The sequence below is a fragment of the Leucopleurus acutus genome, assembly GCF_964270905.1.
Source record: "Leucopleurus acutus genome assembly, chromosome: 9".
Lineage (NCBI taxonomy): Eukaryota > Metazoa > Chordata > Mammalia > Artiodactyla > Delphinidae > Leucopleurus > Leucopleurus acutus.
Genome location: NC_139144.1, coordinates 72,620,818 through 72,764,996, shown reverse-complemented (window position 1 = coordinate 72,764,996; position 144,179 = coordinate 72,620,818). Strand labels below are relative to the sequence as shown.

Genomic DNA, 144,179 nt, shown 5'->3' with positions numbered 1-144,179 from the left:
CAAAAGACACAGATTAGCTGAATGGATAAAAAAACAAGACCCTTATATATGCTGTCTACAAGAGACCCACTTCAGACCTAGAGACACATACAGACTGAAAGTAAGGGGATGGAAAAAGATATTCCATGCAAATGGAAACCAAAAGAAAGCTGGAGTAGCAATTCTCATATCAGACAAAATAGACTTTAAAATAAGGACTATTAAAAGAGAGAAAGAAGGACACTACATAATGATCAAGGGATCAATCCAAGAAGAAGATATAACAATTGTAAATATTTATGCACCCAACATAGGAGCACCTCAATACATGAGGCAAATACTAACAGCCATAAAAGGGGAAATCAACAGTAACACATTCATAGTAGGGGACTTAAACACCCCACTTTCATCCATGGACAGATCATCCAAAATGAAAATAAATAAGGAAACACAAGCTTTAAATGCTACATTAAACAAGATGGACTTAATTGATATTTATAGGACACTCCATCCAAAAATAACAGAATACACATTTTTCTCAAGTATTCATGGAACATTCTCCAGGATAGATCATATCTTGGGTCACAAATCAAGCTTGGTAAATTTAAGAAAATTGAAATTGTATCAAGTATCTTTTCTGACCACAACGCCATGAGACTAGATATCAATTACAGGAAAAGATCTGTAAAAAATACAAACACATGGAGGCTAAACAATACACTACTTAATAATGAAGTGATCACTGAAGAAATCAAAGAGGAAATCAAAAAATACCTAGAAACAAATGACAATGGAGACACAACGACCCAAAACCTATGGGATGCAGCAAAAGCAGTTCTAAGGGGGAAGTTTATAGCAATACAAGCCCACCTTAAGAAGCAGGAAACATCTCGAATAAACAACCTAACATTGCACCTCAAGCAATTAGAGAAAGAAGAACAAAAAAACCCCAAAGCTAGCAGAAGGAAAGAAATCATAAAAATCAGATCAGAAATAAATGAAAAAGAAATGAAGGAAACAATAGCAAAGATCAATAAAACTAAAAGCTGGTTCTTTGAGAAGATAAAAAAAATAGATAAACCACTAGCCAGACTCATCAAGAAAAAAAGGGAGAAGACTCAAATCAATAGAATTAGAAATGAAAAAGGAGAGGTAAGAACTGACACTGCAGAAATAAAAAAGATCATGAGAGATTACTACAAGCAACTCTATGCCAATAAAATGGACAATCTGGAAGAAATGGACAAATTCTTAGAAATGCACAACCTGCCAAGACTGAATCAGGAAAAAATAGAAAATATGAACAGACCAATCAGAAGCACTGAAATTGAAACTGTGATTAAAAATCTTCCAACAAACAAAAGCCCAGGACCAGATGGCTTCACAGGGGAATTCTATCAAACATTTAGAGAAGAGCTAACACCTATCCTTCTCAAACTCTTCCAAAATATAGCAGAGGGAGGAACAATCCCAAACTCCTTCTACGAGGCCACCATCACCTTGATACCAAAACCAGACAAGGATGTCACAAAGAAAGAAAACTACAGGCCAATATCACTGATGAACATAGATGCAAAAATCCTCAACAAACTACCAGCAAACAGAATCCAACAGCACATTAAAAGGATCATACACCATGATCAAATGGGGTTTATTCCAGGAATGCAAGGATTCTTCAATATATGCAAATCTATCAATGTGATAAACCATATTAACAAATTGAAGGAGAAAAACCATATGATCATCTCAATAGATGCAGAGAAAGCTTTTGACAAAATTCAACACCCATTTATGATAAAAACCCTGCAGAAAGTAGGCATAGAGGGAACTTTCCTCAACATAATAAAGGCCATATATGACAAGCCCACAGCAAACATCATCCTCAATGGTGAAAAACTGAAAGCATTTCCACTAAGATCAGGAACAAGACAAGGTTGCCCACTCTCACCACTCTTATTCAACATAGTTTTGGAAGTTTTAGCCACAGCAATCAGAGAGGAAAAGGAAATAAAAGGAATCCAAATCGGAAAAGAAGAAGTAAAGCTGTCACTGTTTGCAGATGACATGATCCTATACATAGAGAATCCTAAAGATGCTACCAGAAAACTACTAGAGCTAATCAATGAATTTGGTAAAGTGGCAGGATACAAAATTAATGCACAGAAATCTCTGGCATTCCTATATACTAATGATGAAAAATCTGAAAGTGAAATCAAGAAAACACTCCCATTTACCACTGCAACAAAAAGAATAAAATATCTAGGAATAAACCTACCTAAGGAGACAAAAGACCTCTATGCAGAAAATTATCAGACACTGATGAAAGAAATTAAAGATGACACAAACAGATGGAGAGATATATCATGTTCTTGGATTGGAAGAATCAACATTGTGAAAATGACTCTACTACCCAAAGCAATCTATAGATTCAATGCAATCCCTATCAAACTACCACTGGCATTTTTCACAGAACTAGAACAAAAAATTTTGCAATTTGTATGGAAACACAAAAGACCCCGAATAGCCAAAGCAATCTTGAGAATGAAAAAAGGAACTGGAGGAATCAGGCTCGCTGACTTCAGACTATACTACAAAGCTACAGTTATCAAGACGGTATGGTACTGGCACAAAAACAGAAAGATAGATCAATGGAACAGGATAGAAAGCCCAGAGATAAACCCACGCACATATGGACACCTTATCTTTGATAAAGTTGACAGGAGTGTACAGTGGAGAAAGGACAGCCTCTTCAATAAGTGGTGCTGGGAAAACTGGACAGGTACATGTAAAAGTATGAGATTAGATCATTCCCTAACACCATACACAAAAATAAGCTCAAAATGGATTAAAGACCCAAATGTAAGGCCAGAAACTATCAAACTCTTAGAGGAAAACATAAGCAGAACACTGTATGACATAAATCACAGCAAGATCCTTTCTGACCCACCTCCTAGAGTAATGGAAATAAAAACAAAAATAAACAAATGGGACCTAATGAAACTTCAAAGCTTTTGCACAGCAAAGGAAACCATAAACAAGACAAAAAGACAACCCTCAGAATGGGAGAAAATATTTGCAAATGAAGCAACCGACAAAGGATTAATCTCCAAAATTTACAAGCAGCTCAATAACAAAAAACCAAACAATCCAATCCAAAAATGGGCAGAAGACCTAAATAGACATTTCTCCAAAGAAGATATACAGACTGCCAACAAACACATGAAAGAATGCTCAACATCATTAATCATTAGAGAAATGCAAATCAAAACTACAATGAGATATCATCTCACACCAGTCAGAATGGCCATCATCAAAAAATCTAGAAACAATAAATGCTGGAGAGGGTGTGGAGAAAAGGGAACACTCTTGCACTGCTGGTGGGAATGTGAATTGGTTCAGCCACTATGGAGAACAGTATGGAGGTTCCTTAAAAAACTACAATAGAACTACCATATGACCCAGCAATCCCACTACTGGGCATATACCCTGAGAAAACCAAAATTCAAAAAGAGTCATGTACCAAAATGTTCATTGCAGCTCTATTTACAATAGCCCGGAGATGGAAACAACCTAAGTGTCCATCATCGGATGAATGGATAAAGAAGATGTGGCACATATATACAATGGAATATTACTCAGCCATAAAAAGAAATGAAATTGAGCTATTTGTAACGAGGTGGATAGACCTAGAGTCTGTCATACAGAGTGAAGTAAGTCAGAAAGAAAAAGACAAATACCGTATGCTAACACATATATATGGAATTTAAGGAAAAAAATGTCATGAAGAACCTAGGGGTAAGGCAGGAATAAAGGCGCAGACCTCCTAGAGAACGGACTTGAGGTTATGGGGAGGGGGAAGGGTGAGCTGTGACAGGGGGAGAGAGAGTCATGGACATATACACACTAACAAACGTAGTAAGGTAGATAGCTAGTGGGAAGCAGCCGCATGGCACAGGGATATTGGCTCGGTGTTTTGTGACAGCCTGGAGGGGTGGGATAGGGAGGGTGGGAGGGAGGGAGACGCAAGAGGGAAGACATATGGGAACATATGTTTATGTATGACTGATTCACTTTGTTATAAAGCAGAAACTAACACACCATTGTAAAGCAATTATACCCCAATAAAGATGTTAAAAAAAAATTAAACCAAGTATTTAAATAAAGTTGAAAAAAAATGATCACATGTTACTTTTATAATTTAAAAAATTCATTACTGAAACTTCCGACCAGATGTCAAATAATGTTGCTCCTCAGTTGAAGCAACATCTGACTTAAGAGAAACAGCACTTACTGATGATCCACAAATTCCATTCCCTGAACTGTATCTCTACCTTTTCTCCCTCTATTTGGACATATCAACAGCCCCACAGAAAAGTCCCAGAACTATTGCCAGGTGAGCTATCATAAGATGTAGAAAAGGAGCAGTACAGGTAGGCAGAATTTTTTTAGACAATCCTTACATTCAGAAGAGTGAGTAAGGGAAGAAGTTGTGAAAACAGTGAACACACCCTGAATCCAGTTTCCCAAATGGAACTTCTTGCTTGAATATTGTCCTGCATGCCCAAAATATTTCCTGGTTTGTTTGGGTTTTTTTCACTTCAGTTATTACACCATAGAATGGTACTATAGAATTCTACCAAAAAGATAATCCTCTGGTTTACATCTTTCTTTAAAATACAAATTCTTCTTGAAAGGGTAAATGGCTCTCCACTCTTCACACATTAGTAAACGTTAATCACATGTCCTCATAACAGCCAGCTGAAATTAGACTTGCTGTTGAGAGAAAAAGCATATGAGAGAGTGTAATTACCAATGGGAGACCTGGATGTTGAACTGAAGAGGACTTGGTACAAATGAAAGCATGTAAGCTAGGAACTACAAGAGGGCCCTGGAAAGTCATAAAAAAAGATGGGTCGTAAAGGAAGGTAAAGGATAATAGAAAAACTGTGGACTGCAGAATAAAAGCACCCAATGAAAAAAAATAGACTCCTTTTGTTTCCTTCACCTTCTCTTCTTTCCTCTCCTTCCTTCTCTTTTACTTCAAATACTAAAGCAAGTATGAGTACCACATGTGAGTTATATACAGTGGCCTAAATAAACTTCAGCTGAAGCGCCCTCCTCCATCCCTCTACTGCAAAGACTCACCACCACCTCCCACAGACTAAACACACAGTCATTTGTCCACTGCCCAGGAAAAGGTTTGAGAAATAGCTCATTGAACACTGCCAGACAGAAGTATATTTTGTCAATGATATTTCTATGGACTGGACGTTTATGCACCCCCCGCAAATTCATATGTTGAAACCTAATCCCCAATGTGATGGTATTTGGCAGTGGGACCTTTGGGAGGTAATTAGGTCATGAGGATGGAGTCCTCATGAAAGGACTAAGTGCCATCCTTATTCTCCATCCTGGCCTGAGTCATATTGCCTCTACCAAAGACTCATTACACTCCCTTGTAGGTTTTAGAGCTCTTTGGAACACAGACCTGAAATAAGACTCAGGGATTCTGAGATGAGCCTTCTGTGCATCCCAAAGACAAAGCAAATGAGCCAGGAACAGAGATGGCTGTGCCTTGTAAAACTGTGGTCATGAAATCCAACCAGGACAGCCAGGGATAGAGAACTCACTACACACACCATCAAAAGTGGTTGATAAAGTGAGCTAAATGAAAGAGTGACATTCACTAGAGGTGTTTTCTTGGTTTCCCAGTATCATCTCTTAATTGAGGATGCCTAATACTTTTAAGGAGGACTGGGAAGATAAGTGAGATAACACAAACTGTTTGGAGCACTCAATTCAAGGCCAGGTATCCTAGGATTAGCTAGAAATATTTACATATTATATATAGGCCGTGGGGCCTATATAAATACGGGACTTGAGGACATGGGGAGGGGGAAGGGTAAGCTGGGACGAAGTGAGAGAGTGGCATGGACATATATACACTACCAAATGTAAAACAGATAGCTAGTGGGAAGCAGCCGCATAGCACAGGGAGATGAGCTCGGTGCTTTGTGACCACCTAGAGGGGTAGGTTAGGGACGGTGGGAGGGAGACGCAAGAGGGAAGGGATATGGGGATATAGGTATATGTGTAGCTGATTCACTTTGTTATAAAGCAGAAACTAACCCACCATTGTAAAGCAATTATACTCCAATAAAAATGTTTAAAATATATAAATAAATAAAATAGATTTAAAAAATCATTAAACAATTTTTGACCACCAATTTACATTAACCTCCCTCATACTTATGCTTTCCCAGATATTTCACCTTTCTTCCTCTCAGTATAAACGCACTAAAAGAACAAAAGCATTCTGCTGAAGCAAAAGTAGTAAAAGCATTCTCATAGGCAATGGCTTTTATGCAAAAATCCAGAGGACTTGGGAAGAAACAGAGCTTATGCAGTTTCTTTTGGAGACACATTGGTTTCCCTTGTAGCCTTTCTGATCCCAATCTCAATTTTTGTAGTCCATTTAGCATATACAAGTGATGGGAGGATTAGAACTAGAGTCCCCTAGTGGAGGAACAGAAAAATGTGTGTGAAGATCATGGAATTGTAGAATAATGGGTAACCAAAAGCCAGATGGTCCAGATTCAAAATCTCAGCTCTTCCCCTCACTAACTACATGACTGTGGACAAGTTAACCTCTCTGTGCCTCAGTTTCCTCATTTATAAAGTTGGGATAATAAGTACCTGCTTTCCAAGGTTGGATAAATTGAGTAAATTCATATAAAGTGCTTAGGACATAGTCTAACGTATAATAAGACCTCAATAAACTTGACCATTAATATTGGAAGCATCATATTAACTTTTGTGGCACTTTAGGAACTCATACTGTGGTTTACTTGGAGTTGTCACTGGAAGGTAGGAAATGAGACTGCAGAAAAAGGCTGTCTTTACTCTCACGATCCTTTTGAGAGCATTTCAGCTTGTAAATGGAGAAATATAAAGGTTTCTTAATAATCATAATGATTCCATAATAATAATAAAGCACAAAATTTATAATTTACTTATGAGTCAATAAGATTAAATTATCAGTGTGAAAACTGAATTTAAAAAAGGAATAAAAATTTTATTCCCTGTTAACCAAGTGAATTTTAGCATTGGAAATGACTTTCCACTTCTTTTCATAACTATAGCTAGGACATAAACGTTAAAAGATCTCTCGTCTTGCATAATTTTAGGTTCAACCATAGTTAAAGGAAACAAATAGGAATAAATGTGGATACAGGATGAAAAATTTTGCAATAAGCAAAGAATAATTTTTAACACTAGAAGAATTATTCATTTTACCAGACAGCTTAATATCTTACATAACAGTGAGATAGAACCTAACACCTGCAGGTAAGACAGGGTGGGTGAGAGAAGCTGATATTGAACGATTACATAAAATGACACTTGGCAAACAGAGAAAACCAAAGAATGACTGCAAATGTTCCATCACTGGTAGTTTGATACTAAGGAGTAGATAAATAAAAGAGGAAATTGGGAGGCATGTGAGGAATTGCTAAAACAGAGCTATGAGAGTTAGGAATACAAAGTTGCTTCAAAAAAGCATCAGAAATTTTCCAAATAACATGGATTCCCAAGTATTGCTTAATAAGAACTTTGGATGGAATAATACTATAATAGTCTCTGCAGCTTCAAGTTTTCTTGCTGTCCCCAAAGGCAAACACATAGGGCTTCTGGTCTAAGGGGATGACAGAACCAAAATGCATGGGAAAATCACGAAGTTTAAGTAATCTTATTATGTTCTTATGACTAGGTTTCCTGATCTATGGTTGTTGACTTCTGAGTGGTCATTGGAAGAACCACTGGACTTCTGCTGCTTAAGACTTACTCTTGAATGTGATTCTTTAATCTTCCCCTGTCCACTACATCTTCAGCCCACGTCTTTTGCCTAGACAGAGACAATGACAACCGTTCATTCAAGAAGGACCCCTATGCAGAACTGAGGACCCAGTCAGTGAAGAGCAATATCAGCTTTTCCATGCAGTGGATGACAACCAATTCAACAGGTTCCTATCCTTCATGAGAATGTTGTCTTTGGAACATTTCCTTACAAGGAGTCCTATTGTCATTTGATCACCAGTTTGAAATATATTATTGCAATTGCAATATTTGTTGTTAACTTTTTAAAAAACACAAAGTGATGAAAATCACTGGATGTGATCAAGTTCAAACAGTCTAAACTATGCTCCCAAACTCCAAACTGATTCAAATTAAATGATGATTTTAGGGTTAAAATATCTCAATGAGAAATCTAAAAGTTAAAAATAAGCAAAATAACAAAAACATCTAAATACCAGAGTAGTCTTCTCTTTAGTTTAATCTCATATTGATGTTGTTTTTTTTTTTAATTTTTATTTATTTATTTATTTTTAGCTGCGTTGGGTCTTCCTTGCTGCGTGCAGGCTTTCTCTAGTTGTGGTGAGTGGGCACTACACTTTGTTGCAGTGCGCAGGCCTCTCATTGCGGTGGCTTCTCTTGTTGCAGAGCACAGGCTCTAGGCACGTGGGATTCAGTAGTTGTGGCACACAGGCTCAGGAGTTGTGGCTCACGAGCCCTAGAGCACAGGCTCAGTAGTTATAGTGCACAGGCTTAGTTACACCACGGAATGTGGGATCTTCCCGGACCAGGACTCGAACCCATGTCCCCTGTATTGGCAGGCGGATTCTTAACCACAGCACTAGCAGGGAAGTCCCTCATATTGATGTTTTAAATGTACATACCATCTTTATACTTCTGAGCTATTAATCAACACTTCTGTTTTCTTTAATTTTTTGCCTCTTTTGACCTAAAATAAATTTTAAATGTAATATTTAGATATTAAAATTTTCCACTTTCACATTTTTGCAACTCTTTTAATCTGTGATTGAAGTTAAGGAATCTTCAAAAATGTTTTCATACCTTGAATGAGTAGCATTGCCCTTATTTACAAAGGGTCTTTACTCTGAGATAATTGATAACAGAATTATATTTATGAGGATCCAAGCCCCAGAGTACCAAATGAGTAAATATGCATTTTCTACGGTTCATCATAAAGCTTAGAGAGAGCATGTAAAAATTTTCTCTTAGAAAGTAATTAAGATAAGTTGAAAGAATAATTAATAATTGTATGGGTTCATTTCATCCTGTGGTTCATAACTTTATTCTGAACCAAATATTTTTAATTTGGAAAGTTTTATGATTAATGTCATTTGATCTAAATCAAATTCATCAGTCCAAATTAAGGTATCAATGTAAGAAGCTTTAGTAATCAATCTTTGATTTATTGCAGCCATCAAATCATTTATCCATGAATAATTTAGATCAATTCAAAAGAATCATATCTTTCAGCTATACATTTCCCAAATACGTGTGGTGAGGAATAGCAGTAATTGTTCAATATGCTACTAATAACATTATTTTATTTTCACAAAAATCGACTTTATATCAAATTGTTTTTTATTCTTTTCCCTCTCTTGTTAAAAAAAAAAGAAGAATATACACTTTCAGTTACTTGCATTCATGGCCAGATTTTTTTGATGAGTCAGTTAGTTGGTGGATCCATATATTGCTTGAGATCACCATCAACTCTTCTTATTAGGCATTTATCTCATCAAGGCAGATATATCAGATGATTGTCAAAACAATCAAGCTTCTTGAGGGCAATTTAATGCTTCCTTGTAAAATAAAATACCACACAGAGAGAAGTCAGTCAAACAATAAAAATTTGAAGCTAAAGTGTTTTAAATTCTAGTAAGAAATAGCATGAAATGCCAAAATGTATGAATAGAATGTCTCCTTTCATATGAAAATACTGCTAGGCTTGGGGGTGAGGGTGGGGGTGGGATGAATTGGGAGATTTGGATTGACATATATACACTAATATGGATAAAATAGATAACAAATAAGAACCTGCTGTATAAAAAATTAAATTAAAAATTAAAATGGCAGATATGTTGATGGAATATTTATATGGAAAAATATGTGAAAATTGTTTAGCAAAGCTGTGTGTCCACTGATAAAAAGGGCCAAGGAAAAAGAATTGAAGAATATGAATAAAGGACATACCGTTGACTAAAAAAAAAAATACTGCTAGACTTAAACAGCTATCATACTGAGACTTGATATTTTACAACTTAGGGCTCTTCCATAACTATGTAGCCAATAAGCTCCATCTCTAAACATATCAACAGTTTATATCCATGAAACCTAGGTCATAGAACATTAATATGTATCAGATGCAGATGGACAACTCAACAGGTACAATTCTTAAGACAATTATAATTGGTGCTATCCTGAGGGTACGGATGGAAAAGGAGGTTGCCAGGGAAACAAAACCAACTGACTGGACATGTATGACTCTCGGATGCTTTATGATACCACTGAGTACACGAGGGCACACACAGAAGAGCATTGATGTATGTGCAAGAGCTCATTGGCTGTTGCCATGGAGGCAGCCAGTAATGGTGTGCAGGGAACAAACAGAAGGACATAAAAAGAGATGACTGTGCCACATGTACTGAGAAAGAAACCTGTGAAATTCTCTCCGCTCATTGGCCATCACTATGGAGACAGTCTTTAAAAGCCCATAGGAAATGGAAATTAGATTCTGGTTTAAACCCAAACACACACACACACACACACACACACACACACACACACACATATACCTCATAGAGGTGAGTATAAGCATGAAAAATATTTAAGATCAATTTCATAAGCTGTTTTCAGGAACAATTACTAACATATAGCAAAATCCCCCTAGACAGAAAACATTGACATTATTCAATAATTATAGAGAGTATCTTTTTTCCTACCCTGGTATTCATTTCCAAAAGTTACCCATTTTGCTCAATTTTATCTCTAGGTTGTATGTCAGATGCCAATACCACTGTATGCTGTTAAAAGATCACTCTTTCAAGTAATGCATACAACCCCCTGCTGCAAAGCAAGGGCTTAGAGACCTTGAAACCCTGATGTTTGGCAGGTAGATATATTTCAAGTTTTATCAGCTCTTTATACATTGGGTAAATGTTTTTCTGTGACGCATTATTAACAAGGCTCATCAACATCCTGTTATGCAAAAAAAAAAAAAAAAAAAATCAGTTGAGCTTTAACCGGCTACTCATGAGGCATAAAGGAAATCGAGGTTTCTTAAATTATCCTCTTTTCTTTTTTTTGCATGAGAGTAGTTTGCCCTGACTCAATTACCAATACAACCATCATCTCTTGAATTCTTTTCAATTTTTCATTTGCTCTAACCTCCTGCTATGTGTAGTAGCTGAGCTGCCTAAAGCTTAGGTTTATCTTGGTCCCCCAAAATACACAGACATATACAACTTGGTCTAAGGAAAATACGTATTGTAGGAAAAAATACAAAAATGATGACTTTTGAGAATATGGAAATTAATTGCCACTACTTATTTACTAAGAAAAAGAAAAGGACTATTCTAACCATGGAATGGAGCTTGAGAGAGAGGAAAAAGAGAGTCACAGGTGGCAAAACCCCCTAATTTACTCCTGGTAACTTTAAAATGGAAATTCTCAACCAAGGGAGGCACACACTTCTGTTGCAAAAGTCAAAATATTAATAGAGGTATAAATTACTGCAGAATGTTCTGAGTTTCCCCTCTAGCTGGGTGGAAGGGTTATATCTTCTGCCTGAGAAAGAGAGTGCTAGAGAGAGGAAGGCCGAAATAAGGGTAGACTTATCTACCAACTCTATGCAAGCAAACATTTAAAACAAACACTTCTGTCACCCAAAGGCATAGCCAAATGAGCTAGTTGATGGCAATGTAACTGAGTCTTCATTGTAAGTCAGGATGCCCCCAAATTACAAATTTTCTTGGCTAGGGGTCAGCCTGTATTTGGAAATGATAAAGTTCTATCCATGTACTTGGTGTCAGAAGCAATCGTGATCCCAGTATGCCCTAACATTTGTCGAACACATCTGCTGCAAGCTGCCTGTACAACAGTGTGACAGATAAAGAAGCATCAGAACTATTAAGAAGATAAGCTGGATCTTATCAGTTAGACTGAAAAGTGTGCTTATATGGGCTCTGAAATGCTCCACAGTATCTAACTTTATTTCTCTGATGCCTAAAAAATGTGATTCAGCCTTTAAGCATGACTGGTGTGCTATTTTTAGGCAGAGGGGGAAATCTGGTTCAGTGTCACTATTAAGTACCATTGTTTATATAGGTCTTTTTATACTAGGATTTGACCTGAACTTTTAGCAAGTTGAGGGGTGGGTTGTGAAGCATATTATCTCATTCCCTTGATCCTAAACACTATCCTCAAAAATTTCATTTGCAGAGTGAGTTTCATTTTCAAAGGACTTACTATAAATAATAATAACAACTTATTTCATGCTATCATAAAGGTGTAAAAAGTTTTTAGAGAATGTTTAATTTTCCTGGGGGTGTCTAATGCTCTTATTTTAGGTTATTTTGCACAGAGATCATTAATATTTTTTAAGCTGATTGAATTTTCATGCTCTAAATTTAGTTACCTCTCTACAGATCTTCAGTTGAAAAAAAAAAAAAAAACTCTAGGGGTTATTTCTAAGTTACATACCTGAAATTCCTGTAATTAGCCAGCCAATAAATTAGAACACCTAGGCTATGGCTTCCAGATCCAAAAAGTCTGACTTTCCATTACTGTATAATGAAAATAAAACATTTATTTATACTCAATTATGTTACTTCTATAAAATATTTACTCACATTATGATGTTATATTTCAGCAGTAAATATAGCAAAGTTTTAACATTCCTACAAATATATTCATCAAATCAGTAAGAAAAATCACAAAAATCACAATAACAGATGAGAAAGGGCATGAATGAATCAACAGTTCACCTAAGATGATGATTAGAAAAAATGTTCAAACTCACTAAAATCTAAATATGCAAAATGAAATAATAGTTTAGCATAAAATAGTTAAATTGCCCAAAATAAATAATGATACATCTTAGAGCTTACAAATTTAGAACAAATGATAAAATGAAAACGATAGCTTTTCAAGATTAGATAATTTAGATCAAAGTTTGAAAAAGTACAAATATTTGGGCAAAAAAATTTTTTTTCTTGGCTGCACCATGAAGTTTTATCCACTGGACCACCAGGCAAGTCCTAATTGGGCAAAATTTGAGAACATCTTCATTAACTTGTAACAATTATGAATCTTAATCCAATTATATTCCCTACAGATTTAAACAGAGTATTGTTGTTCTCAAGTTTTGGAAGTCCAAAGTTCCTCAATTGTTGGAGTTAAAATTTTACTGCACCTTTTCTCATTTTAATAGTTATCTATGATCTCAGCTTACCTTTGACTTAGCTAGTGAATTCCCCAGAGGTTTAAGTCCCTTTACCTCCGAGTTCTAACTTTTCCTTCCTTATACGATTTGACAGAAAGAGCCCAAGGTTGAATATGTCCTATATTTCCCAGTATAACTTCCATGTGACAGCATTTTTCAAATCAGCAGAAAAATTTCCTCTTCTGAACATATTTCTTTTTCATGCCCATTCTTCTTCCTTTAAGAAGCCAGGACTGGTTTTAACTCCAACTTTGTACTGTATACTTAGGCTCATATTGCATTTTCCCTTGGTAATGGGTACAGGAGGTTTTAGATCACTCATAAATCTACTTGTTTTTGTTGTTATTTAAAATGGCATGGCCTTTCCATTTCAAAACAGACTATAACATACATTTAAACAGATATATAAAATTGTTTCTTTCTCTATACCAACTAAATAAACTGTCCTCACAGCTGCTCAAAAGCACAGATTCAATCTACTACAACATTTTCCTAATTCAGTGTTCCTTGAAAACAAACTACAAATTCAGAAATTTCATCATATTTCTTAATGATATGACTATATTAAACTTTTCATAAAACAAATAATGTTCCATATTTGGAAACACATAAAATATCTGTGATCCCACACTAGCTTATCAGACACTTTCAGTCATTGGAAGTAGACTCTGTATTTTCAGTAGATAAATTATTTTTAAATTCCTATTTAGATAGCACCTAATAGTAAAATTATAGTTTCTAAAAATAGTAAACTTGATATAGTCATCTCCATTTTTAGTTAAAACATTTTAATTTTGATAGTTTCCTTTATTCACCAGGAAAAAAATTCTAACTTTCTCATAATATGGGAAAAAATTACCTTTTCAGCCTTACTTTCTGCTAACACTTTCCTGCCTGCTATTATATCCATCTGCCTGATATACCCTTGAGCTTTTTCTTCACATTTGACAGATTTGGTATAATTTTTCAAGGCCAACTCAAAGGTACTATATGAAGCCATCATTAACGACTAGATTTGAATTACTTATTGCATTGCACTGCTGACCTAAAACAAATAGATTGCCAGTTATTTCTGCATCAAAAATGGGTTTTTTTGAATTCAGCAAAGAATTGTTATTCAGGGGGATTGGAACCAAGATGGCAGACTAGCAGGACATGCTCTCAATGCCTCTTGTGAGAACACCAGAATCACATCTAGCTGCTGGACAATCATCAACAGGAAGACACTGGAAATCACCAAAAAAGAGACCCCACATCCAAAGACAAAAGAGAAGCCAAAATGAGATGGTAGGAGGGGCACAATCACAGCAAAATCAAATCCCATAACTGCTGGGTGGGTGACTCACAGACTGGAGAACACTTATACCACAGAAGTCTACCCACTGGAGTGAAGGTTCTGAGCCCCACGTCAGGCTTCCCAACCTGGGGGTCCGGCAATGGGAGGAGGAATTCCTAGAGAATCAGACATTGAAGGCTAGTGGGATTTGACTGCAGGACTTGGACAGGACTGGGGGGAACAGAGACTCTACTCTTGGAGGGCACACACAAAGTAGTGTGCGCATCAGGACCCAGGGGAAGGAGCAATGACCCTGGGGGAGACTGAACTGAACCAGATCTACCTGCTAGTGTTGGAGGGTCTCCTGCAGAGGCAGGGGGTGGCTGTGGCTCACCGTGGGGACAAGAACACTGGCAGCAGAAGTTCTGGGAAGCACTCCTTGGCGTGAGCCCTCCCAGAGTCTGCCATTAGCCCAACCAAAGACCCCAGGTAGGCTCCAGTGTTGGGTTCCCTCAGGCCAAACCTCCAACAGGGAGGGAACCCAGCCCTACCCACCAGCAGTCAAGTGGATTAAAGTTTTACTGAGCTCTGCCCACCAGAGCAACACTCAGCTCTACCCACTGCCAGTCCCTCCCATCAGGAAAGCTGCACAAGCCTCTCAGACAGCCTCATCCACCAGAGGGCAGACAGCAGAAGAAAGAACTACAATCCTGCAGCCTTTGGAACAAAAACCACATTCACAGAAAGAAAGACAAGATGAGAAGGCAGAGGGCTATGTACCAGATGAAGGAACAAGATAAAACCCCAGAAAAACAACTAAATGAAGTGGAGATAGGCAACCTTCCAGAAAAAGAATTCAGAATAATGATAGTGAAGATGATCCAAGACCTGGGAAAAAGAATGGAGGCAAAGATCAAAAAGATGCAAGAAATGTTTAACAAAGACCTAGAAGAATTAAAGAACAAACAAAGGGAAATGAACAATACAATAGCAGAAATGAAAACTACAATAGAAGGAATCAATAGCAGAATAACTGAGGCAGAAGAACGGATAAGTGACCTGGAAGACAGAGTGGTGGAATTCACTGCTGCAGAAGAGAATAAAGGAAAAAGAATGAAAAGAAATGAAGACAACCTAAGAGACTTCTGGGACAACATTAGACGCAACAACATTTGCATTATAGGGGTCCCAGAAGGAGAAGAGAGAGAGACAGGATCCGAGAAAATATTTGAAGCGATTATAGTCAAAAACTTCCCTAACATAAGAAAGAAAAGAGCCACCCAAGTCCAGGAAGCCCAAAGAGTCCCATACAGGATAAACCCAAGGAGAAACACACTGAGACACAGTAATCAAATTGGCAAAAATTGAAGACAAAGAAAAATTATTGAAAGCAACAAGGGAAAAATGACAAATAACATAGAAGGGAACTCCCATAAGGTTAACAGCTGATTTCTCAGCAGAAACTCTACAAGCCAGAAGGGAGTGGCATGACATAGGGATGAAAAGGAAGAAACTACAACCAAGATTACTCTACCCAGCAAGGATCTCATTCAAACCCGATGGAGAAACCAAAAGCTTTACAGACAAGCAAAAGCTAAGAGAATTCAGCACCACCAAACCAGCTCTACAAGAAATGCTAAAGGAACTTCCCTAAGTGGGAAACACAAAAGAAGAAAAGGACATACAGAAACAAACCCAAAACAATTAACAAAATGGTCATAGGAACATACATATTGATAATTACCTTAGACGTGAATGGATTAAATGCTCCAACCAAAAGACACTGGTTTGCTGAATGGATGCAAAAACAAGACCCATATATATGCTGTCTACAAGAGACCCACTTCAGACCTAGGGACACATACAGACTGAAAGTGACAGAATGGAAAAAGATATTCCATGCAAATGGAAATCAAATGAAAGCTGGAGTAGCAATTCTCATATCAGACAAAATATGCTTTAAAATAAAGAATGTTACAAGAGACAAAGAAGGACACTACATAATGATCAAGGGATCAATCCAAGAAGAATATATAACAATTATAAATATATACGCACCCAACATAGGAGCACCTAAATACATAAGGTAAGTGCTAACAGCTGTAAAACAGGAAATCGACAGTAACACAATAATAGTGGGGGACTTTAACACCTCACTAACACCAGTGGACAGATCATCTAAACAGAAAATTAATGAGGAAACAGAAGCTTTAAGTGACACAATAAACCAGATAGATTTTTTTTTGTGTGTGTGTGTGGTACACGGGGCTCTTACTGCTGTGGCCTCTCCCGTTGTGGAACACAGGCTCCGGATGCGCAGGCTCAGTGGCCATGGCTCACAGGCCCAGCCGCTCTGCGGCATGTGGGATTTTCCTGGACCAGGGCACGAACCCGTGTCCTCTGCATCGGCAGGCGGAATCTCAGCCACTGTGCCACCAGGGAAGCCCCAGATAGATTTAATTGATATTTATAGGACATTCCATCCCAAAACAGCAGATTACACTTTCTTCTCAAGTGCACATGGAACATTCTCCAGGATAGATCACATCTTGGGTCACAAATCAAGCCTCAGTAAATTTAAGAAAATTCAAATCATATCAAGCATCTTTTCTGACCACAACGTTATGAGATTAGAAATGAAATACAGGGGGAAAAACGTAAAAAACACAAACACGTGGAGACTAAACACTATGTTACTAACTAACCAAGAGGTCACTGAAGAAATCAAAGAGGAAATCAAAAAATACCTAGAGACAAATGACAATGAAAAGACGACAATCCAAAACCTATGGGATGCACAAAAGCAGTTCTAAGAGGGCAGTTTATAGCAATACAAGCCTACCTCAAGAAACAAGAAAAATCTCAAATAAACTATCTAACCTTACACCTAAAGGAGCTAGAGAAAGAAGAGCAAACAAAACCCAAAGTTAGCAGAAGGAAAGAAATCATAAAGATCAGAGCAGAAATAAATGAAATAGAAACAAAGAAAACAATAGCAAAGATCAAGAAAACTAAAAGCTGGTTCTTTGAGAAGATAAACAAAATTGATAAAGCATTAACCAGACTTATCAGGAAAAAGAGGGATAGAACTCAAATCAATAAAATTAGAAATGAAAAAGGAGAAGTTACAACAGACACCGCAGAAATACAAAGCATCGTAAGAGACTACTGCTAGCCAATAAACACTATGCCACTAACACTATGCCAATAAAATGGACAACCTGGAAGAAATGGGCAAATTCTTAGAAAGGTATAACCTTCCAAGGCTGAACCAGGAAGAAACAGAAAATATGAACAGACCAATCACAAGCACTGAAATTGAAACTGTGATTAAAAATCATCCAACAAAAAAAGTCCAGGACAGGATGGCTTCACAGGTGAATTCTATCAAACATTTAGAGAAGAGCTAACACCTATGCTTCTCAAACTCTTCCAAAAAATTGGAGAGGAAGGAACACTCTCAAACTCATTCTATGAGGCCACCATCACCCTGATACTAAAACCAAAGATACTACAAAGAAAGAAAATTACAGACCAATATCACTGATGAATATAGATGCAAAAATCCTCAACAAAATATTAGCAAACAGAATCCAACAACACATTAAAAGGATCATGCACCATGATCAAGTGGGATTTATCCCAGCGATACAAGGATTCTTCAATATATGCAAATCAATCAACGTGATACACCATATTAACAAACTGAAGAATAAAAACCATATGATCATCTTAATAGGTGCAGGAAAAGCTTTTGACAAAGTTCAACACCCATTTATGATAAAAACTCTACAGAAATTAGGCATAGACGGAACCTACCTCAACTTAATAAAGGCATATACAAGAAACCCACAGCAAACATCATTATCAAGGTGAAAAACTGAAAGCACTTCCTGTAAGATCAGGAATGAGACAAGGATTTCCACTCTCACTGCTATTATTCAACTTAGTTTTGGAAGTCCTAGCCTTGGCAATTAGTGAAGAAAAAGAAATAAAAGGAATACAAATTGGAAAAGAAAAAGTAAAACTGTCACTCTTTGCAGATGACATGATACTATATATAGTGAATCCTAAAGATGCCAGCAGAAAACTACTAGAGCTAATCAATGAATTTGGTAAAGTTGTGGGATACAAAATTAATGCATGGAAATCTCTTGCATTCCTATACACTAATAATGAAAAATCTGAAAGGGAAATTAAGGAAGCACTTCCATTTACCACTGCAACAAAGGAATAAAATACCTAGGGATAAACCTACCTAGGGAGACAAAAGACCTGTATGCAGAAAACTATAAGACACTGATGCAAATAATTAAAGATGATACCAACAGATGGAGAGATATACCATGTTCTTGGATTGGAAGAATCAATATTGTGAAAATGACTATACCACCCAAAGCAATCTACAGATTCAATGCAATACCTATCAAATTACCAATGGCATTTTTTATGGAACTAGAACAAAAAAATCTTAAAATTTGTATGGAGACACAAAGACCCTGAATAGCCAAAGCAGTCTTTAGGGAAAAAAATGGAGCTGGAGGAATCAGACTCTCTGACTTCAGACTATACTACAAAGCTACAGTAATCAAGACAATATGGTACTGGCACAGAAACAGAAACATAGATCTATGGAACAAGATAGAAAGCCCAGAGATAAACCCACACACATATGGTCAACTAATCTATGACAAAGGAGGCAAGAATATACAATGGAGAAAAGACAGCCTCTTCAATAAATGGTGCTGGGAAAACTGGACAGCTACATGTAAAAGCATGAAATTAGAACACTCCCTAACACAATACACAAAAATAAACTCAAAATGGATTAGAGACCTAAATGTAAGACCAGACACTATAAAACACTTAGAGTAAAACATAGGAAGAACACTCTTTGATATAAATCACAGCAAGATCTTTTCTGATCCACCTTCTAGAGTAATGGAAATAAAAACAAAAATAAACAAATGGGACCTAATGAAACTTCAAAGCTTTTGCACAGAAAAGGAGACCATAAACAAGACCAAAAGACAATTTCAGAACAGGAGAAAATATTTGCAAATATATCAATGGACAAAGGATTAATCTCCAAAATATATAAACAGCTCATGCAGCTCAATATTAAAAGAATAAACAACCCAATCAAAAAATGGGCAGAAGACCTAAATAGACATTTTCCCAAAGAAGATATACAGATGACCAAGAAGCACATGACATCTGCTCACCATCACTAATTATTAGAGAAATGCAGATCAAAACTACAATGAGCTATCATCTCACACCAGTTAGAATGGGCTTCATCAGAAAATCTAGAAACAATAAATGCTGGAGAGGGTGTGAAGAAAAGGGAACCTTCCTGCACTGTTGGCAGGAACGTAACTTGATACAGCCACTATGGAGAACAGTATGGAGGTTCCTTAAAAAAGTAAAAATAGAATTACTATATGATCCAGCAATCCCACTACTGGGCACTCACCCAGAGAAAACTGCAATTCAAAAAGACACATGCACCCCAATGTTCATTGCAGCACTATTTACAATAGCCAGGTCATGGAAGAAACCTAAATGCCCATCGACAGGCAGATGAATGGATAAAGAAGAGGTGGTACATATATACAACGGAATACTACTCAGCCATAAAAAGGAACAAAATTGGGTCATTTGTTGAGAAGTGGATAGCTCTAGAGACTGTCATACAGAGTGAAGTAAGTCAGAAAGAGAACAACAAATATCGTATATTAACACGTATATGTGGAACCTAGAAAAATGGTACAGGTGAACCAGTTTGCAGGGCAGAAATTAAGACACAGATGTAGAGAACAAACATATGGGCAACAAGGGGGGAAAGCTGCAGGGGTGTGGTGGTGGTGGTGTGATGAATTGGGCGATTGGGATTGACATATATACACTGATATGTATAAAATTGATGACTATTAAGAACCTGCTGTATAAAATAAAAAATAGAGAAAACCTATTTATTAAATAAAAAAGAATTGTAATTTAGGTTGTGTAACCGTGGCGAGCCATGTGCAAGTCCCCAGAAAAAAATGGAGAGAATTCTTTCATAGAGGGGAAAAGGAACTTGAGAGGCCTATGGTAAACAAAGACTCCATGACTTTTCATTGGCTGAATTGTGACTGTCTCTCATTGGCTGAGCTCTTGCCAGGAAGGAGGAAGAAGTCTTCTTCCTGTTGGGCTACCACTGTTGTTGGTCATAGGGCATGAGAGCTCCCCCTTCTGTTCACCTGACTCTATTTTTTTGTTTGTTTCTTTCGGTTTTTGGTTTTTTTGGCCACACCCAGCAGCTTGCAGGATCTTAGTTCCCCAACCAAGTATTGAACGCGGGACCCCTGCAGTGGAAGCACGGAACTCTAACCACTGGTCTGCCAGGGAATTCCCTGACTCTATTTAACTGAGGTTTGCTTGTATTAATTTTTTATAGCACTATCTGTGATCTCCTAGGTCTTTGTCCACACTTCTTTCTAAACATTTGTTATCTTTTATTATGTTATAGACATATGTGTCATCTCACATATGTCTATATCTCCTTCTAGACTGTAAGATACTTAAGAGTAAGCAACATATCCTGTTTACCTTTATATTTTCAGGATCTCGCAAAATAGCTGCTATATCAATAAAATACTGCCACACAAACATTTAATGAAAAAAATCATTATTGAGATTATGAACAGGCAGAATAGTAAAACCTATAAGGGAAGCAAAGTACTTCTTTGTCTGAAACAAGAGGAAAGAAAGTTGTCCATATATAGCATTGCTCCTTTGTGAAGGTGTTTTCACCATTTCAAAGTTAAGGTTAAAAATCTTGGGGGAAACACTGGTTCAGCTAATTATGAATTTGTGTCCTAGATATTCATATTTTTAGTTTGGCCAAACTACAAATAGTTGTAAATAAACTTTACAAGATATTCTCCAAGGAAGCAGGAATAAACAAAGAATGTTATCCAGAAAATTAGAGAAGAGTTCAATGGGGTGATTAACATCCTATCCATTATCAGACCAGGCTGTCCTGAGGAAGAACACACTCAGCTTAAACCTATTTTAGGACCAGGGCTAGGAAGCAAGAGTCTATGAAATCTTGAATGCCTGCAATATCTAAATGTGCAGGTATCCTTTTCTTCTTCAAAGGCACGGAGTATTTATTTTCGCTAAAACTTCTGAGTGGGCTGTGTGATATTGTGATTTATAATAAGAAACATATATCTGGTCTTTATCCCCATTAAAGTCATACAGCTCCTAAAACCCTTGAAATTTCCTAAGTGAAAAAAGCAATAAAGGTGTCTTTTGTTATGTTCTTGATGGAAACTTTTGGAAAACCCTTGGGTAACCTAGGGTGGGGACTGATTACCAAGGGAATCAACCAGGTGATTAAAGGGATGGAACTTTCAGTTGTACATCCTGACCTTCCTGGGAGGGGAGAGGAGCTGGAGTTCAATGTCCAATGGCCAGTGATTTAATCAATCATGCCTATGTAATGAAGCCTTCAAAAAACTCAAAAGTATGGGGTTTGGAGAGCTTCTGGGTTGGTGAACATGTGGAGATTCAGGGAAAGTGGAACTCCCAGAAAGCATGGACGTTCTGAGCCCTTTTCCTGTACCTTACCCTGTTCATCACTTCCATCTGGTTGTTCCTGAATTATATCCTTTTATAATAAATCAGTGATCTAGTGAGTAAACAGGTTTCCTAAATACTGTGAGTCACTCTAGCAAATTAATCAAACCCAAGGAGAGAGCCGTGGGAACCTCTGATCTATAGCCAGTTGGTCAGATATACAGGTGATAACCAGAGCTTATGATTGGCATCCTGAGTTGGAGGAGGTTGTTGGAACCTCCAATTTGTAGCCAGTTTGTCAGAAGCACAGGTAAAAACTTGGACTTGTGACTGATTGGCATCTCAGATGAGAGGAGGAGTGATCTTGTAAGACTGAGCCCTTAACCTGTGGAATCTGATGCTACCTCCCAGTAGATAGAGTCAGAATTAAAGAACACCCACCTGGTAACCTGAGCATTGCTTGTTGGTGTGGGGAACACCCTTCTCCAACATACATACCCAAATTGGAATTGGGTCTAAGAACCCCCAAAAGACAAGATTTTAGATAAACTAGTTCTTATTCTTCAAGCTAGTGACTAGCCATTCTCCCACACAAGCAATTGTAAAACTGTGCCTATGCTTTGATCAGAGTGAGCAGAGTGTGCAAGTAAACACACAGACTCTTGGTCCTGTTCTCCAGACCCTTTCAAATTTTCCCTCTTCTGTAAACCAATCTATCTTCAGATATGTGTCAATATCATTAGGCTCTAGCTTCTTTCACATTTACTCTTACTTTTAAATATATTTCTAGGTGCAATTCTCCTAACTTGACCCACAGATTTGCTGATTTAGTCAATTATATGAAGGTGTTAGTTATTTAGCTCTTAGAATTTCACCTGAATTTTTCTAGTTGTAAGATCATCTCACTCTAGCCTTTAGTACACTCTCTCTAATTCTCAGTGGATTACATAAATTATATCTGTACAAGCCTAATGTTTTAAGCCTTTATGAAGACTACAGTTGGACAAAAATAATGTCCTTAGGCAACTCTCATAACCATTTCCTACAGTCAATCAACTCCATTCTTACTGAAGGGGAAGATTTTTGCAAAACTTGACATTGCCCAAGTTAGGCAGCTTGTTCAGCAACCCTGAAGTGTAGACATCTAATCATCATTAATTGAGAAATCTTCCAAGATTTATTTGTTCAGCTTAGACTTTCTAACCCTTGGAATTAGATGTATCATGGAGACACTGTTTTATGGGCCTCCAGATAAGGTAAAAAGGTTTTTATAATATATTAGCCATAAGAGCTACAGAAGATAAGTTCTTTTGAAAACATCTACATCATTTCCTTTGGAGTCAACCTTGATCCTCAGTTCACATTCAATCTTCAAGAAATTTTGATGGCTCTTCTTTCAAAATATATCAGAATCTGACCATCTCTCACTCCTCTCCACCTCCCATGGCAGTGCCAGCACCTCTCTAGACCACTATGAATTACTACACCTTGTATTACAATCTGCCTTCCACGTGCACCAATTTTGCATCCACGGATTCAACCAACTGCAGATTGAAAATATTTTTTTTAATTCCAGAAAGTTCCAAAAAGCAAAACGAATTTGCTGTGGGCCAGCAACTACTTACATAACATTTACATTGTATTAGGTATTATAAGTAGTCTAGAGATGATTTAAAGTATGGAAGGGTGTATGTATATTATATGCAAATACTACAACATTTTATGTAAGGTACTTGAGCTCCCTCAGATTTTGGTACCTGCAGGGGCCCTAGAACCAGCTCCCCGCAGTTACCAAGGGACGACTGGACTATAATGGCCTCACAACTGGTCTATTTTTATACTTTCTCTTCAATAGTCTGCCTTCAACACAGATATTAAAACATTAATCTGCTCTCCTCTGCTCAAAACCTTAGAGGGGTTCTCCTTCATTTAGGGAAGAGAGAACTCCGATTTCTACCAAGAATGTGGAAGAATAAAAGACCAAGCATTACCAAGCATTCTGGCAACAAAGGCTGATTTTAAGACCTATTTTAGAAATTTTCACTAAGAAAAGAATATACAATTTGGGAAAAGATGCAAAGAAGACATACACATCAAGATCTATGTGCCTTCATGAAAAGATGCTCAACATCATTAATTACTAGAAAAATGCCAATCAAAACTACAATGAGGTATCACCTCACACCAGTCAGAATGGCCATCATTAAAATGTTGACAAATAACAAATGCTGGAGAGGGTGTGGAGAAAAGGGAACCCTCCTACACTGTTGGTGGAAATGTAAGTTGGTGCAGCCACTATGGAGAACAGTATGGAGGTTCCTCAGAAAACTAAAAATAGAACTACCATATAACCCAGCAATCCCACTCCTGGGCATATGTCTGGTGAAAACTTTAATTCAGAAAGATACTACATGCACCCCAACATTCATAGCAACTCTATTTACAATAGCAAAGGCATGGAAGCAACCTAAGTGTCCATCAACAGATGAATAGATTAAGATGTGAGATACACACACACACACACACACACACACACACACACACACACACACAATGGAATACTATTTAGTCATAAAAAAGAATGAAATTTTGTCACTTGCAACAATGTGGATGGACTTGGAGGGCATTGTGCTAAGTGAAATAAGTCAGAGAAAGACAAATACTGTATGACATTGCTTATATGTGGAATCTAAAAAGTACAACAAACTAGTGAATATAACAAAAAAGAAGCAGACTCACAGATATAGAGAACAAACTAGTGATTATAGTGGGGAGGAGGGGGAGGGGCAATATAAGGGTAGGGGAGTGGGAGGTACAAACCACTGGGTGTAAGATAGGCTACAAGGATGTATTGTACAACATGGGGAATATAGCCAGTAATCTGTAATAACTGTAAATGGAGTGTAACCATTAAAAATTGTTTAAAAATTGTATAAGGACTTCCCTGGTGGCTCAGTAGTTGGGAATCCGCCTGCCAATGCAGGGGACACAGGTTTGATCCCTGGTCTGGGAAGATCCCACATGCAGCGGAGCAACTAAGCCCGTGCGCCACAGCTGAGCCTGCGCACCACAACTGCTGAAGCCTGCATGCCTAGAGCCTGTGCTCTGTGACAAGAGAAGCCACCACAATGAGAAGCCCCCACACACTGCAACTAGGGAAAGCCCGCACGCATCAACAAAGACCCAATGCAGCCAAAAATAAATAAATAAATTTATTTTTAAAATATTGTATAAAAATTAAAATTAGAAAAAAATCCTATGTTCCTATATTCTGGTGAGGAGTGGTGCTTACAAAGGTCTACTGCCTGACTCTCAGGGACTGGGGCTTACTTCCTGGTCCCCACTTCTACCCCAGGATACCCCAGGCTACCTGGGTGGCACTTCTAACGCAAAAGCCTCTACCTCGGTCTCAGTCACTTCTGGCCTGAAAATTGCTGCTCCCCATTATAGATCTATTTGGTGGAGATGGAAGGAGCTGTTTCTGCCCTCTTCTCAGTTTTGACCTGGGTGTTTGCATCTTCTGCTCATTTTTTCCCCTTTGCCCATGATAAAAGCAAATATTTTTTTTTCAAAAGGTTCAATTAAAAACCTAGAGTAAGGCTAATGGACAGATTAGGTTATGTTGTCAGACTTAAATCTTGAAATAATATGTCAGAAAATCTGAAGAATTGGTTAACCTATTACCTTTTCCTCAAACTGTTCACAGAATTGCAGTGTTTCAATCATAGTTATAAATCCCAGGACTTTCAGACAAAGAGTTCAGCTACAATAACAATGTTGTAAATAGGCACAATTCTTTTTCTCTTTTATCCAATATAGTCATTACCTAAATAAAATATACGTATCTGGTCTGTCCATTCTATTTAAAGTGGAAATAAACTTTTACGGGATACCTTACCCTTTTAGCGTTGAATTTTGTGGAGATTCAAAATGTCATACATGGGGCTTCCCTGGTGGTGCAGTGGTTAAGAATCCACCTGCCAATTGAGGGCATATGGGTTCGAGCCCTGGTCCAGCAAGATCCCACATGCCGCGGAGCAACTAAGCCCGTGCACCACAACTACTGAGCCTGCGCTCTATAATCCATGAGCCACAGCTACTGAAGTCTGCGTGCCACAACTACTGAAGACCGGATGCCTAGAGCCCATGCTCTGCAACAAGAGAAGCCACAGCAATGAGAAGCCTGCCCACAGCAACCAAGAGTATCCCCCGGCAAGTAGAGAAAGTCTGCGTGCAGCAGCGAAGACCCAAAGCAGCCAAAAATAAATAAATAAATAAATTTATAATAAAAAATAGTTTAAAAAAAAATGTCGTACATATGTCCATATCTCTACTGACAATTTCCACATCAGGAAATGTGTGTGTATTTAAGGGTAACTGAAACTATTAGAAATAATAAGAAAATTCATGTCCATGGGTTACAGAGCTAATATTAAAAATAACGTTAGCTTTCCAATATTTAAGCAACAACGATACAAACTGCAGTGAAAGAAATTATCTTTTACAAAAACAATAATAAGATTAAATGTCTAAATATTAACTTACAGGAATTTTACAGAATCTCTATTCCTAAAACTACACTGAGGAGTGTATAAAAAGATTTTTAAAAATTATTATGCACACTATCCACTTGTATACAAGGGAGACAATATTGTTATTTCCTTTCTAAATTACTCTATAGGTTAAATGTAGTCACAAAACACCAAAAGGATGATTTTTGCACCTAAACAAAGTTATACTAAAGATCATTTGGAAAAATAAACACACAAAGATGTTGAAGAAAATTCTAAAACAGAAGAGTGAATGGGGCTAGCCCTATTAGCTCTTAAGACATCGTGTAGTTTCCATAATTAAACAGATTGGAACATGAAAAGAAATAGATCAAAGAAACAGAACAAAGTCAAAAAATAGTGTGCAGGACGCACAGAGATGTCCTTTATATTAAAATTGTGTTTCACATCGATGTGAAAAAACTTCTGTATGGCTAAAACTAAAATTATAACTATAAACAAAGTTAATGAACATATACGAAAAAATATTTGTAACATGTTAAAAAAGGATTAATTTACAAAGAACTCATATAAATTAATAAGGAAAGAAAGAATCATTTTGTAGGAGAGAATAAGAGGAATGAGTTTTTTTTTTTTTTTCTGGAAAAAAGCAAGAAAATGGTGCCTATCATTACTTAACACAAAGAAGACTGTGGTTGTGAGTGAAGCTGTTTAGAGAGACATGGGAAAAAGAGGCTCTACCTTTCAGTTTGTATCTTTCTCTACAACATGGATTTTTCTAATTATATTCAAGTATGTATTCATTTAACATGTCAACATATTACTTGGGTGATAGGATTTTAGGCCAGTATTTATTTTCATTATTTTACTTATTTATAAATAAACCCATATTATTGTTATTTTTAACATTTTAAAGAAATTGCTCTATATTATCTGTAATTTACTTTAGAATACCCCAGTGTAAATGGAGATATATATGAGTTTCAATTTAATTTTACCGTAGGAGCAGGTAATTATCATTGAAGTGTCCTAATCAGGAACATACACTTCATGGGTGGTTAACTGGCTTTGAATAGCTCTAACTAAAACAATCCAGAAACACCTACACCAGCCTTTCAAATATCTTTATCTCCAATCAGCACAAGAGGCTTTGATATATGTTAGAAGTAATTTTTCACTGTGAAATGAATAGTGTTTAAGATATATGCATTGGCTAGAAATATTATACAGATTTTCATACCTTTGAATGAATAACCTAATATCTAAGCAATCCAATACCCTACACCTTTTAGAATAAAGCACTGATTTAGGATGATAAATAAATTGTTTGGCTGCCTAATGACAGATTTTCTCAACTGACTCTAACTAAAACGTTAGCTATATTTGACATTAAAATATAATCACGGGCTTCCCTGGTGGCGCAGTTGTTGGAAGTCCACCTGCCGATGCAAGGGACACGGGTTCGTGCCCCGGTACGGGAGGATCCCGCGTGCCGCCCGTGGGCCATGGCCGCTGGGCCTGCGCGTCTGGAGCCTGTGCTCCGCAGCGGGAGAGGCCGTAACAGTGAGAGGCCCACGTACCACACACACAAAAAAATAAATTATATATATATATATATAATCACATTCATCTATATTGAAGCTTGTATGCAAGATTCTGTCAGAGTGCCTAAAATGATGCAATTTATAGAGCATGATGACTTTTCCCAATAAACATTTCTATGTAATGTTTGTATGTGTGGCAAATTTGAGCTTGCTTTCATTATGACATTTCACCTTACGGTGAAGTTATGGGGGAGAAGACCTACAGTCTCACCTAACTTTTAAGGGAGGTCACTCCACTTATCTACCCCAGAAGCTTAATTATTATGAATGACCAAATTACCTTAGGTCAATTTACAACACATTTATAATAGGGGTCTTAGGGGTGGCAGCTCTGAGAAGGAGAAAGCTTGGAAACAATCTCAGCATGGTATCCTCCCTCCCAGTTATCATAATTAGTCTCCAGAAATATAGACGTAGAATTCAAAATGTAAGATTAAATCGTGGCTTTGATAAGGGTCTTTGTATCTCTTTATTAAGCTTATAGAGATATCTATCCTCCCTTTTCTATGTCACTATTATATTCCCAATTCTCCACCCCAATGAGCCTCTTTGCCAGGTGTATTACCAACTATTTTTGGGAGATATGCTAAGTATTCTGCTGGTTTCTGAATTTGCAATACCCAAGGGCTTGTTGAGGGCCTTTGATCATTCTGCTGAAAGCCCTGACAAACTCTGCTGACTTGAAAAATTAACAGTAAAAATAGAACCTCCATAATGTAAATTTCTCTGTTTTCATTCCATTTGTCCACATTTAGAATTGCCAGGCTACCTGAATTACCTGAAATAATAAACATTTGGGCAAAGTTTATTTTCTTGCTAACTTTATAGGTATGTGTCGCTTCTTAATTCCCCATATAAAAATTTAAATTATCTAATCCTTTGTACATTTATTAATCAACTCTTGGAATTTCATTTAGGTCTATTTTAAAAGTTTTTTCTTGGGCTTCCCTGGTGGTGCAGTGGTTGAGAGTCCGCCTGCCCATGCAGGGGACACGGGTTCGTGCCCCAGTCTGGGAAGATCCCACATGCTGTGGAGTGGCTGGGCCCATGGGACATGGCTGCCGAGCCTGCGCGTCCGGAACCTGCGCGTCTGGAGCCTGTGCTCCGCAACGAAAAAGAAAGTTTTTTCTTAAAATCTAATGTAGTCTCTAGAATAGTTCACAGAAATTTGAATGCCCTACCTTTGCAAATCTAAATCTTCTGTGTATTTGACGGATAATTTCAATCTTGCCATCTCAAGTTTCAATCTCTAGCATTATTAATTCAAATTATAATCAGAGTTTCTTCAGTCTCATACCATCCTTCCCTATGTCCCTTAACAAAACAAATTTAATCTTTTCATCTGGAAACAGTTCATTCCACATCTCGTCATGAGCTCACTACACTCCCAGATCACCTGATATCTGTGAAAACAGATGTCTAACAATTATTAGAAACAAAATCTGTAAAAGGTCTCTGAGATATCTGGTTCAGCAGATTATTTTATTTTAGAGGTAAACTGTGTTTCCCAGAGAGGTTTAGCAAGTCTCTCAGTTATTCATCAACTTAGGGTCAAAGCTAAATTATTCAGAACCTAAATTTCCTTACTCCCTTAGGTCATTTCCCCCAAGGATACCACACCACTTCCTTATTCAATTGTCTGAATCACTAAGAGCCAACATTTCAGCAGTGGAAATATGGTGAAGTTGAAATAAAATCTATATGGAAATTTCAAGTTTTATTATTTAGATCTAGAAAAATAACCTAGGAATAGCAACATTAATTCTTTGACAGTTTTTAACAACAGCAAAAATACTATCTCTTTTATACTTTCTTCTTTATATTCCCAGATTATAGGAGGTGGAGAGGACCGTAGTCTTATTTCTCTTTCCTCTCTTTGGAGCCATCACATAAAGTTAAGAACCCTTAAGCTCTTGCTCTGATTGAGCCATTCCTGAAGCATCTTTTTCACGTTCCATTCATTGTGTAATAATTTTGCTTCTAACCCTAAAACTGTCAACTTTTTTCCTTGTCCTTTTTTTTAGCTTTACATGAATTGACGAAGGATGAACAAATAGGTCAATAAATGAATGAGACTGTAAAATGGGTTCTTCCATTCTGAAACCAAGGTAATTTTTCAGTTATATATAATTAATGCTTTCTGATAATTGGCAAAGAACCTCAATGGTATTGTATCCAAATGACTGACAGACTCTATAGCATCAGAAATGATAGTGATAATATGGGGTATGCTACCCAGAAAAAGCAAGGTTGACATCTATCAAATTATGTATGAAATCTAACATCTGTTAGAGCCATTCAAGGTGCAAAATAACTTAGTTAATATATACAATAGCTTAGAAATGTCTAAATATTGTTAAGTTATTGCTGATTAAATTTTTAAAGATTTAGTTTCGCATTTTCTTTTTTCTTTTTTTTTTTTTGTTTTTTGCGGTACGGGGGCCTTTCACCACCGCGGTCTACCCTGTCGCGGAGCATAGGCTCCGGACGCGCAAGCCCAGCGGCCATGGCCCACGAGCCCAGCCGCTCCGCGGCATGTGGGATCACTCCCGGACCGCGGCACGAACCCGCGTCCCCCGCATCGGCAGGTGGACCGTCAACCACTGCGCCACCAGGGAAGCCCTCCCATTTTCTATTTTTATTTGATCATATATATTGTATTGAGCTTTTAAGTATCCCTCTCTAAAAAACTCTTAAGTCATTTTTTGCTATCTAATCTGCACTGCTATCAATTTGCTATCAATGCAATCCCATTTCTCACTCTTGTAGTGTAGCTCTTTTTTCTTTTCAAATACCAGAAATAAACATTTAACATTTGCAAACAGAAAGCTCTGTGTTTCTACATGCATGAGACATGATAGACTTGGAGAAATGATTATCAACTGAATTCAGATATGGGAGAATGAAAGATGTCAATTTTAGAATATTTTTTCACTTCCTTATGGAATTTCAGTGATCAGCTTCTGTGAACTTTCTTTCCTCATCTGTATAACAGGGATGCTAAGCTATATAACCTAAAATCTAATTATAGGAAATTAAAATAGCCACTTCAATGTCTATCCCATGATATATCATGGTAATATAATCAGATAATAATACGGTCCAGCAATTTGTTAGCCAGCAAATGCATCTCCCCTTTCATGCTGCTTTACTAAATTCAGGTTTTTAATAAACATTCATTTCTGAAAGGTCCATAAAGGTATAATTATGAGATTTTCCCATTATGGTGGCAGGTCTACAGAAGAACGAAGTGATAGTCTGATTATAAAATTATAACACATGCAGTATGAGAGACACTATGGTAAGCCTAATCAGCTTCCTATAAAGTATTCAGAATTTTAAAGATGACATACATTCTATGAAGTTGCAACTGTCTAATCCATGTAATTGCTCTTTTTTCCCACTTAAATTTTGAACTATTTCCTTTGTGTGGTTAGAACTGGAAAAAAAAACTGACAATAAATCAGCATTATACCATATATTGGAACGCTTAGTAAGTAAAACATCATACATTACTATTATAAAATTATAAAAAATCAATTATGGTATTGGGTTATAGATTCTTATGATCAAATATTTATTTTGTTTAGCAATAATAGCAATATAGTAAAATGAACTAAACTGGAAAAACTAAAAATCCCCCTCACCACTTTGTCAAGAGTACACACAGGAATGATGAAAGATTCCTTATTCTGTTTGTTTAATGTTTGGATTTCAGTGATGCCTACCTCTGAAGATAATCTTGAGTGGCACATTTGACATTATATGAATCTAAAGTAAGTTTGATGCCACATTTTCAAATACAATGAGATACTGCATTTCACTGTCAGTTTCTATGTTTCTAGAGAATTTCAGAATCATGCAAGAAATATTAAGAATCAGGTCCTATCTTCGTATTTGTGAATATGAATTATTTCAAAATATAAAGCATAGGGAGAGGAAGAGAAAATTTAAGGAAAATAATAGTATTACCTGGTCAAAGAAATCTAAATAGCTTTCAGTTAGAAACCCTAGTAATTAACATGAGTTTAATAATGAACAGTCAAGAAGATTTCAACCTTGATGTATTATACTTCTTGGGCTACTATAACAAAGTATCACACACTGGGTGGCTTAAACAACAAAAATTCATTTTCTCACAGAAGTCCAGGAGCAAGGCACTGGCAATGTTTGGTTTCTGGTGAGACCTCCCTTCCTGACTTGCAGAGAATCACCTTCTCAGCGTGTCCTCACATGGCCTTTCCTCTGTGTGTGTATATGCAGAGAGAGTGAGCGAGCTGTGGTGTCTCTTCCTCTTCCCATAAAGACATCTGTTCTGTTGGACTAGAGCCTCACCCTTATGACCTCATTTACCTTCAATTACCTCCTTAAAGGCCTTATCTCCAAGTACAGTCACATTGAAGGTTAGGCTTTTTTTTCCTTTCTTTTGTGCTGTGCCATACAGCTTGTGGTATCTTAGGCCATGCGGCATGTGGCATCTTAGTTCCCTGAACCCGTGCCCCCTGCAGTGGAAGCACGTAGTCTTAACCACTGGACCACCAGGGAAGTCCCCGAGGGTTACGCTTTTAATATAAGAAATTTGTAGGAACATGATTCAGTTTATAATATTTGGTATCCATTGGAAACCCCTCAAAATATTTCTCTCTCTACTTTAGGTCAAGCTAGGAATAACTGGCATAAGATATTTAATAATTGTGACAATTGCAAGAAATTTATTCTCAATTAGAAGGAACATCTCAGTATTCTCATATTATAATTTTAGCCTTTACCTCCAGGAGAAGAATACAGAGGCATTATAACACAATCTAGAAGAAATACATTTTAAGACATTTTTTCCTATTGCTGAGTAGTAGTATTCCATTGTATAAATATATCATAATTAGTTTATTAAACTGTTGTTGGTTTTGAATTGTTTCTGCTATTAACATTTGTTTGCAAGTATTTGTGTGGACATATGTTTTCATTTCTCTTGATTAATTACCTAGAAATAGAAATGTTAAGTCATAGGACATATACATTTTACTTTATAAGAAACTGCCAAAAATTTTTCCAGAGTGGCTCTATCATTTAACACTCCCACCAGCAATGTATGAAGGTTCCAGTTGCTCTGCATCCTTGTTGACATTTGGTATTGTCATCTTTTAAATTTTAGCTATTTTAAGGGTATGAAATGGTATTTCATTGTGTTTTTAATTTGCATTTTCCTGATGACTAATGAAATTGATCATTTTTTCATATGCTTATTGTACTTTTTAGTTCTAGAATTTCCATTTGGTTCTCTTATATAGTTTCATTTCTCTGCTGAGATTTGCCTATCCATTTACTCATTCTGATCATCTTTTTCCTAAGTCATGAACATCTTAATAATTATTTCTTTAAAGTACTTGCCTGATAATTTTAACATCTAGATCATCTTGGGATTTCTTCCTATTGATTCTTTTTTCTCTTGACTAGGGAGACTCTTTGTTTCTTGGTATGTCTATTACTTTTTGATTGCACACTGAATATTGTGGATGATGTATTGTAAAGACTCCAGATTTCATTATATTTCTCTGAGAAGTGTTGATTTTAGTGTGACCAGGCAATTAAGTTACTGGCTGATATCCATGAACTTGTGGAGGCTTGATTTGAAAGAAGCCAGACACAAAGGCATATTTACTGTATGATTCCTTTTATATTCCTTTTATAATAAGCTGAAGAACAGGAAAAACATTCCTATGGTGACACAATCAGAACATCAGTTGTATATGGGGAGTGGAGACTGAATGCAAGGTGCACAGTATAATTTCTTGGAGTGATAAAAACATTCCAAATCTTATTTGAATTGATGCTTACATGATCGTATTCATCTGTTGTAACTCACCAAACTGTATGTAAATTTTTCTCAATAAAAATGGTATCAGGGCTTCCCTGATGGTGCAGTGGTTGAGAGTCTGCCTGCCGATGCAGGGGACACGGGATCGTGCCCCAGTCCGGGAAGATCCCACATGCCGTGGAGTGGCTAGGCCCATGAGCCATGGCCACTGAGCCTGCGTGTCCGGAGCCTGTGCTCTGCAGTGGGAGAGGCCACAACAGTGAGAGGCCCGCGTACCGCAAAAAAAAAAAAAAAAAAAAAAAAAAAAATGGTATCATGAATAGTTATCACTATATATAGTTTTCCATGCAATCAAATATAAATTCTAAATATAGAAAGCAATGAGAAAAAAAAAAAAAAAGGAGCAAGAAATTTTCCAAACTTACAAAACAGTGCTTACTTGGGAGAGGGAAACTGCAAGGATATTTTCTGTTCCTCGTTAAGACCCTTTTTGCATTCAGGATTCCAATTTACATTTTAAGAGGGAGAGAATTCAAATTGTTCCACTCCTCTGGAATGGATTCTGTGTCCAGCTAAAGAGAATAATTATTTATAACATGGCATTTTATCTTGCATACTTATCTTATCCTAAAATATTTTAAGTTAAAAAAACAGTGACATATTGAAAGTGAACTCACATTCTGATAGAAAAAGTTGTCACTAGTGGTGCATGGTCAAAAACAAACAAAAGGCAATAAAGGAGTATGTCATCCTAAAGCAATGGTTCTCAACTCCAGCTGTACATTAGAATAACCTAGGCAGATTGTAAAATAATAAATACTAAGTCTTAAGCCTCACTAATTACAGCAGAATCCTTGAGTTATTATCCTCCCTGAAATAAAAACTTCATGAGGGAAGAGCTGTTTTTTGATTTTTTTTCTCTTTTGTTCATTCTTATATCCCCAGAGCTTAGAACAATGCCTGGCACTAGTATGCTCTCGATATTTGATGAACCAGTGAAGAGTAAACAAGTTATTACAAGCCAAGGACAATTTTGGTCTTGTTCAAAATGGCAGAATTCTTCTAGATAATAAAGAATACAGCAATGTGAAGAAGTTATTTTACAAAAATGTCTGATGATTTGTATTCATTTTATTTTATTTGTTTATATTTTATACAGCAAGTTCTTATTAGCTATCTATTTTATACATATTGGTGTATATATGTCAATCCCAATCTCCCAATTCATCCCACCACTGCCACCCCCACACACATACATCCATACGTTTGGTGTCCATACGTTTGTTCTCTACATCTGTGTCTCTATTTCTGCCTTGCAAACCAGTACATCTGTACCATTTTTCTAGATTCCACATATATGCATTAATACATTGTATCTGTTTTTCTCTCTCTGACTTACTTCACTCTGTATGTCAGTCTCTAGGTCCATCCACATCTCTAAAAATGACCCAATTTTGTTCCTTTTTATGGCTGAGTAATATTCCATTGTGTACATGTACCACATCTTCTTTATCCATTCGTCTGTCGATGGGCATTTAGGTTGCTTCCATGACCTGGCTATTGTAAATAGTGCTGCAATGAACATTGGGGTTCATGTGTATTCATTTTAGCTGAAAATTATTATACTAAGCATTTATTGAGCATTTCCTATGTATCAGGAATTATGCTCAGAGTAAAGTATACAAATGTTAATAAGGCATAGTTCTGCATTTGAGAAGCTTCCAGTCTGTTAGGGATTAGTGGTAAAGAGAAAGTCTAGCACAAGAACATACATCTATTTATTCATTCATTCAACACTTATTTATTAATTATTTACTCTGCATCATGGACATATGTGCCAGTATATGCTGTGGTAAACAAGGCAAATATGATAACTCTCCTCCTGTCTAGTGAGGGAGAAAGATAATAAACAAGAGAAAAAAAAAGAATTACAATTTGTGATAAATATTATGAAGGAAATGATTATAATGTTGTGATGGAGAATTTGGGTCAGGTAAAAGGCACTGTTTTGTATTGGATGGTCAGGAAATACCTCTCTAGGGAGAAACTTTAATGATGAGAAGAAGTCAAGAATGCAAAGTGCATAGAGAGTTTCTAGCGGAAGAAATATGTTCAAAATACTTGAGGTTGGAAAGAACTTAGCATGTTCAAGGACCTGAAAGAATCCAATGGCTAGAGCATAAATAGAAAGTAAAACAAGTTGAAAGTGGATTAATAGATGGAGTTATTAAATTCACAGCCTTGTAGGCCACGGTAGAAAGTTTGGATTTTATTCTAAGGGCAATATGAATCTATTAAATGGTTTTAAACAATAAAATGGCATGATACAATTTATATATTTAAAAGATTAAAAAGATTTCTTTTTCCAAATGTAAAATAGATTAGAAGGTGGACAAAACGGAGGTGTGAATATTAGTTAGGAAGTTTTACAGAAGTCCAGGTGAGCGATGACAGAGGCAGTGAATTACAGAGATTCCAGTACATATGGCGAAAAGTGAGCTGCTCTGAATATATCCAAAGACAGATTTGATAGGACTTGGTGAGGAATTGAATGTGAGTGAGAGAGAAAGAAGAATCAGTAATGACCCACAGGTTTCTGATTTACAAGAATGGGAGGATCAAGTGAATATGTACATAGATGGGGAAGAATAGGTCAACTCCAACATTTAAAATTTGGATAGAAAAGGAACCAAGGAAGAATAACGAATAACCAGAGAGGGAGCAGAGAACTCTAGAGCATGAGGTATCTCAGAATCTAAAAATCTCCCTAAAAGAGGAGAGTATTTCAAGAAGGAAGAAGTGATCAAATATGTTCAATGGGGCTAAGGGCAGAGAAGTATCCACTGGATATGGAAAACTGAAGGTTGTTTGCAATCTTAATTAAAGCAATTTCAGTAGAATTATTGGAACAAAATTCAGATGAAAGAGGACTGAAGAGTAAATGGGAAGGAAGGCAATGGAGGAAGCAGGAGTAGACAACAGTTTCAAGAAGTTTAGTTTCAAAGGGAAGCAGAAAAATGGAATGAGAGGTGGTATTGAATCAAGAGGAGATACCAGAGCATATTTGTACATTGATGGAGATGCTCTAGTACAAAGAGACTGATGGTTCAGGGAAAGAGGGAGTATTAATAAAGAAGTCTGAGGAAGGAGCATGGTAATTGGGATGTCCTTGAGAGAATGATGACCTGTGGAATCTAAGCTGGACAAGGAGGGGAGAGGATATGAAAGCTAAATAAAGCTATGAATAAAGAAAGCTAAAAATAAATAAATAAATATAAATTAAAAAATAAAGAAAGCTAGAAAGAGCAATGAATACTTGACCTTCTGAGAAGGAAGCGTGCTTGGAAAAGGAAGAGGACGACCTCATGGAGACATAAGGTTGAGCGAAAGTTGTATGGTCTTCTGAGACTATTATGGAGAATGGAGGCAGTGAAAAGAGATGAAACTTGAAAGCTAGCTTTTGAAGGATACTGCATGACTGCCAAAGATTTTGAACTTAATTTGTTAACAACCATAATTATTAAGACTCTTTGAGTTGCAAATAACAGATATCTACTTGGGTGGTATCTACAATGAAAGGGGTAAGGATATAGGTGTCTTACAGAATTCAAGAATGAAAAAGAAGTAATGGCCTGGGAAGCACTGGAATATAGTGTGTTTATTGTCACTCATTTCTCCTTTTCTTTTCTTTTCCAGTCTGTTTAATTCTTCTCCATTTCATATATAGAATATGGTGACCCCATTGCTCATAAGTTTTTACAGGAGGGAGAGAGATTGAGCCAGTTCAGGTATCTACTTCTGTTCCAATCAACTATGGCTGGAGAGTGGGTTGTCACTGAATAAATATGGTTTCTGGAAGCCCATTCCTGTGGATCACTAGCTGAGTTCATAGAAGATAATATTTTTAGAAGTTTAGCAGGCAGCCCTCAAATCATCAAGACATAGGAGGATTTATTTTTTTTAATACGGAAGTAACGTGATCAAACCCAACATTTAAAAAGATAACTCTGGCAGCAATATAAAGAATACATAGAGACAAACTAGATTCAGAAAGATAGTCGAGTTAGGAAAACACTAAGAAAAATGCCAAGCAAAAAAATAAAACGAACTCGGTTTGGGATAGCAGTAGTAGCAATGGAAAGTCGTGGACGGATATCAGACACATTTCAGAGGTTGGATGGACTTTAATATAAGCAGTGAGGAAAGGTGAAAAAGGACCAGACTTTAATATAAGCAGTGAGGAATGGTGAAAAAGAAAAGATTACTCCAAGATTTCTAGCTTGGGCAACAGGGTAAATATGATTGCTGATAACTGAGACATGAAAAACAAGAAAAGAAACAAACAAAAAACCCCACCAAGGTTTGAGGGGGCAATATCAAGACTGAAGAGTTACAGTAAATCCAATGACAAATCCAAAGCTCAAGAAAGAGTTGAAAAATCAGTATTTCAGAGACACAAAGGCAATAGTTGGAATGTTAGGATTGCATGAGATCATTCAGGAAGATCATGTAAAGTGAGAAAAGATAGTAACTCCCTTGGGAAACTCCATCAGAAGAGATGGAACTAGGAGAAAAGTAAAGAGCAGTCAGAGACGTTAGGGAAGAATAAGAGATAACTGTGTCTTAGAAGCCAACAAAGAGCTTTACAGGAAAAAAAAAAAGATCAAAGATATCAAATTCTGCTGGAAGGAAATATAGGCTGAGAGCTGAAAAGAGGCTAACGTATTTGGCAATCACATGATTGCTAACCTCTCTCACAGCAATTTCAGTAGGGTGGTGGGGGTGGAAGCCAGATTGCAGTGGTTTGAGAAGTGACTGAGAGAAGAGGAAGTGGAGGCAGTGCTTATGACCTGCTCTTTCCAAAAGTTGCCTATAAACTAGACTATATACCAGCATAGAATGATTTATTCTATTAAAACTTATTTTTTCATTATTTTGGATTGAACTAAAACTAAATCATTGACAAAGCTCCAATTGAACCATGGACTCCTTACTCCCAAATATCTAGAGATCACTTTATCTTTAAATAAATTAATCCTGTGGCCTCTTAGAGAGGTAGATCCAATGGTACTATATCTCATCTTTATTTTTACTGGTTTTCACGCCATGGTCTTTAATGATTTCTCCCATTATCATTCCTTTTTACTCCATCTCAGCTCTCAGACACATGACCCTTTTGCCAATCTCATTAAAGCTTGTGCTCATTTTCTCAAGTTTCCTATCAATCTGGGTAATTTCTTCCTACACAAAACCCAGTCTCCTATTAACTGGCTCATTACCTTGAGTTAAAAGTTTAGAAACTTCAAACTGAAATCACTGCAGTGTCCTGAAAAGAAACTACTTTTGAAGATGCTGACACATCTGTAAGCCAAGACATTTTTTAGATTGAATTATTGTTTTACAGCTCCAACTTATTCCTTGTCAAGTTCCTATTTTCACCAGTTTTCCTTCCTCACTGTAATGGTACATTTATTACTCTCCAGGTCATAACAGTTGCAAACATCTGGAGTAGTAGAAGACAAAAATCAGTTAATGTGTTGATCACAGCTCTGCCTGTGTTGATAGAGCTATGTGGTTCAGAAAATGTATACTATTAATGTTACTCTAGTTCTCGCTCCAGTTGAAGACAACTAGGTTAATAAACATTTCTCCTCATTTATTTGCATGCTAACTAGTTTTATCTTTGCATTTTTGGGCTTACCTCACTGATGCTGAACATCCTAAAGAACCGTTGCTGCTTTGGATCAGTGAGAAAGACCAAGAGACATGAAGAGAAAAAAAAAAAGATTGAAAAAAATGTAATAAGATAAATGATCCAAACTCATTATACCTAATGAGTAATTAAAAATCTTCTTTGGTAGTACAGGTAAACATCTCCTTAAATAGATTTTTTTACAAAGCATCTATAATAAGTTCAAGACATACATCACTTCAAGCAGAATAACGTCTCCTAAAAAGAACTAAGATGCCCCAGTATTCAGCTGCCCTTTCTATCAAATATTTATTTAGTGCATATTTCATGGTGGTCACTGTGATATAGAGATATGGGCCTTGGTTTGTGTTTTGAGAACCATGTTGTGGGTTGAGGAGAAAGAATATCCTATCCACAGGAAAGTAAGTAATAATATAAGACAGTATATTTTCAGTGACAAATGAATTTTACAGATTATAAGAGCTGTCAGATTCCATATTGGTATTAGCATACCGATATGGAATAATTTAGAAAAGACTTCATGAAGGAAGTGCTCCTTGTGCTGGATCTTGGAGGAAGTATAAGACATAGGCTAGCAAAAAGGCATGGGGAAGACATTATAGGCAGAGGACAAAACTTAAACAATGATCCGGAGGAGATGTAGAATTGCTGAAGAATCAGGCCTGAAGGCCTGCAAGTGTCTTTCATGCTCTGGAGGAAGTTAGCCACCATGAATAAAGTCTAACTATCCTGAGCCTATCATCATGCTGTGAGAAGCCCCACCTACCCATGTGGAGAGGTCACATGGAGACCTGAGGCCACTGGCCCTGAGTTCCCAGCTGAAACAGCCAGCACCAATATGCCAGAAACATGAGTGAGGCCACCTTGGAAGTGGGTTTTCTAGGAGTAATTGAGCTACTTACCTGATACCATTGCTCAGCCCTGCCTAAATTTTGGAATTTTGAGCAAATAAATGATTGATACTATTTTAAATCATTAAATTTTGGAATGAATCACTGCCTCTTTTCTTGATATGGGTTAAAATTATAACAAGCAAAATTTATCTGTGAAGGTCTCTTGCTTCAGTATTATTCACTTTCCCAACTTTGTCTTCTCTACCATGTAGCATAAATCTTTATCCTCAAAATCCATATCATATGATGACTGGTTAATTTATTTTTAAAAAAGGTCAAAATGTTCCTTTTTTTTTTAACATCTTTATTGGAGTATAATTGCTTTACAATGGTGTGTTAGTTTCTGCTTTATAACAAAGTGAATCAGCTATACATATACATATATCCCCATATCACCTCCCCTTGCATCTCCCTCCCACCCTCCCTATCCCACCTCTATATGTAGTCTCAAAGCACCGAGCCGATCTCTCTGTGCTATGTGACTGCTTCCCACTAGCTATTTTACATTTGGTAGTGTATATATGTCCATGCCACTAGGGGCAGGACAGGAATAAAGATGCAGATGTAGAGAATGGACCTGAAGACACGGGGAGGGGGAAGGGTAAGCTTGGACGAAGTGAGAGAGTGGCATGGACAAAATGTTCCTTCTAATGTTATTTATCTTTTAACAAAGGAAGATAGGAATATCTTTTTATTTATTTATTTATTTTTGGCTGCATTGGGTCTTCATTGCTGCATGAGGGCATTCTCTAGTTGCAGCGCACAGGGGCCACTCTTCGTGTGGCGCACAGGCTTCTCATTGCAGTGGCTTTTCTTGTTGCAGAGCACAGGTTCTAGGTGCGTGGGCTTCAGTAGTTGTGGCATGCAGGCTCAGTAGTTGTGGCTTGCAGGCTCTAGAGCGCAGGTTCAGTAGTTGTGGCACACAGACTTAGTTGCTCCATGGCATGTGGGATCTTCCTGGACCAGGGCTCAAACCTGTGTGCCCTGCATTGGCAGGCGGATTCTTAACCACTGAGCCACCAGGGAAGTTCCAGATAGGAATATCTTTAAGATGTAAGTGCTGAAAAGGAGGTAGGGTGGGAATGTAATGAAAAAGAAAGAAAAGAAAAAGTATATAATCACCATATAAAAGTCCCAAACATCCAATTTAAGCTATATTGCTTCAGGTTATCTAGATCACAATTTTTCTTTTCTTGATTTCTTTACTTTAAAGTGTATGTCACTTCCGTAGGTTTTCTTTCTTTCAGTTGAGAAAAGTTAATTACTAACTATGATTGCTTTATAAACCTCATATGCCAATTTATTATAGGCTAAAATCAACTTGACAGATAAATATTTTAAAATAATCAACAAACAAAAGATTTTCCCCATGTCATGCTTTTTCTAAAACATGTAAAGTGAACAAAAGAGTAAAACAAAAATGTATTATACTCCTCTTCAACTGGTCTGCCACTAGTTCTCTTTAACTAGTCTGATATTTTAATGGGAATTTTCTTTTTCCATTTAAGAAAACATATTCTCCTAAAATTAAGTAGCATATATTTCAATTCAACACAAAAATCCGGTTTCTATCACTGTCAACTTCTGGGAATTAAACCAAATTAAGAATTTAGGGGGAAGATGGCAGAAGAGTAAGATGCGGAGATGACCTTCCTCTCCACAGATACACCAGAAATACATCTACACGTGGAACAACTCCTACAGAACACCTACTAAATGCTGGCAGAAGACCTCAGACATCCCAAAAGACAAGAAAGTCACCACGTACCTGGGTAGGGCAAAAGAAAAAGGAATAAACAGAGACAAAAGGATAGGGATGGAGCCTGCACCAGTGGGAGGGAGCCGTGAAGGAGGAAAGGATTCCACACACTAGGAAGCCCCTTCACGGGTGGAGACTGCGGGTGGTGGAGGGGGAAAGATTCGGGGCCGCGGAGGAGAGCACAGCAACAAGGGTGTGGGGGGAAAAGCAGAGAGATTTCCGCACAGAGGATCAGTGCCACTTTAGCACTGGGGACACACATCAAAAACAACGGGAACTACGAACCTGCAGCCTACAAAAAATGGAGACCCCAAACACAATAAGATAAGCAAAATAAGAAGACAGAAAAACACACAGCAGATGAAGGAGCAAGATTAAAACCCACCAGACCTAACAAATGAAGAGGAAATAGGCAGTCTACCTGAAAAAGAATTCAGAATAATGATAGTAAAGATGATCCAAAATCTTGGAAATAGAATAGAGAAAATGCAAGAAACATTTAACAAGGACCTAGAAGAACTAAAGATGAAACAAGCATTGATAAACAACACAATAAATGAAATTTAAAATACTCTAGATGGGATCAATAGCAGAATAACTGAGGCAGAAGAACGGATAAGTGACCTGGAAGATAAAATAGTGGAAATAACTATTGCAGAGCAGAATAAAGAACAAAGAATGAAAAGAACTGAGGACAGTCTCAGAGACCTCTGGAACAACATTAAACACAACAACATTTGAAGTATAGGGGTCCCAGAAGAAGAAGAGAAAACGAAAGGGACTGAGAAAATATTTGAAGAGATTATAGTTGAAAACTTCCCTAATATGGGAAAGGAAATAGTTAATCAAGTCCAGGAAGCACAGAGAATCCCATACAGGATAAATCCAAGGAGAAATAGGCCAAGACACATATTAATCAAACTGTCAAAAATTAAATACAAAGATAACATATTAAAAGCAGCAAGGGAAAAACAACAAATAACACACAAGGGAATCCCCATAAGGTTAACAGCTGATCTTTCAGCAGAAACTCTGCAAGCCAGAAGGGACTGGCAGGACATATTTAAAGTGATGAAGGAGAAAAACCTGCAACCAAGATTACTCTACCCAGCAAGGATCTCATTCAGATTTGATGGAGAAATTAAAACCTTTACAGAGAAGCAAAAGCTGAGAGAGTAGAGCACCCCCAAACCAGCTTTACAACAATGCTAAAGGAACTTCTCTAGGCAAGAAACACAAGAGAAGGAAGACCTACAATAATGAACCCAAAATAATTAAGAAAAAGGGAATAGGAACATACATATCGATAATTACCTTAAATGTAAATGGACTAAATGCTCCCACCAAAAGACACAGATTTGCTGAATGGATAAAAAAACAAGACCCATATATATTCTGTCTACAAGAGACCCACTACAGACCTAGGGACACATACAGACTGAAAGTAAGGGGATGGAAAAAGATATTCCATGCAAATGGAAACCAAAAGAAAGCTGGAGTAGCAATTCTCATATCAGACAAAATAGACTTTAAAGACTATTACAAGAGACAAAGAAGGACACTACATAATGATCAAGGGATCGATCCAAGAAGAAGATATAACAATTGTAAATATTTATGCACCCAACATAGGAGCACCTCAATACATAAGGCAAGTACTAACAGCCATAAAAGGGGAAATCGACAGTAACACATTCATAGTAGGGGACTTTAACACCCCACTTTCACCAATGGACAGATCATCCAAAATGAAAATAAATAAGGAAACACACGCTTTAAATGATACATTAAACAAGATGGACTTAATTGATATTTATAAGACAGTCCATCCAAAACAACAGAATACAATTTTTCTCAAGTATTCATGGAACATTCTCCAGGATAGATCATATCTTGGGTCACAAATCAAGCCTTGGTAAATTTAAGAAAATTGAAATTGTATCAAGTATCTTTTCTGACCACAACGCTATGAGACTAGATATCAATTACAGGAAAATATCTCTAAAAAATACAAACACATGGAGGCGAAACAATACACTACTTAATAACGAAGTGATCACTGAAGAAATCAAAGAGGAAATCAAAAAATACCTAGAAACAAATGACACTGGAGACACGACGACCAAAAACCTATGGGATGCAGCCAAAGCAGTTCTAGGAGGGAAGTTTATAGCAATACAATCCTACCTTAAGAAACAGGAAACATCTCGAATAAACAACCTAACCTTGCACCTCAAGCAATTAGAGAAAGAAAAGCAAAAAACCCCAAAGCTAGCAGAAGGAAAGAAATCATAAAAATCAGATCAGAAATAAATGAAAAAGAAATGAAGGAAACGATAACAAAGATCAATAAAACTAAAAGCTGGTTCTTTGAGAAGATTAAAAAAAATAGATAAACCACTAGCCAGACCCATCAAGAAAAAAAGGGAGAAGACTCAAATCAATAGAATTAGAACTGAAAAAGGAGAAGTAATAACTTACACTGCAGAAATACAAAAGATCATGAGAGATTACTACAAGCAACTCTATGCCAATAAAATGGACAACCTGGAAGAAATGGACAAAATCTTGGAAATGCATAGCCTGCCAAGACTGAATCAGGAAGAAATAGAAAATATGAACAGACCAATCACAAGCACTGAAATTGAAACTGTGATTAAAAACCTTCCAACAAAAAAAAGCCCAGGACAGGTGGCTTCACAGGTGAATTCCATCAAACATTTAGAGAAGAGCTAACACCTATCCTTCTCAAACTCTTCCAAAATATAGCAGAGGGAGGAACACTTCCAAACTCATTCTATGAGGCCACCATCACCCTGATATCAAAACCAGACAAAGATGTCACAAAGAAAGAAAACTACAGACCAATATCACTGATGAACATAGATGCAAAAATCCTCAACAAAATACTAGCAAACAGAATCCAACAGGACATTAAAAGGATCATACACCATGGTCAAGTGGGGTTTATCACAGGAATGCAAGGATACTTCAATATACAAAAATCAATCAACATGATACACCATATTAAAAAATTGAAGGAGAAAAACCATATGATCATCTCAATAGATGCAGAAAAAGCTTTTGACAAAATTCAACACCCATTTATGATAAAAACCCTGCAGAAAGTAGGCATAGAGGGAACTTTCCTCAACATAATAAAGGCCATATATAACAAACCCACAGCCAACATAGTCCTCAATGGTGAAAAACTGAAAACATTTCCACTAAGATCAGGAAAAAGACAAGGTTGCCCACTCTTACCACTCTTATTTCACATAGTTTTGGAAGTTTTAGCCACAGCAATCAGAGCAGAAAAGGAAATAAAAGGAATCCAAATCGAAAAAAGAAGTAAAGCTGTCACTGTTTGCAGAGGACATGATACTATACACAGAGAATCCTAAAGATGCTACCAGAAAACTACTAGAGCTAATCATTGAATTTGGTAAAGTAGCAGGATAAAAAATTAATGCACAGAAATCTCTGGCATTCCTATACACTAATGATGAAAAATCTGAAAGTGAAATCAAGAAAACACTCCCATTTACCATTGCAACAAAAAGATTAAAATATCTAGGAATAAACCTACCTAAGGAGACAAAAGACCTCTATGCAGAAAATTATAAGACACTGATAAAGAAATTAAAGATGATACAAATAGATGGAGAGATATACCATGTTCTTGGATTGGAAGAATCAACATTGTGAAAATGACTCTACTACCCAAAGCAATCTATAGATTCAATGCAATTCCTATCAAACTACCACTGGCATTTTTCACAGAACTAGACAAAAAATTTCACAATTTTTATGGAAATACAGAAGACCCTGAATAGCCAAAGCAATCTTGAGAGCGAAAAACGGAGCTGGAGGAATCAGACTCCCTGACCTCAGACTATACCACAAAGCTACAGGAATCAAGACAGTATGGTACTGGCACTAAAACAGACATATAGATCAATGGAACAGGATAGAAAGCCCAGAGATAAACCCACACACCTATGGTCACCTAATCTTTGATAAAGGAGGCAGGAATGTATAATGGAGAAAGGACAGCCTCTTCAATAAGTGGTGCTGGGAAAGCTGGACAGGTACATGTAAAATTATGAGATTAGGTCACTCCCTAACACCATACACAAAAATAAGCTCAAAATGGATTAAAAACCTAAGTGTAAGGCCAGAAACTATCAAACTCTTAGAGGAAAACATAGGCAGAACACTGTATGACATAAATCACAGCAAGATCGTTTTTGACCCACCTCCTAGAGAAATAGAAATAAAAACAAAAATAAACAAATGTGACCTAATGAAACTTCAAAGCTTTTGCACAGCAAAGGAAACCATAAACAAGACAAAAAGACAACCCTCAGAATGGGAGGAAATATTTGCAAATGAAGCAACTGACAAAGGATTAATCTCCAAAATTTACAAGCAGCTCATGCAGCTCAATAACAAAAAAACAAACAACCCAATCCAGAAATGGGCAGAAGACCTAAATAGACATTTCTCCAAAGAAGATATACAGATTGCCAACAAACACATGAAAGGATGCTCAAGATGATTAATCATTAGAGAAATGCAAATCAAAAATACAATGAGATATCATCTCACACCGGTCAGAATGGCCATCATCAAAATATCTAGAAGCAATAAATGATGGAGAGGGTGTGGAGAAAAGAGAACACTCTTGCACTGCTGGTGGGAATGTCACTTGATACAGCCACTATGGAGAACAGTATGGAGGTTCCTTAAAAAAACTACAAATAGAACTACCATATGACCCAGCAATCCCACTACTGGGCATATACCCTGAGAAAACCATAATTCAAAAAGAGTCATGTACCAAAATGTTCATTGCAGCTCTATTTACAATAGCCGAGAGATGGAAACAACCTAAATTTCCATCATTGGATGAATGGATAAAGAAGATGTGGCACATATATACAATGGAATATTACTCAGCCATAAAAAGAAATGAAATTTAGCTATTTGTAATGAGGTGGATGGACCTAGAGTCTGTCATACAGAGTGAAGTAAGTCAGAAAGATAAAGACAAATACCGTATGCTAAGACATATATATGGAATCTAAGAAAAAATAATGTCATGAGGAACCTAGGGGTAAGACAGGAATAAAGACACAGACCTACTAGAGATAAGGCTTGAGGATATGGGGAGAAGGAAGGGTAAGCTGTGACAGAGCGAGAGAGTGGCATGGACATATATATACTACCAAACGTAAAGTAGATAGCTAGTGGCAAGCAGCTGCATAGCAAAGGGAGATCAGCTCAGTGCTTTGTGACCACCTAGACGGGTGGGATAGGGAGGGTGGGAGGGAGGGAGATGCAAGAGGGAAGAGATATGGGAACATATGTATATATATAACTGATTCACTTTGTTATAAAGCAGAAACTAACACACCATTGTAAAGCAATTATACTCCAATAAAGATGTAAAAAAAAAGAATTTAAAACTTTGTCTATCGCTTTCTATTTTAAAGTTATGGACACTGTTAAGAGATATAGTCAAGAAGTATTTGATGTCTCTCTTTCACTTTTATATATCTTCTCATTTAACAGATATGCTGAGTCCTTGCTATGTTTACACTAAATTTATCTAGGTAGCAAAATAAGTAAGTAGTTTGTATCAAATTTCCACTTACTTTATTTTATAAATAGTACATAAATAAGAATTCCATTGGTTTGCATCCTCTTACTAGTAACTGCTAACTTCATGAAAATATAGACAATCTCTCTTTTTTTTTTTTTTTTGCCACTGAAGCTACAATACCTAGCAGAATGTCTGGCATATAATAGGTGCTGAATATATTATTTTTAACAGATTTATTGAGGTACAATTAATATACAACAAAGAACATGCATTTAAAATGTACAGTGTGACAAATTTTTACATCTGTACAGACTCATAAGACTACCACCAAATTCAGGATAATAAACATATCCATTGTCCTCAAAAGTTTCCTCATGCTCCTTTGTAATCCCTCCTACCATGACTACTGATCCACTGTCACTATAGATTAGTTTGCATTTTCCAGAGTTCTATGTAAGTGAAATAATAAAGTATGGTTTGCTTTCTGTCTAGCTTCTTTTACTCAGCTTAATTATTTTGAGATTATTTTTTGTTGTGTGAATCAATAGTTTATTTCTTTTTATTGCTGACAAGTATTCTGTTGTATGGCTAAACCACAGTTTGTTTATCCATTCATCTGCTGAGGGACATTTTGGTTGTTTCATTTGGGGCTGTTACACATAAAGCTGCTGTGAACATTCATGTATGTCTTTATATAGATATACACTTTCATTTCTCTTGGGTAAATACTTAGGAGTGGTATGGCTGGATCATATGGTAGGTGTATTTTTAGTTTTTTAAGAGTGTCAAACCGTTTTCCAAAGTAGTAGCACCATTTAACGTTTGCACCTGCATTGTGTGAGAATTCTCCTTTCTCTATGTTCAAGCCAATACTTGGTTATGTCCAAACTTTTAAATTTTAGTCATTAGCACTGATGTGTAGTGGTAGCTCATTGTGATTTTAACTTGCTTGTCCCTAATGACTAACGCTATTGAGCACTTTTTCACACACTTTTTGCCAACTATTTGCCCAACCCAAGGTCATAAAGATTTTCATCTAAAAGTCTTACAGTGTTAGGTTTTATATTTAGGTCTGTGTTCTATTTGGAGTTAATTTTTATATATGGCATGAAGCAGGGACTGAAGAACATTGTTTTGCATATGGATGTCCAATTTTTCCAGCAACCTTTGTCAAAAACACTATCCTTTCTCCACCAATAAGCTTTGCAACTTTGTGGAAAAACCAGTTTTTTATACATGTATGGGTCTATTTCTGAATGTTCTCTCCTGTTTCATTGATGTATTTGTTTCTCTTTATGCCACTGCCACACTGTCTTGATTATTGTGGCCATATACTAAATCTTGAGATCTCCAACTTTGTTCTTCATTTTCAAAATTGTTTTGAATCTTCTGAGGTTTTTTTTTTTCCACATGAACTTTAGAATCAGCTTGTCAAGTTCTACAAAAAGGCTTTCTTGGATTTTGATTGGGATTACCCTGAATCTTTACAACAATTTAGGGAGAATCGACATTCTAACAACATTGAGTCTTCTGACCAATGGCTGACTACATTTTTAAGGGATAAAAGAAGAATTGTTGAAGTTCAGTTTTAGAATAAAGAATTTTAAGAAACTCTAGGTAAATTAGAAATATCATGTTTATTAAAATGTTATGGAGGGGAATTTTGATTTGGCTTTTCATAAAACATTCTAATTATACTTTCAAAATTTGGGGGAGATACGGTCAACTTTAGGAAATGTATTGTAATTGCTTCATTCTTTGACATATAACACCTTGTAATTTCAGAACTAATACGAGATCTTTGGAGCATGCTCTACCTTTAGAAAAAGAAAAAGAAAATAGTGATTTGGTGACAAACTATTAAAATCTAAAGGTAGACAGATGAACATTCAATAAAAGAAAGTCTAGATTTAGCTTCCTGCATCCAGGCAATTTCACTTTTTCAGGCCCCTTAAAAACAAATAATACCTATCACATTCATTTGCTTTAACTTTTCAAAGCACTTTCAGTTCACGATTTTCTTTTATTCATACAACTTTGTGAAGTAAGAATGACAAGTCGCCATCATTGGCAGCTGAGGAAATTGAGGAACCCAGCAGATAACAGATCACCGAAAGTCACAGTGAGAGCTAGTGAAAACTGCTTTCAGGTCACCTAATTCTCTTCTGAGATGTTTCTTCATTAGACACTTCTGTGCAAAAAATAGAATTCACTCTAGCTGTTTGAATAGAAAAGGCATTTATTAAAGGATGTTAGGTGTCCCCCTAATCTCCAGAAGGACCAGTGAGGCAGACTTGCAGACTACCCAGCCCAGATCAACACCTAAGTCAGACCCAGTGACTAATGTGCTAGGTCAGACCTCATTACCTTTGTTTTTTGGCTTAAAGGGCAAATGTTGGACACTAGAAGACAGGACCTCGGTCACTATGATCCTAAAAGACCCACACCAGCACAGTCTCCCTCAACGAACCAAAAGGTTCCCTGTAGCTTCTGCTTCATTGTTCTGCCTTTTTCTGAACAGACAGGTCACTCCAGAGCATATGATTAGCAGAGTCCAGTCACTTATTTGAGCTTACATTCATAATGGGGGCAATTCCCCAAACATAAAAATGAAATTTAAAAAGGAGTGAATAGCCTCAACAAGGCAAGGTACATGTCACAAAGCATTCTTAAAATCATTGTGAGTCACTGAATGACAGTGGTTTGGGGGTTGACAGGGATCTTTTAAATTGCCAATATTTTCCAAATTTTAGCCATGACTCATTAGAACATCATAAAAATCAATGTAGTGTGCTCCATAGTTTTAAAAATTAAAATAGAATTGAAAATACCACTATGGATTGCACTTAGGGAAGGTAAGTACTGTCTGGTGAAACTTTTGTCCTAATTGTATATGTGTGTCTACATGTCTCTATATATGTATATGTACAATATATATGTATTCATACATATGTATAATATATATTTATATTTGTATATATAGTGTGTGTGTATATATATACATATATATATATATATTTTTTTTTACATTGGGGCTTGGAGTACATCCCAAGCCCCAATGTAAAATGTATTTTTTACTGTGAGTCGTGGTGAATATAAAAAATTGAAAAATGCTAGTCTAATCCAATCTCTTCATTTTACATTTAAAGGAGAAAAAATAAGGCTCAGAGAAATCAAGTACCTTGCTCTGGCGGTTAGCATAAAGCTGGAATCAAGATGCAGAAAATCTCTCAGTCCTACTCTGCATTATAAGGACATTATCTATCACCTAGAAGAATACTTCCCATTTCCTATGTAGATCTTCTCCTACATTAGCCTTGTTGTGGTAATTAAATGTATTTCATAATTAGTAAATCACAAAAATATTGTAAATTTTATAGTTGCATTTGGAGTGAGGCAGTAGTTAATTGTTACCACTTGCTGTAGTTAATACTAGTCTTAACACCATTCTGCATTTTAACTCTGGAAAGACAGCTAACCTCTGCTATTTTAAAGATTTTTATGTTGGCAGATATGTTAAGAATTGCAGGTGACACATTGTACTAGTTACTATAAACAAATTTTTAAAGAAAATAATTTTATTTTCAATAAATAGAAGGAATTTTAAAGTTGTAATCTGCCATACTGAATGAAGATATATCATTGAAAATATTTCTTTTCTTGCTAGTTCTCTGCTATGTTTGTTTCTATCAAAACATTAAATACATATTCCAAAAAAAGTTTCTTTGATTTGAAATAAAATTTGAAAAACAAAAGCTTCTCAACAGTTTCTCTAAATGTGCCCAATTAATGATACCTCTACACTTAAAAAATTTGAATTACTAGAAACAAAGTACTTAAACTTCATGGATATTTTTATATTAAGGGGTAAGAGTTATACAAATAATATATAAATATTTTTAAAAATAATATAGATTTTACTTTTCCAGTCCTCATTTTAACTGAATTTCTAAAAATTCTATTTCTAAATAGCCATGAGCCAAAGATTAAGCCAGCTTGCAATATCTCTATCTTCAATAATAAAGAGGTTCATCAAGTCTTTTTGCACTGTTGCACACCACTGTGTATTTTATAAACAGAAATTTAATATAAATACTTCTATTACACATTAAAACCTAATTGCTTTTAAGATTTTGATGATAAAGAGGGTCAAAGAGGAGTAAAAAATACCAATGATTAATGCTTTAGATAATCAAAGAACCCCAATTTCCATTGTGTAGGCTTCTCCCTCCTACAGGAAAACTCAATAAATGTAGCAATGAAAAGCACAACACTTTTGCAAAGTGCACCCAGAATCTTTCTATTTGCTAACTCAGTGCCACCACCCAGATTTTGATATGGATCCTACAAGTTTACTTTTCATCACCAGTTAATATGTTTTGAACTCATACTGAAAATAGAATGCACTTTATTTTTACATGTTGTCTCTTCTCATTGCCTGTGGGAACTTGTTTTCCTTACAAAGAACATAGCTGCAAACAAAGAAGACATGGTATTTTCCTTGCCAAGGATATTTTCCTATACTGAGTGGTCCTTTGACATAGGAAGCTTACTATGACATACCAAATGTGCATGGGAAAGGGTGCAAAAGTCCGTCAGGTAAGGTAAAGAATGAGGATGAGAAATTTAGTTATCAGGGGTTTAGTGCAGTCGTTAGGAATGTTTCTTCCTCCCAGACTGTTTTGTCCCGTTCAGTGAATACTGTTTTATTCCAACATCCCTTTTCCCAACAGCCATTTAAAATAATAATGAGAAAAAAATTTTAAAGATATTTACAGTAAATGAAATTCTGTCACACATAGAGAGGGTAGGGGGAAGATGCTGATATTTTCCTGAGCATAGGATATGCTCGTTGAATATGGCACCAAACCTACTTTCTGCAGTGAATTCTTCTTACCAGCAATTGGGACAATTATTTTACTTAAATGGAAAATATTGCTACCATTCTTCTGCTACCTTAACAGCCAGAAAGCTTTTCCCAATATTGCTAATCACACTGGAGGAAGATTATAAACTCCTTTTTATACTGTGGTCTATGGCTGGTTGCCATAGCCCTCCAAAGAAAATTCAGTATTGATGTATCTCAGGACATGTTGGCCTTCTGCCCTATGTGAATTCATTCAAATTTAGAATAAAATCCAGCTGTTTAGTTTCTAATCTTGAGTTGCTTCTCGAGAAAATATGAAATCAAAAAACAAATTAAAAGTGTGGAGCTCTTCAATTTGCTTGAAAAATGACAACTAGATAGTCTTAAATAAGTTCCTTTTACTTGCTCTTATATTAGTATTTAGTGTTAAAAATTATGCCAACCAGAATAGCCAGTTAAGAAACAGCAGAAAATTCCCACATGTTTCTTAAAAATAGAGACTTTTAAAAAAATCTCATTAATGACTTTGTAAATGGTACTACCTATAGTTGGTAAGGGTGCAATCAAATAAACACTCACAGTTACTGCTGGAGGTGACATAAACTGCTACCACTTTTCAGAAAAGACAATTTGACAATATACGTGAAAAACCTTAACATGTTTGATCCTTTGATTCAGAAATTCAACTTTTAGAAACTTAGTCTAGTGAAATGTATAATTAAAGAAATGGACAAGCATTTGTGTACAAGGGTATTCATCAAAGCATTACTTGGAATACAGAAAAACTGGAAAAAACCTAAAGATACAATAGCTGGGAATTGGTTACTAAAACGATAGGCTATTCATATAATAGAATATCACACAGCCATAAGAAATATCTCATTTGAAATAAGTATGTACAAGCAAAGGAAAAAAAAAAAAGCACTGTTATCTTTCAATGCTGGGTTTCCAGGTGACTTTTACTTTTTTTCCACCAGCTTTATTGAGATGTAATTGACACATAATATTGTGTAAGTTTAAGGCATCCAATTGACTTGAAACTTTTATAAACTGCAAAATGATTACCACCGTAGTATTAGCTACCACCTCCATTCCATCACAGTTACCACTTCTTCTTTTGTGATGGAAACATTTAAGATCTACTCTCTTAGCACTTTTACTTTCTTTACTCCTTTCTGTATTTTCCAGGTGTCCTTCAGTGTAATTTTTACTTTTTAAAAGGACTTTAAAATTCATATGCTAGTAGTCGCATGGAGGGAAAAAAATTTTTTTAACTACAATTCAGTATAAATGAAATTTAATGCTCTCTTTACTATGATTATAACTTCCAAATATTTGCACCTCTTTCTGCCTCCGATAAATATTAAAATACGTAAGAGCCAAACGAGGTATGTCTTTTCAAGCTCCCTTTTTTCCCAAATGAAATCCCCCCAAATAAGACCCCCATATTCTCATGAAGCATATCCTCATTTTATTAGGCATGTCCATGTAATTTCTCCTCATAATTACAATTAGTTCTTATGAAGTTTATCTGTGTTTCATCTGCTTCTTCTCTGTGCTGGTAGGGACATAATCTTCCATCTTAAATTTCACCAGTATCTGCTTTCACTTCTTCCCTCTTGCTTCTCCTATGTTCTTGAGAGTGTATGCTACGTTCTTCAGGGTCTTCTTTATTCAGAAGGTGCCATACAAAACGGTTACATAACGCAGGCTTCATTCATATTTATAAAATTACTGATCAGATAGTTACTGCAACAATTTCCAAACAACATCATTTAACCGACAACTGCAGTGCGGTGGGTGGAGTGCGGGGGCTACAACCTAACACAATTCATTAAGGGCTCTCAGCTGGTTGACAGTCTCACACTCCAGCAGGCTCTCTGTCTCTGTCTCTGTCTCTCTCTCGCAGCGTTCCACCTTTCTGGGGCAGAAGTCAGTAACCATATTCTCCATGAGCTTCCCATGAGAAGATGTAAGGGGAGGGAGGTAGAACTAACCTACCAAATAAAAGGCAGGAGGTCACCCAACCCAACTTTAAAAGCGCTCAGAGCTCTGACGCAAATTAGACCAACGCAGGCTTTCTCTGATACCCGGGCCACCACGAAACTTCTTGAAGTCATCTGTTGTGGATTCCCCATCTTTCCTTTCCCCTCTTCCATCTTATATTGTTTTTATTGCCCCTCTCCTCTCCCCAAGTTCTGTGTTTTTCGCCCAGCACTTGCACTACAGGCATTAACCATTGTTGGCCCGTGAATTAAGCCAGTACTTGGCAGCCATACCTCTCTTGCGCCCACCAAAGCATCCATGCCTGGGTTCCTTAAAGTCTAAAATTCTAGTGCTGCCAAGTCACCTCTAAAGCGCTTCTCGGGGCTACACAGCTAAAGGGAACCTACAACCGACGAGGTGCAGCGGGGGCTCAGGTAGAGGACCCTGGCTGCAACACACCAGAATATAACTCGCAAAAGGGGGAATAGCTAGAAGACGAAAGAATGCTAGGCGGTAGAAAGATGCCCAACCTAAGCAAGCTCAGACGCGCAAGCGCGTGGCTCACGGCGCGTCTCCGTGGCCTCACCACAGCGCCTGCGCACAGGATCCCCGGAGCGGCGGGGAGAGGAGAGGAGCAGTCGGGCCTGGCGCTCCTACCGCCTCGGCAACTCCAGCCTGCAAACTCCGCCTCCTTCAGCTGCTCGCCTTCCCAAACAAGCGGGTGCGTCCCTTGCGCTCTCCGTCCATTGGCCGTTGGCCTTTTCCGTTTCCGCCCAGCCCTCCAGAGTCCACCAATCAGCTTGTGCGTTTGGGTAAGTGGCCACCTCCTAGGCCGTCGCTCCAGGTTCTCTGTCTCCTCCCGCTGCTGCCTCCGCTGCTGCCTCCTCCTTCCCCACCTCCTCCGTCAGGCGGGCGGCTGCGGGGGCCCGAGGGGCGGCGGCGGCGGCAGCGATATGGAGCCGGGGGCCGGCGGCCGAAGCGCTGCTCGCGGGCACGGGGCCAGGCCCCCGAGCATTCCGCCGCCCAGGGAGCAGGAGCGGAAGCTGGAGCAGGAGAAGCTCTCCGGGGTGGTAAAGAGCGTCCACCGGCGGCTCCGCAAGAAGTACCGGGAAGGTAAACAGCGAGCTGAGCGGGGGGAAGGGGAGGCCTCGTCGCCCCCAGCCCCTTGTCAACCGCTCCCCTCCCCCCAAGGGGCCACCATTACAACCTGAAGGAGCTGCACGTCAGCCCCTGCTAGGGCCGCTCTCCCAGGTCCGAACGCCCCCTTCTCGGTCGAGTACTCGGTCGGCGTCAGGCGTGCTCCTCCCGCCCCCTTTTCTTCGAGGGCCCTTCAGGAGAGTTCCAGGCCTGTGGAGGAGCCGAGTGCCCACCTCCCCCATCCCCTGTCCCCAGCCGGGGTGCTGAGATTGTTGTCACCACACACACAAGCACGTAAATCCTCTCACAGGAGGCGGAGGTCGCTCGCTGCGAGAGACATGAAGCTAAAACACGAAGGCAGGTAGAATCCATTCGAGAAAGACGAACTGAAAGAAGCCCGAGTTACCCTTCGCTGCCTCGCGCCTGATGAGCCTGTTTGATTTGCTGCCCCGTCAGACCCCCTTCCTAGTACCTAATTCCTGCGGCTTTAGCCCGGGCCGGAGCTTCCTCGCATTGGCTTCCAGGGCTGCGAAGTCAGCAGGCCTTAGAGCTGACTAGACTTCACCTTGTTAAAAGGGGGAGGGGTTCCATCCTTGCTCCCCCCCCCCCATTCTTCAAATGCTGCATCTTAGGGTTTATTTAGGCGGGAGAGGAAGAGATCTGGGGCAGGTTCTCAAAATACTGTTTAGATTTGACTAATCCGTAACTACCAAGCCTCCTAAGGATACAGACCCTGGTGAAGCCGGCCGTCGCTGGGAACCCCTCTTATGGAAGGTCTTGAGCAAAGGAAGAAGCCATAGTAGCTTTTGCTTGGGCCTGAGGAAGGTTTATAGTTGGGATCTACAGTTATCCTTGGTATTTTAAAATATAGGCTTTTTTACAGAGCTATTTTATAAGAAACTAACAGTGAAAATTCTCAGTTTTATCATGCGCTCAGGAGACATTTCTTCTAAAGATCAAAACGAGGGATAACTTTCTTCTGTCTTTAGCTTAATTGCAAACAAAAGTCGGCAGTCTTATACTTAGTTAAGTTAGGATTAGAAGCAAAATTATGACAGTGAAGGAACAGATAGGTAAGATCATGTTACTTTCGAGTTACAAACACTTTTCAATTACTCTGGAAGATAAAAACTAAGTGTCTTTTGTTCTCTTGAGTGTAGGTGATGTGTTTCATTTTTCAAACTTTAAGAGTTTTTTCCCCTTGGCAACTCAAGCCTCAGTTTTTAATAGCTGCTTAAATAGTCCTCCTCAAAGCTAGCCTATAGTTATTGTTTAATAGGTAGCAATAGAAAGAGACTTATCGGGCATACTGAGATGTTAAAATTTGTTTTTTAAAAGAATGCTTTAAACCCCAACCCACAATTTATTCAATAAAATGAGTAGTTACCATAGCAATCGTTGCATCATTCTTGATATTCAGAGAGTGCACTTACATAATGGCATTCAGTGTAGGTTCTTGTGTTGTTTGGAGAAATGAGCAAATAAAACGGACACACTTTAATTTATCATGCTATTTTGCATAAACTTAAGCAAGTACATCTTTTTAAAGAAAAATGGGTAGCATATAATTCAGTTTCCATTTTTACCTTTTTATAATTATTATTCATTATTAACTTATTCATAAATGAATATATTCCACTTAATATACTACTAATGTGTCATCATGCGTTCAAGAGCTGTTTATATTTTCTTAGTTCTCACATGTTGAAACATGTCTTTAAGCCTGAATATTAACCAAGGGAACACTTGTTTATAATGAGAATTAGTATTTGGAAGTTACGAGAGCTAGAACAGATACATGTAGTACATAAGTGAATGATCTAGTGTGCTTTAGGGCAGGTAAAGTCCTGGCAGTTTGTAAACATGAATGAGACTGTTCTTTAGGCGTTTTAATGCCCTGAATTCCACCAGTGATCTAGACTTCTCTAGGCTTTACTCTAATGATATACAAAGCCCCATCAGTGAATTAGCAAAGTAAAAGATCCTAAAGAGTCTGCCCTTTCTACCTTTATTTCTGACCTGTAGGTCAAATCTTAGTTGTGATTTGACAAAAATCCATGAAAAGGCCATCTGTGAAAAAGTCTGATTATGCACATAATAATACCAAAGAAGTAATTTTTAGTGCTTTCCTTTGAGGTCTTAGTATCATTATCATATCATTTGCAAAGTCATCTCTGGTTACAAAATAATAATATAAATGGTGCTTAGGTTCTAGGTCAGGTTACAAAGGCCTGTTTGATCAGTAACATGCCTGCACTGTAACACCAATAACTATGGAAACTTTACTCCTTTTATAACAATATTCCTATCAGAAAATGCAGTGAAAATTCCAGCTTAGAATCTTGGAATGTTAAACTAGAAGGAACTTTAGCATTTATCAGTGATTCCCAAACATGGATAAACAATAGACTTATATGGGTGCCTTTTAGAAAATTACTCCATTCCACCTCAGATGTACAGTTTCAGAATCCCTATCAGTGGTGCTTGGAAATTGGTCAGCCAGATTTTGGACTGGTAATCTAAACTACTTCCTTTTTACACATGAGTGAGCTGAATCCTAAAAATAGTAAAATAACTTGCTTGAAGTTTGGATAGTTTATCATTAGCACAGAACGTATTTTATGGGAATAATGTGTTTTTCTTTCCAATTCAAAGCCTAATGGTGTCTCCAAATGTTGGAGTGGTAGGGAAAATGGGAAGCAGGACGTAGCCCTAGAATTTGTGTTGGGTAAGAGGATGTAAACTGACGGGGATGGGGCAATCCATGGGATAGGTATGGTTCGCTGAGTTAGGGCTATGTGAGATGTGGGTTTCTTAAGGAGTTTTGGCAAAGAAGGAAATAAGTTGGGGTAGAATAAAGAAGGAGGCAAAACATTCACTGGATAGTAAAGACAGGAGTGAGACCTGGATAATGAGTGTAGGGTTGGATAATATAGTTTTCCCTTTCCTTATCTCTGGTAGTGGAATTGAACATGAAGCAGGAATAAGATTGAAAATAAGATTTTTCTGATGTGGTAGAAAAAGGTTTTTCTCCATCCTTCCCAGTCCATTTGTCCAAACTGATGCTTGTTGTGGCAGTGAGCAGGCTTGGGGTAGGGGGTAGTGGATAGGATTGTAAAGACTAGCAGGTAAGTTTAATGTACTCTTTTACCACTTTTCCCCTCTCTGCTCCATTTTACTGCCTGTCCTGTGTCACCACTTAAGAGATCCTTTCTCTATTTGTATAAGAGTAAAGTGAGAACTGGAGATAAACGTCAGTGTTCCAGGCAGTGCTGATATCTGAAGTAGTTACCAAAAGGAAATGGTAGGGAAATGTTTAGCAATGGTGATGAGAAGGGGTGTTTCTGGTGTCAGCCATTTATAGATAAGGGACAGTCTTTTAGACTGAGTTTATATAAATGGAAATATGCTTGCAGATGTAGGTGTTTTCTTTCTTTGCTATACAGAATTTTCAAAATAATGGCCTTGATACAAGCCAAAAATATTTAAAAATATATCATAGGATTGGAGACAGCTTTTAAATAAGAAACAGCTAGTTTTTCTTTCCAAACAGGGAGTTTGGAACAGGGAGTCATTGTTTAATCAAATCTGCCTGATAAGTACATATCCAATTGAGAACTGAAGTAGAGCCGTGTGTATTTTCAGTTCACTTTGTATGATTTTTTCCATAATCCTAGTCACATAATCTTATTCCTGTAATGATTGTTATTATGTTTGGCATCTCTTTTTAAATTGAAAGTATCCGTGTAAAAACTACAAGAAAATGTAAAGGCTACAGCTGTTAGGAATAAAAGTATGATCCCCATTCCTTAGTTTTGATTTTTTAACTTATCTTGTGAATGTCTTTACTTTAGCAATTTTCATCAACTTAATTAAGTCTCTGAATTTACTTATTCTGTATGCCAAAACAGGTTAAACAAGTTTGTCACATATACCCGTGTAGGTTATCAATCAGACAAAAATAAAAACGCACGTTACCCTGTTAACAGTGATATTCTCAAAGTCATGGTTTAATGGGAGATCTTTATTATACTTTTCTACATTAAAAAAAATCTTATTAGTAGCAATGATAATATTATAAAAGTGGTTAGAGTACGTAAGACAGATTACTGATACTGAAACAGAAAAGGAGAACACAGAGTAGGTTGGTTCTGTAGACTAAGTCTGGAAAACATTGTTACAAAGGTTAACAGCTGTGAGCAGCATTTTAAGAGTCAACTACTAAATAGCCTAGTTTAGATGTTTAATTCTTACTGATTATTGAAATTATTCTTCCTTGTTTGAGACAAAGGGTGAGCTAGAATAGCAGTTTAGGATAAGCTGAAAAATACATTTGTGATTGAGTTTTCTTTAGCATACATCTAAAATGAGAATTGTAGGGGGGAAGGAAAAAAACATTTGAATTAGAAATAATTTTAAACTAAAACCAAAAGGTCTAAAAATGAAAGAATAAATGTATCGTTAGAGTTTTTCCTGAAACAAAGTTTTGAAATTGTTTTTAAAATTAGGATAACAGACTATGTGGGTTTTTTTTTTTTTTTTGCGGTACGCGGGCCTCTCACTGTTGTGGCCTCTCCCGTTGCGGAGCACAGGCTCCGGACGCGCAGGCTCAGCGGCCATGGCTCACGGGGCCCAGCCGCGCCGCGGCATGTGGGATCTTCCCGGACCGGGGCACGAAGCCGTGTCCCCTGCATCCGCAGGCGGACTCTCAACCACTGTGCCACCAGGGAAGCCCAGACTATGTGTTTTTAACTGAAATTTTCTATTTTTTTTTTCCTTTGGTGGCTTTCAAAACTGTTTCAAAATACTGACCAACTCGATGACCCCAAGGCACTTTTCACAGGTTCTCCTTGTTTTACTTTTTTTTTTCTTGCGGTACGCGAGCCTCTCACTGTTGTGGCCTCTCCCACTGCGGAGCACAGGCTTTGGACGCGCAGGCCCAGCGGCCATGGCTCACGGACTCAGCCGCTCCGCAGCTGGGGCACGAACCCGCGTCCCCTGCATCGGCAGGCGGACTCTCAACCACTGCGCCACCAGGGAAGCCCTTTTTTACTTTTTTATCAAGTGAAGTTTTACTCTTTTTTCTTTACATGGTCTTTTCTGATTCTGATATAGAATCTGAAAATGCTGGGTTTTTTGGTAGAATCTTTGCTCAATCAACAAAATAAGGTGAAACGTGTCCACAGAAATGCTTGTTAACTTGGCCCTAGGAGAGTTTGAACTGCCATTCTAGCAGGGGGAACAAAAATGAAAAGAGTTTAATAATTAGTAACACTAAAAGATAAAGGGAACATTGATAAACAGTCAGCTCAGTGAGGTACACATAGTATATTAACTATTTGATTTCTAGTCATCTTTGTATCTTTTTAGGAATTTTTTGTATTTAAAAAGGTACGGTAAAACTAAAAAGTATTGGTATAGATCCTTTGATTGTTTTGTGGGAAAAAATATAACAACAAATGCAGTGGATATTAGCCTTGATTCCACATCAGTATCATCTCTGGAACTTTGTGGAACACAGGCATCTGTATTATTTAAAAGCTCCATAGATTATACAGTGGACAAAAGGGTTGAGGAACACCTAGCTAAAGTACTCTAGATTGGAGTAGGAAGGATCTAGAAGAAAGCAGATCAGCTAGGAGACTCTTACACTAATCTATTTTTTAAAGGTGAATAATAGCATAAATAACAGTAGTGATCATGAAAATAGAGAAAGGTAAGTCAAATAGTCAAACATAAGTCGAAGTCAAAGTGAGCAGTTTTAATGAAGGTAAAGGGGAAAAGAGTCATTGATGATGCCAAGATTTCTTGCCTGGAAAAATATAAATAGCCATTTCCATCCAGTTTGGAAATGTCTGTGTTGAGGTGGGAGCAGGGAGAAAGGAGTAGACAGGCAGGTTGGCTTGTCATAGGGATAGTGGTAATGATTTAGTTTGGAATGTATCCCTTGGAAGTGAAGGATTGGAAGCTCTCTCTTGAAGTTGTAGCTTTGAGGGCAGATGAATGACCCAATGGAGTGATGGTAATGTATAACTGAGGACAGATCCTTGGAAGATACCAGTAGTGTCCAGTTTTACGTAAGTACTGCCCATTCTACCGTATGCTCCCATGGCACAATTGCCTTGCTTTTATCATAGTTATCACTTATCAGTTCACTTGTCTTTCTCACTGAATTTAGTTACTTGAGTAGGACTCTGCCTTTTATCTTTGTATCCCTAGTACCTAGCACCTTGCCTTGTAGATTTAAGGCACACACACACAAAAGAAAGAAGCTGATATACATATTTCCTTATAGTTTGAGTCTAATCTTTTTGTATTCATAACTTTAAAATTTTAACTTTGGATACAAACTTTTTGTAATGAATTTATTGTCATATCTTTTAAAGTGAGTATATTAGATTAATTTAACCTTTTGAAAATGGTCCAAATTATCATTATTAGTATCATTCCATTTTTTTATTAAAAAAACTGAATAGTGGCAAATATAGATTAAAAAAATTTTTGTTCTCAGAAAATGAGAACTAATAAGGATATAGTGTGTGGTATAATGTGTCTCTGTGTGTGTTGGTATAAGAAGGTGATAATTTTGTGTATGTGTATATATATTATATCCTCTAATTTCACACACAAAATTTTGCAACCCCAATATCAATTGCCTAAACTTTGGAGGTGAAATTTGTACTTGTTGTAAAATCCAAACATCTGAGAACCACTGATCTAAACTGTACTAATTTATTGTGCTTTAAGTGTAGGTATATTGATGCTCATTGCAAGGGTTATTTTAGAACCCCATGCCTTTAGAGGGACATCTGAGTATCCCCTATTCTCATTTATACAGAAATTGCTCTACTTATATAGAAATTCCTATTCCCGTTTATATAAAAATTTAAGTCCCAGAAGTTTCTCCATAAGTCCTTTGCTTACACTAAACAAGAGATCTGTGTGGTGGTACACATTTCGGTAAAGTTGTTTCACAGGGGAATAACAGATACTGATGCCATTATTTCTAACTTCTTGATTTTTTCCATCTCTTGTACAGGATGTGTTCAAAGTTTTACATTTCAATTAACTTTTTTATCATAAATATGTTTATAGTAAGAGAGTGCTCCATGCACAGAAGATGCACCATGGGCCAAACTGTGTTTATAAATGTGAACTTTAATCTATGCAGTGTTTTGTTTTTTAATTAAATTTTTGACTCTTCAGTTTGCCCCAGGTCTCAATTGCTCTGTGTATTATTTCACCAGACTTTTGAGTTTACAGTCTTGCCATAGACCCATGGCTTTAAGCCATGGCTGCACAGTGGATTCATTTGGGGAGCAGTGAAATAAATGACCAGTTCCCACCTCAGACCAATTAAATGAAACTTCTAGGGGATTCCAGTGTGCAGCCAGAGTTGAAATCACTGCCAGAAATCTAACAAATAATGCAGTTGCAGAGAGAAAATAACTGCGTTTGACTGACAAAAGACCATTTGTTTGTGGCTAGTAGAGTCAGTGTACTTTGCTTTAGTGCAAAGCTTTGTTCATATCCATGAAAGTTTATAAATTAAAAACTCATAAAGAGAGGCAAGGTGGTATAGCGGTTATGAGCATGGACTTAGGCACTTGACTGCCAGGTTTGATGTGTACCCTTGAGAAAGTTACTTAATCTCTCTATACTTCAATTTCCTTATCTGTAAAGTAAAATATCTGCCTCAATGGGTTGGTATTAGAATTAAATGAATTAATATTTGTAAAGTACTTAAAACAGTATCTGGCACATAGGAAGCATTACTTGTGTTAAATACATAATTTTAAAAATTAAAGGTGTATCTGTAGCTACCACCTGGATGCATTAAGGGCATTGAAGATTGAATGGTTTCTGGAATTTGTATCTAGACTATTCTATAGTGTCTTTCTTCTTCAGTACTAGGATTGCTGTAGTGTTTTTTCTTTTCTTTTTTTTCTTGACCCATTTGCTTTTTGTATTTCTAACTTTTTTTGTGAAAGGTCCAACCTTTTTAGCACATTAGAATACTGAGTTTTTCCCCTTATCAGAGAAATGACTAGTCGCAACACGTTAGGTGTAAGATGCAGGTTTTCAGGTGGTTCGTTTGTTTGATTCTCAGGAGCTGCTTCAACACCAAACATCTTGGATGTTTTTGTCCCACCTCTATGTGTGTCACTATATCAGATGCTCAAGAATACTGAGAAAGCTGGTCTGTGTGTGGTTTAACTATGTTCGTGAGACAATCTTGTCCTGATCACTTTGTTTTAATGTCTTGGAATGGCTGCTGAACTTGTTTCCACTTGGTCATGAGTTTCTCTGCTTACTTCATATTAGAGAAAATGACCTTTAAATGTTCTTTGAACTTGAATTTGGTAATCTGGTCATCTATTTGGTAATATACCTAAGTAAAAGTGAAAATTTTCTGAATTTCTAAAAGTTTAAGACTTGTTTGTGATACTCAAGGTAACTCCTTGTTTTTGTTTTCAGAGTATTTGATGACCCTCAAATTTAATGAAATACAGTTTTTATTTTGTAACTCTTGCTGTGTTCACAGCACGTCTTATTTTAAAATGAAATTTATTGAGGTACAATTTATATACAATAAACTACACACAGTTAAAGTATATAATTCACTGGGTTTGACAGATGTATACACCCTATATTCTTTTAGCACAATCAAGACACAGAACATTTCTGTTGCCCCCCAAATTTCCTCGTGCTCCTTTGCAGTCATTCTCTCACTCTACTCTTGGTCCCACTGATCTCTTGTCCCTGTAGATTTGTTTTCATATTTTAGAATTTTATATACATGGAATCATGTGATAGCTTCTCCATTGCATTGTACGCCACTTAAGGACCACAATAGTGCAATGTTAATCTTTGGTATTGTGACTCACAAGGCTAAACTGACAAGAATGACATGCTATTCTTATCTTAAATTGGCCTCAGATTTACACTTGCTAAATGTCTTACTTTCTGTGCTTTATATTCTGTCTTTTTATACTGAGAATTAGAATAGAGTTATTGAAAAAATAATATTATTTCTAATGTACTTCTAAACATCAAATGGTCCTAGCATGAAAAAATGCATGAACCTTAGCACCTCTTATTCATTTTATTCATTTACAAGTAATTTTTTATCTATGTAATGTGTTACCAATAATTTATTCTTAACCTTATAGATTTTCCAAAAAGACCCATGTACTATAATCGAAGAATTTAATAGATGTGATTGTGTTTCCACTTGCAAGTTTGGTTGTTTTTTTTTTTTTTTGACAATAATGTGAAGTGAAAAAAAATGATAAGTTAGCTTAAAACAGTGGAGAGATTCTCCAGAAAATTGACTTTGAACCTATTGGTTTCCTAAACGTCTCGTAACTAATATTTTGAGAACACTGTTTGAAGTATTCAAATTTTACTGCTTATTCATCACTATTATCTATTGACAGTTATGAACTGTAATTTGAATTTTACTCTAGCAACTATTTAATTTGTAATTTTTGGTGTTTCTTATAATTTTTTTTTTTTGTTTGCCGTACGCGGGCCTCCCACTGTTGCGGCCTCTCCCGTTGCGGAGCACAGGCTCCAGACGCACAGGCTCAGCGGCCATGGCTCACAGGCCCAGCTGCTCCGCGGCATGTGGGATCCTCCCGGACCGGGGCACGAACGCGTGTTCCCTGCATCGGCAGGTGGACTCTCAACCACTGCGCCACCAGAGAAGCCCTTCTTATAATTTTTGAGCACGGTGAAAATTTAAATGTTTTCTCCCCCATTAATGGGGTACCGTGATTAACTTCTATAGCTTATATAAATCAAAAGTAGTCTTTGCCTTTCAATTTATACTTTCTAATGGGAAAAATCACACCTGGTTTTAATAGAAAACTCTTTATATAAACAAGTGACAGAGTACTATAAGGATGGCAACTGCATATGGGGGGAATTGTAAGATGATCAAATGGGAGGCAGGTAAATCCTCTTGAAGAACATGGGAATTCAGTTATGTTTTGAAGGCATGAGAGAGGTTAATTCAAAAAGGAAGAATAGTATCCATTCTAAAGAGTATCCATTCTAAAGAGACAGTTTAGAGATTCCATTGGTTCACCTGAGTTTGGACCTGTAATACAGCTGTTCTTGAGCAACAATAAATAACTCCTTAACTTATTACACTTGGTTCTTACAAAGACACCTGCAGTCAAAGTAATAATATCTTAAACTAATCACAAAATTCTTAAAAATGGTATTTTTTTTTAACAGCTCTATGACATATTTATTTTATAACTGGAAGTTTGTACCTTTTGACCCCCTTCACCTATTTTGCCCACTCCCCTACCCTCTGCCTTTGGCAACTACCAGTCCGTTCTCTGTATCTATGAGCTTGCTTGGTTTTTTTTTTCCTTCTTAGATTCCATAGAACTTTGTCTTTTTAATCAACTAATGAATGTGCTATTTTTTCCTAGTTATTGTCTTTTCATAGGAAGTAACTTATATTTATTCTTTAGTTGTTGCATATGTTTGTGAAGGTGAGTTTAGTCAATAATTATGGTATTATTCCTGACAGTAGGACCAAGCTTCAGAATAATTTGGTTCATCCGATTTCCATACTGAATTTGGTTTGGCAACTTTAAGTTGGCATCACTTGTGTTTTGAATTATTAATTAATTTTTTAATAAGTGTTTTTAAAAATTTAAATGTAAAGAGAATATAATGAATAGAAGTCATGTTAATGTGAACTTCATTCTAGAATTTTATGAGACCATCAGGTGACTTTATCTTTAAGACCTGGCAGAGCTTTAAGTTGATCTTAAAATGATGTATTTGAACAAATGAATACTGATTCCTTCTCTAGATTTATTATTTTAGTCTGACTATAAAATGTTTATTAACTATTAATTTCAAGTTAGGCTGCAGGGCATATATATATTTAATTGTGCTTTCTAAATATAATTTTTTAATTGCCCAGACTTCTCTGTGTTAGGGCAAATTCGAATGTATGCATTAATTAGAGATTTTCCTCTCCTTCTCTCCATTTCCTTCTCTTCACTTTGCCCCTCCCCCCTTTTCTCTCTCTCTGTCTCTCTTTTTAACTAAGATACATTCATATTTTTATAGGATGCCTGTAAGAAATAAGTAAGGAAATAGATTATTAATCACAATGATTTTGAGTCATCACAAATACCAATATATAAAAATCATTATAAAGCTAATTATTAATTCATTGAGACCTCTGATTGATTGAATTTTAATACTTAAGCATTTCTTGTTCTGTTGAGTAGATCTTTGATGCAGACCTCAGGAAGTTCTTAGTTCTTAATTTACCTTTCGATAATGAATAAGTATTTCCTTTTAAATAAGACAGTCTTTTAAATATTGGTTGACCTAATAACTAAAAGATAACAACCACCAAAAAATCCTCAGAATTGAGTTTTAACATATTTTTTTGCATATGTAGTTTGACCAAGTTAGCAGCAGAGTTTTGAATTTGTATACTGGGCACTGGTGAACTTTAACTTTTTTTGACTTCTGGAACCCAAATCATAAATTATTTTGAAAATACAGTGATTAAAAGGTAAATAGCACTATTTTGAATACTGTAAAAACAAATAATGGGCTATTATGAAAAAATACTGAATTTTCCCATTCTGTTTTCAATAAATTTATTTATTTTAAAAATAACCTTTCAAGGGTATTCTGGAAAGTGGAATTTCTGAAGGCTAACTATATTTTTTGTTCAACTTTGTAACCACCAGACATATAACATAGTGTATACCTAGTAGTTGGGGTTTGATACTTTTTGTTGAATAAATACATGATTTAAAAGTTCTGGGTCCAGAATGGCTTACATGGACCATAGTGAATATGTCAGGTTCATATCTCTATTAGAGCAGATACCACATTTTAATACATCTTCTCCCCTTCCTTTGATGCCAGTGCTTGCTCGTTAACTTTATTATTCTCTATAGTGTTTGACCTAGAGTATTTTCCCAGCAAATCTGTTGAAGGAATGAAAAGTATGTACAATTGCATTAGTTTCAATTATATATTAAGTGTACTGACTTTATTAATCACGTTAATCTCAGTATCAGCATATTTAGAGAATCTGGAGACTCTTAAATGTTAGTGAAAACATTAAATAGATGTTTACAATCAGTTTGATAGGCTTACAGACAAAATGTGAATCCTTCCTCAAAACTTTAGTAGAGCAGATAGTAAGCCTTAAAACTACATAAAAAATTGAAGTATTTAAAGAGAATTTTGAGTGTGAGAAACTAGAGGTCATCTAAAAAGCTGAAGGGCAATAGGTTTCCACATATATATAAACTCGTCTTTGTATCTCATAACTAGTAGAATAATTCTAGGGTAAATTGAGTTTCACAGTATACGATGTTATAGTAAGGACTCTGAGAATTTATAGTAGATGCCTTTGGCGGCTCACAGCATACCATTGGTCCTTGGGTGTGGTGGACAAACACTGTGAGCTCAGAGGCACTTGACCCCGACGGAGTCCCATTTTAAATGTGTGTTGCTTTCTTTTCTATTTTTCACCTTTTTCCAACACTGATGGAGCCCACTGAGGGAATCCCCTTTTTCAGTGCCTAAGTGTAGACTTAGAGGTACAGGTTGTTAACAACCCTCAGTTAATGGGGGATAGTAACTGATAGATAAATGCTCCAGCCTCCCATCCTTTAGGTATACAATTCCAGAGGCTTTCTGTATGCTTCTGTGCTGCCCACAGCAGCAGCCTCAGTAATGCACCCTTGTATTAGCATTTTCTCCTCCCTTAACTTGTTCTCCCCACTCCCTCACTCCTGTTTCATAGGGTTCCCTCCTAAATAGACTACTTGAACCCAGGTCCTTGTCTTAAGTTGTACCTTCTGTAGAATCTAAACTAAGAAGTCTTAAAAAAAGGAAATCTGTTTAAGTATGTTAAACATAGCTTTTCCTGAACGTATTTGATCTTAAAACTTTTGTTTGAATGACTTCGATTACCAGAAAATGTAGTAAATTTATGTATTTATTTATAATATGTACATTACATAAGACAGTGAAACTTACATATTCAAACAAAGGGCCTTTTAGAGTTGACGATATCCATCTCAAAAAAAGATAAAGCACCTTTAAAATAATACTGTACCTTAATGAATCATTTGACATCAAGTCTGATAAGTAAAGTCAGGAATAGTCTTATGAACATCATAGGTTTATTAAGGTATCATTAATCAAAGTATTTGTTTCAAAGACTTTACTTCCTGTAGTCCTACTTAGATACTTGATAAATAACTACATCTGAAAGATGTTACTAAAACTGAGGGGTTTTTCTTTGAGAATGTAGAAAAAGTTGTTTGCCTGCTTGTTTTCAGTGGACAGTTGTTGCCAACCTGCTGTATAACAAATTGAGAGCCCTGTCACTACACAAATATTAGTGATTAATGAAAATATTATTGTATAAGAACATAACCATGAAAAAAGAGAAAGCTTTTCATTCTTTTGGGGTTTAAAGTCAATATTCAGACCAAGGCTGAGACTGATACATATTCATCTTAACTGAGCATTGTGAGTGTGAGGGCATATTTGTACCCGTATTGCTCTTTCTGGTATTGGTCAAACTAGAAGACTAATAGTTTGGTTTTCAGCTCAGTATGTGCTGGGCTAAGTGCTTAAAATAACCAGTAAAGTTTTTCAAATTTTGAATAGATAAGTGTTGTTAAATTTGAACTATTATAATTCCTTTTCTGTTAAAAAAAAAACCAACTCTTAAATACTGGAATCTAATTGTCTCACCTGGGGAGAGAACTTGAATATAATTATCATCCCCAAATTTGGTTGTTGTATTTATGTTTTTAAGTTTATTCTGTCGCTAAACAATTGCCTATATTTGAACATGTGGCAAGAGAACCTAGATTATGTCTAAGAACATTGATTGAAGCCAACTTGATAATTTTTTTTACTCTTTTACCTTTACAATTATGTAAATGTTATTTATTTGACTGTGGCATATTCATACCTTTCTTTATCAGAACTCACATTGATTTTTCAAATTAAATATGATGACTGATCTAATTAAAAAAGAAAAAAGGTAGTAGCTGGAAGTAATGCTGTGGCCAGATAATGTAGTCAGCTTATAATTTTTATTCATCTTATAAAGACTCAAAACTTTGGAGAGTTTTCCAAGGTAATTTCTCTAGCAACGTTTTTGCACTAGGATTATAATTTTTTAAGTGTAGTATGCCTACAGCAAGTCCAAGTGTATCAATACACAACCATTTAATTTGCATGCTAATTTACGTTGCCATCTCACTTATCAACCCCTTTTAATATAGAAAACTGATAAATTTGTAGAGATCCAAGAAAATAACAGACAAGAAGAAGGATTAAGTGGCTTCTCTGTTGCTGCAAGGTCGTATTGCCCAATGGTAGCAGGACAATTAATGTTTGAATGCCCAGCCATACTTGTCCCCTACCAGGATGTTTTTGGTTTATAAATTGATAACTTGTATATGTCTACTTGTATTTATTAGTTTTATTCAGCTTCACAAATCCATCTGTTTAAAATGGTAAAATTTATTTGGTTATCAAATCATCATGGTTAAAATGATGGATCCAATTTGCATAAAGGAACTTCGAAAATTATGAAGTTTAAACTTCATAGAATTTTACTTCATGAGTTTGCTTTTATTCGTCTTTAAATAATTGTAGATTATGCTGAAGCTTTTAGGAGCCTGATGTATTTTAAGTCAACTTAATTTAATTTTTTCCTTGTTTTTAGTGGGAGATTTTGATAAGATCTGGCGAGAACATTGTGAGGATGAGGAAACACTTTGTGAATATGCTGTTGCAATGAAAAATTTGGCAGATAATCATTGGGCAAAAACTTGTGAGGGCGAAGGTCGTATTGAATGGTGTTGTAGGTGAGTGTTTTTATGAACTAACAGTTTTGGTTTCTAATGTATTATTTAAATTCTTAAGTCTAAGTAATGCCATATATGATTCATTGTACCAAAATAGAAATGTTTTAAAACAGATGATGTCTTTTAAATAGCTTCTTCCCATTGCCTCACTTTCTCTGTTTATTTCATTCACCTTTTTTTAATCAAAATGTTTTTCTTTGATATAACTTAAATTTCTTTGTTTCAACTTTTTAAATGTATAACTTTAAATACATTTGTTTAATTAAGCATTGGTACATTTAAAATATGAGATTTAGCACTTGACTCATCATTAATAAGTTATAGTATAGAAATTTCTTTAGATAATTATATTTGGATTCAAGTAAAAATGAATACTTTCCATTCTTTAAAGCTGAAAACATCTTAAAAGTTTCCAAATCCTGAATTTTTATATGTGATTCAGGGTATTCCAGCACTTATATTGACTTTGGATAATGTTTATTTTCTCATAGCAGAGCTTCTAATTTTAAAAACATCAGAAAATGGAATACTGCTGATCATTTCTCTCAAGTGGTAAAATAATAAGAATGAATTTGTATATTGACTGAATTTAAAAATCAATTCCCAGAAAACAAAACATTATCTTTCTGCTTGGACAATAAGTTTATGGTAACTTTAGGTTTATATTTCATTTCAATTATCTTTTATTCAAAGTTTCTGTTTTGATTTCATTTAAAAGTTATATAATAGTGCCTATTTCATTTATTCAATAAATAATCCAGAGAAAAATATGTATTTTACTTCGTTCTTTTATTTATTCATTTAATAAATAATTTTAAGTGATTGTCTTCTGTGTACCAGTCACATCATAGGCACTGTGAGTATAGCACTCAACCAAACAGATAAAATCCTTGCTCTCATTGAACTTACATGCTAGTGAGGGTTAGAAGCAAGAAACAATACATAAGTTAAATATACACTAGGTCAGATAATGATAAGTGCTGTGAGAAAAATAAAGCAAGGAGAAATAAAACAATTTTAAATAGGGTAGACAGAGAAGGCCTCACTAAAGTGATGTGTAAAAGACATGAAGGAAGTAAGAGAGCAAGCCTTAACAAGTCCAGAGGCCTTGAGACTGGAGCTTGCTGGCATGTTTCAGAAACAGCAAGGAGACCTGTTTAGCTAGAACAGAATGAGAAGGGGAGAGTGATAGAAAAAAAGATAACAAACAACTAGATTTTGTAGGATCTTGTGGACCATTGTGAAGACATTGGCCTTTATTCTGCATGAGATGCGAAGTCATTAAATGTTTTAAGAAGAAAAAGTTACAGGATCTTACTAATCTTTTGAAATGTGTCAAGGATTTTTAAGAACTAATTGTAGTGTTAAGATAGACTATAGAAAAGGCAAGGATGTTAGTAAGGAAACCAGTTAGGAAGCTGCTACAGTAATCAAGGCACAAAGTTATAGTGAAACAGTTTTCTTGGAGAAGGAGAGAGTGAATGGACAGACAGTGTGGTAGGATTAATGCTCAAATGAGTATAATGAGAGGAGCAGGGGAGATGGTGATGTATACATGGTGGTGATTATGATGATATGTAAGAAGTGAGCTGAAAATGTGAGGTAGGTGAGGAACAGTGAAAAGATTGGTATTATCAATGGATTGTGGAGCCAAAGAATTGTGGAGTTGAGGAACTAAAGGAAGGAGCCAGAATAATAAGAAATGAGATGCTTGGGATTAAAATGTTTGGGTTTTTATTTTTCTTTTTCTAGAGAAAAAATGGTTATAAATGTGACTGTTCTACAGAGTATACATTTCTCCTTCAAGCTAAGAAACGCAAATTGAGGCATACTACTGAGCCAAATATTTCCCTTGTGACACAAAGTAATAATGTAATCCAATCAGGAAGTACCATCGCTATTTAAGACCAACATTCTTTGCTCTTAGCAGCACTGCTTTTAAATTAGTATTCCAATACATCAGGCAAGCTCTCAGACTTTATTTCAAATACCACTTTGATATGTGGTATTCTCATAGGAGCATTTGCTTGTACCTTCCACTTGAATAATGAATATGCCTCACACTTCGCTCTTCTTTCTTCTTCCTCAGATTTGTGTTTTTATCAGTAGTTTTTGTATCTACATGTGTTCTGAAAGAGGTTATTTTTAGGTCAAACTGCTGAAAAAGAACATTAATAAGAATTTAGGTCAAACTGCTGAAAAATAACAGTGGCAAAATATGGTAAAAAGATGTTACTATGGAAAGTAATCCCAAGAGAAGTTTTATAGTGTCTTTACTTTAAACTTAAAACTAGGTTGGGGAAAAAAGGCTTCAAAGCAATATTGAATTTTGGAATGAGTTATCTGTATTTCTAACTTGGGTTATATGTATTTCCTTTCCCTGTTGACAATTCTAAGAGAGCAGTGTCACTCTGAAAAGCTAAAATCAGCTTTAAAAGGGGTTTGACAAAAGTTTGCTTCCAGTAGTTATACTTAAAACTTTAGAGGAATTCGATATGTGAAATAAGTCTTACTGACATTACCTTGCTGAGATTTTGTTGACTGTTTAGCTTGAAGAATTATACATAAGATTTCCTTCTAAAAATTAGTAAAATTTTATTTGTAATATGAAGTATTTAAGTTAGAAACAAAACACAATATAAAGTTATAGTTGTATGTTTAATAAAAGAATTTACCTTTTCTAACTCTCCACACAGAGGAACATATAAACACACCATTTCCTGAACCATTTGAAAGTAAATTGCAGATGACATGACATTTCATTTCCATCTCCTACATAACCACAATACTATAAACACATTAAGACAAATAACAGTAATTTCCTAAAATATCTAGTTCATAAAATTCAGATTTTTGTTATTGTCCCCATAACATGCTTTATAATTTTTTTCCCCTAAATCAAGGCTTGTGCTTTGGTGGTTAAATTTTTTAGGTTATTGTTTTTGTTTTCCCTAACATTGCATTGTTTTTAGAGAAATGTCAGTTGATTTGTAAAATATACCACATTCTGTATTTTGTGATTGTTGGTTTGAGGTGATTAGTAGCATTGTTCAAATATTCTATATATCCTTACTGATTTTTCTTTTTGGCCTTCTATCAGTTACCAAAAGAGATGTTTCCAAGATATCATTTTACTTAATTTTTCTATAATAATTTGGCTCTTCTTTAAAGATTTCATTTTCTATTGAAGTTCTCCGTATTTTCATCTATTCAGTTAATATTTTTCTCTATTAAAAAAATTTATAATAGTTATTTAAGTCCTTGTCAGCTTATTCCAACATAAAATTAATCTGTGGTTCTGTTTCTTTTGGCTGTTTTTTTCTTTTGGTTATGGATCATTTTTTTCTGCTTCATTGTATGTCTGGTAATTTTAAAAAGTACACTGGGTTGGCCAAAAAAGTTTGTTCGGGTTTTTCCGTAGCCGCGTACAGAAAAACCCGAACGAACTTTTTGGCCAACCCATATATACTGGCATTATGTTTAGAAGAGACTGGGGTAAATATTATTTTCCCAGAGAGGGCATGGTTTTTTCTCTGATAGGCAGCTGGGATAAGAGATTGAACACTTTGATCTTATCAGGAGTTAGGCTGGGTTGAAGCTTGATTACCACTTTAGATAGTTTCAGTTCACATCTGGCTTCAAATGCCTTGAGAGTGAGTCTTGTTCTGTGTATATTACAGGTACCAACCTGTAGCAGGACTCTGGGACCTAAGCCCATGGAAGAGTGCAGAGAATTTTTTTGCTTTTTTAGTCCCACTCCAAGTCTCCAGTGCTCCCCCCTCCCCCATCTTTTTCTTACTTGAAAAAAGACCTATGGGGGAAGGCAGGAGAATGGGGAGAACAATCTCTGCATTTGGGTTTCTTAAAGTTTCCAGTGTGTCACTCCATTCTAAGCAGCCATTGAAAGCTCTGCTGCTTTTCCTTTAATCGAACAAAATTCCTCTACCTTGGAAGGCTTGATCCTTCACCACTCATGCTCCTTTTCAGCAAATGCACAAAGTGCCTGTGGTCCCTTCCATTAGACCTCTTTGCATACTCAGTTCTCTTGATTTCTTTTTAATACATTATTTTTAGATTGTGTAGGTTTTTTTCTTTTTTCCTAGTTATAGCACAACCAGGGGTCTATTGTGATTATCTGTATCCTAATCCAAAACTAGCTTTGTGTCTTTGTTTTGGATTTATTTGATTGTTTTATCATGGTGCCATTTAACTACTTCCTCAGTCTCCTTTATTTCTTGTAAACTGAACATTGACTCTAAAGTGTTGATTCAGGTCCCAGATTTTTGCCAAAATATTTATTAGGTGAAACTGCATACTTCACGTTGCATCACGTTAGCAAGTTCTTATTGTCAGGTTATTCCACTGTTAGAGACGATAAATTTTGCCATTTGGTTAAGGTGGTAACTACTAGATCCTTCCATTGTAAACTTATGTTTTCCTTTTGTAATTAGCAAGTCATACGTAGAGTGACATTTTTGGCTTGTGAATCAATCCTGTCTCCCAACAATCTTTCAACTAACAGGTTTACTCCATTTATTAAATAAATTTGGGGTGGTAAAATGATTTTTTTAATTGTATCATTCCTTGCATTTATTAGCGGTCATTCTTCTGTAAATAAAAACTTTCCCTTATGAACAGGGAATGATTACATGTTTTCTGGAAAGGCTAGGTAAAAGTAAACATATACATGTAATTCTTTCTGTTTAATTAGCAATTTTCAGAGTAAGGAGTTGGTGTAATGGTCAATTCCAATTGTGACAAGTGAGTTGTGGTTTTGTTGTTGTTTGGTTGGTTGGTTTGGTTTTGGTGGGTTTTGTCTGTCTGTTTTTGGAATATCACTGCAGGCTCCTGGATTCACTTTTTCCATCTGTCTTTGATTTGTGTTTGAGTGTGTGTTTGTGTTCAAATTAATCTGTATTTAGCCAGTGGGAGCCTCTTCAAAGCTGGCTTCTTGGTTCTGACAGCACCTTTGAGCACTTCTTGCTATCTACTACAAGATAAGCTTTACCTTCCCAGTCAAGACCTACAATCAAGGAGCCTTAGTTTCTTGTAGTGAGACATAGAAATTAAGATCTGGGCACTAGATATGCTTCTGGGGTGTCCTTTCTTCTAGACTTTTTCACTGAACAGAAATATAGTCTTAAATTCATAATTGGTATTTGCTATTCAAATGTAACATTACAGGTTTTTTGCCTAACTTCTCTGTTTTATATTTCTATATTATCTCTTCTGTTACTCTGAAGGACTTAGTTTGGAATAACATCAACATATTTGCTTTGTTCTATAGTTCACATAAAATGGTTTCAAAATTACAGTACCAATTCTACTTCTAACAATAAACTGAGTGAAGTTTAAGATTTCTTTGCAGTTAGTTCTTTCGTCTTTAGAACATATCTCACTAAGGGTCAGAATACTGTGTGTAAAAGTTACATGAAACAATTCTTTTGTGTATGGTTATGTTACCAATTTACTATGCAGTTAGTTTCACTTTGTTTTATGGGCTTTTTTCTTATTTTCTTTTAATCTGGGGGAATATAAGGCATTTACATGGTTCAAAAGTCAAAGCTTTACAAAAAGGTATACTCAGAATAGGCTCCCTTCCATTTTCTTCATTTGTTTCTTGTTTCTCCTTTTTGAAGAAATAAGCAAATTCATACAATGTATATACATGTATCCAACCCTGTCTTATCTCTTCAAGTGGTACATGTTTTATACTCTCTTTTGTACATTTCATTTTTACTTAATATTATGTCATGGAGTTCATTCTATTTGATATTGTATTAATCAGGGTTCTCCAGAGAATTGGCTCATGTGTTTGTAAAGGCTGACAAGTCCCAAGATCTGCAGGATGAGTTGACACGCCAGAGACCCAGGAGATCCAAACCAGTGGTATAATTCCTATCCTGAGGCCAGCAGGCTCGAGACCCAGGAAGAGCTGCTGTTTCAGTTTGAGTCCAAGGCAGGAAAAATTCAGTGTTCCAGTTCAAAGGCAGTCAGGCAAGAAGAATCTCTCATACTCTGAGGAATGTCAGCTTTTTTGTTTTATGCAGACCTTCAAGTGATGGGATACAGCCTACCCTCATTAAGAAGGACAATCTGCTTTACTCAGTCTACCCATTTAAATGTTAGTCTCATCCAGAAATATCCTGACAGAAATACCCAGAACATTTGACCAGATATTTAGGTACCCCGTAGCCCAGTCAAGTTGACACATAAATTGACCACCACAAGTATATAGATGTTTTCCTCATTTTAAGTTACATACAAGCTTTTTCTGTTACAAATAGTGCTGTAACGAATAACCTTGTGCATATTCATTTTGTATTTTTGGCATTGTATCTTTGTAGACGTGGAATTGCAGAGTAAAAGAGTAAATGCATATGTGATTTTGTTGGATATTGCCACATCACCCTCCATAGAGGTTATATCATTTAATTCCACCAGCAAAAATGACAATACCTGTTTCTCCAAAATCTTACCAACAGAGTATGTTGCCTACCTGTTGAATTTTTGCCAGTCTGATAGATGGGAATTGATATCTCTATGTGATTTTAATTTACGTGTCTCTTATGAATGATGTTGAGTACGTTTTCATATACTTAGGAAATATTTGCCTTTTCTTTCTGTGAATTATATGTTTGTGTTTTTGATGCTTTTTTTCCTAACGGTTTTTGGTCCCTTTTTTCTTGATTTTTTTTAGAGCTCTGTATATAATTTAGAGATATGTGCCCTTTTTCTTTGAGTTTGTATCTTTTGCCATGCAAGTTTTTGTTTTGCCATGCAGAAGGTTTTTGTTTTCACATAATCAGATATATCTGTCTCTTCTTTTATTGCTTCAAGATTCCAGTTGTCTTAGAAAAGCTTTTCTGATTCCCAGACTGTAAGAATTCCTGTTAGAAATTCACTCATGTTTTCTTGTAGTACTTTTATGGTAATCATTTTTTTTTTGACATTTAGATCTCTGACCTCTTTGGAATTCATTCCAGTGTTTGTTGCAAAGTGTAGATCTACCCCCTCTCCAATAATTATTTATTTCTCCAACATCATTTATGAAAACGTCTACCTTTTCTACAGTGATTTGACATATACTTACGTGATATACCAAGATTCCCCACATAATTGGTTCTGTTTTAGGACTTCCTGTAATAATTCCTTGTCTATATCATTTAATCCATGCTATTCTATATCATTCTTCCGCGTCCCCACCACCATTCTTCTTTCTCAGGATTTTCTTGGTTATTCTTGGTTTTTTTTTTCACCATATGTACTTTAGAATCAACTGGTCTAACTAAATTTTTTTTTTAACATCTTTATTGGGGTATAATTGCTTTACAATGGTGTGTTAGTTTCTGCTTTATAACAAAGTGAATCAGTTATACATATACATATGTTCCCATATCTCTTCCCTCTTGCGTCTCCCTCCCTCCCACCCTCCCTATCCCACCCCTCCAGGCGGTCACAAAGCACCGAGCCGATTTCCCTGTGCCATGCGGCTGCTTCCCACTAGCTATCTACCTTACGTTTGTTAGTGTATATATGTCCATGCCTCTCTCTCGCCCTGTCACAGCTCACCCTTCCCCCTCCCCATATCCTCAAGTCCATTCTCCAGTAGATCTGTGTCTTTATTCCTGTCTTACCCCTAGGTTCTTCATGACATTTTTTTTTCTTAAATTCCATATATATGTGTTAGCATACGGTATTTGTCTTTCTCTTTCTGACTTACTTCACTCTGTATGACAGACTCTAGGTCTATCCACCTCATTACAAATAGCTCAATTTCGTTTCTTTTTATGGCTGATAACTAAATTTTTTAAAGTTTGTATTTTTATTGGGATTACCTTAAATTTTTTAATAACTGGAAAAAAGTGGAATTTTTATAATGTTGAGTCATTGTATCCATGAAAAAGTTATATATCCTTCCATTTGTTCTAGTCCACTTTTGAATTTTCAGTAGTGTTTTAAGGTTTTCTGTATAGTGATTATGCACATTTCTTATTATGTTGATTCCTAGGTACTTTATCATTTGTTGCTATTATAAATGAAATCTTTCCTTCCGTTGTATATCCTAACAGGCTATTGTTTGTATACAAGTGGAGGCTTTTGATTTTTGTATGTTTTACATCCTGTTTTACTGAATTCTCTTACTGTTTGTATTACTTTGTGATTGATTCTTTTGGATTCTCTAGGTATATTATCATATCTGTGTATACATAGAGTTTTATTTCTTTCTCTCCAATTCATTTGACTAATTATTTTTCTCGTCTATTACATTAGCTATGTTTTACTCATTCAGTGATGTGTGTGGTATGTCCCCATTATATAAGTTGCTGGCTTTTTTGGCTGATATATAGATACAATTTAACTGTTAGGAAGCATTCACCAAGCCCTGATTGATTGATTGATTTTATTAGGAATAGCTGTTGGATATTGTTGAATGTCCTTTCAGCATCTATGGAAATGAATGTTTTCTCCTTGATTTGTGAATATAGTGAATTATATGGAAGGATTTTTTATATTGAATTATCCTCATATTCTTGAGATACATACTCGGTCATATTTGATTCTGTTTGTTAAAATTTTATTTCATATTTTACATTGATATTTATTTTTATATTTTGTATTTTATATTTCTGTATTTTTTGTAGACATTCTCACACCTGATTATCATTGTATTTGCTCCATAACAAATGACTTTAGAAAATTTTCCTTTGTTTATATGGTCTGGAACTGTTTAAACAGTTTTGGCGTTGCCTAATTTGTACTTGTGTGTTTTATTTATAGAGGTGACTGAGTGATGGCATGGAGAGGTCATTGCCATTGAAAGAATTTATTACTTACATGCCCTGAGAGAAGTGGGTATGCCATGTCACACAGGGAAGCACCACATTTGGTCAGGAGGCAGAAGCAGGAGTGAGGGGAAAAAATAGACCTGATCCTTTATAGGGTTTACATGGGAAAGGCAAAGCAGTGTAAACAGTATAGGACTGGCTAGTTTGAATAATTTTGGTGGGCTTTGGAACATACGAGCTGTCCCTAACTGTCTGGTACCTGGACCTGAGTTAATTTAGGGTTTGGGAAACATGGACTTGTGTGAGAGTTAAATAAAGGAAATGGTTGGGTTGCAACCCATAGTTGCAACTCTGAGAGGCGTGCTCCCAAGTAAGTTGTTTATTATCTTTAGGAATTAGCTAGCCTTGGAGAGGCAGTTTCTCCCTGGGTCTGTAAGGCCCTCCCAGATGTCAGAACATCCTAAGTTACAGAAAATTAAAAGCTTGATAAATACAGGGGTTATCTGATTTTTGAAGCCTTGGTAGAATTCCTCAGTGGATACTGATGCTTTTTGGTGAAGCAACTCTTTGATAACTTTCTCTTATTTCATCTATGAATTTTGGGTTTGTTTAAATTTTGCAATTTAATTGCAAAATTAACTGCAGTTTATTAATTCTACCAGCAATCAAGAGTCAAGTTTAATAAATTTTCCTATATTCCTATATCCTATATTTAATATACTTACCTAGAAAAATTATGTTTCATCTAAGTTTTCAGCTTTATTTGTATAAAGTTATACAAATTAAAGAACCAGTTTATGTATTTATTTGTTGGTTCTGTTTTTTCCTAACATTAATATCTTACTCCCTTTTTTTTGTTTTACTTTTTTCCCCTAATCCTTTGAGTTGGATATTTATTTTATTTATTTTGATTCTTTCATTTGTATTGATATAAATATTAAAGGTCTGAATTTTCCTCAGGTCACTATTTTAGTGCATTTCTTAGATTCTGACTTGTGGTGGTTTTGTTATTGTTTTTTAGAAGTTCTGTGATTTTTATTAGTACTTTGACTCCAGAGTTATTTAACTTTTAAAAAAATTTGCAGGTGAAATGAATTTTTTGTTTTATTTTGTTATTAGTTCTAGCCTTATTGCGTTGAGATTGGATGATTTTGTCTGTATTATTTTTCCTATGGCTCTTACTGTAGTTTTATTTGTGACCTAATACATGTATATGGTAATTTTTGTGAATATTCCATGTGCACTTGAAAAAGAATAGAGTGAAGTTTGTTATGCAGTGATAAGATAAACCTTATTATGCTCTTTAGGGCTTCTGTAACCTTACTTATTGTTCATTTACTTGATTGAGAGTGGTGTGTTAAAGTTCCCTGTTTTTAGTTTTGCCTGTTTCTCCATGCATCTCATGGAGTTTCTGCTTTGTAAGGATGGCTGCTATGATACATAGTACATGGCTTCACTGGGAATTGTGGTCTTCAGCATGATAAAGTATCCTTTTTTAATTCATTTAATGCTTTTTATTCTCTACCAGCCTCTTCTTCAACATTTCCCAGTCATCTCATAGATGAGGTTCATGCTTTAATAATCTTGCAACTGTGACATTCTATGAGTTCTTACCTTCCAAAAGCTATATTTCTGTAGTTTTGTTACAAGGTGCGTAACTTGGCTAGATATAAAATCCTTGACTCACACTTTATTTCCTTCAGTTTTGAAAAAAAAAATGTTGCTCTATTTTAGTCTCATTTTGTATCGTTTCCCCTTTTTCTCCCCCCGCCACACCCCCCTTGCCTTTTCCCTGCACTCTCTATTGAACCATTTGAAACAGTTGCAGAGATTCCAACTTTTGCTCCTGAATCCTTCAGTGTGTATCATTGCACTTAGTTGTTATCCCTCTTTGGTCTTCTTTAATCTAGGAAAATTCTCGGTCTTTTATGACATGGACATTTTGTAAAGTCAAAGTTTTACAGACTGTCTCTCAGTTTAGATTTGTATGGTTGTTTCTTTGTGATTAGGTTCAAGTTAAGCATATTATTAGCAAGAATATCACATAGGTGATATTGTATCCTTCTCAGGGTACTGCATCAAGAGGCACATGATCTATTCTGTGTTCTTTTTTTTTTTTTCTTTCAAATAGTCATTATTGTTTTAGAGCAGTTTTAGGTTCACAGCAAAATTAAGCAGAAAATACAGGTAGTTCCCATACATCCTGACCCCACACATGGGCAGTCACATCACAATCAACATCCATCTGTAGTGCTACCTTTGTTACAGTTGATGAACCCACACTGACACATCATTAGAATCCAAAGTCCATAGTTTACATTAGGGTTCACTTTTGGTATTATATATTTTATGGGTTTTGAAAAATATATAATGACAAGTATCCACCATTATAGTGTCATACAGAACAGTTTCACTGCTCTAAAAATCCTCTGTGCTCCAACTGTTAATTCCTTCTCCCCCCAACTTCCCCCCGTACCCAGCAACCACTGACTGTTTTACCGTCTCCATAGTTCTGCCTTTTCTAGAATGTATGTAGGTGGAATTAAGGTATTTAACCTTTTCATATTGACATCTTTCACTTAATAATGTGCATTTAAGGTTCCACCATGTCTTTCTTGGCTTGATAGCTTATTTCTTTTTAGTGGTGAATAATATTCCATCGTCTAGATGGACCAAAGCTTGTTTATCCTTTCAGCTACTGAAGGATATCTTGGTTGCTTCCACATTTTGGCAGTTATGAACAAAACTGCTGTAGAGACTTCCCTGGTGGTCCAGTGATAAAGAATCCACCTTCCAATGCAGGGGACGCAGATTCGATCTCTGGTCAGGGAACTAAGATCCCACATGCTGTGGGGCAACTAAACCTGCGCACCACAACTATTGAGCTCGAGTGCCTCAACTAGAGAGCCTGCGTGCCACAAACAACAGAGCCTGTGCTCTCTGGAGCCCGTGCTCCACAACTAGAGAGAGAAAACCCAAACGCCACAACTAGGGAGAAGCCTGTGTGGCACAACGAAAGATCCCACATGCCTCAATGAAGACCCTGTGTGCTGCAACTAAGACCCGAAGCAGTCAAAAATAAATAAAGTAAATAAATAAATAAATCTTAAAAAAAAAAAACTGTTGTAAACATCCATCTGCAGGTTGTTGTGTGGAAGTAAGTGTTCAACTTTTTTTGGAAATACCATGAAACTTGATTGCTAGATTATATGGGAAGAGTATATTTAGTTTTGTGGGAAATTACCTAACTGTCTTCCAAAGTGACTATACCATTTTGCATTACCACTAGCAGTGAATGAGAGTTCTTGTTGCTCCACACCATCGTTTGCTGGTGTTAGTGTTCTGGTTTTCTGTCATTCTAATAATGTGTAGTAGTATCTCATTGCTATTTTAATTTGCATTTCCCCAATGACATGTGATATGGAGAGTCTTTTTCTTATGCTTATTTGATATCTGCACCTTCTTTAGTGAGGTGTCTGTTAGGTCTTTTGCCTATTTTTTAATCAAGTTGTTTGTTTTCGTAACGTTGAGTTTCGAGGGTCCTTCATATATTTTGGATAACAGTCTTTTATGAGATAGATCTTTTGAAAATATTTTCTCCTAGTCTATGGCTTGTTTTCTCATTCTATTGACATTGTCTTTTGCAGAAGTTTTTTATTTTAATTAAGTCTAGCGTCTCAATTTTTTTTTTTAAGGGTTGTGACTTAGATTTGGCAATGACTTTTTAGATGTAACACCCAAGTTCATCTAGATTTTCTCCTAAAAATTTATAAAACTCTCTTAAGAGTTTTAGAGTTTTGGTTTTACATTTAGGTGTGTGATCCATTTGGAGTTAATTTTTGTGAAGAGTGTAATATCTGTGTCAGGGTTTATTTTTTGGCATGTCAATATCCAGTTGTTCCAGCATTATTTGTTGAAAAGACTGTCTTTACTCCACTGTATTACTCCACTGCTCCTTTGTCAAAGATCAGTTGAATGTATTTACATGGATCTATATCTGGGCTCTCTCTTCTGTTCCATTGATCTATTTGTCTATTGTTCTGCCTACAACATACTGTCCTTGATTACTAATAGCAATAGTATAGTTACAGCTTTATATTAAGTCTTGAAATCAGATGGTGTCAGTCCTCCAACTTTGTTCATCTCCCTCAGTATTGTGTTGGCTATTCTGGGTCCTTTGCTTATCCATGTACACTTTAGAATCCATTTGTTTTATCTATAAGATATTTTGCTCTGCTTTTGATTGGGATTGTGTTGAATGTATAAGTCAATTTGGGAAGAGCTAACATAGTGACAGTATTGAGTCTTCCTATTCATATTCATGGAATATCTATTTATGTAGTTCTTCTTTATCCTCAGTTTTCTATTTAATTTCAAATTTGAAATGTTTTTCATATCTGCATTGCTTAATTATATATAATTAATATTGAAGTGTTATGTTACAGTTTTCTTCTCTTTTATAGCTGTTATTTTCTGTGTTTTTGAGAATTTTCATCCACTGAAAAGTTTTGATATCTTTCTCTTCCCTTCTAATAGAAACTTGTACGATTGCTGGATTCATTGGACATCTCTTTTATGTGTTTTGTCTTTTATGTTAGACTGTGTATAGAGGTATAGGTAGAGGTTTGGGTGCTTGCTTTGTTTCTTAATTCCAAAGATCCTTGCTTGATTGCTACAGATATGAAAGTGGAGTTCCTTTAATAAGTATTGTCCTCTTTTGGCTGATTTATGAATTTTTAATAGGTTTAACTTATGTCAGTATGCTCTTTATTCTTAATTGATTCATTCTTTCCCTTTATCAACACACCTCCAGAGATACCCCCTTTTTTCAAGGTGCTTCCTTTCTCCCTCAGAAATAATATCTTCACAGAGCTCTCACCTTTGGTGACAACCCTTCCCATATACTTTCCAGACTTTTTCCTTTTGGTCTTCCTGTGCCTAATGCCTTGTTTCACTATGTCCCATAAGTCTTAAGATCTCTCCATTCAGAGTTGGACTCTCTCTGTGGTGAACCTTAGCTAGTATTATCGATTTTTCTGTGCCACTTCTAAGACCCCATCATACCTTCCTCTCTTACACAGTCCTCATCTGACTCTGTACTTCGCGTAACTCCAAAGCCAACTCAGTTGGCCTCAGATTTTTATTTCCCCAATTACATGTAAAATAAGGTGCTATTCCTGTTTCCTAGTTATGCCATAGGTGTGAACTGTGTGTGCTTTTATTTGCTCTTCCTAATGTTTTGTATATTTTTTGGAAGTTTTGTAGGGAGATTGGGGTTTAGATGGTGGTTATTATCCTATGAGTATCTGGAATTCTAGCCCTTTAAGTATTTTGCAGTCAAGTGTCTAGGTAACATTGAGACTGAACCACATAAAATTGCAATTTTTGTGGGTCAAGAACTACTGAATATCAGCAGCTCTTTGTGGTTCCACCTAATAGAAAGGTAAGTAATCTCTTTACCCTTGTGTTTCATGCCTTAGTGAAATATTATATGATAAAGGTATTATTTTTAGTATTAATTCCAAGGTGATTCAGGCTATATTTTTCAATCAACCTTACTGAGGTTTAATTAATATTCAATAAAATATACCCATTCTAGTGTACAGTTCAGTGAGTAATGACTGTTGTTTACACTTGTGTAACCATCACCACTGTCTAGATACAGAACTTTTCCACGACTCTAAAAAGCTCTAGTGTACACCTCTGTAGTCAGCCCACCCCCCACTCGAAGAAACCACTAAACCATTTCTGTCAATAGATTAGATTTCTAAAAAAGACCACATTCCTAAATAGGCCTGTCAGTCTTGCATGATCTGAAGTTTGTTTACCTCTCCAGTGTCATGTGGCTGTCATTCCTCTCTATATGTGTGTTGGCCTTAGGGCCTTTTCACTTATGAGTCCATCCATCCATTTTCTGCCTGGCAGTTTAAATTTCACATGCCTTGAACTGATGTCTATCTCTGTGGGATCCATGATGCTTTTCTCTTCCATGCCTTTGCTCATGCTGTTCTCTCTGCCAGGAAAGCACTTTCCTCCTTAACTAACATTCTTCCTAGCCTGATTTATTCCTACTTATCTTCCTAAAATCAGCTTATACTACTGATTTTAGATTGGGCGTTAGGTATTTATCAATTGTATTTTCTTTACTATTGGGTTGGCCCCAAAATTTCTTTTGGAAACCCAAACAAACTTTTTGGCCAACCCAATATATAATTATTTGTCTCCTTCACTAGTCTGAGCTCCTTGAGGGCAGCAATGCCTTCTTCAATTTGTTTTTCCATGTGCCTGGCACATGATAGGTACTTAATAAATGTTTGATTAATGATAAATGAGTTTCAACTCCTGTATATAATTTGAGTTAAAATTAAATCTCCATAGGATAAGTTAAAGAAGTCTTTATTAGATACTTAGACAAACTGAAATTGAACTAATAGCATCCTTTAAGTGTGAGGGGAAATGAGTATTGTTTCGTTAGACACCATAGTTCTACTTGCTGAAATCAGTTTTAAATTAATTTTTCACTTCTTCTCTAGCCATGTGTTTTTGAAACTGCACCAAGGAGTGTCTATGGAGAAAAATAGTCTAGCTTGTTCAGAGTATGAGCTATATGGAATAATAATGTGGTTTAAGAATCTAAAAATAAAGAAAATTTGTTTAGTTTCCATTTATATTCACTTTAAGCTTTGATAAGTATATCAGTTAATTATCTAAGTATGTATCTCCTGTCATATTGTAAGCTCAAGGGCCAGAGGCAGATCATACCAGTCTTGCTTCCTTTAAGTTTTTTGTCTTTAATAGCTAGTAAGTGTTTTGAGTTGATTCTGTGGTTCATGTTTATTGTCCTGTTACATACCCAGGCATGGTACCCTACTTTTTTCACCCTAAAATTGTATTAGGTATGAAGAAAATTGTTTAATCTTAATGCCAGTCATCAGTTTCTGATTACGGATAACAACCTGATATGGGCTAAACTAAATGAGTTTGAAATAATACATCTTGAAAAATCTGCATTTTAATATCCATTTATATTATAAGAATTGGGACAAGCAGTAGTGGTCTCTTGATGGACAGGAATAATTTCCAAGTGTTATAAAAATCACTATTATGTTAAAACCTTTGTTCTCTCTGAATGTATACCTATATAATACGACACCATTTTTACCTTAACCAGATTTTTATGCTCTTCTTTCAGAGCAAATAGCATGATTCTTAATATTTTGGCAACCTGATTTTGTGACTTTTTTTTAACAGCAATTGGATATAGTTTAATGGAGCTTCTCTTTTGTGTGATAACTATACATATATATATATTTTTTATTGGTATAGTTGTTTTACAATGTTGTGGTAGTTTCTACTGTACAGCGAAGTGAATCAGCCATATGTATACATATATCTTGCTTTTTTGGATTTCCTTCCCATTTAGGTCAACACAGAGCACTAAGTAGAGTTCCCTGTGCTATACAGCAGGTTCTCATTAGTTATCTGTTTTATACATATTAGTGTATATATGTGTGACTTTGTTTTTATAAACCAGGAGGGATCTGAAAAACAACTGTCTACTACCAGCAGAGCTGGCTCAGAGTTAACTGTGACTACTATTCTTTTTGAATTCTGTCACTGAATAACAGAGTTATTTAAGCTTTTCTGGAGGAACTTATGTTTTAGCTAAGAATAAAGTTCAGCAAAACATACAGGCACATTGTACTTCTGAAAAAACACTTTTAAACATAATCTATGATCATGCTTTGTTGTATGGTAATTTTAAAAATTTGAAAATGCTACAGGTGCTCAAACTTACCTCAATGTGACATTTTAAAAATAGGACACTATAATTTGAAACTTTCCCATTTTGATTAATAAAGGTTAATATTTTCCCATTTTATTTTATATTCATACCTATTGTTTTAAAATATAACTTTATTTTGCCTTGTAGTGTATGCAGAGAATATTTTCAAAATGGTGGGAAGAGAAAAGCACTTGAAAAAGATGAAAAAAGAGCTGTACTCGCCACTAAGACCACTCCAGCCTTAAATACGCATGAATCTTCTAAACTTGAAGGTCATTTAACCAACCTCAGCTTTACAAACCCTGAATTTATAACTGAGTAAGTATACTTTTCTACTTAGATTATTAACATTATCCTGGATAGCTGTGTTAATAATGTAAAATAGTGTAATGGTTTACACCAAGTAGTGGGCATTTTGCTTGCTTCTCTGGTCGTATGTTAGTCTGAGAAATGTAAATTTGTTATATTATTAGGTAGGAAAGTAGCATAAAATTTTAAGGGATATCTGGGAAACTAGTAGTTCCATAACATCGATTGTTCTCACTAAAAATGAGAAAGAATCATTCATTAAATGTTACATTTTATGGTAATACAAAGAATCAAAACAGTGAAACCCAATTAAATTAAATATAAAGTGTCTATCCACTGACAAATCACAAATAAGGAATTAATGGAAGATTATTAATAGAACCAATTCCCATTATTTTATTTTCAATATAAAAATCTGCCTGCTGGTAATATTTATATATATGCATATAGGCATAAATTTTATTTAATAAGTACATGAGTATTTTCCCAGTTTTACTGAGATATAATTGACATGTAACACTGTTTAACACATACAACAAAGTGATTTAATAGATATATATATTGTGAAATGATTACCACAGTAAGTTTAGTTAACCATCCCTCACCTCACCTACCATTTTTTTTCCTTATGAGAACTTTTAGCAATTTTCAAATATACAATACAGTATTGTTAACTATAGTTACCATGCTGGATATTACATCTCCAGAACTTATTTATCTTATAATTGGAAGTACCTTTCACCCAGTCCCTAAATTTGTGATCTGACAGTCACAAATCTGATTTTGTTTCTATGAGTTTGACTTTTTTTTTTGACTCTACATAGAAGTAAGATCATAGAGTATTTGTCTTTTCGTGTCTGACTTACTTAGTGCAGTGACCTCAAGGTCCATCCATGTTGTTGCAAATGGCAGGATTTCCCATTTTTTATGGCTAAATAATATTTCATTGTGTATGTATTATAATTCAATTAATTTTAGTAGTATTAAAATTATTTATATACCTTAGTACCAGAATAAATTTGTGGAATCAAGTAATATTGTATTACTCTCTTGAAAATGTTAAGCTCGAATAATTCTAGAAACATTCCTAATAGACACTGCAGGCTAACCATGGAAATAAAATTAAATTAACCTCTTAAAACATTTCCAAACCTGTAGATATCAACATAACATTACCTTTGGTTACTTTGATTTTATACCATGTTGAAATATTATCTAGTTAGGTATAAGCAGTTTCATTCAAAAATTAATATATACCTTTGATTAGTTCTGTAGGAAAAGATCTTTACCTTTATTCAAAGGTTACTACAAAGCTTACAAAGCATAATGAGTTACTAAACATCTTATAACTCAGGTGTTACGAACATTCTTGAATATTTTTAAAATATTGACCAGCATAAGAAATTATATAGTTAACAGTGCTATCAAAAACAGGTACATATGGAAAACGTGAACCCTAGAATTTCTATATCGTTCTTTTTTATAGTCTCTGTTTCATTGTTGAGATTACTTTGTTTGTTAAGTCATTGTCATATTTTCCTTTTACTCTTCTGAACGTGGTTTCTTTGAATTCTTTGAACATTTTTATAATAGCTGATTTGAGGTCTTTGCTAAATACAACATTTGGGCTCACTCAGAATCTATTTACTGCTCTTTTTCTTGAATATGGACTACACTTTCCTGTTTTTCTCTGCATGTCTCATAATTTTTTGTTGAAAACTGTCCAGTATATTTTTGAAGTTATAGAAACTCTTGTTTTGGATTTTTCCCCAAGGAGGGTGGTGATGGTGGTGGTGGTTTTTAGTAATCTCCCTGCACTTAATCTGTGGAGTCTGTTTCCCTGGTAGTTTGTACATTACTATTATTTTTATTTTTTTAGGCTGGTTTCCTACAGTTTGTACTTGTGTCTGCACAGATTAGGGGTCAATGATAGGTCAGAGGTTGTGCTCAAACACCTCTCCAGCCTGTAAGGCTCCCACCCTCTGCCAGTGGATGTGTGTTCATTTGGGGGTACATTTAAAATTCAGGCAGTTTCCAAGTCTGCCTCACTTTTTGCTTTCCATCAGGCCCTCGTAGGTCTCCCGTGCATGTTCATTTAGCCTCCCAATCAACCAAGGCTATGTGGAAAGCTTATTTAGCCCTTCTGTGCCTCTTTCATTTCCAGGATATTTCTGGAATTTCTAAATTTCTGACCAGTCTTCCAGTCTACAGCTCTGGCCAACCAAAACTGCAGCCTGAAGCTGGCATAGCTGCTGACTTGCCCTGTTTGTTTCTTACCATTTTGTTACTTTTACTGACATTGTTCTGTGGGTTTTTCACCCTCTGCTCCAAATCCTGTTAACCCCTTCCAGCAGGGAATTTGCTGTTTCTCACAGCCAGCCCTGTCCTCAAAGAACTTCCATACCAACTGAGCAAAGGGTGGGGATGATGAGAGTGGCTTCAGGCAAAGACACCACAGATCCCCACTGTTGTTAGCTAAGATTTAGCTGGTTTTCATGAATGAACACTTTGCAACGTGTTTGTCTAGGTTTGAGCCCTGAAATGGTTGTGTTTGATGATTGTGTTCTTTGTTATAATTGTTTACTGAGGAGTGGATTTGCCAGCCTCTCCCCTGCCATAGTCAAGAAATTTCAGTCTCTGTTTTAATTTTAAAGGAGAAAAAGTAGTTTTAAGTATTTAAAGGAAATATGATTGTTATAGGTCAGGTCTTACTTAGTATTGAAATTAAGCATTGAAACATCTTAGCCTAGGATGGCTAGGTTTAGATTTTCTTCATTCTAGAAACTACTTTGTATAGCATTTGGCCCCAACATGTGTATGTAGACTTATCCCTCCCACTCCTCCTACCATTATTGCAGCCCATATTCTAGTCTTATGGAACTGTCTAAATTCCCCTAGTGGCACATGCATGTTCTCACTTTCTGGCATTTGCAAGTACAATATATCCTCTTTCTGATCAACTGTTGCTGTATTATATTAGGCTATATTTGAAGCATCTTCCCTTCCAGACCTTAACTTGAACTTCTCAAAAGAATTGGTACTCTGGTACCAATATCAAACTTTTAATATCTCTATTACAGTACTTATCATGTTGTATTAAAATCAGTATTGTATATTTTCCTGACTGCAAATGAAATAAGATAACAGTATGAAAAATTTGCATGTAGAGAAGATTATAGGTGTAGAAAAATTATTACTCAATCCTGGTTACATTTAGGTGTATTTCTTTCCAGTCTTTTTAATAGGCACTGTTTTCTTACACAATAGAGACCATGCAGTATAAAAAATTTTGTGTAAACTGCTCTTCCTGTGCTATTAAAACACTCATTCTGCATTATATTTTATCATAAATATCTACCACTTTATGTGTCTAAATATAAAGTGATACTCATACAAAATAATAATCAATTTTTCCAAAGAGAATTTCTCGCTCTCTTACACATACACACTTCTAGAGAGGTAGATGAAATAGTCAAAGGTCTGATGTTTACTCTCTTTATTTATAGATATTATTATTTAGTAAGATATGTATTTGTTACTATCTAAATCTGTTTGACTTCCGACTTTGGATAGCAAGTGTAGCTAGCAAGGGTTATCTTTTTCCCAGTGTTATCACAAAATCAAGTCATTTTGATTTCCGAGTTCAGATAGTGATGGCTCACATAGCAAAAATACCTTGGGTTTTTTTAACTTACATTTCATGAAAACCAAAAATTTATTACTACTAGAGTCACTTTTTTTTTCTTCTAACTTTATTGAGATATAATTGACATATAACGTTGTGTAAGTTTAAGGTTACGATGTAATGATTTTATACATGCATATGTTACAAACTGATTACAACAATAAGGTTAGTTAATACAGCAGTTACTTCACATAGTTAGGATTCTGTGTGTGTTTGTGAGGAGAGAACTTTTAAAATCTCTCTTAGACAACATTCAAATATAAAATACAGTATTGTTAACTATATTCACGTACAGAACATTACCTTACATTACATCCCCAGAAACTGATTCCTCTTATAAGTGGAAATTTGTACCCTTTGGCCACCTTTACCATTTTCTCCCCCTCCACCTCCTGCCGCTGACAATCTGCTCTCTGTTTCTATGAGTTCGGTTTTTATAGATTCCACATTTAAGTGGGATCATAAGTGTCTTTCTCTGTCTGACTTATTTCCCTAAGCATAATGCCCTCAAGTTATATCCACGTTGTTGCATATGGCAGAATTTCCTTCTTTTATGGCTGAATAACATTCTATTGTGTGTGTGTGTGTGTGTATCACATTTTCTTTCTTAAACATCTTTATTGGAGTATAATTGCTTTACAATGGTGTGTTAGTTTCTGCTTTAGAACAAAGTGAATCAGTTATACATATACATATGTTCCCATATCTCTTCCCTCTTGCATCTCCTTCCCTCCCACTCTCCCTATCGCACCCCTCTAGGTGGTCACAAAGCACCCAGCTGATCTCCCTGTGCTATGCGGCTGCTTCCCACTAGCTATCTATTTTACGTTTGGTAGTGTATATATGTCCATGCCACTCTCTCACTTTGTCACAGCTTACCCTTCCCCCTCCCCATATCCTCAAGTCCATTCTCTAGTAGGTCTGTGTATTTATTCCCATCTTACCCCTAGGTTCTTCATGACTTTTTTTTTCTTCTCTTAGATTCCATATATATGTGTTAGCATACGGTGTTTGTTTTTCTCTTTCTGACTTATTTCACTCTGTATGACAGACTTTAGGTCCATCCACCTCACTACAAATAACTCAATTTCGTTTCGTTTTATGTCCAAGTAATATTCCATTGTATATATGTGCCACATCTTCTTCATCCATTCATCTGTTGATGGATACTTAGGTTGCTTCCATGTCCTGGCTATTGTAAATAGAGCTGCAATGAACATTTTGGTACATGACTCTTTGAATTATGGTTTTCTCAGGGTATATGCCCAGTAGTGGGATTTCCGGGTCGTATGGTAGTTCTATTTTTAGTTTTTTAAGGAACCTCCATACTGTTCTCCATAGTGGCTGTATCAAGTGACATTCCCACCAACAGTGCAAAAGGGTTCCCTATTCTCCACACCCTCTCCAGCATTTATTTTTTGTAGATTTTTTGATGATGGCCATTCTGACCGGTGTGAGATGATATCTCATTGTAGTTTTCATTCGCATTTCTCTAATGATTAATGATGTTGAGCATTCTTTCATGTGTTTGTTGGCAATCTGTATATCTTCTTTGGAGAAATGTCTATTTAGGTCTTTTTGGATTGGGTTGTTTGTTTTTTTCATAGTGAGCTGCATGAGCTGCTTATAAATTTTGCAGATGAATCCTTTGTCAGTTGCTTCATTTGCAAATATTTTCTTCCATTCTGAGGTTTGTCTTTTTGTCTTGTTTATGGTTTCCTTTGCTGTGCAAAAGCTTTTAAGTTTCATTAGGTCGCATTTGTTTATTTTTGTTTTTATTTCCATTTCTCTAGGAGGTGGGTCAAAAAGGACCTGGCTGTGATTGATGTCACAGAGTGTTCTGCCTATGTTTTCCTCTAAGAGTTTGATAGTTTCTGGCCTTACATTTAGGTCTTTAATCCATTTTGACTTTATCTTTGTGCATGGTGTTAGGGAGTGTTCTAATTTCATACTTTTACATATACCTGTCCAGTTTTCCCAGCACCACTTATTGAAAAGGCTGTCTTTTCTCCACTGTATATTCTTTCCTCCTTTATCAAAGATAAGGTGACCATATGTGCATGGGTTTATCTCTGAACTTTCTATCCGGTACCATTGATCTATATTTCTGTTTTTGTGCCAGTTCCATACTGTCTTGATTACTGTAGCTTTGTAGTATAGTCTGAAGTCAGGGAGCCTGATTCCTCCAGCTTCATTTTTCGTTCTCAAGATTGCTTTGGATATTCGGGGTCTTTTGTGTTTCCACAAAAATTGTGAAATTTTCTGTTCTAGTTCTGTGAAAAATGCCAGTGGTAGTTTGATAGGGATTGCATTGAATCTGTAGATTGCTTTGGGTAGTAGAGTCATTTTCACAATGTTGATTCTTCCAATCCAAGAACATGGTATATCTCTCCATCTATTTGTATCATCTTTAATTTCTTTCATCAGTGTCTGATAATTTTCTGCATGCAGGTCTTTTGTCTCCTTAGGTAGGTTTATTCCTAGATATTCTTTTGTTGCAATGGTAAATGGGAGTGTTTTCTTAATTTCACTTTCAGATTTTTCATCATTAGTGTATAGGAATGCCAGAGATTTCTGTGCATTAATTTTGTATCCTGCTACTTTACCAAATTCATTGATTAGCTCTAGTAGTTTTCTGGTAGCATCTTTAGGATTCTCTGTGTATAGTATCATGTCATCTGCAAACAGTGACAGCTTTACTTCTTTTCCAAATTGGATTCCTTTTATTTCTTTTACTTCTCTGATTGCTGTGGCTAAAACTTCCAAAACTGTGTTGAATAATAGTGGTGAGAGTGGGCAACCTTGTCTTCCTCCTGATCTTAGTGGAAATGGTTTCAGTTTTTCACCAGTGAGGACGATGTTGGCTGTGGGTTTGTCATATATGGGCTTTATTATGTTGAGGAAGGTTCCCTCTGTGCCTACTTTCTGGAGGATTTTTATCATAAATGGGTGTTGAATTTTGTCAAAAGCTTTCTCTGCATCTATTGAGATGATCATATGGTTTTTCTCCTTTAGTTTGTTAATATGGTGTATCACATTGATTGATTTGCGTATATTGAAGAATCCTTGCATTCCTGGGATAACCCCCACTTGATCATGGTGTATGATCCTTTTAATGTGCTGTTGGATACTGTTTGCTAATACTTTGTTGAGGATTTTCGCATCTATGTTCATCTGTGATATTGGCCTGTAGTTTTCGTTCTTTGTGACATCTTTGTCTGGTTTTGGTATCAGGGTGATGGTGGCCTCGTAGAATGAGTTTGGGAGTGTTCCTCCCTCTGCTATATTTTGGAAGAGTTTGAGAAGGATAGGTGTTAGCTCTTCTCTAAATGTTTGATAGAATTCGCCTGTGAAGCCATCTGGTCCTGGGCTTTTGTTTGTTGGAAGATTTTTAATCACAGTTTCAATTTCAGGGCTTGAGATTGGCCTCTTCATATTTCTGCTTCTTCCTCATTAAGTCTCAGCAGGTTGTGCATTTCTAAGAATTTGTCCATTTCTTCCAGGTTGTCCATTTTCTTGGCATAGAGTTGCTTGTAGTAATCTCGTGATCTTTTGTATTTCTGCAGTGTCAGTTGTTACTTCTCCTTTTTCATTTCTAATTCTGTTGATTTGAGTCTTCTCCCTTTTTTCTTGATGAGTCTGGCTAATGGTTTATCAATTTTGTTTATCTTCTCAAAGAACCAGCTTTTAGTTTTATTGATCTTTGCTATTGTTTCCTTCATCTCTTTTTCATTTATTTCTGATCTGTTTTTTATGATTCCTTCTGCTAACTTTGGGGTTATTTTGCTTTTCTTTCTCTAATTGTTTTAGGTGCAAAGTTAGGTTGTTTATTCGAGATGTTTCCTGTTTCTTAAGGTAGGATTGTAATGCTATAAACTTCCCTCTTAGAACTGCTTTTGCTGCATCCCATAGGTTTTGGGGCATCGTGTCTCCATTGTCATTTGTTTCTAGGTATTTTTTTATATCATCTTTGATTTCTTCAGTGATCACTTGGTTATTAAATAGTTTATTGTTTAGCCTCCATGTGTTTGTATTTTTTACAGATCTTTTCCTGTAATTGATATCTAGTCTCATAGCGTTGTGGTCCGCAGAGATATTTGATACGATTACAATTTTCTTAAATTTAGCAAGGCTTGATTTGTGGCCCAAGATACGATCTATCTTGGAGAATGTTCCATGAGCACTTGAGTAGAATATGTATTCTGTTGTTTTTGGATGGAATGTCCTCTAAATATCAATTAAGTCCATCTTGTTTAATGTATCATTTAAAGCTTGTGTTTCCTTATTTATTTTCATTATGGATGTTCGTCCATTGGTGAAAGAGGGTGTTAAAGTCCCCTACTACGATTGTGTTACTGTCAATTTCCCCTTTTATGGCTGTTAGTATTTGACTTATGTATTGAGGTGCTCCTGTGTTGGGTGTGTGAATATTTACAATTGTTATATCTTCTTCTTGGATCGATCCCTTGATCATTATGTAGTGTCCTTCTTTGTCTCTTGTAATAGTCTTTATTTTAAAGTCTATTTTGTCTGATATGAGAGTTGCTACTCCAGCTTTCTTTTGATTTCCATTTGCATGGAATATCTTTTTCCATCCCCTCACTTTCAGTCTGTGTGGGTCTCTTGTAGACAGCATATATATGTGTCTTGTTTTTGTATCCATTCAGCGAGTCTTTGTCTTTTGGTGGGAGCATTTAATCCATTTACATTTAAGGTAGTTATCGATATGTATGTTCCTATTCCCATTTTCTTAATTGTTTTGGTTTTGTTATTGTAGGTCTTTTCCTTCTCTTGCGTTTCTTGCCTAGAGAAGTTCCTTTAGCATTTGTTGTAAAGCTGGTTTGGTGGTGCTGAACTCTCTCAGCTTTTGCTTGTCTGTAAAGGTTTTAATTTCTCCATCAAATCTGAATGAGATCCTTGCTGGGTAGAGTAATCTTGGTTGTAGGTTTTTCTCCTTCATCACTTTAAATATGTCCTGCCAGTCCCTTCTGGCTTGCAGAGTTTCTGCTGAAAGATCAGCTGTTAACCTATGGGGATTCCCTTGGGTGTTATTTGTTGTTTTTCCCTTGCTGCTTTTAATATGTTCTCTTTGTATTTAGTTTTTGATAATTTGATTAATATGTGTCTTAGCATGTTTCTCCTTGTATTTATCCTGTATGGGAGTCTCTGTGCTTCCTGGACTTGATTAACTTTCCTTTCCCATATTAGGGAAGTTTTCAACTATAACCTCTTCAAATATTTTCTCAGACCCTTTCTTTTTCTCTTCTTCTGGGACCCCTATAATTTGAATGTTGGTGCATTTAATGTTGTCCCAGAGGTCTCTGATACTGTCCTCAGTTCTTTTCATTCTTTGTTCTTTATTCTGCTCTGCAGTAGTTATTTCCACTATTTCATCTTCCAGGTCACTTATCCATTCTTCTGCCTCAGTTATTCTGCTATTGATCCCTTCTAGAGAATTTTTAGTTTCATTTATGGTGTTGGTCATCATTGTTTGTTTGCTCTTTAGTTCTTCTAGGTCATTGTTAAACGTTTCCTGTATTTTCTGTATTCTATTTCCAAGATTTTGGATCATGTTTACTATCATTATTCTGAATTCTTTTTCAGGTAGACTGCCTATTTCCTCTTTAGAGTCACTTTTTAAAGTCATCTATAGCTCAGAATTGAGACGTGACACTTTTTGAATCTGTATATAATGTGATTGATGGAAATTTATCCCAAGCCCCAATTACTACCAATCCTTCTAATACTAAGATAGCTGTGTCCCAGCCCTCCTTCTTGTTGTACATATATACTTGTAAATGATACAAAATAAGTATTTTGCTTCCTTTTAAAAAGTATTATTTTTTCAAAACGTTTACCAAATAGGCCATATTCTGGGCCATAAAACACACCTTAACAAATTTAGAAAGATTTGAGTTATATAAAGTATTCTCTCAGACCACAATAGAATTAAAATATAAACCAATAACAAAGAGAACTGGAAAATCCCAAAATATTTATTGATTATCTAATTAGCACGTGGGTCAAACAAGAAGTCTCAGGAGAAATTTTAAAATACTTTGCACTAATTGCACTAAATGAAAATGCATCTTATCAAAATTGAAGATATGTAGTGAAAGCATGCTTAGAGGGAAATTTTTAACGTTGAAAGTATATATTAGAAAAGAAGAAAAATGTAAAATCAGTAATCTAAACTTCTACCTTAGGAAACTAGAAAAACAAGAGCAAGTTAGATCCAAAATAAGCAGAGAAAAAGAAATAATAAAGATTAGAGCAGAAATTAATGAAATTGAAAACAGGAAAGCCATAGAGAAAATCAGTGAAACTAAAAGTTGGTGTTTGAAGGTCAATACAATTGATAAACCTCTGGTCAAGCTAACCAAAAAAAAAAAAAAAAAGACAAATTACTAATATTAGAAATTAAAGAAGGGACATCACTACTGATCTCATTGACAATAAAAGGATAATATAGGCATATTATAAATAACTCTATGCCCACAAATTTGATAACTTAGATGAAATTCCTTGAAGGACACAATCTACCAAAACTCACACAAAGAGAAACAGATCATCTGAATAGGTTTTTATTAATTAAAGAAGTTAAAGCAATAATGAATAGTCTTCCAAAAGAGAAAGCATCAGGCCTAGTTGGTTGTACTGGTGATATCTACCATTTAAGGAAAAAGAGACCAATTCTCTACAGTCTGTTCCACAATATAGAATTAGAGGGAACACTTCTGAATTCATTCTGTGAGGCCAGCAGAATGTAATTTAAGATGTTAAACCAGTCTTCCCATTTCCCAATCTAAAGTAAAAAGGAAAATTTTTAAATAAAAGAAAATCATATGAAATCAGAAAAATAAAATTCATTCTGTGATGTTCTAGTAGTTGCCATGGTAGAAACATGGCATACATGCTTTCATAATACTTTCCAAAATCCATGATAAATGTAGGTAGTTGGTCATTGGATCTTTCCTACAGAGCCTGGACTTGCCTCAGAATCCCTTTTACACAGCACTCTAAGAAGCTGTTTCCAATTCATCAGTCAATATAAGAGAAGAAACTCATCATCTGCCATTTATGTCCATTACTGTTGTTACAAATAGAACACACAGTTTTGACTCTAAGTTTCTTAGCATCTAAGCCAAGGCTTCGAATAGGATCATTTCATTATTTCTTTTTTTTTAAAGGATTGTCTGTTCATGTCATTTGCTATCTTAAGTTTTATGATCTTAAGTCTGTCAATTTGTATGAGCTCTTTAGTACTCAGGATATTACTGGACATTTATAGTGGTTTGAGTGGGGGCTTAACACATGCTTCATGGGTAAAAGAACAGACAGACAGATGGACGGATGGATGGAAGGAAATGAAAGAAGGAAAGACATTTTTAGGACAGTAGAATCAGGTTTTTCTAATCATCTACTTGAGATTTAGTTAATTGGTAGAGAAAGGGGGAAGGAAGAGGTGGCACTGAGCAAAATGAAAGACTATTTATTAGATGGTCACTGCCAATCCAAGAGTCTTATGGACTTTACCTGCATACTGCCTTAGGATGTAAGATATTGGACATATTCTGAAAAGACTTGTGACAGAAAGAGAATATAATACATGATGATAGGTAATATCTAATAAAGAGGACCTAATTTGACATATTAATGCTGGTTTTGAGAGTTTGGTTTATAATAATTAAATAGTGGTTTTGAATACCATTTTAGTGTTCTTTTTTTCCAAAGTTTTAGTTAGCAGTTGATTTTTATTCAGTTTTTAGCATTCTTCGTATTTTCTTTGGCTTTTAACGTTGAAGGTTATCCTAGTAAGTAAAAGATATTACGGTAGTAAAGGAGGAAGTTAAATGTCTTTTGAACATAATACAGTATATAAATGAAAAATTTGTTTCAGTAGTGCTTTTCAGGTGTTTTGCTCTTAGTTTGAAATGCATTACATATTAATCAAAGCATATATACAAATATAAATTTGAACCTGAGAGTAAAATTCTTCATTTATTTCACTGAAACACTAAATGGATAAAATTGTGATTACAAGTATCAAATATGGAGTTTTAGAAATATTAAGGTATTAAGTCCCACTTCCCTGGTGGCGCAGTGGTTAAGAATCCACCTGCCAGTGCAGGGGACACAGGTTCGAGTCCCGGTCCAGGATGATCCCACATGCCGCAGAGCAACTAAGCCCGTGCGCCACAACTACTGGGCCTGCGCTCTAGAGCCTGCAAGCCACAACTACTGAAGCCCATGTGCCACAACTACTGAAGCCTGTGCGCCTAAAGCCCGTGCTCTACAACAAGAGAAGCCACTGCAATGAGAAGCCCATGCACCACAACGAACGTAGCCCCCACTCGCTGCAACTAGAGAAGAGCCTGCGCACAGCAATGAAGACCCAACGCAGACATACATACATACATACATAATACATAACTAAATAAATAAAATTTTAAAAAAAGAGACAGACATGGTGGCTGATGCCTTTTGTTAAAAAAAGAAAAGAGGGGCTTCCCTGGTGGCGCAGTGGTTGGGAGTCCGCCTGCCAAGGCAGGGGACGCGGGTTCGGGCCCTGGTCCGGGAAGATCCCACATGCTGTGGAGCACCTAGGCCCGTGTGCCACAGCTGCTGAGCCTGTGCTCTAGAGCCTGTGAGACCCAACGCAGCCAAAAGTAAATAAATAAATAAAATAAATGTGTAATAATAATTTTAAAAAAAAGAAAGCCATTGTTTAAAAAAAAAGAAAAGATATTAAGTCCCATGTAAAGCCATATATAATATTTTAAAGCTATTTCTACAGAAACAATGTGTATTAATTACCAATTCAAAATGTAAAGTTTTCCTCCATAGGTTTTCTTCATTTAAAAAATATATATATATTGGAAATTATGAATAAGCTGAATGCTAATAATCCGTGCTTATCAGTTGCTCCTTTTTAAACGTTAGATAGTTCCTTTCCCAATTTTAACACTGGCTCAGAGAATAACCTTGGGAAAATATCTAACATTCCTGAGTCTCCCTTTATTTATAAAAATAAAATAATGCTGTATAGTCTTCTAACTGTTAAAAAAAAATAGGAAGAACTATGTATAAAGACCCCAAAGTTCTGAGCTTTCAGATAATGACCCAAAGTACTAGATGTTGAGAATGAAAGTAGTGATGATTATATAGGTTCAAAGAATCATTTGGGTAACAATAGCACAAGGGGCAAATTGTCATAAGAAGAATACCGTGATCCAGCCCTCTATAATCTGACTGTATATATAAAGGAAAATAATGACCAAAAAATATTTTCTACGAAAAATTCTGTTTGGAGGCATTCTGTTATTTATTTAATTTTTGACTGTGTTGGGTCTTCATTGCTGCGCAGCGGCTTTGTCTAGTCGCGGTGAGTGGGGGCTAATTTTCGTTGCAGTGCACAGGCTTCTCATTGCGGTGGCTTCTCTTGTTGCAGAGCACGGGCTCTAGGCATGTGGGCTCAGTAGTTGTGGCTTGCGGGCTCTAGAGTGCAGGCTCAGTAGTTGTGGCTCATGGGCTTAGTTGCTCCATGGCATGTGGGATCTTCCTGGACCGTGGCTTGAACCCGTGTCCCCTGCATTGGCAGATGGATTCTTAACCACTGCGCCACCAGGGAAGTCCCTGTTTGGAGGAATTCTTAAAGTAAATAGGCTTCCTTAGTAAGATTTAAAGCATTCCCCCCAAATTCTGTTAACTTCAGTTTATAGGATTTTTATTATAGTTCTGTATATTATGTCCTCAACAGATAGTAAATTAAAGATTTACTATCTAAAACAAGTTGTTTATTATTTTGGTAACTGGAGTTGAATCTAATTTGATCTAATAAAAAATATAAAGCTAATTAGACTTACATGGAATTATAGAAGTATAATTTAGGAAATAGAGTCTGGTGTTTTAACTAACAAATTACCGTTTTCTAGTGAGTTACCTAAAGCCTAATAAAACTCGTCCTGAAACAAATATCAATGAATGTTATTCATTTTATGGGGGTGGTAGAGGCATGTGCTATATTACCTATTTTATGAGCCTTAATGGTAATTTAGTGGTTATTAACAATCAACTTATGTATTCTTCTCCTTATGACTGCAGTGTTATCTTTAAAAAATAAATGTCTTCATCTTAATACATGTGCTATAAGGACACGTCCTTTTATCAGTACATTTCTTGTCATTTCTTAATAGCAGTACATCCCCTTTCTTTGCCTCTTAAATGCTGGTCCTGTGCTCTCTACTCTTCATTTTCATATCCTCTCATGGCAGCTTAATTTACTTCCATAGTTTTGGTTACCACGTATATGCTGGTGATACCAAATCTGTATTTCCAGTTCAGAGCTCTGATCTGAGCTTCATATATCTAGGTGCCTACTAAACTCTGTTTGCGTTTGTGCCTGTGAGATACCCTTGTATCATGAGCAAGCTAATATTCTCCCCTTTCCTACACTCTGAATCACCCAAATTTGTTCCTCTTCCAATGTTCCCTGTTTCATTAAATGCATCTGTATGCCCAAGCTAGAAACTTAAAGATTTTATCTTGACTCCTTCCCTGTCTCACATCCCACATCCAGTTAATCACCAAGTCCTATTATCATTTCTAAGTTGTCAGTATCACTTCAGTCAGTCTACATCTCTCTGTCCTCTTCTCCCACCAGGGCAATTACAATAGACTTCTATTTCCAGTCTTACTGCAATTCATTCTCCACAGTTCATCCTGAGAATTTTTTTCTGAAACATAAACCTGATAATGCCAGCTCTCTTACCTAAAACTGTTCAGGGATTTTCTTTTGCTCTTCAGATAAAATGCAGGCTCCTTAACATAACATAGAAAATCCTTCATTATTGACCTCGGCATCCCTCATTTCCTCAGTACCTTTTCTTTTTAACTATATGACCTAATAATACTGATGTTTCTTTAATTCATGTAGAACTCCAGCTTCGGCCTGGTGTTTTTCCTTCTGCCCAGAGCATCCTCTCACAACCCATCATTCAACCCCTTCACCTGGATAATTTCCTGTTAATCCTTACATATAGTCTTAAACATTCAACACTCTGAGGAGGAACTTCCTTTACTCCTAGATTTGGTATCATCAACAAGGCTACCAGAATCCTCTAACATAGCAGATTTCAAAGTGTGATCCATGGATCTCTAGGAGTCTCTGAGGCCCTTTTGGGGAGGTCTGTGAGTTCACAGTATTTCCATGTTAATATTAAAATATTATTTGCCTTTCTTACCATGTTGCTATTTGTACTGATAGTTCAGAAGCAATGGTGGATAAAGTTGCTGGCATCTTAGCACAAATCAAGGCAGTGAAACCAAATTATATTAATAGTCGTATTCTTCGCCATGAACCCACAATTTAAAAAAAAAAAAGTCCAGTTTCAACTTGATTGTTGGTGATGAAGCAATAAAAATTATAAATTGTATTAAACTTAACTATTGAGTAATTGTCTTTTTAATGTCATGTGATGAAATGGGAAATACACAAAAAGCACACTAAAGCATGATGGCATGATTATCCAGCTATTATCTGTTTAGCTAGACAACAGAGATCTGCAAAAAAAATGTAAAACAGTGTCACTTTTCTCATTAATTTTTTGTTTGGAAAATATAATTTTCTCCAAAAATGCTATTTATAAAGTTAGCCTGTGATGATTTTATTATTGCCATTTTTATGAATAAATTTTTAAAAGTTTACTCAGCTATAATTTTTATACAGTAAATATCAATTGATATAACCCACATAAACAAAAGTTCTTTGATGTCTTCAGTAACTTTTAAGAGTAGAAAGGTATTTTGAAACCAAAAAGTTTGAAAACCCCTGCTCTAACTCATTGTATTTTCCTTATTCTGTTTATGGTTTGTCTTTCCTCTTAGACCACATTGTAAACCCCGTGAAGATAAGGTCCATGTCTGCCTTGTGGGTAACTCAGCTCCTAGCATAGTGCCAACACATACAAGGTCCCCAATAGATACTTGTTAAATTACTGAATTCAACAGCATGTGTTTATTATTATCTTGCATATTGTTGAAATGTGAGTCTAGAGCTAGGAAAAAAATTTTAAAAATCAGAAAGTAGATATAGAAGTATCATCTGCATTTGGGGATTATTTTGATTGTTGGAAGTACATGATATCATCTGGATATACAGAATATCACCTGAATCAGTCTGGAGAAAAATTGTAAAGTAGAAAGAGAGAAGGAAAGAGAGAAACCTTAATTATGGAACTTTAGGGAATGCTTGTGTATAACAGGAATGAAAAGGAAGGTATAATGAATGTAAGAGTTAGGAGGATAATCATTAATTGGATACAGATTGAGAGGATGTTCTTCGGGTGGGGGGGCTTTATAGAGTAATGATACTCTAAAGAGAAGCATGATAGCAAGTGAAAAGGTTAAGATAGGATAATGTCTTTAGGGAAATTCAGGAGTTCTCCCCAAGTGACTACAACACACACATTATTTTGTACTTGTAAGTCTATAGAGTAAATTCTTTTATTATCTTGAATCATCTAAATAAGAATTTAACTGGATTTATTTTTAATGCTAATACAACAGCATTAACTAAATTAGAGGATGGAGATATACAAGCAACTGGCTAAAGTCAAGGAACAGAGGATGTATGTATATGTATAGAACTGAGTGGGTTGAAGAGTAAATTGTGTTGTTTGTGCTGCAACTTTAAATCATCACCTCCTTCTTATCCCTAGGAGAATCACTTTCTTAATAAAAATCTCCTGTTTAGTACTTCTTCAAAAGAAATGCTTTATTTACTTGAAAGCTTTGTTCATATCCCCCAGAGAATCACTTTCTTAATAAAAATCTCCTGTTTAGTACTTCTCCAAAAGAAATGCTTTATTTACTTGAAAGCTTTGTTCTTATCCCCCGCCTCATTTGTAGGTAAGTCTTTCTGGTCCGTAATTTTTAAAATCATTCATTACACTCAGAGAATGGATTTTCTATTAGTTAGTGCTATCTTTCCTAGTTAACTAGGATAACTTGGTTTTTTGGTATTGAACCTTAGAAAACATTCACTAATTTTATATGGAGTATTCGAGAGTGATGGTACTTATGTTTTCTTTGACATTTTTTTCCTTCAGTCACTTGCCTTTTGATAAATATAACTCAATCTTTGTCACAGCATTTTGATATGAAAGTGTCAAAATATTGCTGTGATAACTGTCATGGTTAAGGATAGTACTCTACAGATTTTATAAAGCTCTTCTGAGATCTAGTACTTAGGCCTAGACAGGATCTATAGCTTGAGATCTATAGTGAAGAATAGTTAGTGTCTGGCTTTCTAAACCTTCAACCATGAAGCTTGTGGGAAAGCTGCTATTTAGAGATAAAATAGGAACTGAAACTCTGTAAACAATAAACAGCCGCCTTCCTGGGTTTCAGCCCACTCCCTCCTGACCTCTCCTGTTTCACCAGGCAGCAATAAGTAGTTCATAGCTTTCCTTCCTTGATTCTCACCCGATAGTTTTCCTTCCTTGATTCTCGACCGTTCTCCGTGCTTCACTTATCCCATGGAGACTGCCTACTTGCGGATCTGCCAAAGTCAGAGCTGGAGTCTTTAGATTAGTCACAGTGTTGCACAGAATTCTGAAATGTTTCCCTGCACCAAATTTAATAACACATTGTTACTAAGTTTATTCTTACTATACTGGTAATAGCCAAATTAGTGATACTGAGTAACTGTATATGGAGGAGTGAATAGACACTTCAGTTCCCAAATCATATATTATTTATGACTCTTTTTTGAAGTGGTGGTCCTCATGTAGTACTATATATTTATTATATTGTGTGTATTTCCCATTCTCACTCAGTTCAGCTCTACTTATAGAAAGCCATATGAAAATAATTCATGATGTTTTATTTATACAGCACTTACCTAAATTAGATTCCTGCTGTGTAAGTTTAAGGACAGTAAGTTTGCCTTACCACTGTATCATCAGTACCTACAGAATACCTAGCATACAATAAGTACTCAGTATATATTTGAATAAATGAAAGAAAAATGGAAACAATTGAGTAATCTAATATAGAAAGTATGAGCATAATTGCTTTACTTCTGGAGAATATTTTAAAATTAAGAATGTGGCCTTAAGAACATGACCAGACATGAAATGTGAATCTGAGGTGGAAGCCTTCTGTGAAATATGTAAGTTGTTAAAGAACCTTAGCCAGCTGGATTCTTTTCTACCTCAATTTTCCAAAGCAGTGGTTTTTAGCCTTCAAAGAAACAATGTTACCTGTGTTAATTTTTATCTAAGCCAACAGTGATAGAGGTCACAGCCTACAACTTAAACTATAAATATGAGTGTAGAGTAGTAAGGTATTTCAGAATGACATTGTCTACCTCACTCAATCTCTAAGCCTTTAGGCAATGTTTATGTCTATTTCTGTTTAAGAGGAAAAGCCTATTCCTCCCAAGATCTCTGTACTGTTATGGATTAACTCTAGATTGAATACATATTCTCAAAGGTAGAAACAGTTTTGAAAACCTGGGAAAGTCTGTATGTTTGACAGAATTCACAGTAAATTAATCTAAGTAAAATAATCTACTCTGTCATAAAATCACAAGAGAACTTGTGTCTGTGTCTAAAGGCCAGGTTTTCTTTAGGCTTTAGTAGTAGTTGAGAACTTTAAAAAAGGGTTAGAAAATTCTAAAAGAATTAAGTTATTCACTTTAGTAACTGGCCCAAGGGGCATTATAATCTTCCTAACCATTATAATTTTCCAGACCATGTACTAGTGTATAAAGCATCATGAGGACAGATGTTCAAACTCTGTTATTCTCTGCTATAATTTGGGGGCTTAACACAGTAACCTTGCACATAAAGGAACACACTAAATTGGTGAATGAATGAATTCTGTTAGAAGGGACTATAAAATTAATTTTAACCAAAACCCCAAATAGTGCAAATCTCATGATTAAGTTAACTGTGACTTTAGAAAAAGATGACTTAATCGAGGTTAGAAACGGGGAAAATAAGTAGTACTCTGTTTCCTTTATTTTCTTTTTATCCCTAGAATATCTTTTCAGTTCTGTATACCATTGAGTATGGTGATGTTGGCCCAAAGTATTTAGAGTAGGATGGAGCCATAAATACAACAGATTATGGGTGATCCCAAGGAGAAACAACAAAGGATTAAAATGTTAGAAGTAGACTAAGAAAAGATTTTAAAAAGGGGGTGCAGATGTTGGGGGGTGTTGTGTGTGACACTTTATATCTTCAGAAAACATTGGTAATCTAATATCTCTACTATTTGGCTTCTTACCCTGGTTAATAAAAGACAGTATATCTAGTTTTAGCCGACTTATATTTAACCACCCTGAATAAAGATGAGATCAGTTCAAGTAATTGCCATGGAATTAGGCCTTCATACACAAAAATGAAGAAGAGGAAATAAAGGAGAGAGTTTTTCAAAGCATAATAGATTAGAAACCTTAAGAAAACAGAAGAGTCAGTTTACATAATAACAAAATGTGACAGAGAAAAGACCAACTATCTTAAAGAAAAGCAACAAATAATTCTAGAAACAGGCAAATTTTTTGGAGGGGCAGAGTCTTATATATCTATAAAGATGATTAATGGTCATGATGAATACCTCTGATGTCCAGAAAAGATAATGTTCAAGTCATTTTTAAGAAGACAGGCAAGACTATATTAACTCTTAAAAGATTTCCATTACATATAAAATATATTGTCACTCAAGCACTAGATCCTTGCCTTTAAAGAATCATGCTCTATCACAAAATTTTGAGTTGTTAAAAAATACTGAAGTGTAGGTTACCAACAAATTGTTTATTTCATAAATAACAGGTGAGAAAGTTGAAATAAAACAGTATTTTTTAAATTTATTTTATTTATTTATTTTTGGCTGCATTGAGTCTTCGTTGCTGCGCGCGGGCTTTCTCTAGTTGCAGTGAGCGGGGCCTACTCTTTGTTGTGGAACGCGGGCTTCTCATCACGGTGGCTTCTCTTGTTGCGGAGCACAGGCTCTAGGCCCACGGGCTCAGTAGTTGTGGCTTGCAGACTCTAGAGCGCAGGCTCAGTAGTTGTGGTGCATGGGCTTAGTTGCTCCGCTGCATGTGGGATCTTCCCAGACCAGGGCTCAAACCCGTGTCCCCTGCATTGGCAGGCGGATTCTTAACCACTGCGCCACCAGGGGAGCCCTAAACAGTATTTTAAAATATCACTTAGGACAAGGTCATGAGTGAATATAAATCTGCATTTCAATTAACTTTATAATTTTGAATTTTTCCAATTTCTTGCCAGATCTGATTTGGTCTTTTTTTTTTTTTTTGCTTGCTTCAGTCTAGCTAAGAAATGTTTTTACTAGGAATCGAAGTGTCAGATCTGTTTTGTTTTGTTTTGTTTGTAACTCCCTTGCGTTTCCAGTTTTAGATTATCTTCAACCTTTAAGCTTCTTTTTTTCTTTTTTTTTTTTTTTTGCGGTACGCGGGCCTCTCACTGTTGTGGCCTCTCCCATTATGGAGCACAGGCTGTGGACGCACAGGCTCAGCAGCCATGGCTCACGGGCCTAGCTGCTCCGCGGCATGTGGCATCTTCCTGGACCGGGGCACGAACCTGTGTCCCCTGCATCAGCAGGCGGACTCTCAACCATTGCACCACCAGGGAAGCCTCAACCTTTAAGCTTCTTTGCCAGGAATCTTGATAAGCTAGTCTTTCACGAGGCTTAGTTTAATTAAAATCAATAATTCAGTCATCTATTGACTTACCTGGGAGCAAGGAAACTCAATATATTGTGGTATGCTGCTAGGGAACAAATAGCAGGGATATGCCACTGGTATTTCTCCGTGTTTTGGAACTCCTTCTCATCTCTCAGGTAACCCTACACAAAAACAGGAAGCTTGACCACCAGATACAGGGATTCTTTTGGGGAGTGTGTATTAGTTAGTGTTTTCCAGAGGAATAGAACCAGTATAGTATGTGGGTGTGTGTAGAGGATCAGAGATTTAAGGAATTGGCTCACATGATTATAGGGACTGGCAGGTCCAAAATTGCAGGGCAGGAAAGCGGGCTAGAGACCCAGGGAAGTGGTAATGTTGCATCTTGAGTCTAAAAGTAGTCTGGAGGGAGAATTCCCTCTTCCTCATGTGACCTTAGTCTTTTTTCTGGTAAGGTTACTAATCCATTGATTAAGATGGGAAGATTATCTGGGTAGGCCTAATCTAATCACATGAGCCCTTAAAAACACAGAACTTTTTCCAAATGCAACAGAAGAGGAGGGGAAAAGGAGGGTATCAGGGAGATTTGAAGCATAAGAAGGATTCAGTATGCTGTTGTTGGCTTTGAAAATGGGGTGGGCCATGAGCCATGATATACAGGTGGCCTCTAGAAGCTGAGCAGACAGGCAGCAAGGAAACAGGGCTCTCAGTCCTACATCCACATGGAACTGGTTTCTGCCAACAGCCTGAATGAGCCTAGAAATGGATTCTTTCCTCACAAAACTCTTAAATGAGAGCCTAGGCCTGCTGAAACCTTGATTTCAGCTTTATTACACCCGGAGCAGAGTACCAGGCAAGCATACCGGAACTTCTAACCTATAGAATTAGGTTGTATTTTAAAGTTAGCTTTGTGGTAGTTTATTATATAGTAATAGAAAACTAATACATATGACTAACTTGTATTCAAAATGAAGAACTACATTTATAGTATGTATTTCCATAGCATATTTATTTTATGCATGGACAACTGTTAATTTGTATCCAAACTGCTACTTCCTTCTATGCTAAACGTAGTGAGCATAATTGTTAAAAGCTCAGGCTGCTGAGTTAGACAGATTTTAATTCCACCTGAAATCACTTACTAGCATATGACCTTCCATGTGTTATTTAACTTCTCTAAGCCTCATTCCCCTCATCTATAAAATGAGAGTAGTAGTACCTACTCATAAGAATTTTACATTGCCGATATAGTGACCATTGTTATATGATTACAATGATCACCATGATGGCAACACAAAGAATGTTGTCAATAAGAGTGTGAATCTGGGCATTCATGTGAAACCATGCTGAGATCTTTTCACTTAATTCTTTATACCCTTCTCTGATCTCTGTATATGGATTTTCTGGGTCATCCTTTCAGTTTTTTTCAGATGTTTTGCTTAAAAACTAGATATCCATGCCTTTCTCATGAATCCCTATCTCGTCTCAAAAGTTTCCCAGAGAAGTTCTGTAAAATAAGTAATACATAATTTGAAAGGGAGTTTGTCAACAAAATAAATTTGGACATTAAAATTAAATTGAGTTTCTTAATTGTAGAGCTATTATATGGTTACATGCCTATAGCTCTTCAAAAAGAGATTATATTTTCCACATTCATTGACCTATTGACAAAGAAGCGACTTGCAAGACTATTTCGTGAAATGCACTTTGGGAAAAACTGTCCCTTCAGATATAAATCAACTCCATGAGCTAACTCTTGTTTTCTCTTTTCCTCTTAAAGCCTGACTTCATCTACTTAGTGCAGATTATTTAGCAACCTTTACTCACACACTTAATCTCCCTCCAATATATTTTTTGTTCTTTACTACCAAAATATGGAGGGGAAGCTGTTGTCTGGCTTTACACATTGCCATCAAAATCAATAATTGTTAGCGTCATTTCAGGGATTTGTGATACATATAGAAATGAAATGGATTATGTACAATGCTAAGAACGAGTTGCTAAATAAATGATAATAAACCAGGTCATCAGAGTCAGAAGTTTTCTATTTTAACTGGTTTTTTTTGCTGTACCTTGAAGGAATGATTGAGACAAGAGGATAGGTGGAACTAAGGATTTTTATATGATCCAAGGTATCTAGTAATAAATTTTCCCCACTTATTTGTCATCTATCAGCCCTAAAATTTGGCTTTAGAAAAATTTCCATATATATGATTGGCATGAATTCAGAGTCAGAGTGACAGTGCTGTTGTTTTACATACTAACTCTCAAAAATGCATTTTCTTCTTGTTTTTTCTTCTCAAAAAGATAAGATATGGAAATCTAATTTCTCCCTTCCTCTACATCAAACCAGCAGGGATAATTAATAAGGCCTAGATCATTGATTTCAACCATTTTAACCATAGAACCTTTTCTTCAGAGGAAACATTTTATGGTACGCTCAAAGGGTATAGAAGTTGTAGCCTCCAGATATCTCCCATACCTGCCTTTGTTGGCCCTTGAATGGACTCTGGAAAATACCTACAGCTTTGTAGAGAGCACTTTGAAAAACTGTTGTAAACTGCATACTTGGGTAAATATTGCCAGATTTTCTTATGTAATGAGCAAAAAATTTTACTTAGAGTTTACAGCTCCCTCTTAATATGTCTTGAGGAGTTCAAGATGCTGTTGTTGACACTGGCAGCATGCCAGACAGAAAATTTTGTAGGAAATAAAATCCTGCATTTCCTTACTAAACTCCTTAACCAGTAGATGGGAATTGAGGGGGAGAGAGTAAAGAAATGTGATGTTTTACTATAACTGTTTTGGAAAAGAGAACAAAGACAATATTGAGTAAACACCAACATGGGAAATTTAAATAGAAAGTTATCATTTGACCAGCCTATACATGTTTTTTACATATAACATTTTTTTCTTAACACTTCTGAAAAACTGCAAATGAAGTTAGAAGACTATGAATTCTTAAGTTTTAAAAATCTTTTTAAATAATACAATTTTAAGATTCTCTGCTTAAATCTGTCTAAAGAAGCAAAATGAAAATTTACTGAGGAATGTAAATGAACATTTGAAAGAGGCATTAAAATGTAGAGGAAGCATTACAAACTTTCTAGCTAAACTTTGTTTTCTGATCAGTATGTTTTATCACTTTACAGAATGTAAATAAGTGAGTGCATATATGCTGAAATTAGGAACCAGTCTAACTGTATTTCAATTAGCTGTCCTTTAGAAAACCATTTGTTTCCTGACTAGTCAGACTGTTGACCTGTTATAAAGATTTTCCTGATCAGAAAAACTAATTTTTTCCAAATATTTGCCTTACCAACATTAGTAAATTCAGCCATTTCTTTTTGTTTTGTTTCTCATAAGGTATAATGACTTTTTTTTTCTTTTCCTTGATCTCTTTGGAATCACATTTTACGTGTCAAAAAAAGGCTTTAAAATCTAAGGCTTACATACAGCCTAGTGCACATTTAGAAAAATGTGTTTAAATGCCCCAGAGTAGTCTCCAGAGAACACTAACATGTTCCAACAGTGCTGCCGTAGACCACAAAATTTATTACAACTGTTTAATGAAGTTACAACTGCTACATTTCGCATTTCTTTTAAACATTCTTAATGGTGGCAGATTGTCTATTGTGGTTGAGTTTGATGTTAATTTTTGGAGAGATGTTTCAGTAGAAAATGATATAGCTGTAATAAGTCTTAGGTTGCTATGGGAAGAGGGATAAAGCATGAAAAGTATAATCTGAGAAGGGCTATCTGAGAGTTACAGGTGTCTTGGAAGGGATTTAAAGAGCACATCCTAACAAAGAATGCTAAACGTTAACTCAGAGAGGAGTTCACAAATATTACTTTATTAATCTAGCTCATATCCTCACTGTGTATGTAAATACTAACTACTCTAAACTGAAGTGAAAAATAATTATACTTTAATAGTATAGTTCAGGGATATAGGACCATGTCTATTTTTGTCATCAAAGTCCAGAAATTTTTTGTAGGCAACTGAGGCAGCTTTCTGGAAAGAAGAAGGAGACAGAAGACTATCTCCTTGGTAACTTTTCTGTTCCCATGAAGACCAACTGTGCTTCTTAAAGTTGAATTCCATGAGCTATCTTTTCATATTTAAAATAAATTTGACTTTACTTAAGCTAGTTTAAGTGGTTTTCTGTTCCTTGCAACAAAACTATACCAGACCAAGACAATGATTCTATAAAACTTTATCTTCATCATCACTGCCTATACATGGAAACTCAGATAATCCAAGCAGAGTCTGTGAACCACCCTGAATTATATAAAAATGTGATTTGTGTATCATATGTGTATTGTTGTCTAGGGGGAAAAGGCCATAGATTTCATCAAATACTCAAAGAAGTTTGTTACCCAAAAAGATTAAGAACTATTGGTAGAGAGCCTCATGCAGAGGCATCCTAAGTGACAGAGTCCCTTTACATTTTGCCTCCATGTTGAGGCAGTGAAAGACTTTGATTCATTATTGTTGCATCTGACAGTGCCATAATTATGCCAGTTTTTATCCTATATATGGAACGTTGAAAAAGATGCCCCTTAGAGCTTTGCTGCTATTAGATGTCTATTAACAATCTGACAAAATAGATTTTCATGAAATTTGGACCTCAGGAAAATTTACTAGGTAGTAATTTTTTTAAGAAGTCTTAGTTTTTGTTTATTTGATTATTTTCAATGGGACATTGATACAGGCAGGCTTCAAATCTGCAAGAGGGTGGTATTCTATCAAGAACTGATCTAGAATTTTAGAATTAGAATGGCCTTTCATTTTACAGATGAGGAAACTGAGACGCAAAAAAGGGTAAGTAAAATTTCTAAGGTCACTTGGTAGTAAAGCAGAAGTGAAGATAGAGTTCTGTTGACTGTCTCCAGAGCCTTTTTTTTTTTTTAACTGTACCAAACTTTTGATAATTATTACTTCTTTACTCCTTGTCCCCATCTATGATGCATAGTCAACTCATTTAATGTTTATACAACACTATGAAGAAGGTGCTGTTACTGGCATTTTAGTAACTACTTCTTCTGGGGAAATTTTCTTGGGGAAATTACATTGTGAATGTTCTATTAAAATATGTAAGTCAGTTTGAAAAATAGTGCCATATACATATATGTACTTATTCATGGTAGTGGAATTAGATTTCAAGTCTTGGATAAATCAATGAAAGAGCCATTTCAGATAATATTCTTCTCTGTTTTCTAGGAAATGTGTTTAGAGGCTTTTTTGTTTGTTTCCTTGTTTTTAAAATTCAAAGTTTTAAAAATGTTAAGGGCAAAAAGAACAAAAAATTGTCACTCTGGACTTAAAAACTACAATACAGTGAAATCAGTTACTGGACATTTCAAAAGGCACTTTATGAGTTTCACAGATTTTATGGAAAGTCCACACCTACTTGGAAACATGTACCTTTGCACTTACTATGCTTTCTGACTGGAATGACAGTCACCTACCTCAAAAGTCCTTCCCTTTATTCTTCACCCCCCATTTCCCATTTTCTCCTGGGAGAAGCCTGCTTATCCTGCAGGTCCCAGATATGGATTTCCCTTCTCTTCTACCAGTGTTCTTCTGCTCCTATAACATTTTATACACTCCTTTCCTATACAGTCATTGCATTGTTTTCATGTTGTATTTGCATGTGTGTCTTCTTTACTGAACTGAATTACTTGGGAATCTCAAGCTCCTAAAAAGAGGTAGACAGGTACAATAAGTATTCAATAAGTATTTGTCAAGTTATAGTTATGTATACATTTAAAGTATTTTTAAAAATGATACTAAAGGTATTCAGGTTTTTTGTAGAAGATTTGAAATACTGTTTCGATGAATAATTTCAAATTAAAACAACTTCTAAGCTAAGATTAAACAGTCTTAACTATATATTTATGATTATAGCTATTTAGTATAAACTTGAAAATTTCCTTCCAAAATCTAATCTTATTTTTGATTTTAGAACCTTGAGGCTTCAGACTTACATTTCCACATCAAAACTTAGAGCATACGATCTGACAAAGATTTTGTTTTGTTTTTGTGTTGTGAATGAAAGGTATTCTGAAATATAATTTGGGTGCCAGGATACTGGAATTTCAAGATCTTTCAGCTTCAGTGAGGAAGAGTAGTTTGTTGGTACTATTGAGAAAAAAAAGAAAAACGCCCTATTATACTGTTTAAGTATTTCTTTTGTTAAATGAATTACTCTTACTTTGCTGAGGCCAATGTTTTGAATTCCAGATACCTAACCACCACCTTACCTATCATTTAACTTGCAAATAAAATGGGCTTTTCCTCCAAGTAAATTTATAATATGAGAATTTGCATAAGTAGTAATGTTTGTTGCTTAATTTTGAAGTATTGGTGCTTCAAATACAGAAATATAGGTGCCAGGATTTAGTCATTATCAATAAAAATCATCTTGATGTGAAAGTAGTCCTTATAAATTTTATTTATTTTGGACTATGGGATTACAAATCCCATAAGAATTTATTAAGGGTAAACCTGAGAGAGACCAGGATAGCTTTTACATAGTATTAACATAAAAGACTTGCTTATTTCTCTTGCAGAAAAATTTGAAATAGTGATTAAAATGAGAAAATTGGGTAATTCAATGTCATTTTAGTCATATCTGTATTTGGCATTTTAACTATGAAGTCTGTCATATAAGGTCACTTAAGGTTGGCTCTCTGGCCTTTTTTGATTAAGAAACTTCAAAGTCATTTGATAGATTATTCAGAGGCTATTTTTGCTCTTAGCACACCTTGTGTATTCACATAATAAGTATTTTCATATCTGTGAATAATAATGAAATACTTCTTATACTCCTTTTATAATTATTGACTCTTTTTGTCACAGACTGATTTTATGCTGACCAACTAGACTAAATTAATTTTATCTGTTTATATATTTACTTTGAAAGTTAACTAGAATATGCTAGCAGGATATTCTAACTAATCTCTCAAACTTGAAAAGAATAATTTTTTAAAAATGTTGGATAAATCTTAAAAACACCAAAGAATTGGTAGGGCCAAATGCAAATGCTGGCAGGAACCCAGAAAGGGAGGCAGAGCACAAAGCTTCTTTAGCCTTGAGAGCATTTTTCCAAACTGCAGACTTCAACTTTAGTTTTTATACTCGACTGGTTGGAGCTTCAACTCTGAAAATTACTTTCTCAGTTTAAGGGTGAACCAGAATAAATCTACCCCGTTCGTCCACAGCATGACAGACTCTGACAAGTTGAAACTACAGGACATCCTAAACATAAACTCCTAAATTCACATCACAAGGGTGGTCCAAAAAACTTTAAACCCTGTTTATTTGGTTGAAAGTGGTCCGGCACTGGTGGTATCCCAGATTGCCTGACAGAGCAAAAATGAATACTTCTGCTCAAAGAAACTTCTTAAATAATTTTTTAAGAAAAACATCTCACAGTAAGAAGTAATTACGAAGCATGTATGGAAACAAGGAACCATGATCTAAAATCAGCAGGTATCAAGAATAGATATTTAAAGGCCTCAGACACTAGAATTATGAGTCACTGTTTATAAAATAATATTTTAAAAATAAAAGAATGCTTGAAAGTTTCTGCAGGGACTAGAAACTTTAAGAACCTACAAGCCATTTGGAAAGCCAAAATTAAAAAGAAAACTTCTAGAGATAAAAAATAAAATAATTAAAATAACTCAGTGTATGACATGAATTAAAGAGGAAATTATTGAACTGAGTGAGACAGAGTAAATGAAATTATCCAGAATGCCACATATGGACAAGGAAAAAAAGTAATAATGAATTAAAATGGTTAAAGACATAGAAGATAAAATAAGGTTTAACTTCTTAATGGAGTTGCAGAAGGAGAGAAAAGAATGGGAGAGAGAAATCTCTTACTAAAAGAAATTCTAGAGGTGTATTTCAAGCAGAAAGAAAATGACCCCAGATGGAAAGTCTGAAGTGAAAGAAAGAATGAACAACAACAACAACCGAAAAGGTAAATGTGGACAAACATTTATAAAACAGAATACACAAAAAGACTAACATAACCACACAACAGAATTGTGGTCTCAAGCATTTGTATGGTTTGAGAGAAGGCTAAGATTATTCAATAGTTAAGTATATATTTTTCTAAAAGAACAAACTATAAATTTTTGAAATCAGTAAAATGAAACAATATGGAATTATTAAAATTTAAAAGGAAAAATCTAAAACCAATTCTCAACCTTGGCTTACACAATACATTCACTTGGGAAGCTTTTAAAAACCCTAATGCCCAGGCTCCATCCTAAACCAATTAAATCAGAGTCTTTAAGTAATTTTGAAGCTCCCAGGGTGATTCTACAGAAAGCAAGGAGCAGAGGAAAAGAAACGTAGAACAGATAGAGCAGATAGAAGGTGCAAGGTAAGGTACTATATATAAATCAAAATATGTTGGTAAATCACTTTAAAAGCAAATGATCTAAATACTCTAATTAAAAGAAATTTTTTATTGTCATAAAAATCCAGTTTATGTTGCTTATGAGAGACATATCCAAAATATAAGATGGTAGAATAAATATAATTTCTAGAGATAAAGTATATTTCTCATAATAATAAAAGGTGTGATTTAACAGGAGAATATGTGTTTAATTTGTACGTGCCTAATAGTATAGCTTCAATATACATAAAGCAAAAATTGACAGACAAACCTACAGTTGTTTTGAGGAGGTTTGTTTTTTTTTCCCCCAGCATTAAAGTTTGATAAGTTTCAAAACTCTAAGGGAGATTTTAAGAGTAGTACAACCAATACCCTCATTTATGTTTGTTACCAAGATTCATTAACAGTTAATATTTTGCTACATTTACTCCATAAATCTATGTGTGTATATATAGACACATTTTTCTTTTTGTTTCTTTTCTGAACCATTTGAGTTACTTCAACATTAAATACGTTATCATGTATCACCAAAGACTGAGGACATTTTCCTACATAACCACAGTACAGTTGTCATCACATTCAGGAAATTTAACATTGATATAGTTACATGTTTACATAGTTCACATTTGAATTTTCCAGATTGTTCTAATAATGTTCTTTATAACTGTGGGTTGGTAGTTTGATCCAAGATCCAATCAAATATTATATATTGTATTTAGTTGAATATCTCTTAGGCTTGATTAATCTAGAAAATTCCCCATGATAGATCCATGTTAAACATTTTTGATAGGTATAGATGATACTGTGTTCTCAGTATATCACTAAGAGGGCATATGTCAGTTTGTCCCATTATCATTCATGTTAAGTTTCATCATTTGACTAAATTGGTATCCTCCAGATTTCTTCACTGTAAAGGCACCTTTAATCTCTAATCTGTTGGGTTATACGTGAAGATCGAGACAATTTCCTGTTCCTTGACAATTTTCACTGTAACTTTAACATGGTCTTGCCTGAGTCAAGTTTTGTTTCGGTTTTTTTTTTTTTTTACTATAATAGTTGGAAATAGGTGATTTTTCTATTTCTAGCTTGCTTACACATTCATTGGTTGGTATTCTTCTATAAAGAAAAACTTTCCCTTTTCCCCCTCTTTTTTAAAGTTCTGTAGACTGATAGATTTTTTTAAAAATTCAGTGTGTTATAATTCATTCCTATCATTATTATGATGCTAAAATCATCTCAAATTAGGCCAGTGGCAACTCCTGAAAGCTAGCTCCTTTGACCTTTTGATATATTCCTATTAATTTTTGAGCGTTACCTTGCTTTCTTGTACAACAAGATAGTTGAAGCTCACCTTGTACTTTCTCTGCTTCAACCCTGAAATAAGCCTTCCTGTAAAAAATGCAGATTCCTTTTAGCAAGGGGCCAAATTCTGGCATTAGGTATCCTCACTGCTACTGGGGTGTTATTGCATCTACACCCTTTCAGATGAAACATCTAATTCTAGTCTATCTCCAAAGGATTCTTTCTCTCCTTTCCCTCATTCTGAATTTGTATCTCCCAGCAACTTTAGTTTATTTCCCTATTTGCTCAGCCCTTCAATACACACAAAATAGTTTTTAAATGGCTGCAGTAGTACCACAACAACATACTAAGTAAAATTCAGGATTTCTTTGCAGTTTTTTGTCCTTAAAATTTCACCCATTGATATGATTATAATCAGAATACTGTGTTCATAATTATTTAATTTCAATAACTTATTTCAAATCAATTTATGGCGATCTTTATCTGCTTCTTTAAAAAAAAGTTGGAAGATTTTTAACACACCTTCTCAATAACAGAGAGCAAGCATTCACAGTGAGTAAGACTGTAGAGGATTTGAACAACATAATTAACAATCTAATAGCCATATATAGAATAGTGTACCCCAAAGCTACAAAGTAATATTCTTTCAAGCATACAGGTAACATTTATAAAAATGTTTTTTAAAAAATTGTGAATTTAAAAAATTATATTAAATATTTAAGGTATTATTTAATTTATAAAAATTTATAAGTCAAATGTTAGTAAGATTCAAAGGGTTGAATTATGTAGACAATGCTATTAAGCTAAAAATTGGTACCAAATTGCAATAAGGAAATACCCAAAGGTTTAGAAATTAGTAAATAACCTTCTAAAAAAAAATCCATTAGATGAAAATTTATAATAAAAATTACAAAATATTTTCAACTAAATAATAATGATACTTTTTGTGAAGAAATTTTTTGTCAAAAGTTACAAATGTGCTTTTTATTAAAACTTGTGGATATAGCTAAAGCATCGCTTAAAGGAAAATGTATAGCTTAAATGCATATATTATAAAGAAAAGCTGAAACTAGTGAACTAAGAATCTATCTCAAGAAATTAAAGATACCTCAGCAAATAAGGCCCTTTCCCCTCCAAAAAAAAAATGAAAAGGAAATAGTAAAGAGCAGGAAGATAGAAAAAGTCAGAGATAAAAGTTGGAATTTTGTAATAATATTAAAGAAATTAAATCAGTGGTTAAAGATCTCAGAAATAAAACTCCAGGCTTTACCAGCGAGTTCTAGTAAACATTTAAGGAAAAATGAATTCTGTTCTTACACATACTCTTTAAAAATAGAATGAAAGGAGTTATCCCACACTCATCTTAAGAGTCTAGCATAACCTTGATATTAAAACCCATCATGGACAGTACTAGCACAGAAAATTATAGTCTGATCTCACTTATGAACATAGATGCAAAAATCCATACACACACACACACACACAGTTTATCCTAATTATTCAGAAATTCCATATCTGCAAATTCACCTACTCACTAAAATTCAACTCCAAGGTGAGTACTCATGGCATTTTCAGACTCATTTGTGGACATGCTGAGGGTGGTGAAAAGTTTGTCATCTGACACACACCTTCCCAGCTGAAGTTGAACAATGCAAGCTCTGCCTTATTGTTTCAGCTCTCAAGTATAAAAATGTCCCATTTTCAGTCTATTTAATATCACATTTTTTGTGCTTTATTGATTTTTATGTTTATTTTTTAAATTTTATTTTTGGCTGCATTGAGTCTTCATTGCTGCACGCGGGCTTCCTCTAGTTTCGGCAAGCGGGGACTACTTCGTCGCGATGCGGGGGCTACTTAGTTGCGATGCGCAGGCTTCTCATTGCAGTGGCTTCTCTTGTTGCAGAGCACGGCCTTTAGGCGGGCGGGCTTCAGTACTTGTGGCTCGTGGGCTCTAGAGCGCAGGCTCAGTAGTTGTGGCACATGGGCTTAGTTGCTCCGCGGCATGTGGGATCTTCCCGGACCAGGGCTTGAACCCGTGTCCCCTGCATTGGCAGATGGATTCTTAACCACTGCGCCACCAGGGAAGCCCTATTTTGCTTTAAAAATGGCCCCTAAGCATAATGTTAAAGTTCTATCGAGCCTATCTAAGCACAGGAATGCTGTATTATGCCTTACAGAGAAAATAGTGTATTAGATATGCTTCCCTTAGTCATGAGTTATAATGGAATTGACTGTGAGTTCAGTGTTGATGCATCATAATACATATTAAATAAGTTACCTTTAAACAGAAATACACATAAATCCAGGTTATGTGTTGCTCTGGTGTTGAAAGTATTGTAACCAGAGGCCTAGTCTTGTATTTCCCTTAGGAGCATGGTTTAGTGATCGTGGTGACTTTATAGACCAGACCCATCACAAATAGAACCAACTGTATATACATATATAAAACAAATCCTTTAAGTTATGAAGACAGTAATTTATCAAAACCAAATTAGATTCTTCCCAATAAGGCAAGATTGATTTAACACTACAGAATTAATGAGTATACTGTATCACATAAACAGATCAAAGAAAAGTCATATCTCAGTAGCTGAGTACATTTGATAAAATCTAACATAGATTTGTGTGAAAGTTTTTTTTAAAAGGAGCTAGCACAATATAAAAGTAGCTTCATCAGCTTTATCAAGGATTCTATATAAAACCTGCAACAGTCATTATATTTAATGGTGAGTTATACATTAATGGTGAACATTATACTTAATGTTCCCTCTGAGACTGGAAACAAAATAGTACCTGCTTGTATTAGTCCTGTTTAATATTGTATTAGAAGTCCTGGGCAAAGCAGCGAGGCAAAAAATAGATGGGTGGGTGGGTGGATGGATAGATAAGAAAAGAAGAAATAATATTATTTTTCACAGATTATGTAACTACGTACCTAGACTAGAATACCCCAAATAATATACAGATAAGCAGTTGAGATAACAGGAATTTAGTAATGTTGCTGGATACAAATCATTGTACAAAACTGAATTGCATTTCTGTAACCAACAATGAAAAATCAAATTTTAAAAAATAACAAGGTTTATCCATAGGGGAAAAGCAATAACAGCACCAAAAAATATGAGTTAACAAGAAATACAAATCCAACAAAATATACATGGGACCTTTTAAGAGAAATTGTTAAAGCTATTGAGAGACAATGAGGAACTAAATAGATGGAGAACTATGCCATGTCCATGGATTAAAAGAGTCCATATTTTATTAAAGACGTTAATTCTCCCAAATGACCTTTAGATTCAGTGCCACTCTAATCAAAATCACAATAGGATGTGTTGTATAAAGGTACTATCACACAGCCATGTACATGAATTAACTACAGAAACACAAATGACACAAACTTAATATTAAATGAAAGAAGAAAGTCACAAAAGCAAATGTGTAGTGTAAAACTAAACTATGTTATTCAGAAGACAGTCATAGGTAGCAAGACTATAAAAGGAAATCAAGGGAACGATTATCACTAAAATCAGGATAGTGGCTACCATTACAGAAAGGGGTAGGGGATGTCGTCAGGGAGGATCCTGTTTCTACGGTGCAGGCAATGTGTTATTTCTTGACCTGGGTGATAATTACTTGGATATTCTGTTCATTTTGTGATTAGTCTTTAAACTAAATATATGTTGATGCAAAAAAAAATTACAGAGCTCAACCAAAGAATTTGAAATGGATTAAGTGTATTACTGAGAGTTAATGTTATTAAGTTAATCCATGATATTAAGTTATTGATAATTATATTTCAAAGTTGAATTAAGTTGAATGATTTGGAATACTCCATCCAGGTAGAAAGGTTAATTTCTAAGAAGCACTTTTTTAAAGACTATCAGAAATTTTTTGTTACCCAATTTACTAGAGTCTACCAGTATTCTGCTTTTACTATGTTCAGGAAGATAGTAAAATTCTGCTTTTACCATGTTCAGGAAGATCATTAGTTGGACAAACCACAAAAGATTTTATATATAACATGATATTAATAGCTAACAATGATATCTACCACTTTTTGAGCGTTTACCATGTACCAGATACTAGGGCAAGAATTATAAACGCATAATCTCATTTAATCCTAGAAACGACTCTTAAGTGTGGGTACCATTGTTGTCCCCATATCACACAGGTAAAGGGCAGAATCAGGTTTTGATTTTAGTCTCTCTGATTCCAGAACTCTTGTTCTTAACCATAGCCCCACATAAGGATTAGAATGGCAATCTAGTAGTGTAGTTAGTATTACATGTTGTTATAGATTCATTTATTCAAACTGGTTATGATTTGAGTATTCAAATTTGTTAATTTAGCAGTAAATGTCAGCTATATGCCAGGCATTTCAAGGTACCTATCTACTGGATCTTTTGCTCTGTTTAGCAACTTGGAACCTATACCACAGTAGTTCGCTGGCCTCCTTCTTCCTTAGAGCTAGTGTATTGTGATATTTCAAGTATCACTAAACTTAATTCAACTTTACAGATGATTATTTGTTATACACATCACCCAAACTACATAATAATCTACTTCCTGATTTGGCTGCAGTACAGAAAATTACCTTTTGAGCCCTAGGATCAGCTCTTGTTGCTGAGGGAGTTTCTAGCTATTCCTTTTATTTCCTTATACCCTCATAACCCCTTCTTTGGATGAGTTCTTAAATAAAATTTTGTTGACAAAAATCTTTTAATTGGTTCATATTGTTTTTATGGTACTATAAAATGCCATGTACTGTATTAAACAGGTCCTGTATACAGTTTATTTATAATCAAATGGTGATTATGGTCATTTCTATAAAATGTTAGGACATCAGGCTCTTGGTAAAAAATGTAACCCTTTTTATTGCCTTCCTTTTCTGAAAAAAAAAATCAACTTTAGATTATATTATTTTATTTTGACTTACAGTGCCTTTTCCAGGAGCTTAACTACAGTCTGTAGTTTAACACCTCTCTAATGGACACTATGGCAATATGCTAGCTGAGGTAAAAGGAACAGAAGCTGGGCAGATTTTCTCTGCCCTATAGGCTTTAAAGAACCAAGATTCTGTTTTTACCCAATTATTTCACTGTATTTCTTTCCTTTATGTTTCCAGTGTCTACTCATAATTTTTTTCAGCAAAATTGTCTTAATATCAATAAAATGGCATATGTCTTAAGTTGGTTTTTATTATTGCTTTACTGTCTGAACACTAGGACTATAGGCTTCAGACCAACAAAAATCCACTGTTTTCCTTCATCCTTATTTGCCGCTATGTAGATCCGTATTATCAATAGTTGCATTTGACTAACTTTAATGGTCATGTCCGGTTTTGTTTACCTTCTTTTTTCCTACTACTTTTGGACACAAGGAACACTCCTGAACAAAATAAAATTTTTCATAACTTAAGAAATACTATCCTTTCATTGCTTTGCTCTTTGGTCCTTTTGAATCATTGAGACAAATTAAAGTCCAAAGACATCATTATATTGACTACTGAGAATTAATTTGTGAATGGATTCTTTCATCTACAAAGACAGTTTTCAAAGTGTGGTCTGGGGATCTGAGACCCTTCTAGGGTCTCTGTGGGGAGGAAATTATTTTCATCATAATACTAAAATATCGTTTGCCTTTTCTACTCTAATCCTCTTTTGAGTGTAGGGTTGAGTTTTCTAGAAACTTCATGGCATGTGATGTTGCAACAGCTTGAATGCAAAGCAGACGTGCGAATCCATCTGTCTTCTATTAAGCCCAACATTAGAGAGACTTGAAAAAATGTAAAACAGTAACTCATTTTTACTATCTTTCTAATCTAGACTTTCATGAGAAAGTATAATTTACATTAGCATATACTGTAGTGTTATTGTTTTATAAATGAATTGATGTTTTTAAACCATTCAGTTTTAATTTCAAATATGGTATTATTGATAGAACCTGCATAAACAAAAGAGCTCTTTTAGGCCCTCAGTAATTTTTAAACATGTAAAGGGATCATGAGACCAAAAAGAGAGCCAATAATCTATACTATTTTTTTTATTCTCAAATGTTTGAATTTTTCTTCTATTTTATTTCATCTTATAAAAAGCATAATGAAAATAATCTATTTTTAGGTTGCTACAAACCTCAGGAAAGATCAGATTACTTGATGTTGGCAGCTGCTTTAACCCATTTCTGAAGTTTGAAGAATTTCTAACTGTTGGCATAGACATCGTACCTGCTGTAGAGGTATGCATAGTTCTGTTTGTTTTGAGATGAATATTTTACATGTATATATACAAAGGAAAGCACTGTCTTTACACTCCTGAAATAGCAAATATATTTCTTGTGTACAAGTTGATAAGAGACTATTTCTATTCAAAACTAAAAGTATATTTTGTGAAAATTTGAGCATTTAGTTAACTAATATTAATTTGACCAATACCATATTTGTCTTCATTTTGTTTTGTTCCCTGTTTATCATCTATCATTTCAATCAAGAAACTTCAGTAAGTTGCAAAGATTCCTTATTTTATTTTTTAATGCATCTCTTTCTGAAACGTACTCTGATGTAGAGCTATTATGGAATAGTGGAAAGAGCAAGGGCTTTGGAGACAGCCAAAACTTTATTAAATCCCAGCTATTTGTACTTAGTAGATTAAACAACTTTACAAAGAATGTTTCCTCTGCTTTTAAAATTAGATTTTTTTTCCCCTCAATGACATAAGTTTATAACATTTGCCATTATACTTTTGATATGGCACCAGACACAAAAAATTTTTTACAAATTTTTATTGCTATAAAGAGATTGTGGTAGAGTATAAACTCAGGCTCAGAGATTTTTTTCCTCCACTGCTATATTCCCAGTACCTAGAAGAGTGCCTGGCATACTAAGTACTCATTAAATACTTCTTGAATAAAAGAATGAAATCTTATTTTCAACCTTGATTTGACTCTCTGACCCTCAGTTTTCTTGTCTGTGCAGTGGGGTTTGTAATGGACTATACCTTATAAGATTTTTGTTGTGTTTACTTGAGAAAAAGTATTTAAAGCACCTAACAAAGCACCTGTTATATTGTGAGTGCTAAAGAAATGTTTGCTGTTATTATTGTAAAGTTCCTGCATGAAGAGTCAACTTTCATATGAATTTATTCTTTGATTCTTATGAGCTTGACTGTCTATATTGAATCTATGTGACTAACACTGACGAATAAGAAAATGCTAAAAGCGTTACTATTATCTCCTAAAGGTAGACAGATACTTGCTGTACGGTAAAACAGCTGTTCTTAGCTTACCACTGCAGAGAATTCCTGGGCCATTAGAAGCTATAGTTTTAAAGTGCAGGTGGATTTGTACATGGATTCTCTCCCCTTCCTTCCTCAAGACACACATTAGAGATGTCCTTCAAGGACTGGTAAGACATGATGACCATTTGATCTAAACCTAAGGCTCAAATATTAAAATATTAAGCTTATTTATATATAGGGCTATAAGTTTTCAACTGTAAAGCCATTAGATAGGCAAAAGAACTACTATACATGAGTTCAGTAGTAGAATCAGACTTTGATAGTTCCAGAACCCTATAACTAATTTTAAAACAAAGGGAAGAAACTTATACTTCCAGTCGAGATGGAGTGACAGGGACCAGACTGATGCTCTTTCCCCCTGCCTGCAGCAACTAAAAAGTGGACAAAATATTCAAAATAATATACAAGAACTGGACATCAGGTAATGAAGGACAGTGATCCCCAAGAGATGGAAAACAAATGAGATGAGCCATATGGTTGCACATACAGCCTTCAGAGAGTTTCCAACGTGTGGCACAAACAGGGGATCCCAAGCAGAGTCCAGCTGGTAGTGAGTTGTAGAGGCAGAGGTGAGAGTCCTGAGAGACCAAGACAGCTAAGGCTCATGGACAAAGTACCAAAGATAAGAGAGCTACACAGAGAGAAAACTCCAGGGGTCTGCAAAGAATCCTCCGTGAGTACTCAGCTGAGTACTTATCAGTACACGTCTGTGAGAAAACTACATGAGACTGGAGGAAGTACCACCTCAAAGGTCTAGAGGTTATAGTGCCCAGCACACTCACACAGGCTGGAAGTAGCACCCATTCCCACCAGCCACACTGGAAACCTCAAGAATCACAGTAGCCTGGGTAGAGTACACAGAAAAGCCTTGCATCAGTAGTGGAGAATAATTAGCCTTAGACTGAAGGCTGCTGTAGTCCCACCTAGCAAATCCTGAAACAAAAACCAAAAAGATCAAATTGTCTCCAGATAATTTAACTACATCCTAGAGCAAAGTTAGAATATTTATAGCAATACCAAGTCATCCAGGACGCAGCAAAGTAAAGTTCACCATGCCTAGCGTCCAATAAAAAAGTAATCAGCCAAGTAAAGAAGCAAGAAAATAGGACCCACAATGAGGAGGTCAGTCATCCAGCAGAGACCAACTGTGAACTGACACAGATGTTAAAATTCGGAAACAAGGACATTAAGATAGGGACATTATGACTGTATTCTGTATGAACAAAAAGTAAAGTAGAGACATGGAAGATAATTTAAAAAACCCAAATCTAACTTCTGGAGACGGATACTATGATATATGATATGAAACATGTACTAAATGGGATTAACGGTACATTAGATATTGAAGAAGAAAAGTTAAACTGAGGACATGGCAATAGAAACTACCCAAAATTAAACTGAGATATTTTTTTAATGGAAAAGCATCAGCAAGCAGTGAGTTAATTTCAAATGGCCAAATATAAGCATAATTGGAGTCCCCCCAAGAAAGGAATGAAAGAAATAATGGTCAGAATTTTTCTGAACTTGATAAAAGCTAACTAATAGTAGAGCTGACCCTTAGCACCCAGGGGAATTGTTCCAGGACAGCCCACCACCACCACAGATATCAAAGTCTGTGGATGCTCAGGTCCTTAGAGTTGGCTCTTCATATCCCTGTGTTCCATGTCCACAGATACAGAGGACTAACTGTATATTTCTTGGAAAAATCCATGTATAATTGGACCTGTGCAGTTCAAACTCGTGTTGTTCAAGAGTCAGTTGTAATGTAGAGTTTATAATCTATATAAAAATAAAATGTATGATAACAATAGCACAAGAGGGGAGAAAGGGAAATATACTATATGTATAGTAATAGGTTTTTATAATATATATAAAGTGGTAAAATACTATTTGAAGGTAGACTATGATAGGTTAAAGATGTAGACTATAAATTCTAAAGCAACCAGTAAAATAAAGAGTTACAGCTAATAAGCCAGCAAAGGAGATAAAATAGAATTACAAAGAAATTTCTTGAATTCAAAAGATGGCAGAAAAGGGAAGGAAACAATGAACAGATGGGAAACATAGAAAATAAATAGCAAGATCATACATTTAAACTTAAGTTTACCAATAATCACATTAAATAGATATGGCCTAAATACCCCCAATTAAAAGGTGGAAATTGTCAGATTGGATTAAAAAAAGCAAGACTCAAATATATGTTGCCTATAAGAAATGCACTTCAATTATAAACACACAAAATAGGATGTGTAAAAGAAAGACACTGTGGCACTATTACAGTCAGACAAAGTAGATGTCAGAGCAATATTACCAGCAGTAAAGATGGCCATTTCATAATGATAAAAAGTTCAGTTAATCAAGAGTACAAAACAATCCTCAATATATATGCATCTAATAACAGAGCTTCAAAATAACGTAAACCAAAAATTGATAAGGTAGCAATTACAAATAGACATTTATAAAATTATAGTTGAAGATTTCATTACCCCTCTCTCAATAATTGATGGAACAATTAGAACATTGGTCAAAGAAGAACTCACAAGGAAAGTTAGACCATATTTTCTTTTCTTCCTTTTTTTTTTTTTTTTTTTTGCAGTACGCGGGCCTCTCACTGTTGTGGCCTCTCCCGTTGCGGAGCACAGGCTCTGGACCTGCAGGCTCAGCAGCCATGGCTCACGGGCCTAGGCGCTCCGTGGCATGTGGGATCTTCCCGGACCGGGGCACGAACCCGTGTCCCCTGCATTGGCAGGTGGACTCTCAACCACTGCGCCACCAAGGAAGCCCTAGACCATATTTTCAAATGAAGATAAATAAAAACATATGATATCAAAAACATAAGATATGCATAGGATGCCACTAAAATCACTAAAATAGTACTTAGAGGAAATTTTACAATAGTAAACACCTTTATTAGAAAAATAAGAAAGGTCTCAAAGTAATGACATCAACTTTCCAACTAGGAAAAAAAACAAACCCACATTAAATCTAAAATACAAGAAAGAAAATAATAAAGATTACAGCAGAAATCAATGAAATAGAAAACCTTTAGAAAATAGTAGGGAAAAAACTGATGAAAGCAAACACTACCTCTTTGAGAAGATCAATAAAATTTATAAATCACTAGCCATACTGATTAGGAAATAAAGAGAAAGGTGTGACATCATGTATATTTTACCAATATTAAAAGAAAGGAAAATATTACAAAAAATTTTATGCCAATAAATTCCACAACTTAAGTGAAATGGTCAAACTCCTTGGAAGACACATACTGCCAAAGCTCACTCATGAAGAAATACATAACCTCAGTAGCCCTAAATGTATTAAAGAAATTTGAATTGGCAGTTAAAAACTTTCCCACAAAGAAAATTCCAGGCTCAAATGGCTTCACTTCCCAACTTATTCTATGAGGCCATTACCCCAATACCAAAATCAGAGACATTACAGAACAAAAACAACAACAACTTATAGACCATATCCATCATAAACATAGAAAAGTTGTCTACAAAATTCTAGCATATTGAACCGAACAGTATTTCAAAAGGGATAATACATCATGGCTAAGTTTGATTTATTCTAGGAGTATAAGATTGGTTTAATGTTAAAAAAAATAATCTATAACACCTATACAAAAATCTACTGAAAATGGATTAAAGACCTAAATATAAGACCAGATACTATAAAACACCTAGAGGAAAACACAGGCAGAACACTCTGACATAAATCGCAACAATATTTGTTTTTTGATCCATCTCCTAGAGTAATGGAAATAAAAACAAAAATAAACAAATGGGACCTAATTAAACTTAAAAGCTTCTGCACAGCAAAGGAGACCATCAACAAAACAAAAAGACACAACCTACAGACTGGGAGAAAATATTTGCAAACAATGCTACCAATAAGGGATTAATCTCCAAAATATACAAACAGCTCATACAGCTTATTATCAAAAAAACAACTCAGTCAAAAAATGGGCAAGAGACCTAAATAGACGTTTCTTCAAAGAAGATATGAATGGCCAACAGGCACATGAAAAGATGATCAGTATCACTAAGTATTAGAGAAATGCAAATCAAAACTACAGTGAGGCATCACGTCACAACAGTCAGAATGACCATCATTAAAAAGTCTACAAATAATAAATATTGGAGAGGGTGTGGAGAAAAAGGAACCCACTTACACTGTTGATGGGAATGTAAATTGGTGCAGCCACTATGGAGAACAGTATAGAGGTTCCTTAAAAAACTAAAAATAGAGTTACCATATGATCCTGCAATCCCACTCCTGGGCATATATCTGGAGAAAACTCCAATTTGAAAAGATACATGCACCCCAGTGTTCATAGCAGCACTATTTACAATAGCCAAGACATGGAAGCAACCTAACTGTCCATCAACAGATGAATGGATAAAGAAGATGTGGTATGTATACACAATGGAATATTACTCAGCCATAACAAAGAATGAAATAATGCCATTTGTGGCAAAATGGTTAGACCTAGAGATTATCATAGTAAATGAAGTCAGACAGAGAAAGATAAATAGCATAGGGTATCACTTATATGTAGAATCTTTAAAAATAATGATACAAGTGAACTTATTTACACAACAGAAACAGACTCACAGACAGAATACAAATGTATGGTTACCAAACGGGATAGTGGGGGACGGGTTTGGTGGCGAGATAAGTTAGGAGTTTGGGATTAACATATACACATTACTATATAGAAAATAAACAACGAAGACCTACTGTATAGCACAAGGAACTCTACTCAGTGTCTTGCAATAATCTATAATGGAAAAGAATCTGAAGAATATATATATAAATGAATCACTTTGCTGTACACCTGAAACTAACACAACATTGTAAATTAACTATACTTCAGTTTTAAAATGGTTAAAAATAAAATTACATATACCATAAAAAAAACCCACTTATTCTTTTCATCACAGTAATACACTAAAAAAGAAACCTACAGCTAACATCATACTTAATAGTGAAAGAAAAATGTTTTTCCAATAAAAACTGCAAAAAGAACAAGATAAGGTTACTCTCACCATCTCTATTCAGCATTCTCTAAAGGTTTTTACCAGTGCAGGAAAGCAAGAAAAAGCAATGATAGGCATCCAAATTGGAAAATAAGATGTAAAACTGTCTTTGTTCACAGATGACATTGATCATCTGTTACATTATTCTGTGGAATCTACAGAGAAGCTACTAGAACCAGTAAGTGAGTTTAACAAGGTTGCAAGATATAAGATTAACATATAAAAATCAATTCATATGTACTAGCCACAATCAACTAGAAATTAAAAATAGTACCATTTATAATAGCATCAGAAATATGAAGTATTTAATATATGAACATATATTTATATGAAATATAAAGCTGACAAATATATGGCAAACCTGTATATTGAAAACTATAAATTATTAAGAGAAAGTAAAGAAGACCTAAATGAGTAGAGATATATACTGTGTTTATTGGTGGAAAAACTCAAAATCTTTAACACATCAATTTTCCCAAAATTGATCTATAGATTCAGTGCAATCCTGATAAAAATTCTAGCAGGTGTTTTTGTAGAAATTGAAAAATGTATTCTAAAATCTGTGTGGAAATCCAAAGGTCCTAGAATAACAACTTTTTAAAAGGATAGTGTTGGAGAGTTTCAAAATTTATTTTAAAGTTATAGTAATGAAAACAGTGTGGTATTAGTGTCAAGATTATCAATGAAATATAACAGAGAGTCCACAAATAGGGCTAAACCCCTTGTAGGGGTCCCAGAGGGAGAAGAGAGAAGAGGATCAAAAATGTATTTGAGAAAATTATGGCTGGAAACTTCCCAGACCTGAAAGAGAAAAAACTCATATCCAGGTACAGGAAGCACAGAGGGTCCCAAAAAGATGAACCCAAACAGACCCATATCAAGACATATCATAATAGAAATGGCAAATTTAAAGAGAGAATTTAAAGACAGCAAGAGAAAAACAAAGAGTCATATACAAGGGAATTCCTGTAAGGCCATCAGCTGATTTCTCTGCAGAAATTTTGCAGGCCAGAAGGGAGTGGCATGATATATTCAAAATGCTGAAAGGGAAAACCTACAAACTAGGATACCCAGCAAAACGATTATTTAGAATAGAAAGCAATAAGAACCTGCTGTATTAAAAAATTTTTAAAAGAAAAGAAAAAGAATAGAAAGTGAGATAAAGAACTTCCCAGAGAAGCAAAAAATAGTTTATCAGTACTAAGCCTACCCTAAAAGAAATGTTAAAGGCTCTTCTCTAAGTGGAAAGAAGTAAGGATCTATAGGAAAGGGAAGATCCCACTAGGAAAGGCAAATATATAGTAAAGACAGAGAATCAATTGTGAAAGCAACTGTAACTGCAATAAACAGTTAAGGGAGAATCATGCAGATGTAAAATATGACGTCAAAACACAAATGGGAAGGGAATTAAAAATGTAGATCTTTTAGAATGTGTTTGAACTTAAATGACTGTAAGTTCAAAATAAGTATTTATATTATAGGTCAATACATATGAACACTGTGGTATAAATAAAAAAACTTAAAATAGATAGACAAAAATTAAAAAGAAAGGAACACAAGCTTACTACTAAAGAAAGTTCATCAAACCACAAGGGAAGAAACAAAAGAAGAAAAGAACAAAGCTACAAAAACAGCCAGAAAACAAGTAATAAAATGGCAATAAGTACATACCTATCTATAATCAGTTTAATGCCAATACACTAAATGTTCCTATCAAAAGACATAGAGTGGTTGATTGGCCTAAAAAACAAGACCCATCTATATGCTACCTATAAGAGACTCACTTCAGAGCTAAAGATACACACAGAATGAAAGTGAGGGGATGGAAAAGATATTTCATACAATGACAAGAAAGTGGGGGTAGCAATACTTATATTAGACAAAATAGAATTTAACAGTGTATAACAAAAGACAAAGAAAGGCATTATATAATGATAAAGGGATCACTATAAGAAGTTTTACACTCATTAACATATATACATCCAACACAAGGGCACCTAAATATATAAAGCAAATAACTAACAGACATAAAGGGAGAAATTGACAAGAATACAATAATAGTAGGGGAATTTAACACCTTACTGACATCAATGGACAGATCACCCAGATAGGAAAAAAATAAGGTAACAGTGGTCTTAAATGACAGAATGGACCAGTTGGACTTAATAGATATCTACTGGACATTCCATCACGAAACAGCAAAATACACATTCTTTTCAAGTGCATGTGTAATGTTCTCTAGGATCGATCACATGCTAGGCCACAAAACGAGTCTCAACAAATTTAAGAGAATAGAAATTCTATCAAGCATTTTTTCCAGCCACAACAGTATGACACTAGAAATCAGTTACAGGAAGAAAAATGGGAAAAGAACAAACGGGGAGACTAAAACAACATGCTACTAAAAAAAACAATGGTTCAATTAAGAAATCTAAGAGGAAATCAGAAAATACCTCAAGACAAATGGAAACGGAAACACAACTTCCCAAAATCTGTTGGATGCAAAAGCAATTCTAAGAGGGAAGTTTATCACAATACAGGCCTTCCTCAAGAAAAAAAATCTCAAACAACCTAATCGTGGACCACCTAAAGGAATTAGAAAATGAAGAACAAAGCCCAAAGTCAGCAGGAGGAAGGAAATCATAAAGATCAGAGAGGAAATAAATGAAATAGAGACCACCAAAAATAATGGAAAAGATCAATGAAACCAAGAGCTGGTTTTTGAGAAGACAAACAAAACTGATAAACTTTTAGCTAGGGTCACCCAAAAAAAAAAGAGAACCCAAATTAACAAAATAAGAAATGAAAGAGGAGAAATAACAACTGATACCACAGAGATACCAAAAAATAATAATAATAATACTATGAACAGTTATATGCCAACAAATTGGACAATCTAGAAGAAATGGATAAATTTCTAGAAACATACAACCTGCCAAGACTGAATCAAGAATAAACACAATTTGAACAGACTGATCACTGGTAGTTTAACTGAATTTGTGATTTAAAAGAACGCCCAGCAAACAAAAGTCCAGGACTGGATAGCTTCACAGAGGAATTCTGCCAAACATACAAAGAAGAGCTAATATCTTTCCTCTTCAAACTAGCCCATAATATTGAAAAGGACAGAACACTCCGAAATTCATTCTACAAGCCACCATTAGCTTGATACCAAAAACAGCAAAGATACTACAGAAAAGAAAATTGCAGGCCAATATCTTTGATGAAAATAGATGCAAAAATCCTCAACAAAATATTAACTAACCAAATCCAACAACAATACATTAAAAAGATCATACAATATCATCAAGTGGGATATAGTCCAGGGATGCAAAGATGTTTCAATATTTGCAAATTAATGTGATACACCACATTAACAAAAGGATAAAAGTCACATGATCATCTCAATAGACACAAAAAGCATCTAACAAAATTTAACATCCATTCATGATAAAAACTGTCATCATAGTTGGTATAGAGGGAACATTTCTCAACATAATAAAGACCATTTATGACAAACCCACAGCTAACTTCATACTCAACTGTGAATAGCTAAAAGCCTTTCCTCTAAATTCAGTTACTAGACAAGGACGCCCGCTCTCACACTTCTATTTATCATAGTAGTGGAAGTCCTAGCCACAGCAGTCAGGCAAGAAAAGGAAATAAAATGCATCCAAGTTGAAAGGGAAGAAGTAAAACTGTCATTACTTGCAGATGACATGATAGTTTATATAGAAAACTCTGAAGTCTCCACCAAAAAACTATTAGAACTAATAAATGAATTTAGTAAAGTTGCAGGATATAAGGTTAATATACAGAAATCTTATGCTTTTCCATACACTAGTAATGAACTATTGGAAAGTGAAAGTAAAAAAAAAAAGTCCCATTTAAAAATCACATCAAAAGGAATAAAATACCTAGGAATATACTCAACCAAGGAGGTGAAAGACCTATACTTTGAAAACTATAAAAAATTGATGAAGGAAATTGAAGATGACACATAAACTTGGAAGTATATCCTGTGCTCTTGTATTGGAAGAATTAAGGTTGTTAAAAGGGCCATACTACCCAAAGCAAACTACAGATTTAATGCAATCCATATCAAAATACCCATGACCTTTTTCACAGAACTAAAACAATTAATCCTAAAATTCATATAGTATCACAAAAGACCCCAAGTTGCCAAAGCAGTCTTGAAAAAAGAAACAAAAACAAAACTGGAGATATCACGCTCCCTGGCTTTAGACTATACTACAAAGCTACAGTATTCAAAACAGCATGGTACTGGCACAAAAACAGACACATAGATCAATGGAACAAAATAGAGAGCCCAGAAATAAACCCACACACCTATGGTCAATTAATCTATGACAAAGGAGACAAGAATATAAAATGGGCAAAAGACAGTCTCTTCAGCAAGTGGTGCTGGTAAGATTGGACAGCTGAATGTAAGCCAATGAAGTTAGAACATGCCCTCACACCATGCACAAAAATAAACTCAAAATGGCTTAAAGACTTAAACATAAGACATGATACCATAAAACTCCTGGAAGAGAACATAGGCAGAACACTGACATAAATTGTAACAATATTTTTTCAGATCTGTCTCCTAGGGCAAAAGAAATAAAAGCAGTAATAAACAAATGTGACCTAATTAAACTTAAAATCTTTTGCACAGCTAAGGAAACCATTGACAATACAAAAAGACAACCCACAGAATGGGAGGAGATATTTGCAAATGATATGACTGACAAGGGGTTAATATCAAAATATATAAACAACTCATACAATTCAATATCAACAGAACAAACAACCCAGTCGAAAAATGGGCTGAACACATGAATAGACATTTTTCCAAAGAAGACATACAGATGGCTAATAGGAACATGAAAAGATGCTCAACACTGCTAATTTAGAGAAATGCAAATCAAAACAACAATGAGATATCACCTTATACCTCAGAATGGCTGTCCTCAAAGTCTGCAAATAACAAATGTTGGAGAGGATGTGGAGAAAAGGGAACCCTTGTACACTGTTGGTGGGAATGTAAATTGGTGCAGCTACTAAGGAAAATAATATAGAGGTTCTTCAATAAACTAAAAATAGATAACCATATGATCCAGCAGTTTTACTCCTGGGTATATATTAGAAGAAAATGAAAACAGTAATTCAAAAAGATAAATGCACCCTTGTTTTCATTGCAGCGTTATTTACAATAGCTGAGATAAGAAAGCAACCTAAGTGTCATCAACGGATGGATAAAGAAAATACATACACATATATATACATACACACAGGTATATACACATACATACACACACAATGGAACCTTACTCTGCCATAAAAAAGAATGAAATTTCTGCCATTTGCAAAAACATGGTTGGAACTAGAGAATATTATGCTTAGTAAAATAAGTCAGACAAAGATAAATACTATATGATATCACTTATATGTGGAATCTAAAAGATAAAACAAATGAATGTATAGTAAAACAGAAACAGACTCACAGATATAGAAAACAAACTAGTGTTACCAGTCGGGAAGAGGGAAGGGAAGAAGGGCAAGATAGGAGTATGTGATTAATAGATACAAACTACTGTGTATAAAATGGATAAGCAACAAGGATATATTGTACAGCACTCTGGAATATAGCCATTTCATAATAACTTTTAATGGAGTATAATCTCTAAAAATACTGAATCTCTGGGCTGTATACCTGAAACTAATATTATAAATTAACCATATTTCAATAAAAAAAGAAGACATTGTTAAAATAATGAAAAGACAAGCCATAATCTGAGAGAAATATTTTCAAGTTATATATCAGATTAAGGACTTGAATGAAGAATAAAGAACTCTCAAAATTCAATAAGAAAATAGGTTTTTAACATTTAAAACAACCCAATTATTTTTCACTACGCAAAAAAATTGAACAAACACTTCACCAAAGAAGATACTTAGGTAAACATTACTACTCATTAGGAAAATCCAAATTAAAACTTCAATATACTACTACACACCTGTGACTATGATTAAAATTTAAAAGCCTGGCCATTCCAAGTGTTGATGAGGATTTGGAGGAACTGGAACTGCAATAAACTCCTGGTAGAAATGTAAAACTCAGTATAAGTGCTTTTGAAAATAGTTTGAAGTTTCTTTAAAAGTTAAACATGCACGAACTGTATGATCCAGCCACCCCTTTCCTCAGTAGTTGCCCAAGACAAATGAAACATGTTCATTCAAAGACAAACAGGAATGCTCATAGCAGCTCTAGTTGTAATAGCCAAAAACTGGAAACAACCAAGTTATCTATGAAAGGTATATGGATAAACGAAGTATGGTATATCTTAATATAGTAGCCTACCTCAGCAATTAAAAAGGAATAAACTATCAATACAAGCAAAAAAATGGATTAATCTGAAAATAATTGTGCTGTATGAAAATAGTACATTATTCTGTATTATTCCACTTACATAAAATTCTAGAAAATACCCATTGATCTATAGAGATAGAAGTCACATCAAAGATTGCCTAGTGGCAGGGGAAGAACAGGGAGGGTACAAGGAAGGGATTATATAAGGGGCACAGGAAAACTTTGGCAGGTGTTGGATCTATTCATTAATTTGATTGTAGTAGTGGTTTCATGAGTGTATAAATGTTAAAACTTACCAAAGTGTGCACTTTAAATGTTTGTGTGTCAGTTATACTTCAGGTTGTACATCAGTTATACTTCAATAAAGCTATCCCCCTGCCCCAAAAGGAGCAAAAGGAAGAAGAAAATCTTTTTCCGCGTAGTTCCACGTAGTAGAACTTTGTGTCGCATTTCCTAATAGATAGTCCAGATGCTTATGTGACCAGCTTGTCTACACACTAACAGAATTGAGGGACTAAGGTATTAGCTCATATCTTTGATAATTAATTAACTATTGTTGTATATAAGGGTAACTAATTTTTATCTAATTTTAAAACTGCTTTCTTATTCTGGATTATTTCCACAGAGTTTGCTTTTTTTTTCCATCTCCAAAAAAGTTTATTAGCATGATTAAAAACATTTTTTGAATAATGATAGAATTTCTAAACATAAAAGAGTATCAGTGGCTATATCCTGTAACCAGTATTTGCAACTGGATGGACAACTTTATTGCCAGTCTTCATTTTACTAAAGACAATCCATATTTATTGGTTCCATGTGAAGTCATGACTGTTGCTTTGCCTGAGAATGAGTCCCTACTGCAATTAAGTATAAAAAAAATATCTTCCAGGTGAACCGGTTTGCAGGGCAGAAATAGAGACACAGATGTAGAGAACAAACATGTGGACACCAAGGGGGGAAAGTGGCCGGGGGCGGGGAGTGCTGTGATGAATTGGGAGATTGGGATTGACATATATACACTAATATGTATAAAATGGATAACTAATAAGAACCTGCTGTATAAAAAATAAATAAAATTCAAAAAAATACATATATCTCCCATAATCGGAGTGTGACCTGCATTACTGAGTAAAGAGTTAATAAAAATCCTCAAAGAATTGGGGTTTTGTTTTTCAAAAACATTTTTTACACACTACAAAGAAATAATTAGTATTTTGGCTTTTAAAATTCCTGCATGATATTTAGAATGGCAGCCCCCAAATGTCCTCCCTTCACAAAATTGAGAACACAGACCCTCTTCCGGAGCATACATTCTTGGGGTAGACTCTGAAGACTTCAACCTCCACATGTTTATACTGGTTTGAGAACAAAGACAGCGTCATCCAGAACGTAGTAGTCTTTATACATATCACCTTCACACAGGTATGGCAGTCTGGTGAAAACTTCGATAACAAAACCAGCTTTTCTGAAAACTTCAGGCAGAATATTCACTTGTTCTTCCCAGTTCTATCCCTTGATTTTCAAAATTTCTGATGGTTTATCCCACTTGCCATCTATGTTTTCCACATAGGGATGAAAAGGTAAGACCAGACCAAGGATGACCCTGCCTCTAGTTGGCTCCAAGACGCTTCTGATATCTTTTAACAAAGTCAGGGGCTGATCACAGCGGTCCAGCAAATTCAAGCAGCTGATGATATCATACTGGAACCCTGTATTCTGCCATTCATTTTTACCAAGCACTCTGTATTTCTTCTTCTGAAGCTGCCATAGTACAGTTTCAGACAGCTCAGTGGCATAAATTTCTTCAAAATGAGGGCTCATGATTTTTGTGACTTCTTCATCTCCAGCAACTAAATCAAGAAATCTGTGGGTTTTCCAGTGTGGATTAATTTTAAGCAGTCTCTGAAACTGATCTGGTGAAAACACAAACATTGAGCCTCTTCCTAGCAACCCATTGATAGATGTTCTAAACATAAACTGGCTAAAAACAGATGACACAAAAGAGTGATATAATTGGATAAATAGCCAGCCCGATTTCTCAGTGTTGTTGTTTAGGTCTGTGTTACTTGATCAAGGTAACTCTGAACAAAGCCTGGAGTGATTCGCATAGTTTCTCTCTGTTGCACACAAACCACTGGTGGTTCTTCCTGCTGCCTTCGGCTGCCGCCAGCCCACCCTGGTCCGCTCGTCATGTTTACGTACAGCGAGCGGGTGAGCGGGCTCCGCAGGGTCCACATCCTCCGCGCCAGCCACACGGACGCCGGGCTCAGACAGCCAGCCCGCGAGCAGTCTCATCGGGGGCCGCGGCCACTCGCTCCGGTCACCGCCGGTGCCGGGGCAGGGAGGAGGACGCGCTGCCGCCTCCAGCCGCCGCCGCCGCTGCCGCCCAGGATCGAGCCATCGCGCCAAACTCGCCCATCCAGACCCTTCAGGGCAGAGGCGGAGGGTCTCCATAGAGTTTTAATATTCAGCAAATGATACAGTGCTGTTTATTTCTTTACTTGCAGTGTATCTCATGGTCATTTGACTCAGTTAATTAATTTAATACATAGTTTGTTTCAAGCCGGAGATTAGCTTTTTAATAGAATCAATATATTATTAAAATTACTTTTGAGATGGTTAAAGTTAATGGTTGAAAAGAGGTTTTTCATGACCTTAACAGTTCTGGTATTTTGCTTTTACACATTTATAACTGCTTTCATTATCCTCTTTGACTTCTTTGATTCATCTTTATTTCATGGTATTTCTTGTTTAAAGTTATTTTTATGTAAACCTGATTTTTGGTAACTATAAATGTTTAAGTGAATATAAATATGACTAAGTTTAGAAATAAATCATCCCTGTAGGCTCTTACCCAAATAAAATTTCAAATAAACCCTTATTATTTTTAAAAAATATATACTTAAACATTATTTCTAATTTTTAATTAATTGTTACTCAAATATTTTTTTTTAATAATGACTAGAAATTCTTTGGGTTTAATTACTCTGAGATTTTTCTGAGTAAAAGTTTTGGTTGAATAAGTCTGTGCAAGTGGAATATTTATAAGGGAAAGGTACATAATTAAAGCTTGAATTATATAGAAATGCTATGAAATAGCTTGGTTTAAAATTTATGTAATTAGGTGGAGGTGATCTTAAAATTCTTAACATGCCTTGTTTTTCCCTTTCTGCAGAGTGTGTATAAATGTGACTTCCTGAATTTGCAGCTTCAGCAACCACTCCAGCTTGCACAGGATGCTATAGATGCCTTTTTGAAGCAGCTAAAAAACCCTATTGATTCTCTTCCTGGAGAACTTTTCCATGTGGTTGTTTTCTCTCTCCTTCTTTCCTATTTTCCATCACCTTACCAGCGATGGATTTGCTGCAAGAAAGCCCATGAACTGTTAGTGTTAAATGGTTTATTGCTTATCATCACACCTGATTCCTCCCATCAGAACCGTCACGCTATGATGATGAAAAGCTGGAAGATTGCTATAGAGTCCCTGGGCTTTAAACGTTTCAAGTATTCAAAATTTTCACATATGCATCTGATGGCATTTAGAAAAACCTCCCTAAAAACCACAAGTGACTTGGTTAGTAGGAACTACCCAGGGATGTTATATATTCCTCAAGATTTCAACAGTATAGAAGATGAGGAATATTCTAACCCTTCCTGCTACGTTCGATCAGATATAGAAGATGAACAGCTAGCATATGGTTTCACAGAGCTCCCTGATGCTCCATACGACTCAGATTCTGGAGAAAGTCAATCCAGCTCTATTCCTTTCTATGAGCTAGAAGATCCCATATTACTTTTAAGTTAATATAAAAGCAAAAGGCCCTTTCAGTCCAGACTCCTAAACTTAATTGCTTACACTAATCAGAAATACTAACATGAACTCAGTACTTAAAACCTGCTTTGCATAGAAGAAATGCAAAGGTTTACAGAGTTTGCTATTTTTTTCTACTTCTGGATTTTAAAATTTATTCTTATATAGAAAGCTTAAAGTTTCATGCAGAGTGACTCCTGTCATAGCAGAAACCACTGTTATTTTAGCATTTAGCACTAAGATATTATAGAAAGGTACCTTTTTCTCTTTAGTGCTATTGTGAAAAATGAAGCATAATTTGCTATGTATTTTTCTTATTTTCATCTTTTCAGTGTTGACTTTAAACCATTGCAATGAGAAACTAAGATATGTAGAAAGCTGTAGATTGCACTTTGATGACTCACAAGTTAAATGTGACAGAGATAGATTGGTTTAGTAGTTTTGTGATGCACTTATTCTTTTTTCTAACTAAATTGTTACCTGTTATAGAAAGCCATTTTGGCTCAGTTTTGTCTGATGATTGAACATTCCCCAAACTTTTTGGAATTGATAATTCTTATTCTTTCTTGCTTGCTCATTTGGCAGCATCAGACATTGGGGAGATATTTCCCCCAAAGTGTGTATTCTAATTTGATTAGCATAGTACAGTAAACACCATTGCCAAAATAGAGTTTTCATATCTTTCTTGTTGATTTGGGCCTTGGTGTAAAGTATATTTAACGGTGAGAATTCACTTTTACTTTTTTACATTTAGGTTTCATTTACAAAATTTTCTATTTAAGCAAGGAACAATATAATACTCAATACTGACCCGAAACACATATGTGAAAGGGTTTGCACTTGTAAGAGAGCTTATGTTCTACCTAGACCAACCTTAATAGGGTCCTCACCTTTCCATTAGGAGGTGCTGCACTACAAGTCTGGAATTATATAGAAAAATTTTAAATTAACCCTCTGCTGGTAATCTCATAAAATGGTTTTGACGTTTCGGTATTCTAATTTCTATCTAAATCCTAGCAGAAATTTTTCTTTGAATATATAAACCATTAGTTGGCTGTGGGAATTTTCCCTTTCCACATTGATAAATGCCTTTCTGTGTTTCTGAATCAGAAGCAAATGATTAAGGAGAAATATATGTCCAACAAGACAAGATTAGTTTAAATGGCTAAGAACATTTAGTCCACATTGTCTTGTCAGCCAGCAATTGTCATGTAAACTATCATTTTTAAGAGTGCCACTGTGTGGATTTTTTTTCAAGTGGTTATTACATTAAAATTACCTCATACTGAGGTTTTTGCACTGAAATATCACAGTTTCAGATTTCATGGTTAATGTTGTGTGTGTGCGTTTTTAAAGGAAATTTGCATTTTCAATAGTTGATCCTAAATTCATAAACTGAACTTCTTTACTCTGATAAAAGTGTTTTTGTGCTTATTGTGAATTGCTGTAGTTAACTCTGAATGTCAAACTTTACTTAGAAATAAAAAATTTACCCTTTAAGATATAAATGGTTGAGTGTGTACACCCAATATTTGAAATTAAATTTCACATTCTAAATTAATGAAAGTAACAAGACTGTAATTAACCTAAAAGTCAGTTGAGTAAATGCAATAAATATTGGTTGCTCAAATATGCCAGAAGTAACTTGAAGTTTTTCGTTTACTTTCAATAGCATAAGATTACTTAATAATAAGGAATAATTAGGACTTTCTTTCCAATTAAGAACTACAGGTCAAGTCTTGTAACTCGCCCAAAAGAAGAAAAAAAACACTGTGTTCAGGGTAACATAGAAAAATGTGTGTTGTTAGTACCTCCTTTACCATACGGTCCGTTTTCTGTGATTTGGCTAAATGCTATCTTAAAGGCAAAGAAAAGCAACATACCAAACAAAAGCGCTTTGAAAGTAAATGAAAACAGTGCTTTTGAGAGGCTGGTGTAAGTATTGATATATGACCTTGGAGTTAGCCCATGTGTTACAGCTAAAATGTTGGTGCTATAAATTCTTCTGATTGTTTACAGATGTTGATTCTGCTTATGCTCCAAAGTGTGCATGATGTATTTTAAGTAGTACTTTAAAGAAAAATCTCTTTATAAAAACCTATACTCTCACTTAGTATAAATTTGTTTGGATTTATAAATCTCGTTTGTTACTACTGTAAATTCATCTTCAAAATTAGGTTGGCGCAGGATTTAAACTAATACGTATTCCACCAAAGCCAATTCAACATATAAATGTTAAAATATAAGCAGTCATGTGGCTTGGTGCCAGATTATATATGTAATGACACAAGAAGTTATTAGAGCCTTTAATACTGTATGGGTACTCTTGAGAATGATTTTGTTTGGATATGAAGAAGTTAAGGGGCCTCCTGTCACATTCACAACAGTATTCTCCAAAATAATTTGATGTTTCAAAAACAAATGATCATTTGCTTGGTTTCTTCAGGATTATGAATAGATCAAGTGGTTTATATGGTAGTTGCCAAGTGGTGGGAGGTGGCTTACCTGAAAATGTATGTTTGTGTTTGTTGTATTTTTTCACATTTTGTGAACAAAGCACATTTATTAAAAATTTTAAATTTTCTAATATTACTTGTCTGTTATTTACGAACTGAAAGTTTTGTGGTCTTGACCTAATCTCACTAAGTGATTTCAGAATTGGGAAGCAATTTAAAACTTAAATGACTTAGAATTTTCTATCTGGTTTCATCTAGTCCAGTCCCTTAATTTCATAAATTCATTCACTGAGATCCAGAGAGCTCAAGTGACTTATCCATTATCATGCTATTTACCGACGAACAAGGACAACAAACAACAAATTCTAGTTCATTATATGTCAACTATGTCATACCCTGCTTTTCTTGAAAGTTAATTACATCCAAGATAATTTACCTAAGTATATCAGTTATTTTAGGGCAGCAGATGGCTTTCTCATAATGTGAAAGGGTTCTTTATTCATTAAACAGATATTTGAATTCTACCAAGTGCAATATGCTGGGGAAACAGCAGGGCTTGGTGTGTTCACAGTCCCCTGCTTTCATTGGAACTTACGATCTAATGAAGACGACAAGCATTCTACATGGAGTTAACATCTGTATCTAGGAATGATTGCCTACTGATCCTATACCTTTGCTCCTGCTTAACTTCCTTAATTTGTTTCCTAAATAGAACAGGAGACAAAAAAATTTTAAAACACAACAAAAACTGTTTAGCAAATCACAAACACATTGTAGATAAGAGGGATATATTGTTCATCCCTCCAGAAAAGTGCAAACTGAAAATTCTGATTGTTAAAAGCAAGGAAAAAATGGAATTGAGTTTTGCTCCATTTTCCCACACTTTCTGAGCACAGTGCTGCAATGGTATTCGTCTTCAAGAGTCCACATACTAGGTAAGTAGAATGTAGACTTAAGATCTGGCTCCTTCTTCGTGTTGGAAATTGTTAGACAGCAAAGGTGAAAAACAAATACCTCTAAATTACTAGTCCCAAAAAACATAATACAAACGTTTATTACAAAGAATGTTTGTATTATAGTTATTTTATTCGTTCCAAAAACTTGATTTGCAGTAACTTGCATGATAGTTCACAATAAAAAATTCATGTCCATGATCAACTGAACACAAAGCTCCCCAAAATTATTAGTGGTGGCCTATATTACATAATACCCAATAAACAAGCATGCTACAATAGCTAACAAATTAAGACCTCTAAATGTTATAAAAGGAGAGAAGTATTAGG

The 144,179-nt window shown here is 35.5% G+C and overlaps 1 protein-coding gene and 1 pseudogene across 2 annotated transcripts; one reads left to right on the top strand and one right to left on the bottom strand.

Moving 5' to 3' along the window:
* The first annotated feature begins 55,780 nt into the window (after positions 1–55,780).
* On the top strand, positions 55,781–142,974 carry SAMTOR (S-adenosylmethionine sensor upstream of mTORC1). The gene is made up of 5 exons (XM_082846158.1): positions 55,781–56,002; positions 70,782–70,923; positions 87,646–87,816; positions 124,039–124,153; positions 139,805–142,974. The coding sequence occupies exons 1-5, from the start codon at positions 55,843–55,845 to the stop codon at positions 140,432–140,434; spliced, it is 1,218 nt and encodes a 405-aa protein (XP_082702284.1). The 5' UTR covers positions 55,781–55,842; the 3' UTR covers positions 140,435–142,974.
* Positions 137,980–138,924, bottom strand: LOC309966369 (protein-L-histidine N-pros-methyltransferase-like; annotated as a pseudogene). The gene has a single exon. The product of its transcript is annotated as a protein-L-histidine N-pros-methyltransferase-like (transcript).
* Positions 142,975–144,179: the final 1,205 nt, after the last annotated feature.

Excerpts from the sequence above, each read along its gene's own strand:
- SAMTOR (XM_082846158.1), top strand. The coding sequence starts at position 55,843 with ATGGAGCCGGGGGCCGGCGGCCGAAGCGCTGCTCGCGGGCACGGGGCC. Across the intron at positions 87,817-124,038 it reads AACCCTGAATTTATAACTGA|GTTGCTACAAACCTCAGGAA; the intron begins GTAAGTATACTT and ends ATCTATTTTTAG. Across the intron at positions 124,154-139,804 it reads ACATCGTACCTGCTGTAGAG|AGTGTGTATAAATGTGACTT; the intron begins GTATGCATAGTT and ends CCCTTTCTGCAG.